Below are 140550 nucleotides of genomic sequence, written 5' to 3' on the forward strand. Positions count from 1 at the left end.
ATTATTATTATTATTATTATTATTATTATTATTATTATTATTATTTAAAGAAACCATGAAATAAGTGACAATATATATTTTTTCCCTATAGAAATTTAATTAACAATAATCTTCGGCGAATAGAAGAAGGCATTTTCACTAACAATGCTAAGTTACATACCCTGTAAGTTAATATTCTAAAAATCAAAGCCACTGAAAACAGTGACGTAGCAAGAGATGGTGCTAAACGCGCACGTTGTGGGGCGAAAGTTCCCGCCAAAACCACACGAATCCCATCATTATAATGGCAATGAATTTATGTTTATTTTGCACCTTCGTAAATAATACAATGTACAATTCTTGGCTTTCACTTAAGTCATCAAAAATTCTCCAACGACTTATATACAACAAAACCAATAAAAAAGCCATTAAGGCGCCGCGAGCTGATAGGAATTAACGCGTGTACGGGCTATTCTAATCAAGTTTGCTAACTATGTTTCGCTCGGTCATTTATCAAATATAAACATTTCTATTTGTCGTAATAATAAATGGATGCTCTGTGTATTCAGCGACGAACACAACAAGGCTGTTCCATAAAACAACTCGTGCATGGTTCGTTAGAATCCGTGTCCATCCTTCTAGTGCTTTCAAATTCTCAGTTAACATAATCACACAGCATTAGTCGCAAAGGCTTTCCAGTTATCGTAATATGGAGAAACATAGAATTTTCCTTACACATTTTAGCATCAAAAGTAATAAAATGAATACGAATTTAGCCCTTTTCCTCGTCATTGCCTCTCTAAGCCTCAAAAAAAGACTCAATTGAATAAATGCTAAGTTAAGCTCAGCTTTCTCTCTTTTTATTAACATGTCTGTAAAGAAAATTGAAAGAAAATAAGATTGAGACAATTGAACCAGGTGCATTCAAAAACCTTATTTCTCTCACAAATGTGTAAGTATATTTGATAGCGTTATACCACACTACACCATACCTTATCACACAACACACTATCCATTCCACCTTACCAAACCACACTAGGCATCAAACCACACAAACACACCACGGCACACAATACTACACCACGCTAGGCATCACACCACACCCACCTCACTACACAATATTGCACCTCACCTCACCACACTAAGCATCACACCACACAAACACACCACGCCACACAATACTACACCTCACCACACCACGCCACACCAACCAACTACACAATACTCACAACACCACACTAGGCATCACACCACACCCACCTCGCCACACAATACTACACCGCACCACATTGTGACGTCATGAGCACGCAGGTGAATATGCCATGCGCGAGCTTCGAGTGTTGGAGTGAAAGGACAGATGTACACAGAGTGGAGATATCCAGCTTAGTCAAATGAAAGACGAGGGAAACACACAAACGTTACACACACTTCACTGGCCATCAGACCACACTAAACCACACGTCACCACACGTCACCACACCATATCACACTATTTTCTTATTTTTATGATATAATATATTGACAGAAAATAGGATGGCTGTCTGATTAGTAGTTGAGCAGTTGGTTGATTGTAATTACTGACTTTATAGTACACTCAACAAAATTACTCGACTCTGATTGGTCGAGAGGAGTACAATTATAGCGTTAATTGTACTCCGTAGGAGTATCGAATTAAGTCGCTATGGCAACACGGCCAAAACAATGTCAAAACAATTATTTTCTATCATTTTGTACTTAAAAAGCATAAATAAAATTTTAAAGCCGTAAGAACTAATCTATTTTATGCATTTCAGTTGCACGATGGACTGAAAATCGGCCGCCAAAAAGACAAAGATGAACGGCGTCGCTTCGCATTTTTTACTGAAATTTTGTTGAGTGAACTATAAACAAAAAATCGCACGATCTTCTCGTACAATTTGGAATTAATAGACACTCGTAATGTTTTGAAAGTTCTTTAATTGTACTCGCCTAAAGGCTCGTGCAATTACAAGAACTTTCAAAACATTACTCGTGTCTATTAATTTCCAAATTGTACTCGAGATCGTGCGATTTCCTATACATATTGTTTGCTTTCCATCATTACCCAGGGAATTGGATGGTAACAAACTTACGGATCTCGACAACAGAACGTTTCTCAATTTACGATCCCTTTTCTCACTGTAAGTTTACATATAGCTTCCAGAACAATCCTGTGTGGATACTACGATGCTAAAACGATTGAAGAAATAAAAAACGCGCGCTTATGTTGAGAGAAGTTTTAATATGCGAATTCAATCTCGTACAGTGTCAAAACGCTCGATTCCGTCACAGGTAACCCAAGCTAGGTTTCTGTGGTGTCATATTATAAGGAAATATATGGCGATAAAATTGTCAAAATGTGAAATAAAGTAACTCAAGGTTGCGTGCGCATCCAACTTGGCGGCCCACAAAACTGTAAAACGCGAATTCAGTAAAATCGAGAAGACAGTTTCATATTTAAAGAGGAGAATAATCGATTTTATTATTTCTTAACGAAAAAAGCTCATAGCAATGCATGATAATGCTCGTGTTCTGGTATCGTGGCCCGTCAAGTTCCTTAAATTTGGATGCGCACGCAACCTTGAGAAAATGGTCTATTTGTGTTATAATATTGAAAGAAAAAAGTTGTTCTTATGATGCAGGTCACTGAGCAGAAATCGTCTTAAATTTCTACCCGATGGGTTTTTTACTGGTCTAACTCATCTGACAACCCTGCAAGTAGCATACAGTCAATTCAAAAAATATTGTCGTCGACCATCTGAAGCCTACGAGACTGAACCGACAGGAACTCTGGGCAGCAATCATTGAAGCCGAGTTGACTCCATTATTTTATCTGACTAGTTATGCCTGGTTTACAGCACGAACCTTCGTAGGCGAGCGGGAAGTGTTGAAGGAGACGTTTTTTTAATGCCTTCATATTTTCGAAATTGCGAACTGAATCATAACTACTTTGTTTTTCTTTCCCTAAACCCAAAGACATGCATTTGATGGATTGTTTCTCGCCATTATTATCTTATTAATAGCGGGAACAATTAATTCAGAACGAATATTTAACCGCTTCAGTGATTTTTACCCATATTCCTAGCCTTTCGGTCCGGTCGCTTAGGCTTGAACAACGTTTTTTGAATTGCCTGTATACGCCTATTACAACTAATCCAAAAAACGTTATCTCGCACTAAGACGTCAATGCAATAGGCGAATGCCGAAAAGCGATAGGAGATAGGTCATTCCAAGATCTAAGAATAGCTGGAATGACTTGTGTTTCTGCTTCTTATTCTCGTCAAGAGCATGGACCTTAGTGTCGAGACTGATTCAAAATCATTTTTCAGTGTCAGTTATTTATGAAATTCACTCAGTATAAGATCAGTGACAGATTGTGGCGATTCTACTTTCTTGTAAAATCCAGAATTTAGAATCTGAAGATGGAGATGACTATATCTGACCATATATATTATTTTTTTATTTATTTTGATAGGGTAATATATGAAAATGAATTTACCACCATTCCACGTTTTGATGAAGGCCATTTAAATAATTTGTAAGTAACGCTATAACTGAACCAAACTAGATACGTCATCCACTTCATCAACCAATGCAGAAATAGTGCTCAGGGTTAGTAAATCTGTGAGTGAACCGTGTCCTGACTTAGATCAGTCCAGAGGTTGTTTCAGGGTTCTATATCTGTGAGTTAGCCATGCCCTGACTTACATCGGCCCAGAGGTTGCTTCAGGGTTCGATCTGTGAGTTAGCCATGCCCTGACTTAGATCAGCCCAGAGGTTATTTCAGAGTTCAATCTGTGAGTCAGCGATGTCCTGACTTAGATCACCCCAGAGGTTGTTTCAGGGTTCAATCTGTGAATTAGCCATGCCCTGACTTAGATCAGCCCAGAGGTTGTTTCAGGGTTCAATCTGTGAGTTAGCCGTGCCCTGACTTAGATCAGCCCAGAGGTTGTTCCAGGGTTCGATCTGTGAGTTAACTGTATTCTGATTCTAGATTTTTTGGAAGCAATCTTATCAAATCCCTAGACAACTTGAAGTTAATGAGGAATATTTCAAAACTTATCAATGTGTAAGTCAAATGCCATGTCTTCGCGGGGAACCTTCTATCTAAAACAGATTATATTTGATTATATGAGAATTGATGAATTGAGATTGTGAATAGTTTAAAGCGAATGGATATTGACTTTTAATTTAATCCCTTGGTTAACTTGAATCCAATCAACGAAAGGGTACAACGATTAGGAATGTTCTCAAATTTTGTCTGAAATGAAGGAAGGAAGAAAAGAAGTAAGAATGAAAAAACGAACAAAAAACTTCAAGGTGTTTTTCATTTAGAGCCTTTGCACCATCACGTGATGGCAGCCATGACAGGTGGCAGGAACAGTCGAATCTGGTTTAATCTGATTTACATTAGAAAGGATTCAATTTCCCAGGAGAAAAGACAAATGCTGTGTCTCCAATAAACCTTATTCGTAGTGTGACAATGTTTTCCCAATTAAGCGTGACGAACTTCCAGGGGATTCATTTTCTTTTGTTTTTACCCAAAGGATACGACGAAAGGAATAACGATGATATCCCGACGAGTTTCAAAACAATAGCTTTTCATTCCCCTAGAGGTTTGTCACGCTGAATTGGGAAAACATTGTCACACCACGAATAAGGTCTATTATGGCTGCCATGACATGATGGTGCGAAGCCTCCATATAAGACTAGAAACTGATGTTTAAATCAATGCTTTTTTCAAGTTTCTTTGACAACAATAGAATCGAACGCATTCTCAACGATACCTTTAAAAGAGCCACCAAGCTGATTGCTATGTAAGAATCACATGTACAATCGATTGCAAAGTCATTGTCAGGTCAAAAGTATAGAACATAGAAGCTGAGACCAATATGGAACATGTGAAGTACGTTAATAAGATGTATCTCAGTGGCGGATCCAGGGGGGGGGGGGGGTCGAAGGGGTCCACGGAACCCCCCTTGAAGGTTTCATCTTTTAGGTAATAGAGATATGTCTTATATAAATTTTGCTTAAAAGTATCCACAAGGATAATGTTGAACACGGAATGATAAATATTTGCTGTTATAATGTTTAATTTACCTTTAAGTTCCGTTACTAGATAGTAAATTAGGTGATTAGAGCCAATTTTTTTGTCGACTAAACAAAAGAGAATTATACACAGTTTAAGAAACGGAACCCCCCTTTGAAAAATCCTGGATCTGCCACTGTATCTAGCGATATAACTCGTGGGATGTTCTTCGGTTGTTGCACTGACAAATAGGCATGGAGGCCTGTAAACACATGTTTCATATCGACTGTGTATCTCAAATGAATGCATCAGAGGATAATTATGTCATTTTCCAAAATATGTTTCGTTCTCAGTTACTATGTTCTATGTTTTAACCCCAACAATGATTTTGCAATAGACCGTTTTCTCAAGGTTGCGTGCGCAACAAAATTTGAAAAACCCAAATTCAGTAAAATTGAGAAGACAGTTTTATATTTAAAGATGAGAATAATCAATTTTCTGAATTCTTATCGAAAAAATTCTCATAGGAATGTTTGATATTTCTCATTAAGAAGCTCCTGCTCTGGTATCGTTTCCCGTCAAGTTCTTTAAATTTGGATGCGCACGCAACCTTGAGAAAACAGTATATTGGTCGTCCGGGAATTGAGGAAGGGACTGGTGCCGAGTAAAAATATTAAGTGAATTTAGAAATGATACCCATCACAAAAAATGAATATTAGTACTATTACCGAGTTTGAGCTTACTTGGTTGTACCTACTAAGTGGCAACAGAAATGTTTTGGCAATTTTTACTGCATGCCGTCATCAGTGTGAAGATACACCTATTTCAATTACCGTTGTAATCGCCAAAGGAGATGAAATGGTTTTGTTGAATACAAAGAACATTGAATCAGTCTCAACACTAAGGTCCATGTTCTTGACGAGAATAAGTAGCAGAAACACAAGTCATTCCAGCAATGCTTGATCTTGGAATGACCTATCTCCTATCGCTTTTCGCTCATCGCCTTTGGCGTAGCAATAGCTACAAAGGATGAAAATATTATGTACCATTTTTTAACTTTTCACAGATCGTTAACTGGAAACCCGCTGAGAGTTATTGAAGATGGGGCATTTCTGTCACTCCCAAGTCTTAAAATCATGTGAGGAACTAAGTAGTATCTGCTTCAAATGATGACGGTCAAACAACGACCACCACGTGCTGTCAAAAAAATCTATTCTTACTTTTCAACTACGTCATCAAAAATTTTGCCACGGTTTATATAAAACAAAACTTCAATAGGCCGAAAGAGAAGCAAAAACTATACATCTCAGACAAAATTCTAGCTAAAAGAAGTTTTAGATACGAAGATATAAGGGATTGATTATGTCAACAATGTAGTTGAATTGTATGGGTCCGCCATCTTGGTGACACTCAATAGAATACAAAGATGGCGGCCAAATCAAGAAAGTTGAAAAACATGTTTCTATTGCACCCACTTCAATATTTTAATCATAAAAAGCATGGATAATCAATAAAAATAAAGTTAATAATAATCTACTAAGTTAGGATTTTAGCGTAATGATGACGTCACGTGAAAACAAATACCCCATTCACACCTAAACGTGTTTAGTTAAACTATGTTTTCATTAGGAAAAAATTGAGAAACTAGAAAACTACAATATAATGAAACTTTGTAAAATATTATCAGAGCAAGATAAAGGATAGTTTACATGCATTATTTTACCAAATATTGTGCAGTGTTCGTAGATAGTTCTCCAAACCTGTTTAGTTAAACCACTTTTAAACATGTTTAAGCCTTGGTGTGAATGGGATATAAGAATCAAGAATTCCTACAATTCAGCGGATGAAAATTCTACCCGAGACAGGAAATAACTTTAATTAAAGCACTTTTTTCCTAGAAATTTGTTGGACACCCAGTTGACGGTTCCGCTAAACATTTGGCCCACAAAAACTCTCATAACCTTCATCGTGTAAGTTTGAGATTATTTTCTTAAATGACTTTTAGAATATTTTTAAACGTTGTACGATATTTATGAGTCTGCGACGCCTACTACGTTAGAAACGTCGGGATTTTTTGCATCCGTAAATTTAAAGTTTACGGGGAAAAGCGGTAAATTTGACAGCTAAAACTGGTTTAGCGAAAAATGCAATGGAATTTCTATGAATCGATAAGAAAATCCGATGGCCGGTTTGAGAAGTTTTTTTTTTTTTTTACATTTTAGACCACGTGTCATTCCCTAGAGTATAATGTCTTTGTTTAACGGTCGCACATAAGAAGACGCATGAATATGGATTTGACTCAAACAAAGAATCTTATTCTCAAGGGAATGACACGTGGTCTGAAAAGGATAAAACATTAGGCCAAACCTAAAGCTATGATCTATAAAAAACTCAGTGCCCTTGTCTCACAGTTTATTAAAAAATTTAGCAGTTTCAAATTTTCTTTGTCTCGTGTCTGTTAGGCTACAGAGCAGGGCCTCAACCAACGACATCGTGATTCGAGGTCAGAACACGAATTCCCGGCTGGTCTTAATTACAGTTGGATACATCTGCAGAGATGTGGCATTTGACACGTACGATTGTGAACCCTGCAATAGAGGAAGCTTCAAGTCACCGTCAAGACAAGCTTGTGAACTCTGCCCACCTGGTAAAACCCAAATATTGCAATACCATGAAACAATCTCTGGACTGATCCATGGCAAGGCATAGCTAACTCACAGATCCTGAAACAACCTCTGGGCTGATCAAAGTCACGGCACGACATATTCACAGATCAAACTCTGAAACAACGTCTTAGCTGAACTAAGTCAGGGCATGGCTAACTCACAGATAGAACCCTGAAACAAGCTCTGGGCTGATCTAAGTCAGGGCATGGATAACTCACAGATCGAATCCTGGAACAACCTCTGTGCTGATCTAAGTCAGGGCATGGCTAACTCACAGATCGAACCCTCAAACAACCTCTGGGCTGATCTACGTCAGGGCACAGCTAACTCACTGATCAAACCCTGGAACAACCTCTGGGCTGATCTAAGTCAGGGCATGGCTAACTCACTGATCAAACCCTGGAACAACCTCTGGGCTGATCTAAGTCAGGGCATGGCTAACTCACTGATCAAACCCTGAAACAACCTCTGGGCTGATCTAAGTCAGGGTATGGCTAACTCACAGATCAAACCCTGGAACAACCTCTGGGCTAAATCTAAGTCAGACAACGGGTAACGCGCAGATACGACCATGAAGCATCTTTTTAGATAAACTAAGTAACTATGATAAAGAACATGTATTTTCGAAATTTGGTTCTCATTCATGTTTTTCGTGAAACATTTCCAGGTGGTTTCTATCAGGACGAAATGGGTTATTCAACCATAATTGAACACAATTTAGGCTGCAAACAATGTCCACCAGGGTCTTATGTGAAGCCTGAGCTTGCACCAGGAAAATCCCAAACGGAATGTCAATCATGCCCCCCAGGTATAGCCAGCCAGTTTCATTTTCATGCATTCATGTTCATGGATATAGCACCCGTGAACTGCGCATTGGACATATTCAACCTGTTAATTAGCGCATTATAAATAATATTATTATTACCATCATCATCATCGCCATCATCATCATCATCATCACCACCATCCTCATCATCATCGCCATTATCACCATCATCATCATCATTATTATCATCTACATCATCATATCATTATCATCACTATTATCATCATCTACACCATCATCAACATCATTATCATTATCATCGCCATCATCATTATCATCACCAACATCATCATCGCCATCATCAATATCATCATTATCATCATCTACATCGATCATCATCATTATCATCACCATTATCATCATCTACATCATCATCATCATTATCATCATCAACCTTTTCATCGCCATTATCATCATTTATTATTGTTATTCGACGACAACGTCGATGAAGTGTTACGGTTTATATACGGTGCTAAAGGACGTTCCAATGTTTCGATAAGCAAAACCTCATAAAAAAGGTCTTTAATCTCGTATAGCTCTAAAACGAAGTCGGGCAACCCCCTTTTTTACAAGTTTTAAAGAAGTTTGTAAAATTAACCATAACCTTGTTTACCCTGCGTGGAATGATTTTTAAAAATTCCGAAAAAAAAAACAACCAACAAATGCAGAAAGTTTTAATATTCCGAAGTTGCAGCCACGATTCATGATTCATCATAAATTAAAGTTGTCTCTGACTTCGTAAGTGTAATTGAAAATGTTTTCATTCTGCATACTTTATGACTTCAGATACTAATGCAAATGTCTTAAAATTATAGGAACCAATCTCAAACAATATGCAAAGTTTCGCGCTTGCAGATGCATGGAAAACTACTACCGCCTTCGCCGATTTGGACCTTGCAGTATATGCACCAAAGGTAACGTGTGCCTTAATGAAACCATCGATCTTGCGCCAGGGTTCTATTGGATGTGGCAAAGCAAGAGATCCCAGCAACAATACGAGGATTTCAAAGATGACCTAATGATAACGACTGCAGAGTATAAAATCAATACATTTGAAGAGAACATACCAAATGTCTACGCTTGTCCAGTTGCAGAATCTTGCTTGGGCAAAAGTCATTCAGAATGCAGCGAAGGCTACGAGGGTCCTCTGTGTGCTGTTTGTGGCAAGGGATACTTCAACGTGTTAACCAAGTGCCGAGAGTGTCCAACTTTACCATGGATCATTGGACAAATAGTAGTTGCTTCACTGGGTATGACTTTCCTGATCGTCATTGTTTTGCGGGAAAAGAAAAAAGATCCCGACAATCCAACACGGACATTAACGGATATCTTTCTAGCGAGACTTAAAATTGTCATCGGGTTTTATCAAGTGTCGGTGGCCACTTTCGACTCTTTTTCTTACATCAGTTGGCCGGGACCTGTCGTTAGCATTATGAAGTACGCTAAAATGGTGCAGTTTAATCTTTTACTCATAGCACCTGTGAACTGCATAAATCATTCAATCAGAGCAGATGCTTATACTCAGCTTCTTCTTAGCGTCGTAATAACAGGCCTGGTCATCTTGATTGGGCCACTTTTCAACTTTCTCGCAAAGATGTACGTTAAGTGCAAAATTAAAGGAAAGGAGAATCAAGAGATGCAATTAAGAGAATACAAAGAGAAAAGCTATCGGTTTTTGATCTTGATCCTTTTCATTACCTTCCCATCGACATGCACTCACATCATCCAGATGCTTCCTGCTGCCTGCCAAGAGATATGCTCCTACGGCAACGTCCTGTGCAATTCATACCTCAAAGCTGATTACTCGATCAAATGCAATACAGCAAAACATAGCATTTATGGCAATTTCGGCTCAGTAGCTTTGATATATTGCATTGGCTTTCCAATGTCGATTTTTGCTCTCCTGAAATATGCTCGACGAAATGCTGGTGTTGACAAAGAGAATAAGAATATCATATTAGCTGGGACTCGCTTTTTGTACGAAAATTACTCACTAGATTGCTGGTTCTGGGAGATTGTGGAGCTTGTGCGTAAGATAGTGGTCACCTCCATGCTTATCCTGATGAATGCCGAGAGCCGCACTAGTCTTGGTCTTACTGCCATTTTATCTGGCCTATACTCAGTAGGGTTCGCTTACTCCAAGCCTATCAAAGACGCCTTTGAGCACTGGCTACAGCTGACATCGCTGATGGCAAGTTCTGTTAACTTTACCATCGGAATGCTAATGAAAATCCCAGAAGAAGAATCTTCATCAGGCATCGACAACCAAACCGACACATTTATAGTTACAGCTTTCCTTGTTGCTGCAAATGTCTTGGTGATTGCTCTGGTTGCAGGTATTTTCTTTCACTTGCCGTTTATTTTACTAAATCTATGCGACCATTTCACATGTTATTGCCATCCTTACAACATGGTTTATCGTATGTGAGAATGGCGAGTTGCTTTGGTTTCCGCAAGAAAAAAGTTATTTTTTACGATTCCAATGACCCGAGAGCTGACACAAACGGAAATGTTGTATACACAACCACCATCAATGTAAACAAAAGCGGATGCAGCAGCAACAGTAACAGTAGCAACAACGGCAACAATGAGGTCCTTTTTGAAAATCATGATTATGAAAAAGTTATCTCAATAAAGATTATTATTAACAATAGCAACGACAACGACCACAACAATAACTGCAACAAGAACTATTACGACAGCAACAATAGCAATTGCAATTGCAACAGTTACACTGAATGAGCAATAACAGCAAAAGAAACAAAACAGCAAAAACAAATGCTAATGCAGTAACCATGTCTAAAATATCCCTAGAAGTATCTTAAGCAACCGAACTTTATCTTAAGTAGCCATATTTACTTCATTATTTATTTATTTATTCCAGTCCAGTACCTCTCAAAAGCGTTGGCGAAAATACTTGCTTTGAAGGAGAATCCCGAATGTAGTGCCTCATGTTGCCTCGAGATACTGCAGCTTGTTTCCGAGGTGCCTGGCGAAGTAACTGACGTGTCTGCTCCCGCTCCACCAACTGAATCTCAAGATCTTTTCCAAAATGCTACAGAAGCAAAGGATCAAGGAAATCTTAACAATAATATACATGGACCTGTGAAAGATGTTCCCAATAAGATTTGAAACGAATTTACTTCGTTTCCAATATTGCCTTGTTATCAATACTTAAATTATGTTCAAAAAATGAGTGGATCATGATTTGGACATAATCCCTTTTTTTTCATTCGGTAAATACCTCTTTCTCTTATGACTAAGGCCCCGTCCACACGTATCCGCAAATTTTTGTATCCGCAATTTTTTTTACGGATACGGGTTGAGTCCACACGTGTCCGCAAATTTTTGTATCCGTATCTGGAAATTTTACGAAAACGGATACGTGTGGATGGTAACGTAGCTTTATATATAAACATTTATTGCATTTTAAGGGGTACTGTCTGCAAAGTATCTTAATAGCTTTAGCTAATACACCATTTGCTGTTCATTAACCGCAAAGGAATATTCATTGAAGCGAAGAAGCATTGCCATTAGAGCGAACAGGCATACAATAAGGACGAACGGAGTCTCAATAGTACGATGGAACGTTCATTAAGAAATTTAGTATTGAATTTGACAATCATGAATATGGTTGCGTGGGTTCATTAACGTTTTCAAACTTTCATTAGCGTTTTGGTGTAGTAACTTTTAATCGTCAAAAATTGTTTATTATATAGCTTAATATGCGCGCTCTGATTGGTCGAGAATGGTGCTTTATTAGAAAACGGAGCACGATCGATTGCTGACGCAATCCTCGCGCGCAGCAAACCTTGCAAAGAATTGTAACAAAACAGCACTGAAATCTCCAAAGGAGATTTCCTTTCTTGACCTTTTTGATTTAACACCATTTTTGAAGTTCGTGCAAGCTCAAACAATAGATGACAACAAAGATTGCACGTAATGGATGTCCACGTAATATAAATTCCCATTTGCTTTCTATACTAACTTACTAACTAATATGAATTCTATTTCTTCATGGGTTAAATAAAATCACTTTATGCACGAATTTTGCTTGCTAAAAAAAACCAGAAGGAATTCTTAACCCGTACAAATTTTTTTTGTTTTCGCATCCACTCCCAGGCTTCGTTCTGCCGGTTGTGGATTACCTATTGTTGGCTTGTACTGTCGAACTTCAAAAAAGAGTGTTAAGGAAAAAGGACGGCCTATTTCAACAGCTATGTTTAACACTTTTTTTGAACTTCGTGCAATCTAAAACAATGTGACAACAACAATGTTGTTTCCCATGTTTCAATGTTGTTTCAATGTGAATTCCCTTTATTCCTTAAGGAATGAATGGTTGCAGGAATTAATGTTGTACAATTATTTTTTGTAACAATCCCTGCACGCAATTTTTCGTTTGCTCGATATTTCTTTACTGAAAGTAGAGGATGTGAGATTTTTTTTCGTAGGTGAAGTGCTTGCTTTATATTTTCTGGGCGATTTACGCAACACCCTCCTAAATTATCTAATAAAGCACTGCTTAGTTCAGTAGTAAAGCACTTAGGAAGCGCCAAAAGCACTCAAGGAGCGTGAAAAGAACTCGCCTACAGTTCGTGCTTTTCTTCAGACCTCTTCCCTCCTTACGACAACGGAGGACCAGGGAAAAAACACATTAATATATAATTACCAATGAAATATCTATTTTTCTCTATTTCGAAAACCTGATATCTTCACACGTGAAAATAACATGTTATTTTCACGTGTGAAGATAACACCATTGCGATGGCTATTCAAAAATACACGGAAAGAATTGCCTGAAAAAGCAAAACATACTTCATTGATAATTATATAATAAGAGATAAGAATATTACATGGCCGCTTGGAGATACGAATTTTATCTTCTCGCTACGCTCACTCGTGAGAGATCTTTTCAACACTCGAAGACAAACTTCGTATCTCCGCGCGCTCATGTAATATCCTTTAACTTTTTAACATTAGATTTATCACAATAGAAACACTAACAGATAGGAAATGTACTCAGGGTATATCAGACGTGATTTAAGCATATCATTAGTGCATAACATTTGAATGTGTACAAAAAATTATGATGTACGATTCGTGGACAATTGCTTGGTATTAATCTAACATGATGTAAGTCTTATCTTCTTATCTTATAAGTATAATCTCAGTGTCTGCTTCAAATGGCGTTCAAACGGTAACCACTATGAGCCGAGCTTCGCCTTCTTCAAGTTGATATCTAGAATCTCCCTTCATTTATGGCGAGTCATTTTGACCAAACAGAACTTATTCTTCGTGGTGCAATGTTTTTCCATTCAAAAAAAAAACGTGTCATTCCCTTGAGTATCATTTCTTTAACAGTTTCAATGAAAAGACATCTAACCTTGAACATATACAACTCAAACAAATAATCGTAGGTGCTGTTTAAATGGGAGGAGATAAACTCTAGTACTATAGGACCTTCCTAGCAGGCGAATTTTCCTTGCACATTAGCAGGCTTACACGTGGTGTCTAATGAGAAAACGTGAGAGAAGAGTAACGTGACCGGTTCGTGCAAGTCGATCAAAAGAGATGAAATGTCATTTCTGGTTTCTTTTTTCGTGTGGCATCTTCACGCGGACGTGGTGGCCACGCGCGATTTCAACCCTAATGTTTTCATCATGGCGTTGCGAATCTCTAGTTGTCGCCAACAATGCAATATAGGATTAAGCGTAGAGTTCAGATATAAAAATCAACATGTGAGTTGAGCGTTGTGTGCATAGAATATTAAATGTAGTGGTAGTGCGTGTGAGCGAAAAGTGTCCCCAATTAGTGCGAAAGCGCTAGAACGACTAGACACTTAAATAAAGTGATTTATTTTATTTTTATTTATATACCAAAAATGTACCTAGCATCATTGCATTCATACTCGTGTATAAATCGTTTGTATTTTCTATCACTATATTTGAAAGTACAAAAGGAACATATAACACGATATACAACAGGAAAATGTACACAAGGTTCATGACTGATGATTTGTACTTGTTCATGTTTGGAAGAGCTGCAACTGGTTGGCCAGTCATTTGAATCTGTATCTGGGTATGGTGGTGCTTGAGTATGCGATACATCTTGTAATAACAGTACAGTATTGTAATCATACAACCAGTGAAGGACAAACACATGACAGCTTTGTATATACGTATATTTATAAGGACTATATGTGCGAATGCAATCGATGCTATCCACAATCCAATACAGGAATAAATGACTCGTTTCTTAGTTACCACAGCAGTGTATCTTAGATGTAGGTACAGAGCCAAGGTATCGATCAACTGTAGCGGCTGTTATAGTAAGAAACGAAAGGGATCCAAAAATGCTTCCTAGAACTCCAACGAAAGTGGCCACTTCGCAAAATACATCATCCTTGCTTGAACCACTTATGTTTCCAATTATCCATGCTATTACTAGAGGCATGACAAGGACAGGAATCGAGAGGTCCGAAAGAGCAAGACTGCACAAGAAGAGATTCGATGTTCTTTGTAAAAGAGGGCGCTTCCATATCACGTAGAGTGTGATTGCGTTGAGGATAGCTGTTGGAAGGATCAATAAGACGAGAGCTACAAGTAACACTGTAGACTGGGTTCGGAATAAATGAGCATTAATGATCCACAAAGTGAATGGCTCGCAAGAAATGTTGGCCTTATTAGATATCATCTTCATGCTCTTAATAAAGAAAAGTGTTTTAGGTCCGTACCTTGATTAGAGGGCTTTTCTACGGTTTTTCTAAACCTAGCCGCTAAATTCCAATTCGATCTGTGAGTTAGCCGTGCCCTGACTTAGTTCAGCCGAGAGTTTGTTTCAGGGTCTGATCTGTGAGTTAGACGTGCCCTGACTTAGATCATCCCAGACGTTGTTTAAGGGCTCGATCTGTGAGTTAGCCGTGCCCTGACTTAGTTCAGCCGAGAGATTGTTTCAGGGTCTGATCTGTGAGTTAGACGTGCCTGACTTAGATCATCCCAGAGGTTGTTACAGGGTTCTATCTGTGAGTTAGCCGTGCCCTGACTTAGATCTTCCAATAGGTTTTTCGTATTAGTTATAAGATGGTTTGGAGTGGCACACTATATACTATAGGATATCCCACGCATCACCTCTCAAAATCATCTGATAATAACTGATTAGGATCAAGGGCGAAACAGAAGACCAGAAAAACAAAAGCATAAAGAAAAATATGCAAGAACAGGAAAGTGAACAGGAAGCTTTCAGATCCATCTTTAGTTGGAGATTTCGTTATTAGTTGTTATGTCCTTTCCCCTCAAAACTTAATGGATGTTACTCATTATTTCTCAACCATTTTGTTTCAATTTTTCTTTTCATTTCCTTTGTTATTAGCGAGTTGATAATGGGCCGGCTTGGACAAAGTGCGAGGGCTTCTATATATATATATATATATATACTCGATCGCAGAAACGTTGTAGTATACATTTATACATTTATACAAATACCTAATGATATGCATATTGCAATTTTACTTTTCTAACCATCAGATCCAATTGATTTATAATCTGTAGGATGTAAAACACAAGAATAAAATATTTTGACGTTCACTGAATAAAACAAATAAGAAATAAAGTGAGTTTTCTGTTTTGCATATCATTAAATATACTGAATAAATTAGGTATTTGTATAAATGTATACTACAACCTTTCTGCAATCAAGTGTATATATATATATATATATGTATATATTTCTATATTTTATGCTTGAAAATTCATTGTAAAGCTGCGCTGCGCTTCACTCGTAAGAGATCTTTTCAACACTCGAAGATAAATTTCGTATCTCCGCGCGTCCATGTAATATCCTCTATATTGTTATCATTATTATTATTAGAATTTTATAGATTGCGCTAAAAATCTGCAATCAACAACAAATATAACGATTATAACAAATATAACGATTTGTATGGGAAATTGAACAGGAAGACAAAGCTTTGCCATCCAGCATATTTTCCCGTACAAATCCTTATAAAATGTTTGATTTTATATTTAATGCAATTTTCCTGTTTCGCTTGTTATGAGCTAAAACCCCGCCCCACTATTAATACCGAGGTGCTCTTTCAATTCTGTCGTTCATTTTAATACAGCTGCTCATAACTTGTCAGAGCAAATTGCCTCACGCTACTCCCGTGCGTCATCAACTTGCGCGCACTCTTTCCGTTAATTGTTTTGATCGCTAAAAACAAACTAAAACAGTTATTTTCGTCGATCTTGGGGCATTTGGAATCGAAATAAAATGAAAATATATTTCTAGATGATAGATAGATAGATAGATAGCTTTATTCAGAAAACATTGCAGCCTATAGGCTGAATTGCGTTTATGTTACATATGAATATAATAAATACAGGGTTCGTGCTACTTTCTTGTTACAAAATTCAAGGACTTTGTAAGCACTTTTCAAGCACAAACATTTTCAAGGACAATGTTTTTTTGTATTAGAGCGTGGTTTAAACATTGATTCAATGTTACAGTGCAGCTAATTCAGCCGGGGCCACTAGCTTAGATAAAAACCGAGCATGACACGCAACCAACCAGTAAACAAGCAACCAGAAACTCTTCAATCAACTTTTATCGTTATTTATTTTAAAAGGTAAGTTAGAAATAGCATTAAGTTTGCATTAAATTCAAGGAGTATTCCAGGAATTTTAGCGTTTTTCCCTATTTTCCGCTTTTCAAGCGCCCTTAAAAACGTGTTTTCAATTCAAGGACTTTTCAAGGATTTCAAGGAGTAGCACGAACCCTGTAAATAAAATACAAATAATTTGAAATTACAACTATATATAAGGCTATTGATTTCTATGAATTTAAAATTATAAGAAAGATAGATGTACTTTAAAATCTATGTTTACTAAATTACATTGCATATGAATTGCATGCGAAATTTATAAAGCTTAACTGAGTTCTTTTTGTTAAAGTCTTTGGGTTGGTAAATGATCGTGTTCTTCGTAAATTATACGAGCACACCAATTCTTTTGGTAAAAGCTTTAGTTTGTGGTTAGGCTTACATGCGTCGTTAAATAACTTGGAAGAATTTTATCTAGTTTATTCCTATTTGTCATTTTGTTATGTCTTATTTTCAAATCACATATAATATATATTACGTAACGACAGACTGATACCTTTAAAACAATAAAATGATTAAACCAGCTTTGCTTTAAAGGGGCACTTGGGTGAAAATGGATAAAAATTGGAAATGACTTTAAACTTAGTTAAACGTGTCTATATGGCCCCAATAGTAGCCAAGCAACATATTTTCTTCACAGTAAAATGTAGCGGATAAAAACTATCAATTTTATTCGGCGTCTAGATTTAAGTAAATGACTTCATTTACTCAACCCTATTGTTCTTTTCTCTTTTAACCCCAAATTTCTCAATTGCAAGTGGCTCCCAGGCGAAAATTTTTTACTAATCTGGTTTACGTAGTCATAATTGAGTCACATTATCCGCAAGTATTTCAATTATTCGGACTTTCAAAAATTGGGGCGTTTTCATCCAAGTGCCCCTTTTAAAAATGTTCTTATTTTTTACCAATTTTATACGTCTAACGTACCCCCCCCCTTCCCCCCCCTGTTTCTCTCTCCCCTCAAAAGAAGCAAACTTAGCGTTGATAGTAATAGGTTATTGGCTTTCCCTCTCGAAATAAAGTTATTTTATTTTATTTCAATTTTTAGAATTGATCTAGAATTTAGCTTTTAGATGGAGATTTTAAAACAAAGACGGCCAAAAATCGTACATGCATATTTAACAATCTTCGCAACAAAAAAAATCCATTTCGCTCATATGCTATAGGGCTCTTAAAGTGTTAAAATAAAGTGAAAACGCTCTGAATTATTTAACCTCCACCTTAAACAATTAAAACTTTGGGCAACAAATCCTGTCATAAAAAAGAAAGAAAGAAAAAGAAAAGTTCGATATGGACGTGGAAGTCGTTCTTCCGTACGATTGACGTCACACTTCAGGTAAAAGCTCTATTCGAAAAAGCCTGGAATAATGAACTAAGAGCAACGACTTTGTTTTTAATGTTTTTATGATGTCAAAAGATTTTCTGCTTGCTAAATAGGTTCATCTATAGTGTAAGGCAATAAAAAACCTTAGTGTCTTTCAGAGATGGTGTGTTCAATTTTAATCAACTCTAAATAGAATAAACAAGAAATAGAGGATATTACATGGGCGCACGGAGATACGAAATTTATCTTCAAGTGTTGAAAAGATCTCTCACGAGTGAGCGCAGCGCCCATGTAATATTCTGTTTATTATATAATTATCCATAAAATCAACTTAATAAGCTTTTTATTATTATAAAAAGTTTTTATTTATAAACTAATAGCTTAAATACACATGGTAACGATATTTTCACATGTGAAAATAACATGTTATCTTCACATGTGAAATATCAGTTTTTCGAAAAGGAGAAATATAGGTATTTTATGGATAATTATATGGTAATTGTATCTTATTATATAGATATCGATGAAATACCAGGTTTTCTCTAGAGTCGAAAACTTGATATCTTTCACCAGTGGAAGATACCATATCTTTCACACGTGAAGATATCGCTGTTGAATCGGCTTGCTATTTTGATAAAGAATTTTTGAGCTTTTGTTTTATTTAAGTTTCATCGATATCTATATAATAAACATAACATTACATGGCCGCTTGGAGATCTGCGCTCACTCGTGAGATATCAATTGAACACTCGAATATAAAATTCGTATCTCCGCGCGCCCATGTAATATCCTCTATTCATTACGCGCTTTGAGAAGTAGTATAAATGCGCTATATAAGAACCTCCCATTATTATTATAACTTAATTTATTACATTGACATTAGTGTTTTACTGGGAAATACACCACTCGTATTTTTGATACGAACTACATCCGGGACCTCAGTGACATATTTTCCATCTCCTCACTAGTGAAGATATCGATGACACGTCTTTTCCAATATTTTCAACAAGTTTTCGTTTGTGAATTTGTCTATATAATAATGATGGAAAATGACTCCCTAGAGCAAGCATTGCAGCATGCTTCTGATGCGTTTGAATATCCTTTAACTGAGTGAATGTGTTCACGCACTCATGCTCTAGGGAGTGATTTTCCATCGTTCACCAAGCGTCTTCTAGATACACGTTAAAAATCAAGGAAGCATTACATATGCAATGGCTTAAACCAACACTTATCCAACAAGTACATCATGTTAACCTCACATTAATTCATTAGTCTATCACCTATTGTTCTCTGCTATATATATTTTAATCTCACTATACTTTACCATCACTGATGATGGCAGTTGAACCTACCGAAACATGTTTGGTTTAAAACTGCCAAGAGTGTCGTTGTTAGCTTAAAACTTTTTATTCACTTGTTGCTGCTTAGACCTTTTGGAATTATTTATGTATTTATTCATACTGTAAGCGCATCATCCATTACAATGGGTTTGAACGAACAAGATATTATAATTAAGCAGAATCAACAAGCAGCTTTACTTACATAAGACACTGAGCTCAGGGATCAAATCTAGGTGGCATCGATGATAGGCAGAACCTTTAAGCAGGGTACCCACCCTCCCCTCCCCCCCCCCCCCCCCCCCCCCCCACACCTACGCGCTTTTATTCTTGATTGTTTTCTCTACATCCTAAATGCTGTGTAACTGAATGCACCACAGAAAAAGCTGGGTTTTTGTTTGGATTTTCGTTTTATCATAACGAAAACTTCATTAGAAATGAGATAAGATAAAATAAAATGCTATTATGATTCTTTCACTTCTTTGTGAACACAGCATGCACAGATGGTATCAGTACCATGCTCCGTTTACCAATACAGCATAGCTATCAACCAATCAGAGTATGCATGAAGTAAAATAATGTTTGAGAAATGGTTACAGTATGCAAAATTACCAGGTATTTAGTTGAGAATCTGTAAGAAAATTTGAACTCTTTACAATACAGCATAGCTATCAACCAATCAGAGTATGCATGAAGTAAAATAATGTGCGAGAAATGGTTACAGTATGCAAAATTACCAGGTATTTAGTTGAGAATCTGTAAGAGTTTTCTAACTCTTTCCAAGTCAAATCCTTCAGGTTTCTCTTCGTCATACCCTTAAAAAATCAATTTAAAAAATTCATGTGTAAATTATTAATGATGTAGAAATATTTCTTACTTTTTAAAAAATTTAGTTGATTTTCAGCAGTGAACAGTCCTTATAATATCCCTGACAAATAGATAATTAAATAATAACAAATTGTTAGATGTGTTGATCATCACAGTGAATAAGCGATCTAAGCGAACGCTGTAAAGAAAGACCTGAAAAAATGATTTCAGGCTGCAACGGGAATTGAATCCATGACGTCCACGATGCCGCCGTTCACCAACAGGATTGGCTTCATAGCTCAGTTGGTAGAGCATCGCACCGGCATCGCAGAGGTCATGGGTTCCATTCCCATTGAAGCCTGAAATCGTTTTTTCAGGTCTTTCTTTACAGCATTCGCTTAGATCGCTTATTCACTGTGATGATCAACACATCTAACATTATTTCACCACAGTTCTATCCATTCAATTCACACTAATAATAAATTAATGGAGTAAAAAAAAGTGATGTTTTATTGCGTATTCTGCGTACATTTCAGGTTTTGATGTATATTAATGAAGAAACAGAAAATGTGCTGATATGTGTGCATTTATTGATTATTGATTGGCAAAAACAAGAGAAGAGTTAGGTTAGGTATGACAAGTACTAAAGTGCTTCTCACTTCTCAAGCATTCTGTTCTGCCAATTTCCAAAGTGAGTGTAAAGTGTCAGATGAAACATATAGATTTGAGAAAATATGAGCTATAACTAATGATAGCCTTAATCTACATGTTTAATCTTAAATCTATACATTCAATATTACTTCAAAAAGCCAAAAGCCTTACAGACACTGTACAATCCCCAAGAGCTTTATAACTGCACACAGCACAGCAAGCAATTGAAAATAACTGTTATCCTTGAAACAGGATCAAGTATTATAATGATGATGATGATGATGATGATGATGATGATTGTAAGATTTGTAAATATTTCATTGTTGAGCATATCTAATTGTAAATAGTTTGAACACTATTATAGGTTACATGTACATTTACGCGCCCTATAAGTGTCTTTGCATTGCATCCAGATGATTAATAAACTGCATAATAATAATAATATTATTAATAATAATATTAATAATAATAATTAATACTTATTTTACCAGGGTAGGCACATAAGCAAAGCTGTTGTCAAGGAGTGTCCTGGTCAAAGAGGACCAGCGTAAGACCTAGGCCAGAGAGGTACCAATTTTGGCCAGGCATTTTCTTTGCTTTTAGCCCAGTAGACATCAGCAAGAAGTAGATAAGAGAAAGCCCTACAGTACCGCCAGCTTCTCCCTCTCCACAGTCCCTAAATGCCTCTCCACCCCCCAACCCCCACCACACATACAGGTTTATATGTAAGTTGCTATTTTTACCTGACTCAAGTACAGCCTCAGCTCTAGTAATGGTTGTCTTTCTAGCATTTCCTTGTAGTCCTTCTAGATATAACAGAAGCACTTCAAAGTCACTATCTGGAACCTACAGTACAAATGAAAGATATTCAAGACATGATTTTTGGCTTGAACATAGTTAATAGAGGGGAATGGTTAGAAAACCCTTTTGTTATAAGTCTTTATTCACTTTTTTTCAAGCGTGACCGTGCACAATCCTTTGCTTAACCATTGTTGGCAATGGCTGAGTGAACAGACAAAATCTTTCTTTTGGCTGCTAGTTCAAAATATTGAAAGATTTATAAGAGATATTTGGATATTCCTTACAACAATCGCATAGACGAAGTTTATGTTTACTTATTTTGCAATTTTGGATGAGCATAAATCAAACATTGTGCACGGTCAAGACCGGTTCAACATCAAAAGTGAACAAAGACCTGATAACAATAAGTTTCCTAACCATTCCCCTCTATAAACTATGGCTCGAAATAGGGAAACATTGTGTCCAAGGCATCTTTTAAATTTAAAAAAATTAACGATACAATAAAGGTTTTGCACCATCACATGACGGCAGCCATGTTAGAAGGCAGGAACAATATAATCATTTTACATGAGAAAGAATTCAATTTCCAAGAGCAAAGGGATTTTATTGTTCTGCCATCTAACAACCAGCAGCCAACCAGCAGCCCAAGCTGTTTTATAGATATGTGGGCATGTAATGGTGCAAAATCTCTATTCAAGGAATTTTGAAGCAAAATCAACTGTCATCCCAAGTGCACTTTGCAAAATCTACCAGTTTTGACTGTAATCACAGAGTGGGTCAATCACTTACGGAACCCTCAGATCCAAGCTAGGTGAAAGCCATCGAATTGGAATTTAGAAGTTGATTTTTACGGAGGGAGGAAAACCGGAGAACCTGGATAAAAACCCTTGAAGCACAGGAGAGAACCAACAAACAACTCTACTCACATACTACACAGGAGAGAACCAACAAACAACTCTACTTACATACGAAACCAACAACAACAACGATAGTTTGTTTGCACTCAAGGAGGAAAGAATTACATGAAATGTAAATTTAAAATTGCAAAAACACGAGCAAAAACAAGAACCAAGCACGGCAGGTCTCGAATTTGAGTCGCATTGGTGAGAGACAACGCATAAGAAGTGCACGCCACCCGTGCTTTCCTTAAACATACCTTGGTCTTATCAAACATGTGTTTTAAAAGCCAAACTTGCCGAACTTTCTTAAAAGCCCAATTAGGGCGGTCTTCGTTCCACATTCTAAGATATAGCAAAGCTTCATCGCCTGAACTTTTCTTGTCTGGAGCATCAGTGTTTTCAGTCTCAGCACTTTTTATCTCATCTTTCTTCTTTTTTTCCTTCTTTTTCTTTTTAACTGCAGTTTCGTCCTCTTCTAGTGCCTCGTCGTTTTTTGATAAATGTTCATCCTCATTTCTTTTTGCTTTCTTTGATTTTTCTTCTTCTTTAGCCTTGATTTTCTCTGCCATATCATCAGCTAATTCACCATTTTTATCAATTGTAATATTTTTTAAACCTTCTTCTGTGTCAAAACATAAAACATTATCTTCTTTGGACTTAAATTTTTTAGATTTTTGTTTCTTTTTCTTTTCAATCCCAGTGTCTGAATCAAGAGGATTTTCTTTCCGTTTCTTCTTCCCATTATCATTTTCAGTGTCCTGATCCTCAATACTGTTATTTTCTTTCTTACTTTTTCTCTTTTTCTTTTTCTCTTCAACTTCAATACTCTGGCTTTCATCACTGATTTTGTTTGTAAGATTTTCTGATACACGACCATTCTTTTCTTTCTTATTCTTCTTCTCTTTGTATTTAATGTCCTCGCTTTCTGTATTCACGTCGTCCTTGGCTTTCAACTTTCTCTTTTTGACTTTTTTAACGTTAACTTCTTCTTCTTCCTCAGCACATGTTGCAGCCTCTTCTTTGAAATCCTTTCTCTCTTTAGAGTAACTTTTCTTTTTTCTTCTGTTTTCTTCCATCACAAGCAGCTATAGTTTGATACACGGCAGGAAAATACCATAAACGAGGCAAGCTAACGAATAGAAGAACGTCTTAAAGTGGATTCAGAAATTTTAACGTGATTCGTCCGCCATTTTGTTTTGGAATGGAGGAGCGAGACCACAGGATACCCAAATACTGAAAGTTTCGTAAGCGGTGCACGTGGGTTCCCTGTGGTCATCTTATTAGAAAATATTCTACTGTAAGTAAAGAAATTAATTTAAGAAAACAGATAGCCTCAATATTGAGTTAGGGATTGTTTGCCTTTAGAAAATACAGCACTATTAGGTAGTTTGATTTCTGGACTCCGCATCTGATATTAGCCATGGCATCACATGATTCGAGGCTTTTCTTCTGCACCTAGACTCTGGAACACTTTACCTTAGCACATCAGGACTAGCACCACCTTGTATGAATTTAAATCAAAATTGAAAACATTCTTATTCAAACGAGCTTACAGTGACATATTTAGAATGTTTATCTTTTTTGTCTTTTTTTTTAATATGTACAATATTAGTATTAATTTTCTATATTTTTCATTATATCATTACCATTATTATTATTTTTGCCATGCATTTTAATTATATTTTAATTTTATATCATAATTTTATATTATTGTATTTTTCATTGTAAATAGCCTTAGAATTTTAGATTTTGGCTTAATAAATTATTATTATTAATTACTATTATCTTTTATTCTTCAGATTTTTCGGTGTTGTGCATGCGTGGTGACACAAATATTTAGTCAAACCCAATTAGTGGTCTATCATCGTTGCTGCGTTGTGATTGGATGAGCTACTACTAGGCTATAAGTCATATCCAGTCCTACTAGTAGCGAAAAGTGCCGGCTTTGCAAACAAAAACATTAGATTGAACTTTAATTCAAAACTTGTTTGCATCTATATATTTGACCGATTAGTTGTTTGACTAAAACAATTAGTCCTCTCATCCTCATGGGCCTTCGATTGGCCTCATGGGCTATTAGCGACCTTAAGTTTCGTAACTGAAATGTACAACGCCGACGTCAACCGGAAGTGTAAATAACTTCTCATTGGGGTTCTGTTCATTGGAGATTTCATTCAAAACATTGTCAGTAAAGTCAACTCATCCCGCACAGGAAAGACAGACTTTGAGGGCGCGAACCCTAAAATGAAGTTATTTACACTTCCGGCTGACGTCGCCGTCGCAGAACTTGAAAATCTTAAGGTCGCTGTTGACTCATAGTCCATTCGGGCTCAAGGACTATTGCTAACTCGTTTACAGGTCATACGATGCCTTTTATATGTCAAAACTGTAAGTGACAACCCTCATGACATTTACAACAGCTTTTACGGGTAAATAGAAGCTTGATCATCCTTGTATCAACATTATCAATGCATGGTTAACGACCCGAACACCGTATTCATTCACGCATTGACAAACAAGCAATAATTTTCAAGGTTTTAAAAGCATACGCCTTTTAAAGAAAGTAAGCATAAGCAAAACTAGATCTATGAATTAAAGTTGTTGAAGTTGTTGGTTCTAAGGGCGTCTCCCACGAGTATTTATGATACACTTGTCATCCCACACGGCATCGCATGTCTGAGATCACGACTTTAAATTAAATGGCTATCAATCTATACAACATCAGGAATAGCCATTAGCTAGCTAAGGAAGAAAGTCAGCATCGACCTAATTTTTTGCTACTCAAACTAAGGTAAGAGGATTGTATTTTTTATCATGATTTTGATATCTTTACAGACTTAAAAAATATTTAATTCTTTATTGGATTTTTGATGTTTATATTGACCGCTTTTATGTCGACCTCATTTCTATTAATTTTGCCCCAGAATTTTTGTATAATAGAAGTTGGATTAAGTTTACTTTGGAAACTAAAGTTTAATTTTTGTAAGACAGTAAAGCAGAATCTACTACTATTACACTCTAATTCTTTTGTTTTCTGTTGTATTTTCTGTTCTATTACACTCTAATAAGTTCACTTTGTTTAATGTGTTTATGAAAACCACTCTAGCCTGTGATAAATTGATAAGCATTGGTATCTCCCTTGTTTTGACGTCGGAGGATTTTTCCTCCCTCTGCAAAACCCAACCACTAAATTCAAATTCACGGCAATCACTGACGGTTAGCCGTGACCTGATTCAGATCAGCCGATCTGTAAGTTAGCCATGCCCTGACTTCATTAGATCAACCCAGAGGTTTTTTCAGGGTTTGATCTGTGAGTTAGAAATGTCCCAGCTTAGTGAAAAGTAGGGATTGAATTAAATAAGGACAAAAGTATCAAAATTATTTATGGAAGAAACATGATTTCAACTTTTGGGAACTATATTGTTTTCGTTTTCATGGTTATCACTGCGCAAACTAACCTGATTTTAGCAGGTGTTGTCATTAATATTGAATGAATATTTTTAACCCGAGTATGGTTACTGAGTTACCAGATTAAAAACTGTAATTAAATCTTATTTCTTCGATTTCTAATTAATTACCTTCTTTTTTCTTTGGCTTTTTTTCTAATTTTTTGGCTGGTTGGTTGGTTGGTTGGCTTCTCAGTGTATTGGTTGCATTTGGTTGGTTGGTTGGTTGGTTTGTTGGTTGGTTGGTTAGTTTGTTGGTTGGTTGGTTAATTGTTTGGTTGGTTAATTGGTTGGTTGGTTGGTTGGTTGGTTGGTTGGTTGGTTTGTTGGTTGGTTGGTTGGTTGGTTGGTTGGTTGGTTGGTTAGTTGATGGGTTGGTTAGTTGATGGGTTGGTTAGTGATGGGTTGGTTGGTTGGTTGGTTGATGGGTTGGTTGGTTGGTTGATGGGTTGATGGGTTGGTTGGTTGGTTGGCTGGTGGGTGGGTTGGTTGGTTGGTTGGTTGTGTTAGTGATTGCTACTGATTGGTTTATTGTCGTCTTCATAGCAATACCGCCTTCTGCTTATGTTTCAGGTTCAAAGATGGGGGCTTTACTCTTATTATCCCTCACTATCCTGATTACTAGAGGTAAGTTTAACTAAAAATACCTTCGTAAACTCATCCCGAAACGTTTGAGTACAACGGGGAAAATGTAATACTCCAGCCACCATGGTCTAACATGGCCGCCGCGTGAGAAAGTCCCAAAAAGGTCCCATACAAGTGATGTGCTGAGGGAAAATAACCATCAAGGGCCAACCCAACGCGTTCCACACAAATCCAGGGACTTCTTCGAGATTAAGGAAAATGGGTTTGGTCAATGATCAATGAATTGTTCCAAAATGAGGCACGTCTCAATAGGACAATGGTCCCATTCACAGTTCCCTGCGCCATCTTGAAAGGTAGCCCTGCCTTTGCATCAAAGCTAGATGAATGGTGAGCTTGGAGTGATAGACATGTGAATAATTGTACAAGGAGTCGATTTAAAAAAATGATATCTATCATTGCAAGCTCACTGTTCTTCTCGCTTCCATGCAAAGACACGGCTACCTTTCAAGATGGCGCAGGGAATTGTGAGATTAAACTTCACTGCTTCGACGTCACATCCAAGGGTCCTATAAATCAAATAATTCATTTGGTTATTATTTATTTTAGCTCATTCAAACCCATGGATTTTCCAAGAGATCAAACCACTGACCGAAGCCGACGCGGTTAAAAAGTCCACTATCCCGGATGCACCAGTCAAAGATGCCGACCCAGCAACACCTACCATACATATCAAACAGGACATCAGAGATGACATTCTAGGAAAGAACAAAAGTAGCACAAAGTTCAAAGAAGGGGTAAAAAAGCTGCTGGATTTTTTAGAGGCAGGGCCGGAAGCGGTCGGAGATGCTCCCGACAAAGAGACCACTTCGCCATCAGTACTTAACAGTCATGAAGATGCTGCTAAAAACAATAGCAAAAATGATAATCAACTTTTAAAACAAAATAATCAGTCGTTGTCGTACAAGCAAGAAAAGCAGTCAGGAAGCAGCCAAATGAATGGAGTGAATTCGAAAGATCTTAACAGCTTTGCTACTGGCGGTAATTTAGACAACCATGAGAAAGAGGCGAATTCGAATTTCGTGAACCAACAAAGGGAGCCACCAGCTATTCCAATGAGAAGTGAAATAAATGGTAATGGAGTAGTTCCTATTCAAGCACCAGAATCTCTGGACAAACATCTTAACAGCGTTGCTGCTGGCGACCATTTAAGTTCGTTCAATAAAGACAGCCATGATGACAAACCTCTTAAAGAATCGAATTTTGTGACCCAACAGAAAGAACCGCCGGCCATAGCAATGAGAAGTAAAATTAATGGCAATGGAATGCTTCCTATTCACGCGACTATGTCTCTGTTACGTGATGGGATAGCAGACAAAGATCCTTCTGTACTTGTCACAGCACCTCGGATGGGTAGTAATTTGGTAGCAAAGAGTCAAATACCGTATACAACAACGCCATATCAATCGACGCAGCTACTTCAAAACAACGCCATCGTAAGAAGTAGGAATCCCACTCCTGCTAATTTACAACATCTGAAGTATAATCCCTACTCAGCGCTATATCAACGATCGTCATTTCCTCATTACTATGGCAACTATGGATTGACACATCCAAATACCATGGCAACGCCAGCCTACAGATATCCTTATAATCAAAGGAGGATGTTACCACTTAAGGCTAACAGCTTTAATACAGCTTTAAGATCCAATGCTAGACTTCCATTTTATAGGACTGCAACACCAGCTTACAATCCACAATTACAATTACATTATGCCAAAACTTTTGTCCCTCGGCGGCGTCTGGCAATGATTCCTCAAAGGGCTTCAATGTCATCATTCCTTTCTAGAAGATCCAACATTCCAACCTTCCGAAATTTTCAAATCTCACATCCTTATCATGTAAACCCAGTATTACCAAAGTGGAATCTATTGGGAAGAAACACCATTTTTCAATCAGCTTCAAGACCAAGAGGTTTGAAGTATCGACGCTTGGCTGTCAGTGATCGAGGACACTCCTACAATGGACTGTCGTCGCCGCGAGACAAAGTAACGCAAAAAACCCCATTGCCACTACCTTTAGCCTCAATAATGACAGCGGCACGAATCGTTGTACCGGCGCAACCACATACCCTGAATGGAGCTTTTAAGTCAAACGTGGAAACACTGCCGTCCGGAGACCCCGGCGAAGAAAAAGTTGCTCGTGCAGTCTGAGAATAAAGAACACGACCTAATCACCGACTCCTGCTTTTGGAAAACAATTGCAGGATACCTGTGGCAACAAAATTAGGAAATACTCAATATGGTGGATTATTTGGGTTAAAGTGCACATGAACCCTTCGACAATACTTTCAGTACTGATTCTACATAAAGTAAATAGTTGAATGGTAAAATATTTCTTGATTTGAGTGATGCGTTTCTAAGTTATGAAGGTTTATACTTCCAATATGCTAATGAGTGTGACGTCTATTAAGGCTTAATCAAATATACAAATTCGAACTGGTTCATAGAAACAGTATTTAAAAAGCATCATTATTTTACTCATGGTTTACATGAAAGCTATTTACAATTTTTATTTTCAAAATGGCCAGCATTTAGTATTATTAGTTACAACAAAAACACTCAAATACCTTACCTGACGTCATCATCATTAACATATTGGAAGTATAAACCTTCATAACTTAAAGACGCATCACTCAAATCAAGAAATACTTTACCAATCAACTATTTACTTTATGCAGAACCAGTACTGAATGTATTGTCAAAGGGTTCATTTGCACTTTAATGATTCCTTTCGAAATCTCGAAATACCGCAGCGTTTTCTGATTGCAGACTTACTTAGGCCCCGTCCACACTTATCCGGAAATTTTTGTATCCGCAAATTTTTTTTGGCGGATACGAAAATGTTTGCGTCCACACGCAGCGAATTCGAATCGTTTTCGAATCGTTTTCACTGTCCACACGTATTCGGAAATTTCTTGATCCGCCCTGATGCACGCTAGTGCCTAGTCCCTTTGACGGATAGTTTTTCTTATTGAGCATGCGCAAAATCGTGTGTACATCAGTGTATTCGAAAATTTGCGGATACGACCGTCCACACGTATCCGTATTCGGAGCGTATTCGAAAATTTCCACTCTGGAGACCGTTTTCGAAATTTTCCGGACACGTGTGGACGGGGCCTAACCCTGAGCAACAGAGAACTTGAAGCTGAGGTATTTTATTTAATAATGCATGAATGGAAACTTAGCTTTTTTTTTTTTTTTTTTTTTTTGTATTTTTCAGTAAAAGTTAGTGATCATGAGTTGGACAACTAAAATTCATTTGATAAAAGTTAATTTATATTTTGGAAGAGATTTTCCTGGAAAACATTCTTCGATAGGTCCCTTTTTTTTTCTTTTAAGCCTCGCATTCAATTTTTTAAAAGGGTCGATGGTAATGGAAAGGCTCAAAATTTTCATCTATCTGTGCATACGTTCATCATGGTCAGCCGCGCGATCCGGTTAGGCTTACTATGCGCCTGCGCAAAACCGACCACTGTAACATAATGCATTATCAATGAATAATCCAATCATAATCAAGTATGAAAACATATTATTTTTTATAATTGTTTGTTCGATTCCGTCTTTACACGTCACGGATTATATATCCCAAAGATAAAGTCACTTGAATAGTTGAAAGAACGTTATGACGAAAGGAGTTAAAACGTCTACGCGTATCGTAATACATAGGCTTCACAAATTGCAAAAACCTAAAGCCAATTCTTGAAACTTTTATTTTATTTTTTGCTAATTCATTATCTTGGTCTCTTTCAAAAGCATATTTAGGAAATTTCAGTTTGTATATTCTGAAAATAAGATAATTTTTCTCACGAAAACGCTCTTCAATCACGGAATGCACGCATGCGCATACAGGGGGCTGGGAAAATCTTGATTGTGATATTGTCATTTTTATATAGAAAATAGAAATCCAATAAAATATATTAGAATGAGAATATCAAGGTTGTTTTTTCCTAGCAGTGCTCTTCTTTCAACTCTGGGATTTCAGGTTTGACTCCTGAGCTTGGCATCACATGCGAGTAGAGGTCTAGTGGGTCTCTCTCTTGATTCGAGGGCTTTTTAGGGTCCTCTAGTTTTCTTACTTATGCAAAACCTAACAAGCTATACTCCAACTTGATCTGCGAGTTAGACGTGCCCCTAATAGATCAGGTGGTTTTTATGGCAACTGATAAAATTTAGTGGAAAATGAAGTGTGTGTAGATATTAATCTTTATTCTTCTTCACTGGAAGATTTTTGAAGGTCAGCTGCATGTCTGCTGTTCGCACATGACCACATTTTCATCTTTTTTGTTTTGTTGTTTTTTGTATCTCACTTGGCTTTACCTAACCTTTTACAAATCCTCTCACCAAAAACAAATAATCTTTCAATTGGTTAAGTTCTGTGTAGTATACTTGGAGATTTTTATAACGATTCCCTTTTACTAGAGTTGTAAACAAACGACGTGCGTTTACCTTTAAAACGAGATATTCAATTAAACACTTTCAGTATCATATTTTTCTTCTCGCAAAAAACAAACATGACCACATTTTTATCCTATTCCTGCATTTCACTTTGCCTTTTACAAGCCTTCTAACCAAAAATATGTACACTTTTCATTTATCATGACCAACAATTGTAGATTTTTGTGCTTTTTTTTTTTTTTTTTTTTTGATTCTGAAGAACAATTTGCTTGTCAACGGATGTTTCACGTTAACCGTAAACGAAATTAGAGATTAGGCAGATTAAGATTCCCGCAAATGGCCAACGTGCCCACGTTTTCATCGTTTCCCTACATTTCACTTTACCTTTTGTAAACTTTCTCGACAAAGACAAGTATCCTTTTGTTTATCTACTACTTGGAGACTTTTGCGATTCCTTTTCACTAATTTTAAAGAATTTCTTAATGGTCAACTGACGTTTCTCGTTTGCCGTAAAATTAGAGAAAAGGAATCGCAAAAGTTTCCGAGTAGTAGATAAACAAAAGAATACTTGTCTTTGTCGAGAAGGTTTGCAAAAGGTAAAGTGAAATGTAGGGAAACGATGAAAACGTGTTCACGTTTGCCGTTTGCGGGAATGAAAACGTGAATCTTAATCTGCCTCTTCTTAAACTCTGGTGTCACGTGAAAAAGAGAAGTCACTAAAAACGGGATTTAATCTTTGTATTGTTAGTATATTTAACAAACCTTGTTATGGAAACAAGCTTTTATCTTCTTAAACAATTAAATATTTAACAAGATTATGATGGCGCAACAAATTCTTTCTGCAATTAATGAAATGAAATGAAATAAAATGATGGAACCATCTCCAGCTCCTTAATCTTATGCTATCTTATCTTACCTATCCGGTAGCTAGAACAACGTTTTCTTCCTTCCTACGTACGCAGGCAATCAGCTGCCAATTCAAGACATATTTTGTCCTTCTTTTCCAAAGTGATATGAACAGATAAAATTGACGCTATCCTTGATTGAATGACCAGATGTCCGAATATAATATTGAACTTAAAGTTAAGAACATTTTGAGGTATCTTCAGTTGAAGCTTGACAGTCTTACAGTCTGTAGCGAGAAAAGTACTTCAACTGTGGATCGTAACAGGCAAGGTTAGTACATTTGACATTTTCAATGAAAGATGTAATTTTATTTCTTTCAATATTTAGGAATTATTTCTTTGTAAACAATTTATTAAATATCGTTATGAGGGGCAATAATTGTCACTGCAATATCGAAAAATAGCGTCTTCTCGTTTTGGAGAGGCTATAGTTGAATGAATAAGCGCTGACACTGATTTTACCGACTTTCACAAGTACTTTTAAGGCGCGATTTTCTCTGCAACTTGTCTCGCAACAGCGTTGCGACACGAAATGCATGAACGAGTGTTTACACGGTGCAACGGAGACGCAAACAATTTCTGCAACTTGTCTCGCAACATTTTTCAAATTGCGCTGTAGGCTACACGCTGCAATGCTTCATGCAACTTGTATCGCGCAACGCTGTTGCTGGACAAGTTGCAGAAAAAAATACTCCCTGTAATAGCGTCTTTAGTTTTTTGACATTAGAGGACAAACAAAATATAGGACATCTTTGAAAAATTGTCCCACAGAGCACTACAATGCCAACTGGAACCAGTAGAAATCTCAATTGCTTTTTAATTAATATCGACAACTAAAAGCTTGATGGAATCTTGTAAATAAAACACTTTTATTTAAGTGTCTAGTCGTTCTAGCGTTTCGCACTGAATGGGGACACTTTTCGCTCACACGCACTACCACTACATTTAATATTCTATGCACACAACGCTCAACTCACATGTTGATTTTTAAGGAGGGAGGAAACCAGAGAACCCGGAGAAAACCCTCGTAGAATAAGGGAGAAGAGAACAACACATCAAACAAATTCAATTCACACGTGGCGACTGCAGGGCTCAAACCGCAACCCGACCCGTTGGACTCACAGCGGTGAAAGACGATGCGTTAGCCGGGAACGCCACCCATGCTACCCAGTGTAAGAGTTTATTTCCCTCTTGAAAAGAATTCGCTTTTGATCGAATTTTGGTTTTACAATATTGCTTTCTAATCTTCAATAGGAAAAAAAAAATGAATTGTCTTGATCAAAAGGAAAAGAAAGAGAGAAAAAACAAACAAATTACAAAAACAAAAACAAAAGTTTAAATAAAACAATCGCTTTTATTTTTTCTTCTAGATCATGAACACGAGAAACAGCTGCAGCGATAATTTCAGTCAAGCAATCAAAAGCATCAGCAGAGAATATGTCTTTGCGCCTGTTAGTAACAACGTCAAACTCGTTATATTCACCGCCATGTTCTTGTTTGGAATGTATGGGCTGATTGCGAATTCCCTGATTCTGTACTTCAAGCACAAGCAACACAGAAGAAGACGCTGTGCAATACAAAGAGCACTCACTCGATCGGCCTTGAAAGAATATTTCATCAATAGTCTTGCTTTGTCAGATTTACTTTGCTGTCTTATTAGCCTTCCCTTAGTTACAGCTGAAATGTTCATTGACTTTGTTCACAATGACTGGATTTGTAAAGTCAATCGCTTCCTCAACTTTATTTTCCCAGTTATTACGATTCTGAACCTATTAGTCATCGGAATAGAGAGGTATTTTGCTATTTTTCATCCATTTAAAGTCCTTGCTCGTCACAAAGCTAAGAAAATAGTCATGGGAGCTTGGGTTTTAGGTGTTTTGTTAACGCTTATCCCTATGCCCACATACAAACTGATATATTTTGAGATTGAAGAAAATTCGTACACTTTGATTTGTAAATACGATAATACTCTTCCTCTATACAGATGTTTATTCATTGCTTTTATTACCATTTGTTATATAATACCAAGTATTATTTTAATTTTTGTCAATCTTCGCATTTTAAAGTTTGTACGTCGCAAAAGATGTCGTGTTGCTCCTTTGCAGCAAGTAAAAACCTCGAAGCGAACACCTTCCCAAACCAGTCGCTTCAAGGTTACAAGAATGTTCATGTGGCTAATACTGGCATTTATCATCCCATATTTACTTTTTATCGTATACAATGGATTAGTGATGGTGTTAAGGCCTACGATTTCGTTTACTAGTGATTATTTAGCTAGATATGCGAGTGCTTTTTTTGGATTTTCCAACGGTGCTGTTAGCGCGGCTATTCTCTTTCATAATGAAAAAGACTTGAAAAGAAGGCTAGGAGACATGTTGTGCAACAATTGTAACCAATCGCAAATTTATCCAGATTTCCCAGCTGAGAGTAATCCTTAGCAAACCTCTAGCCGAGTAGATAAATAAATGGCCTATAAAAATTGCTTGTGTTGTTTGAGTTTGCAGTGGGAAGAAATGATTTGTCTTTGGTCTTTTTTTAATTTGTAATTTGAAGGTATTGCTTTTTTTTCAGTCAATAGCATATGTAAGGTAAGTTTTTCACTTGATATTTGTTAGCGTAAAAATTCATGATTAATTACTGCCGGCACGACTACTTTGCTTGAACAAATCAAAGTCTTTAAAAAATTTGGTCAGGTAATGAAAATGCTAGGATACGGTACGGAATTGACGACATTCTCTTGACCAATCACAGATTAGACGAACACTGGTCAGCCAATGAAAATGTTAGGCACGGTACGGAATTGACGACATTCTCTTGACCAATCACAGACCAGGAGAACACTGATCAGCCAGTGAAAATGTTAGGCACGGTACGGAATTGACGACATTCTTTTGACAAATCAAAGACCAGGACAACACTGATCAGCCAGTGAAAGGGACGAGCTACCGGCAATATTCCTTGACCAATTACAGCCCAGGATCGGAGAATCAATTGCTCATAGATTTCATTGTAAATCCGTAATTTCATTTTATATATTGGCTACTTTAAGTGCAATCGCTAAGTTCGGCTAATATCGACGTGAATGGTATCTCCCTTTTCTATCAAAACCATTTTTTCAAAATCTCACAGCGTGATTAAGTTCTATAATGACTTATTTTGAGAATACCTTTTCTTATTCTCTTGATCTATCCCGGTTTTTATCAATGGCATATATAAGCTATTCGAATCATCACTTCGACTCACATTCTCTAGAACAATACTCACACGAAGCTGGCTCAGATCTACAGGGCACAGACCAGCATCACTATGGTAACGCTTGTGTCTAAACTTGGTATGTTCAGTGTTTGTCGCAGAAAGTGCTGGTCCTTGCTCAGAAGCTCGTCTACGATTCAGGTTTGAAATATTAACTATCATATGAGTGTCACTTAGATTGCGTCGATGACCTGGGCGAGATTTTTTAGATTCCTTTAAGCTTCCAGAAGGTGATACATCTACAGAATGGAGTCTTAGTTCTTCGTAGTAGTGCTTCAAACTCGATGAAGGACTGGAAGACGATTCCCCGTTTGATAAAAAAGAATCGGCTCTTTTAGGGTGCTTGAGTTTGTTAAGACTACCTCTCGGTTTACTTACATCCAGCGGGCATCTTTCGGAGCTGTTAAGGGGCTGGTAGAGATCTTCACTATCATCACTGTAGCTTGAACGACGTTTGGGGTCTGTTAAAGCGCGGGAATCCCGAATATGAGTGCCGTTGAAGGAGTTCCCATTATCAATAGCTGAGCTCGGTGTTGAGGGACTCCTCGCTTTGGCATCAAGAGCTTGATATATATTATCACTACCACTCACATTAGTATTTCCGTTCTTAACGTAATTTACAAGAGGCTGATATATACTCTCTCGTTTGATAGTATCCTCTGCTTTATAACACTCGTATTCGTCGTCTAAATTTTCTTTGCCGTTGTAGAAGTTACCTAGTGGTTCTAAAACATGATACAATGGTTCTGACCGTGATAGTCTATCGTTAGACGAAGATTGGAGTACGCCGGGGAAGATATCCTCGGGTCTAGAATACAGTGAAGATTCTCTTTTCGTATCTCCTGTCTCTATTGGTTGACTTTCGAGCACGTGATATATTGGTGGATTGATATTATTTTCACCATTTCTCTCTTGCTTCATTATCCTTCGAAGGGTGTTCGTTAGAACGCCTTCTCTCGCACAGTCGTAAATACATTCACTGGGTCTTACAGTATTTTTAACACAGTCGTTTAACTCGCCTTCTTTTGGTTCTGCGTATATATCACTCGAGACTTCGTCTGGACCAAGAAGCTCGAGATATGAATGAATTGAATCAGGACGATCTTCGGACTTGTCGTCTTGTGGATCTGGAGTAGTTGGTAACGGATGATTGTATGGTTTTCCTAAAGGAGTGTAAAAGAGCAAAGTTAGTTTCATGATGACAGCGCTTTCAAATCACACGCGCGAATACCATCGTTCCCAAGGCCCTTTCCACGGTGGTAGAGGGCTTCGGGAACGAGGTTGACTCGCGAAGCTGTACAACTTGCCGTCATGACAAAGTGGGTTTTGGGGGACGTCAATCAAGGCGTTTCCACGACATTTTACAGAGCTTTTAGGTATGAAGTCACTTGTATGGAAAAACTATTTCCGGGTTTCAAAACGAAAATACTTTTCTTGCTTTTTCTTTATGACAGGATTTACTGTCCAAAGTTTTAATTGTTTATGGCGAAGGTTCAATTATCGAGAACATCTTCGCTTTATTTGGCAGTTTTTGCAAGCAGTTGGACCCGGAAATACGTCACACCTAGCTCTATAGTCACGTGCCCTTGAAAACTTTGTGTTTTCCTACAATGTCATGGCAACACGTTGATTGACGTCCACCAAAACCCTATTTTGTCGCGACTGCAAGTGAAATAGATATATTAATTTTATAAATAATTTATCCTACTTTTTGTGTTCTTGAATGGTTCAGCGTACACGGGTTGAGCCGGAGATTGATCGTTGTCTAGGTCAGCGGCAGTGTTGTTCAGAGCACTAACAGGTGCATACAGGAACTCTTCATCACTGGTCAGCAGTCGTCTTTTATCTACTCCCGGGATGTTTCTTGGTGAGCTTTTGTCTGTAGCTTCAGTAATAAGAAAATAATTTATCAGGATTCACGTATATAGGTTAGTGTGTTCGTATTAGCCGGTGTGGAGTTGAAGAACGAGTTGCATCATGGGGCTGTTTTAGGGGACGCTTTCTTACTCATCTGACGAACGAACGAACGAACGAATGAGCGAACGAACGAACGAACGAAAGAACGAACGAACGAGCGAGCGAGCAAAGGAACGAAAGAACGAACGAAAGAACGAACAAAGGAACGAAAGAACGAAAGAAGGGAGATGGAAGGTGGTGTATTAGCATATTATCCAAATTTAGTCTCGTCAAGACACCTTGTCGTGCTAAAAGTATTGTATCCCACTTGCAGTCATGTGCTGATATATCACTTTAATAACGAATCAATTCAGCCTCAGGTCCCTTGGAGAAGGCTCTGCTGGATGGCAAACAAACAATAAATGTATCCTTCTTAAAAGTATCGTGTATGCGAGGCTAAAAACATGAAAATATAACAGAAATCAGACTTTTTCTCGATGGAAATTGTGGCATTTCTTTTGTATTTCTATGTTAGCATCGCATTCAAAATAATTTTGAGAAGGTACATTGCTTCTTATCTTAAAAGCAAAAGTATCTTTTAAAGGGAAAACATTTTTAGAAAAGGTTTTGGATATGACACTAGTTATCCAGCAAACGTTCTTTGAATAAAGGAAGTCCGAGTTGTTTTGCCATCCAGCAACAGTCACATGATTTTGTCCTACAAATAGCCTAATGCTCCAGAATTTTCAAGCTCATACCTGACAGACATTTGCCTGTTCCTTGTCCTCGCCTGAATGGAAAAAAACTCGTATTACTATAGAGGTTTTGACTTTCCATCTATTCGTTTCCGACACATCTTGTAAAAATAGCAAACCTTTTTCATGTGTATTATATATGTTTACCCTCCCCACCCTCTCCCTCTTCCAAGTAACGTCTGCTGTCTTACCTCGATAAGGATTTCATCTCTAACTCGTATTTTTCCTTTTTCAGCTTAATGCTCTGTGTTCTAGGCCTAAAAGAAACATACATTGAGATATTAGTTGCAAATGTAGTTACATGTAGTTAAAAACAACATGCGTAGTATTTTTTGTCCTGCGTCCCGTCCCGTTCCCTTGTCCCGTCTCCTGTCCCGTCTCCTGTCCCGTCTCCTGTCCCGTCCCCTGTCTCGTCCCCTGTCCCGTCCCTTTGTCCCGTCCCATGTCCCGTCCCCTGTCCCGTCCCCTGTCCCGTCCCCTGTCCCGTCCCCTGTCCCGTCCCCTGTCCCTTCCCCTGTCCCGTCCCCTGTCCCGTCTCCTGTCCCGTCCCTGTCCCGTCCCCTGTCCCGTCCCCTGTCCCGTCCCCTGTCATGTCCCCTGTCCCGTCCCCTGTCATGTCCCCTGTCCCGTCCCCTGTCCCGTCCCGCCCCCTGCCCTGTCACATACCCTGCTGGTAAGTTGTTCTAAATCTCGAATTCCATATCAAAATACTTACCGTTTGCCTTTGACGCAACAGTAAACTATAGTCACGATTGCTACTGAAAGGATTAAAAAGCCACCAACTGCCGCAGAAATCCATATTAACAAGTCTGAAATAATTGGAATAAAATTCAAGAAACGTTTCACTTGGAAACACACACAATAATTTCACAGTAATGATATATAAAAGGGTAAATTTTACACCTTCAAAAGATGAAACAACTTACTGACGTTTCGGACGCTAGTCCTTCGTCGGAGTAAAAGAGTAAGAGGTGGTAGAAAGGAGTGTTTATGTGATAGAATAAGACAAAAGAAACCAATGAGAACAAGGTAGGCAGGGAAACGAAAGAGAAACAATCAAACAGTAATTTCACGCATTTTAACCAAGACACGAGAGAATAGCAAATCACAATCCGGATTTCGCAGTTTCGAATGACAATTAAAGTTACGTTAATCATGGACGTGATGTGACGTGCCGGACCATGACAGCACCGCTAATGAGCATTTCATTGGCTGAGCATTGATTTCACGTGATGTGATTAAAAAATAGCGTCAATTTCGGTTCACTGGTCAAGCACAAAGATTCAATCGCGGCTGAAGGTTCGAATTTGAACAATCTTATGAATCTACTTTGAAGCCCATATTTAAAGCTTTGTGTGATCAGTGAATCGATGTATGGAAGGTGGTGAATGATCTGCTCCACTACCAAAATGGAGAATCTGTGGACCTCGGGGTAGCAAGGTGCACGTGTTCGCGCAATAGACCATTTTTGAATTCCAAATGTTGTCCAAACCAATCCCTACCTTTTTGACCATCATTTACAGACGTCTTCTTGCGACTGTCTTCATTACTTTTCATAGTCGTTCTATCTGTAGTATCCCATCCACCGGCGACTGTAGTCCACGGAGTTGCAGGTTCCGTTACAGTTTGATTATGTATGGTTGTGGTTCGTGTAGTGGTTGATGTTTTTGGTAATATTAATGCAATGCTTGATGAGAAAATTTTGGATGTTGGGGTGGGTTCAATTGTCGTAGTGGAGATAAAGGTATCGGTTGAGTAAATCGTCGATGATAATTCGGGTAGTTTTGTCTGAAGTGTTGTAGACGTTGTTGTCGGTGGTGGTGGTGGTGGTGGTGACTTTGATGTTGGTGTTAATGCTGCTGATACAGTAGATGTTGGTGATTCTTGTACGAGTGTCGATGCACTAGAAATGCTGATAGAACTACTATATATATCACTAGTTGATGTTGGAGATCGTGTCTTGGTCGGCCTTGGTGGAATACTTGACGAAACATTACCTGTTGTCAAAACAAAACCAAATGCTTCAGAAGGCTTCGCGACTCCGCCCAATATCGAATATATTTTCACCCAACTAGCCGTCAATATTTCGTGGTATTGTCGTCTCAAAATCGTAATTAGTTTATAATAAAAAATATAGAATATTATACAAATACCTTTAACCTTAAGATACGTCGCATTTCCAATGACCTCTCCTCCACTATTACGAATGAGGACTTGATATAAACCAGAATCCGAGGTCTTTGTATTCTTTATTATCAAGTTTTTTTCTTTTACAGTCACTCTAGTGCCATTCAGAACAAGTAGCTCTGCATTCTTATACCATATGCATGTAATATTATCATCGTCATCAGGGTCTTCATCAGAATCATCACTATCATTCATGTAAGGACATTTGATTTCTATTCGTTTTCCTGGCCATGTGTTGATTGATGGAGCTAATTGAGTTGAAAATGTCGGAGGAGGATCTACAAAAGAACAGAAAAACGTTTATACCAGACGATTTCGAATAAATGGAGAATGAAATGAAGAAGAGAAGAGAAGAGGAGAGAAGAGAAGAGAAGAGTAGAGAAGAGAGTTCTCAATGTTCTCAAGAGTTCTCAATTATAGCTACATAGTAATTTTATTAATTCAGTGTACCTCTAACTATTAGTTTTGCTTTTGGAGACGTTATAGTTGTAAGGCCTGTAGCAGAGCATTGATAATCTCCCTCGTCTTCCTTGTCGGGTGCATATATTATCAGTTTCTTCGTCATTGATGTAGTATTTTTTAGATATCCATATTTTGAAGAGCCATTCACATTGACCATTTCTGAATCCTTGTACCACCGGACGGTTACTGATGAAAGCACTCTTAAGGCCCATTGGAAAGAAAAAAATAAACAAATGAATACATGAAGTAAAGGTGGTCCTATATTTAGTTTCTTGGAATTGAGTAAAAAAAAAAAAAAAATCCAAGATCTGCCATTGATATAGATAAATTGATTAACCATCAATTATAGATGAATGAAACATGATCTTATAATTAATACATTAAATGCAATTTGACTGAGTAGAAAGGAAGGATGGATGGGTGGAGGGAGGGAGGGAGGGAGGGAAGGATGGAGGGATGGAGGGAGGGAGGGATGGATAGATGGGTGGAGGGAGGGAGGGAGGGAGGGATGGATAGATGGGTGGAGGGAGGGAGGGAGGGATGTATGGAGGGAGGGATGTATGGAGGGAGGGATGTATGGAGGGAGGGAGGGAGGGAGGGAGGGAGGGAGGGAGGGATGGAGGGATGGAGGGATGGATGGAGGGAGGGAGAAAGGGATGAACAGTTTCAATCTATATAACAAGATAAATGTATTAAAAAATATTTTTAAGTATTTCATACATTTTGCCCATAATCTTTCGAAGAACGACATCAGCGATGCACTCGAACACCACCATGGCAAGGCCAGAATCAATAACTTTATTCGTAGGTTCCTTAAGTAACCTGGTATCTTTCATTTTATTGATTTTGCCTTAAAAAAAGAGAGAAAAATGCAATCAAACGACGTTCTTTCACCTTATCTAGATCTTAAAAAGGTTTAAGAATCAGTAATAAAGCAATCAATGCACGTCTTAAAAGCAATTTTCCATTTTGGATCGAGAAATTGAAAAGGCATATTCTTCGAATTGTTTTGACCATGTGTCCATACTAAAACGATCGAAAATGCTGAGCGCATACATTTGAGAAAGTGTTAACGTCCTCCAGAGTGGATACCCTTTGAAAACGGAGGCCTATCGAATTCACACCGGCGGGTCAGTTTTTCAAGAGAATGACATGAGGTCTGGATTGGGAAAACATGTTGCCAAAGGTAAAGAGATCTATTACCTTTGACTAAGAGAATGTAGTTCTTTCGTAGTTCTTGATTTGTGACTGGGTTTTGTGCAATACAAGTGAATTCGTAGGACTTTTGAGGTCCCACCACAGAAAGATCACCATTTTGAGATATAAAAATATTACTTGAATGACCATCTTCAATGACGTTTCCTTTCAGTTTCCAAACGTGTTTTGCTGGTGGAACACTTCTTACTCGTGGTGCTGGCAGAATTATGGATTCGTATTGTTTGCGTTGATAGGTGTTGCTTTGATCTGTGTCGAGGACATCGAAATCTGGGATATGAAAAAGAAATTATCAAACTCATTAATAATTCATGAAGGAAACACAATAGAAACCATGACCATGAAGGAGGTTTTATATCTGATATAGATTCGTCTTCATTTGCGTAAACTTTAACTTGGATTTTCTCTATCAAACTTGGTTCATTTTGTAAAGAATTCAGTACAGAGCAGAGCAGGGAAGGGCAGGGCAGTCCTTCTGTAGATATTATATCATTTACTTACATGCAACCTGTAGTGTAGCCTTGTTACTCAATATTGATCCTATACCATTAATAGCAATACATCTATATACCCCATTATCAGCACGTCTCTGCAGGTTTGTAATAGTGACGCTATTATTAGACGTGAAGTGATTCTTGTTCGAAGGAGACAGAAATGTTGATTCATTGACAAGCCACTTGTATGTTACTACACCTTCAGTGCTTATAGCTGTACAACTGAATGATGCATTTTTTCCTTCAGCTTTGATAATACTTATAGGCTGTAATGTGAATCTTAGTACGTGACCTGGTAAGAAAAAAATATTATTAGTTTAGGGATGTCAAAGTTGTTCCTTCCTTCCTTCCTTCCTCCCTAATTGTTTCCTTCCTTCCTTCCTTCGTTTCCCTCCTTCCTTCCTTCCTTCGTTTCCTTCCTTCCTTCCTAATTGTTTCCTTCCTTCCAATCTTTCTTTCATCACTCATTAATCCATGCATTCATTCATCCTTCCATCTTCCATCGTAAACGAACGCGGCTTTATAATTTCAATAAACGTTTTTGCTTGTTTTTAAAGGACAAGAGTTTTACGATGTACGACTTTGTGGATTAAGGAAAGCTATCGATTCTTAAACTTTGGCCATGGTATGAAGTTAGCAGAACCTTTTGTTTTATTAAGAAATGATTTTGCTATGCAAACTTGCAAACTACTCGATCGGATTGCATCTACCAATGCATAGACTACAAATATCTTTAAAAATAATATTTCCGAGTCATTGTTATTCAATGGTGTAGATACGTCTAAACCAACACCAACGCTAATATTGTTTTTTCATCTCCAAAAATACCGTAACTGATTTCAGATCAAACAAAGGATTGATTAAAAGATTTGATTTGTTTGAAGAATTTTGACATAAGCAAGAACAACACTTCGTCGATCTATTAGTCTATATACTTCCAGGTCGAGCCGGAAAGCAAATTTTAAAAGCAAGTCTTTAATTAAACTAGTTAATTATTTTTACTTTTTGGTGAAAAAAATGGAAAGCCGAAATAGCCGAGTGGAAATAATAATTTTAACGGCAAATCTAAAAAAATACTTCTTCTATACAGTAAAAACCCGCGTATAAGAACCTAGGTTTTTTTAAGTTAACCTAAACAGGTTGTTATAAAAATGGTATTTAGTGTTAAATTAGGCTAACTAGGTTCTTAATTAGGTTCTTAACTTTTGTTCGAGAAATAAAGTAGTATTTTTGAATACTGTAGTCTGGTCGTTAATGCCCAATTACAGTATTCTTGGAGGCTTAGGTAATCAAATGTAATACAGTATACTATTTTAATCTGATTCTGTTATAATAACCATATATAACCAATAATAACCAGTGTTTATAGCATTATTGTGTACAGACTGTGTTATAAATATATTTTTGAAAAGATTGATTCTATTTCTTTCTTCTTTTTTAAAAATAAGAACCTGTTTTAGGATTTTAGCCTAAAATGGTTCTAATGTGAAGGGTGCTTGAAAATGAAATTTTAGCCTAACAGGTTCTTAAATTTTAGGTTCTTATATGCGGGTTTTTACTGTAAATCCAAACAATTTAAAGTTATTCATTAACTTATTCCGACAATTCAAAAATCTTTACTTTGGGAAATATTCCTTATTCGCTTGCTTTCCTGTTACTTTTATTCATTCGTGCGTGAGTTTTTTTTTTCTAATTTTGAAGTTTTTTTAAAAGGTAATCGTTATTTCTGGAAATAATTGGGGTTTGGAGTGGTATAAATATGTTTGTTCGTGTCGATATAATAAATCTTTACTTACTTTGCTGAATCGTTGCTTCTAGGCCAACCAAAAAGATTCCATAAAATGTACTCACTGCTATAAGCAATAGCCGATATCTAATGAGCATGATCTTTGACTGGAAATATCATAGGATAGTTCACCGGGTCCATAACACAAGCCTAAAGGCTTCAACAATGTCGATATGAAATTTGATATTAAAAATAGAGTGACTGACATCAGTGTCTTATGATGGACTACCACGCCCCCATCACTTCTCCATTTGGATCACGCCAGGTCACAATTCTTTTAACAGGGTCTGGAAGGCAGGGGTCCTGATCCCGAATCACGCGCTATTTTTTCCTGAAATCCCGCGTCCCGCGACAATTTTAAGCCACGAACAAATTCAATATATTCAAAGGCGTTTTAATATGTATTTTATTTATTAATGTTTTCACGTTTTTCCCGAAAATCAGCAAGCAAAATCCCACATCCCGGCCGAATATCCCGAATCGTGTAAGATTTTTTTATCCGTTTCCCGGATCGCGCGAATCCCCTTCTATGCCCTGCTTTAAAATAATCAGATTTGTAGCTAGAAAATATTTTTCCCAGTTGGAATACGGGGGCCAAAGCCCTCAATGTTTGATCAGAGTCGATATATTCTGTATTAGTGCGTCGAGAAATTCAGAAAAGGGATTTTATTAACTTGAAAATCTTTAAACTAAAACTTATTCAAAATTTGAATACATCAAATCTCAGGGACAGGTCGTTTAGAAGTGTAGCTGTGTCTCGGTAATAGACTTGGGGGGGCGGGGTGGGGGTTATATTCTGGACAATGTAGCGCTAAGACAGCGTTCTTAATTCAGAGGGGGAGGGGAAGGCTGCATTTTACTTCTAATCTGGATATTTCAAGAGCCCCCATCCCGCTTCCTTCTGCAGAAAACCTGATGGTTCTCCCTTTTGTTTATTTCCCTTGACCTTACGACTCGTACTTTTTTACTGACCCCCTTCCCCTCTTAATGCTTACACAAATTTGTGAGAATTTATTTTAAATGAAAAATAATTACCCCCCCCCCCCCCCCCCACGAATGCAGCATCCAGCCGCAATCAAGACAGGCTATTATTACGTGGTCACAAAAGCGAAAGGAAAGGAAAGGAAAGGAAAGGAAAGGAAAGGAAAGGAAAGGAAAGGAAAGGAAAGGAAAGGAAAGGAAAGGAAAGGAAGGAAAAGAAAGGAAAAGAAAGGAAATGAAAGGAAAAAAAAGGGATTTATAAATAATGCAATATTTATTACTTTATAAATTTTCCTCAACATCTTTCTCGGGGTCATCAAGATTTCCCCTCTCGTACCTCTGTATTGTTTTCACTAGTACAAGGCACAGATGTCTTTGTTCTTTTGTTCATATCTTCCACTTCATCTGCAAATAAAACGTTAAGAGGACCCACCAACCTTGGAATCTTGAACAAATCTTCTTGACGAACCTATGAATACGAAAAATGGGAGCATCATCAATATCTTCCTCAATTTACGAGTTGGATTTTGAGAAGGGAGGAAAACCGGAGAGCCCGGAAAACCCTCGAAGCACGGGAGAGAATGAACAAACAACTCTACTCACATACGAAGTCGAGATCGGCAGGACTCAAACCCGGTGGGTGTGAGCGCTCACACTGCTACGCCACCCGCTAAGCCAAAGCTTAATAGACCCCTTCACAGTTCCCTGCGCCATCTAGAAAGGTAGCCGTGCCTTGAGCCTGTAATGATAGAGACCTTTTTTAACACCTTGGACAATTATTCACATGTCTCTATCATTGCAAGCTCACCGTTCGTCTCGCTTCGATGCAAAGGCACGGCTACCTTTCAAGTTGGCGCAGGGAGCTGTGAATTGGACTACTGATTTCAAACCGGCGATGCCATAATCTCCATTACCGATAGCACTCAAACGTACCTTCATATGATCAAACGCTATTCCAGTGTGCTTGGTGAACTTCTCATTGAACACGGGTATTTTAGGGTATCTCTGGCTGAAGTGGTTCAGCATGGTAAACGTGGCATTCATTTTTATTCCACTGGTGATTGCTTCTGTTGTAGTGCTGTGCTTCTTGTCGATGGCTTCGTCTTTAAGCACGTCTTCAAACGTTGCTTCGTGGATCAGGACACTGGCATTACTCCCTGTATTTAATAAACATGCTACTTTATGTTTTTTTCTATTTTTTATATATTTCTATGAGTGCCAAAATAAGAGGAAAATGAAAGAAAGAACGAGAACAAGAGAAAGGAAAGAATAAGAAAGGAAGGAAGGATAAATAGAAATAAGCAACAAAGAAAGACAAGGTGCATTTTCTTCGTCAATTTAAGGCTTCTGACATAAATGCTTCGCGAAATTTCTTTCGTATTTAAATTTGTATTCCCTCATGAGAATAGTAAGACAATTGGTGCTAATTAACTGAACAAAAGAAAGTGTGCAAGGGAGTCTGGTAGTAGAGGTCAATGACGCCATCGTGCAAACGTCCTATAAAGATGATTATTATTATTACGAAAGCAAAGAACAAATGGAACAAGAACGAACAAACGAATGGACGACGGAGAGATTGATGGATGGACGGATGGACGGATGGATGGACGGACGAATGAATAAATGGATGAATAAGAAGAAGTAGAGTTGTTTGTTCCATCATAAAGGTACAACTACTAAATTTTGACAAAACATTTATCTCTACTTTACTTAACGAGTATTTCCTCACCTGCCTCTATAAGCGCAGGACACGGTCGAGTGTCTCCTGAATATACAACCTTCCATCCATTAGTGTGTTGGAAAACAAGCCCGTATGCTTGTGCACAATGATCCACGGGCACAGCCAAAACCTGTCGATAAAACACAAAAGGTATTTAGGGGTAAATGTGACGTCATAGCCGCCATTTTGGCTGACATGAATGTGAACCAACATGGCGGCCTTTTTTTGTGTCCTTGTGACGTCATAGCCGAACTTGAACAAAATATTTGGTCTTGGTGTCTTGTCATGTCAACCACCATGTACGCCACCAACACTTAGATACCACAAAATAGCACAAATGAAACCAAATACAGCACGGTACCGGTCCAAACATTTTCTTTGTCTATAATGCCATAAACAAAGAATCTGGTATTTTTGGAATGCTGTCTTTCATTCCATTCGTTTCATTGCTAAAATAGATAAAAAACATACCTGATTTGCTTCAATACAATGAAATTCCTGACTTAATTCATGGTCAGCTTTAACTATTTGCGTGCAGTCAATGAACCTGTGAAGTGAATCGCAAACTTAGAAAAGCATTCAAGGGAACACGGAACACACTTGTGAACTTACTAATTTTGAAAAAAAACAACAAAGATCGGTAACTGCAAACTGATCAAGTCGTAAAGAAAAAAGTCAAATATAACTGACGATACTTGATTGCGCTAAAGAAAAGGACTGTCTTTGCCTAAATGGCTGCCTTAGTATGTCTTGAGCCCAGGGTCTACCCGCGCGAAAAACAAAATAAATTACCATGGTAACCCAGGTTATCCATGAATGTTTAGGGCTTCAAAAGAGCATCCTCCTTGATGTTCTCACCTGTAGCGTAGCTCTTCACAGTACAAACTGTATTCTTGTAACCAGAGATTGATCTTCGCTGGACCAATGATTATGATCTCAGTATCATTAATCTGCAAGGGTATATAAAAAATCAACCCCTGAAATAAGCTCTGGGCTGATCTAAGTCAGGGCACGCCTAACTCACAGATTGCACCCTGAAACAACCTCTGGGCTGATCTAAGTTAGGGCATTGGCTAACTCACAGATCTAACCCTGAAACAACCTCTGGGCTGATCTAAGTCAGGGCATGGCTAACTCACAGATCTAACCCTGAAACAACCTCTGGGCTGATCTAAGTCAGGGCACTGCTAACTCACAGATCAAACCCTGAAACAACCTCTGGGCTGATCTAAGTCAGGGCATGGCTAACTCACAGATTGAACCCTGAAACAACCTCTGGGCTGATCTAAGTCAGGGCATGCCTAACTCACAGATTGCACCCTGAAACAACCTCTGGGCTGATCTAAGTCAGGGCATGGCTAACTCACAGATCTAACCCTGAAACAACCTCTGGGCTGATCTAAGTCAGGGCATGGCTAACTCACAGATAGAACCCTCAAACAACCTCTGGGATGATCTAAGTCAGGGCATGGCTAACTCGCAGATAGAACCCTCAAACAACCTCTGAGCTGATCTAAGTCAGGGCATGGCTAACTCACAGATAGAACCCTCAAACAACCTCTGGGCTGATCTAAGTCAGGGCACGGTTAACTCACAGATAGAACCCCCAAACAACCTCTGGGCTGATCTAAGTCAGGGCACAGTTAACTCACAGATAGATCTCTGAAATAACCTCTGGGCCGATCATGTTATCATCAATCATGGGAATGAGAGATTGTGATTGGCTGAGGTCAATGTGTTACTGATTTTGCTCTTTTCTGATTGGCTTAGACTCAGCGTGCCTGCACAGTAATACTTACGTGTTTATGCTTGTCTTTGTAAAGCAGGATGCGCAGTAAACCCTGGAATTAAAAAAAAAATTAACCTTGTTAATAAGTCAGCTATTCATAGATACCAACAAATGTCTGTGTCGTTTCCTAGATAATACCATCACAAATCCGTGGTATTTTAAACTATATGTATTGATTGGTTACAAGCATTCCCAAGAGAGTCAAAAGACAAAAGCATGGTGGCCATTTTGGTGATGTTAACAATTGACGCTAATGAGAAATATTTTGTTAAATGCACCAATGCTTCCCCAAAGGACTGCGATGACACAACGTGCAGTCGAAGAATTGTTCAAATAACACAATCTTTATATTACAGCTGAATTTCGTGAATGATTTGCAATGAGTGTGCAATCGACGAATGCAACAGCATTTAGCAGATGACAAATGAGACTAATATTTGACACCAAAATAAGAGTACAGGAACTAAAAACGCAAAGAATTCTGGTAGTTGTAGTCATATGACGTCACTATGCACTAGTTATCACCTACCAAATGATGGTCTGCATGCATGTGAGAAATGAACACACACTTTAATTGATCAATGATGTCATCCATATCGTTGCCATAGTGACGATAAAGTTGCCCAAGTGTCCCTTCACCACAGTCAAGAAGAAGGGATGATTGACAACTGCAAATAATTTTTAATAATAAAAGTTAATGAAGTATTAAAAATATAATCATACAGCTTCTCATTAATCCCATATAGGTAACTGTCCAATTATTTGCTTAATTGGACAGGTATTGTTGATATGGGATTAATTAGGCAGCTATATAATTAATAGGTAATGGGATTTCATGCTCCCCAATCAAGAAATAATTAGACTCGAAAACATTCCTCTGACTGCCAAATTGGACTCAGCCTACGGCCCCATCCAATTTTGTCAGTCCTCAGAATTTTCCTCGTCCAATTATTTCTTAATTGGACAGCATGGAGTCCTATTACATATACATATTAATAATGATATTTTTCCAAGTGAAGGGGGTTTGGTCATACAGATCCAGTAATTTTTCCTAACTTCTCATTCTTACACCTAATATTTCCAAGAGGTTGTCTGACTAAAAAAATTAGCCATGGATGACATTTTGTTTAGTTGTTTTAAACGACTAATTACCCGTAACTCCATTCATTCCAAGACTGGCTGTGAGAACCTTTTTTGAAATAGGTGTATCTAGAAACCTAATCAAATTATGATGACCAATTTGAATAACTATTGTTCTGGACTAACTAACATGTGAAAATGCTATTGGCTCAATGTGCACACGAGGCTGGTCAGTCCAAAACAATAGTTATTCAAATTTGTTTGCCATATTTTGATTAGGTGTATAACTATTAGTATTCTAATGAATTTGGAATAGACCTGTTTTGAATTCCAAATGACCACTGTGTTTCTTGATTACAGACTCATTTGCACAGGGTTAGCCTCGAGTTTGTGAAGAATATTCACGTGTTCCAGTCAAGGCCCGTCGAGTTTCAAAGTGTTTGTATTGTTGAAGTTGTGCATTCTTTGCTTTACCGTTGGTATTTGTGAATATTTAAACACTGATACCAGGCTAACCCTGTGTAAATAAGTCTGTAATTTGGAATTCGAAACTGGTCTATTGGCTGTCAAAACCAAGAAAGCATTGCAGAAATAAATTTGCTTATTGGTCTTCCTGTGGTATATAATTTAATTGATTGGTCTTCCTGTGGTATTTTCTTAAAAGTCGCATGGACTCATAAGTAAACAAATATGGTGGATGATACAAATAAATGTACACCGCCATCTTTGATATTTACTTGAGCCAATGCTACATGTATTTTTCCCGGAAACCCACGTTCATCAGCACACGTCACTACCACAGGAAGACCAATCAACAAATTCATGTCTGCCTTGCTCAGAACCTATGCAAATCTATAAATCATGAATGACAAGCATGCACATATCCTTACCTTACATTAATCAATGTTGCACTAACATTCCTATATTTAGAAGGCAATGATGCTCCTGTACCTAGGAATATTATCTCAAAGTCTTGTTGCTTCCTGGGTTCACAAACTGTAACATTGCCATCATCTACACATTTATCAAACAAAGAGCTTACTTCTGTTGTTATTGCATTTTCGTCCAATAAAATTTCAGAAACATTTTCTGCAATATCTTTGTCTCTGAGTTTTTGAAGCGAGTATTTTTCTATTTCAGGGTGACAATCATCTTTTCTTGTATCATTTCGTGCTGTATTTTCCTCTGTCACTAAATGGTGTTCAGTTTTCCCAATACTTTGAAGTAATTGAGTAGTTTTTTTCATAATTGTTTTAAAATCAAGAGGATCTTGCATGCCACTTCTGTCATAGCCTTGCTGTTTTAAAGGTCTGAGGTGAAATTTGAGAAAGAATTCTCCAGGCTTGGTGTTGGCTGGCAAAGTGCTTGAATCTATTGTCTGGGGACGTGAAATTACAGAAAAAACATCAGTTAGCACTTGTGGATAATTGTAAAAACATTATTTGCCATTTACTGGGGAAAACAAACAATGCAGTATCAAGCCATGCAAGGATGGAACAATCTGAGTGACACACTTAAACAGTGTTCTAAGAATGATTAGCCATTTTAAATCGAATTTCTTTTAAACCTGTAAACCTAAATAATCTGAACTTTTACATTTTTACATACTAGTAATAATGATGTTGACTTTTCAGTAACGAGCTGGTTTCGATATTGAACAACCTCCAAATTCTCTTTTTACATTTATTTATTGTCAAAATATCTTATTTATCAGGACCTTCTTGAAAATCACATTTATTAGTGATCAGAAGAAGCTTCCTGTTAAAATATGAATTTAAATAAATAAACATATGTTAGTGTCCAAGTTGGAGTAGAGAAAGCTCACTCCATATATGGTATGATCAATTCCATATTTGGTAGTAGTTGATGTAGAAAGAGCTTTCTATCTGTCGTTAGCTGCAGAAATCTCTCTCAAAAATCCGAGAAACCTATTAAACATCGATTGATCTACCCTTTTTGGAAATCAACTCGACTTTTTTACCAAATAAAGTTAGAGTAAATCACAGGGAAATATGACACTCAACGGTTGATATGATAAATTTCAATACTGTAAATATTAAAAAAATATTGAATATTTAAAAAATTAATTAAGAAAAAAAGTTGCCATACCAACATGGACAAGACCTGGACAACCCTGCCGCTTATATGTGGGAGTAGCCCTTGCCCCCTCTATAAACCCGAGCTCTTAATTCTTCAGTGCCCCCCCCCCCCCCTCTCTCCTCAATAATCTAGTATACTTACAGGTGTGTCTGTATAGTGAAGGAGGGGAAACATCCCAGCATAGATAGTATGGAGTTGTGCTTCAATTCTTGCCTGTGATTGGAAAACTATGGCTTTGCTACATGCTTCTTTATTAATAAGTAGATGTTGAGTTGTGCTACCAAATCTACCAAGATACAAAACAGTGATAATTAAAAAATAGGAAAAACATGTGCTAGCACACTAAATGAAAAGATTGTTGTATACTGTCTGTTTACATGACATCAAACTCAAAAACTAGCCGCAGCCATCTTGGAGGCATAGTTTTATTGAAAATGGTGGCTTTTGAACTGAAAAATAATGCATGTTTTGATTAAGAGATACTAGACAATATATACTAGACAAGACAGTGGTTGGTATCAATCTATTAGTCATGATCATTTCAGATTTACTAATATAAGCTGGCATTTACTGCAGCCATTTTAAGAGGCTAAACAAAAGAAAATGTTCTTCTTGAGGAAATGAAATGCCTACTTGTCAAGCTAAAGCATTTCATTGGTCATTTTCTACTACAGCACTGCCATGATAGAGCAGGTTTTGTATGTCTGTGAAAAGCTCAAGGCACCAGCACGGTCGTGACATGGCAAGGCATGTACATGTATGCCAGACCAATCACATTGCATAAGAATTTACTCTCCATCCAATCAAATGCCTAAAACACGGCATGAACTTGTAGCGGACATGGTCAAGCCTTAAAATAAATGTCACTGCCAGACCAAGCTATATTATTTGAGAAAAAAATTTGGTGATTAGAATTCTAGTAAGAAAAGATCATTGTCGCTGTAAGGCACGCATATGACACACACTTTTTCAGTCTCATATGAAAACTGCTCTAACAATCCATAAAGTAAACAGCAGTGCAGTACCTTTGTCTCCACTTTTCATAACGGCAGTCGTTAAAGACATCCATTGGTACAAGATGTACAATCAGACAGGGTTGTACATGTAGCTGACTCCCATCTTGATGTTCTTCTTGGTATTTGACAAAGTGTTCTGATTCCACTAAACTTGTGATATGCTTGATAGAAGGACAGTCGATAATGAAAAACACAGGTCCCTCCTGGTCTGGTTCTTTTACTTGTGCTGCTAGGACCTAATATCATTAACAAACAAAGAATTCATTTCAGCTTTGCATCTAGCAGAGCCTAAAATAACTGACACACGTAATTTGACGACATCTACGTATAAACTTCATAAATGTGATACCTTGACTCCATTCTCAAGGGTAATATCTTCTCCATCTTTAAGCTTCCCAAACAAAGGTCCTTTAGGGACACCTAATTCTTTAGCCTTCTGCACCAGAAACTTCCCTGGTAATGTCGCTAGTTTGCAGATATAACAGGCAATGGATTTGGTTGTAGAAGTGTCAAGTTTAACTCTTTTTGGTAAGTTCTCATTTTGTTCATCCTTAAAAGTGAGACATTTACTTTCTTCTGAAAAAAAAAAAAAGAAAAGAAAATAGAATTCATCCTATGCCATAGAAAATGCAGCAATGACTCAGAATCCATGAAGGAAAGCTGTTGCATGTTTGTTAGGCAAAACTCAGTATCATTCATGTCTAAAATAGATTATACTAAAAGAACATAATTATATTATTCCTCTACATATTTCTCTTCATCATCAATATTGATATCTTTTAGTAATTCGTTATGATAGAAATTTAATTAACTCATACAAAGCAGGTGTTAATTGAAGAATTTTTTATTATTTATATTCACCACCATCACCACCATCATCATCATCATCATCATCACCACCACCACCATCATCATCATCATCATCATCATCATCATCATCATCATCGGTGGCATGGGTGGTGTAGGCTGCTAATGTGTCATCTTTCACCGACGTAAGATCAACAGTCGGGTCACTGGTTTGAGCCCTGCGGTCGCCACATGTGAATTGAGTTTGTTTGATGTGTTGTTCTCTCCTATGCTATGAAGGTTTTCTCCGGGTTCTCTGGTATCCTCCCTCCGTAAAAACCATCATGTGAGTCTCTAAGAAATACAATTTCATCATCATCATCATCATCATCATCATCACCATCACCATCATCACCATCACCATCATCACCATCATCATCACCATCATCATCACCATTGCCATCATCATCATTTTACCTGACAGAAGAACTGGAAAAATTGCCATGTTTTCATCACTATATACAGGAACATCTTGATTTTCATCAGTACCATAGCCAACACAATCAAAATGAAGTTTTTCATGAAATAAAAAGAACCGCGTAGCTCCGATAAACTCTTTGATACTTTCTGGTCCATATAGACCAAGATTTGCTCGGCCATTGTCTCTTAGCGTCATTGCCATTCCAGGTAACCCTCCAATGTATTCCCATGAGATTTGAGTAAAAAATATGTTGTTAAGCTTGCTTAGTCTGAGTTTGTTTTCATTAAAGAGTCTTTGAGTACCTTCTCCACAGTTAAATAAATATCTAAGATAAATTGTCAGAGAAAAATGTTAGAATGGTTCTTAACTCTGTATGAATGAATGAACGAACAAATGAACCAATCAACGGATGGACAAAAAAAGATGGATAAACAGACAAATGAATGAATGACCGAAGGAAGGAAGGAGGAAAGGAAGGAAGGAAGGAAGGAAGGAAGGAAGGAAGGAAGGAAGGAAGGAATAAGTGGCTGAATTGATGAAAGAATGGATGGATGGATGGATGGATGGATGGATGGATGGATGGATGGATGGATGGATGGATGGATGGATGGATGGATGGATGGATGGATGGATGGATGGATGGACGGATGGATAGATGGACGGATGGACGGATGGATAGATGGACGGATGGACGGATGGATAGATGGACGGATGGACGGATGGATAGATGGACGGATGGATGGATGGATGGATGGATGGATGGATGGATGGATGGATGGATGGACAGACGGATGGATGGAAAGATGTACAAATGGATAGATTTTTACAAGTGACGAGTAAAAATGCAAAGCCATATTTAAATGATAACAATGTTTTACAGAAATACTAATTTTAATAAAAATAGTCGATTGAAATTCGAAAGTTTTTTTAACGAACGTGGGCTTCCTGTGTCAGGACACATGCACCGAGTCAATTTTAACAAGAACTTTCTCAATATTCAATGCAGAGGTCTTATGAGGCATTTATACATCAATTTAAAGAATGCTCTACCTTTGAGTGTCAGTGAATATGAGTAGTGAAGGTGTCGTATCGACTGAATCTGTACCAACGACTTGCAAGTGAACCTTTCCGCTTGGCACTGGTTTTTTGCTTGAGGAGGAAGCCATTTTGGATTCTCGTCGTCTTTCTTACAACACGTTGTCCGTTTGTAGCTGTATTAGTTAAGGTAGAGCCATATACTATCAGATTACTTGATCTAAGCTCTGTTTTTTTTTTTAGGTGATGTACAAGTTCAAATGCCTGAATGACTGAGTGGTCACTGTGTGCCACAGGAAACCCACATCAAGTTACTCACTCATCACGCGAAGGTCACTAATCGGACAGACAGACAGATTTTATTTGGAGTATTGCACTGATCATAAACTTGGTTCAAAATACAATATAAACATAAATATATTATAAATAGGTATGTGCATAAATTATGTAATGAGAAGGGGGAGGTTGGGAGGGGTTCCTTGATTTTTGGGTTAATTTTGTTGCTAATTTAGGGGGGTGGGGGGCGGGGGGTGGGGGGTAAGCTACAATCTTGGACAAAAATTTCCCCTTAAAACGACCCCCTCCCCCCCAAAAACAATGTTGTTGCCATGGAGAGAGCACTGCTTTACCTGATTGGACCAACATTGTCCTGGGGGGAGGGGGTACAATGATCCAACAAAATTTTTAAAGGAAAATTGTGCAATTTAAAGATGAAATGAAATTTTCTCAACTCTTTTTATCCAAGATTGTAGTTGTAAATACGGAAGAGAACTTAGTAGAGCTAAATTATATGATCATGCAAGTGTGGTTAAGGTTTATACCATCATTGTTTTCTAAAGAATGGTCCCGGGGGGGGGGGGTACTCCCATATATGGACTATACGGGGATGATCCGCTGAACAGGGTATGTTTTTTCGAGCTTCTTGTCATAAACAGGGTATGCAATTTCACTCAAGTTCCAAGTTCTTCCTGAGCTTCCTGTCATATTCAGGGATTCTACTTTCGTATTGACCAAAACTGGTTATTATGGTCGTAAAAAAACGATACGCGAGATGACATGATAATTGAAACAGTAACTCAGTGCAATAAATTATATCTTTTGCCATAAACAGGGTCTACAAATTTGAGTTTTTTTGTCATAAACAGGGTACCCCTTTCAGAATCCCAGCGGAACACCCCTACCAGTTATAACAGAGATAAGGCGCCAACTGCTTTGGAGACCCCTCAAGTTCTTTTACACTATCAAGCTGGGTGTTTTCATGCACAAGTGCTACTACAACCTAGATTCCAACCAGGAACTGCAGGACCACATCAAAAAGAGAGATGTTGGCTACTCCCTACGTAGTTCCAACCAAATAACATTGCCTCTTTTCCATACAGTCAATCATGGAAAAAAGGCAATAAGGTACCAGGCAGCAAAACTGTGGAACGCGCTCAACAACAATACCAGAGAATCGAGTTGCCCCGTTATTTTCAAACAAAAACTTAAAAAGGACATATCTCAACTAAAGATGTAATAACTCTTTCCAGTCAAAATATTAAATTATGTAATAATTAGCTTAGTAGTAGATAAGATCGAGAGAATGAGAGAGAGAGAGAGAGAGAGAGAGAATGTGTGTGGGTGAGAGTGAGAGGACTAGTATAGCTTAGGACCTAGGATTAGAACACGACCACATCAGCTACGCTGTATATAACTTATCGCGTATAAATAAATATTATTATTATTATTATTATTATTATTATTATTACCCAAATTCTGGCGGAGTACCCCTCCCCCCCGGGAGAATGGTCTAGGGACTAACCTCTAAGGCTTCGGCCAATTATATTCAGCCTAGTGGCGGGTCGGAGGCAAAAGACGTTCCAGCATGTTTTTACACTAAAACAATTCAACTTTTTTTTCTTCTTTAAAGTTGAGATGTAGGTTGGAGGGGAGGAGAGTCAATCACACAAAGGCGCTGTCGGTCACGCTCGATTACGCGCGCTCTCTGCCCAAAGCCTGGACACGAACCTTCCGAAAAACAACAAGATGGCGGACGGTGTCCTTCCTTTCGTCCGTGGGCTCGATTTAACCCACAATAACTTCAAAGTATGAACTCCGATTCTTATTTAAACCCTGTATCTCTAATCTTTAATCATTACTGACTGTATATTTGTGTGTTTAAGGATTTCAATTTCCCCAATCGGGTCGCAGACATGACAAATTTACGATGGCTCAAGTTGAACAAGGCTGGACTGGAGACACTTCCTGAGGAGTTGTCACGTCTCACTAAACTGGTATTTAGTCTTTATTTCTTGATTATACCTCGAAAATCAAAGATTCGTGTAGTTAAATGATGTCGTTTAGCTTAGAAATGGTGATGGAATGAAATGGTTGGAAAGTTTGATATATTTACATCTAGTCCAATATATACTTCGTTTACGTATTTTAAAAATAATTTTAAGTGACCCTCTAGTTATTCATCCATCAACATAACCCTTTTTTTGCTTCAATGATCTGTAGAGTTCAAATTTTTTAACGACATTAATGTACCTTTGTTTTTCACTAACATGAAAACTACTCTATTGCCTTTGAGGCAAGAATGTTTAATCGAATGATGTCAATCAGGGGGTTTCCATCACAACATAGACACATTCAGTCCTGGTATAAGCAATTGATGATCAATGAAAATCAATAGGAATCCTTATATTTTCTATATACCTACTGAATTACTTTGCCGTTGCCATTACCAAAAAGTATCATTCAAATGGCTAGAGCCTAACTAGAAAACTCCCCAGTTTTTTTAGGCTCTTGGCATAATTTACTTAATTGTATTAATTGTGCGAAATAAAACTGAATTGAATTGAATCAATAATCAATTAACGACGGATAATGTAAAAAGATTCTCCCCCTCCCCCTCCCCCCACCCAGTTTCTGAAGAAGCACCTCATAAAAATCAACATGTGAATTGAGTGTTGTGTACATAGAACATTGAATGTATTGTGGTAGTGTGTGTGTGTGTGCGTACAGTAATTTTAAAAAGTATCCCAATTGCAAAAGCCCTAGAAGAACTAAACACTTAAATAAATAGTAGAAGATAATATAGGTAAGCTGTAGTGCTTGGGAACGAGGTTATTCCGGGCGAAAGCCCTTGAATTAAATTCAGAAAAATTAATTTCCGACCTCGCTGGGATTCGAACCCACGACCTTCGGAATTGTACTACCGATGCTCTACCAGCTGAGCTAGAGGTCAGACTGAGAGCAGGCCGGGGTGAAATAGATGGTAGGTCGCGGTAACATACTCTCACTTAAATAAATAATAATACCCTAATAATTAATTTATAAAATTATTAAGTTTTGAATAATTTGTTGTGTTTGTAGGAACATTTGTCAATCAAAGAAAATGAGCTCACTTGTATCCATGGAGGATTATCTTCTTTGAATCAACTTAGGGTGAGTAGTTTAGCTTTGGGCTGTTGCGGCATATACAGTACAAGTACATTGTACATTTATAAGAAGGTTGAAAAAAATGTTAAATCTTAGAGGATTCTAATAGCTGGTAATTATATCCCTAGGTCATCAATGCAAGGAATAACCATTTGATGAACTCAGGCATTCCAGGAGATATTTTCTCTTTGGAGGACTTGCTAACTGTGGTATGTATTCATTAATTTTTTTGATTAACTCAAAAGCCAATTTAGAAACCCCAATAGACCTATCCCGAATTCACTTGACTGACCACGAAACAATGGTTTGAAGTTGAGACTGGACTTGATTATTTTTTTCATCAAGTTCAACCTGGACTTGAAACCATTGTTTCATGACCAGTCAAGTGAATTTCGGGATATGTCTATTTACACCTTACAATTTTTTCTTACAACTGTCATGGACAACATGCTTACAGTTTATTAAGTTTTATAGCTACTGTACCATTTACTGTCATAAGCAAGTTGTAATTTACACAGAGTAATTTGTGTCATCAGCAATGTTGTGCAGGACAGCGGCATATTGTGCAGGACAGGGGAAAAGTTGTACTGTAAATTGGCTTTATACAACAATGATGTCATTTTTCAAATTTTGTTTTTTTCTTGAGTGTATAATGTCCTCAATACACATAAAAACTTGCCTGGTGTGCAGTCTGTGTGCAGTAAAAATATAAGATTTACAGTATAGGAATACTATTAAATGGATTTTTTTTTTTGATTATCAGGATTTTAGTCAAAATGAGCTTAAAGAGGTAAGTTTTAAATTAAGCACGATGTTCAAGAGCAATAGGGAAAGCATATTAAGCATATGATAAGCCTTCAGAGCTATATTATTTCCATGGTTAAATCCCAAGGATCTCCCAGTCTGTTTCAACTTCTCTCTAATCCCTGTAGCTTCAGCTTTGAATATTTTTTATTAAAACAGCTCTTACTGATGGATTAAGGGGATAAAAGCATGCACCTTTTCAGCTCCTTGCAGACCAGCTACTATACAGTATGTACATGTAGCTGAAGGAACAAAATTAAATAAGGCCTTGACCTTGACCTTTATACATGTACTGTATGTATTCATTGATAGTTATGCTTGATTTCCAAAGGTACCACCAGAACTGGAAAATGCAAAAACACTACTTGTCCTGTCATTGGCAAACAACAAGTATGTATTAGGATGAAGGTCAAAACAGTGGTCCAAAATAGGGAACTTATTTTATTGATTTTGGTGATGGGTAAACATTTTCTCAACTCTCTGTTTATGTATTTTTTATTTTCTCTCCAGAATTACATCTATTCCAAACCAGGTATGACTCTTTATTTTATCTTATTTACATTTAAATCTTATTTTACAAGGGTAACATAATTAACCTCTCAGTTATCATACTTATGGCCCTCAAAAACAAAAAGTAAAAACTATAAAACTTGAAAAAATATATATAAAACAATACAATGTAAACATAAACAAACAAAATATAACTAGGTAGAAAATGCATGGACATAATAGAAATTAGTATAATGATAATATTATTATCAAGTGACACATTTACAGTTTTATTATTTAATGTAACCATAATGCCCAGCCAGGTATTTAATTGAATTCGTATTTTAGTTATTTTAGTCTTATCAAATTCCTTTTTTTTTATTTCTTTTTTTATTTCAGTTATTCATCAACCTGACTGACCTGATCTACCTTGATCTGAGTGACAACTGTCTTGGTACTACATTTACTAACTAAGATATTTTTTTAAATTACAGTGTATTAAGAAATAATATATGTTATTTACTGGTCAGGAGGCCCGGATAGGGAGAAATTGTGCCAGAGGTCTTGAATATGCAGACCAAAGCTATTAAAGGCCAAAATTCATTTTCAAGATTGATGGTGCAGTTTTTCCTTCCTTTTTTCTTTCATCCATCTTTCCATAATTCCTTACATCTGTAGCTCTGTCTGTCTATCAGTCTTTTCATTCAATCATCCATCCATCCATCCATCCATCCATCTATCCATCACATCAATCCATCCATCCCATTCATGCATCCTTCCCATCCATTCATTACATTCATTCATCATATCCATCCATCCATTCAACCATCCTTCCACTCATTACATTCATTTATTACATCCATTCATCACATCCATCCATTCAACCATCCATCCTTACGAGATACAACCATCCATCACATCCATCTATCACATCCATCCATCTTATTCATCGCATCCATCTATCCATCTATCCCATCCACACATTTATTCATAATTCTTTTCTCCTAAATCTCTTTCCTCCTTTTTTTAATTAATTCACTCATTCAATTTTTCCTATGTACCACTGCAGCTGTAAACTCTAGAACACAACTTGTCTAGAGTCTTCTTTGAATCCTTGATGTTATTTTTCAGAAACCATTCCTCCACAACTAAGAAGACTGGTGAATCTACAGACATTGGTGAGTACAGAATGCAGTGAATACATTATTCTGTATTAAATTATGAATGACTAACCATATTTATACCGTATTTATACCATATATATATATATATATATGATATTTTGTATAAGCAATGCCCTTGAATAAACGGCACCCCCAAATTAATGTTACAAGCATATGAAACCCAAAAAGTCAATATGGTGTATACCTGTCATATAAATTGATGGGATTTACCACTAAACCTTTACCACTCCAAGAAGGACAAAAGAACCTAACATTAACAGGTTCTGTTGTCCATCTTGAAGTAAAGGTTTTACAACCTAGTACTTGATTAGGCAGCTGATAGATTAACCATCAATAGCTGTCTTCTATTAAAAACTCTGTTCCTATGAAATGTGTTTTTGTCACTCGGTAAAAGATCTATATGTTAAGTGTATGCTACATCAAGTGTATGAGCAGATTAAAAAATCTGCCTCAGTTGGGTTCTCTGCTCCTGTCATGTCTTCCATGTATTTATTGAATGTTTTGCTTTTTTTAGATCTTGAACAATAACCCATTGCTACATGCCCAATTCAGGTAATAAATAATGTTTGACCTACTGTAGAACATTAAATGATCAAACAATAGTAAATACAAAGAAGAATCAGAAAAACACAATTTTACTTGTCTTTGTGCTTAATGTTCATAATATTTTTATTATTTTTATTAAATTGATATGTAATATATACAGTATGAGTGGCAATGTTGCAATGTACAACACAGACACGAATACTGTAGATTACTTATCAAACATCTAGGTTAGTTCCTTTGTGTTTCACTAAAATTTTCAAAATTAAAGTGAATCTGCCCAAGAAAATCCAACTTAAAGTTTATGCAAATGAACAGCATTCTGTATCTGATTTACAGAACTCTTCACAGTCGTGATTTCTGTTGTGTTTTCCTCATGAATTATTAATGAGTTTGATAATGATAGATATCCATATTCACATATTAATTAATTATTTTTTATGTGTTGTTCTCCTTAGGCAACTACCATCCCTCACTCAGCTTCGTACACTGAATCTCAGAAATACACAGGTAAGTTAATGACTGCTTCTTCTTGAAAATGGGGAATCATGGGTAGCGTATGTTATATTACACTCACTTCTCACCTGTGGGGTCTCAGGTTTGATCCCTGGACTGAGCATCATGGGAGTAAAGGGCATCCGATAGTTTGGCCTACGCATAGTTTCACCTAATGAAATGCGTAGGCAAAGCTATCGTAATTCAGAGTAGAGTAGGTCTCAGGGCTGTAACCAGGGGGAGCACAGGGTGCATGTGCATCCCCCCCCCCCCCCCCCCCATAAAAGCTTAAGGTCTGCTCATTTATCTCCTTTTGCTTTAAAATTGCATGTACGAATGTTTTCTGACTAAATGAAGACCACTTTCCATCTGCATATTGTAGCTGCTATAATTTTTTTTTTCTGCAAATCATTGACTGGTGCACCTCCCCTGCAAGATCCCTGGTTACACCCCTGGGTCTCTTCTGAGTTTTTCTGAGGGTTTTCTATTTCCTCCCTCAACAAAACCTAACAAGATATAACTAGCTAAAAACTAGTGGGAGCTGCGTCGGTGTTTCTAATGAAACAGTAATGATGAAAAGGTAAATTATACACCGTGAAAAGATGAAAAAACTTACTGACGTTTCGGACGCTAGTCCTTCGTCGTAGTAAAAGAGCTCTTTTACTCCAACGAAGGACTAGCGTCCGAAACGTCAGTAAGTTTTTTCATCTTTTCACGGTGTATAATTTACCTTTTCATCAAAACCTAACAAGCCTAATTCCAATTTGATTTGTGAGTTAGCCATACTCTAGTTTTACCAGATTTTCCTCTTACCATTGATCCCACATCCTGATGATGGAAGCAATAATTCTGAAAGCTTGATTTTTTTTAGAATTTTTTTTTTTTTTTTTTGATGGAGAAACTTCAAGATTTATCATATATTGAATGTTCATTTTGCAGCGAACTATTACTAACATGCCAAACAAGCTTGAAGCATTAGTAAATCTAACAGGTATGTGTATATCTCTATTATTTCATATCTTATAAGCTCTGATTGATTAGGGACTTTGCTAGTGAAAGAAGGAGCTACCACAAAGGATGCTAACTCCACAAAGCAGTATAAGAAAACAGCATTTGAAAACTACAGATATTTTTCCATGCTCCATTCAGTAATATACCACTTAAGAAGCCTAGCTAAGAACTAGTTTGAGCTGCGTCAGTGTTTCTAATGAAACAGTAATGATAAAAAGGTACATTTTACACCGTGAAAAGATGAAAAAACTTACTGACATTTTGGACGCTAGTCCTTCATCGGAGTATAAGAGCTTAAGAAGCCATCAAGAAATTAGTTGGGTGCTGCTCCTCACACTTCTTTTATGTCTTTGTCGCTTCTTACAATCATGGTGTATCACTGAACAGCCTTTAGCATCAAAAAATCTTAGACTTTATTTCTTATGGAAATTATTTTTTAAATTTTAGATCTTGATTTGTCTTACAATGATTTGCCAAGAGGTAAGTGAATACAACTTGGTGTTGCACAGTTTGTGAATTTTAATCAGAAGGAAATACAGAGAATTCTGATTTAAGGGTTGGCCAAGGCAGTACAAAATAATGAATCTTAGGCACAACAACTTTGTTTCGACAAAGACAATGTTCTTAAGAACAATTCCTTTACTAACAGGGCTGGGGTGGATTGACTTTGACTCTCCACTAAGTTCACGCATTTCCTCAGTGTCAATACAAGATTGTTACAGTGCTAATCAAATGCTCTCGGTTTTTCTTTCCTACATTCTTTTTTTTTTATCTTTCTATATTTTTTTCACGAAAATTGGTCCGTTTGAAACTGAACCAACTGTACCAGTGGCTACGGCCCTGTGGCATGACAAACGAACATGCAACAATTGATTGTTGACAGCCGTTATCCACTAATCAAACTTAAGTTTCTACATGTAAGATAACTATAGTATCACCCAGAACCTACAAGTTGTGCTTTCCATATCCCCAAATGCTTTCAAGAGCTAAAAAATAGCAAGTAAACTTGTCAGCCGTTACTAATCATGTACTTACATATTTTTTTATGAAATGATTTAGTTCCTGAGCCAGTGTACATGATTTCAAGTCTCAAGAGATTGAACCTGAGCAACAACTGCATCACAGAACTTTCTTCCCTCATTGGTGAGTGCATTCATGTACAATGTTGGTGCATGATGTCCACTGTAGTGCAGTTACTTCACATGCTTTTTTGAAAAATATTATGTATTTAAATTGTTGACTTGATTTGCTTAGATTCATGGAGTCAGCTTGAAACCTTAAACTTGTCAAGGAACCAACTGACAGCCCTTCCAGTAAGTTAACAGTATTATTAATTTTTATATGCATTATTTTATTCATTCATTCACTCACTCACTCACTCACTCATCCATTCATTCATTCATTCATTCATTCATTCATTCATTCATTCATCCATTTACTCATTCTCTTTCATTGGTTCATTGTTTCATTCATTTTTTTTACTCAATTTAAATAGGATAAGATCAATATTTGATAACATTAATTTGTCAATTTTTCACATATTGTTACAGTATTAAATGATTATAACATATTTTCTCTATTATTTAAGCCCCGTGGGGGCTATTTTCAGTACTCCTCAAATGGAGACTTAGTAGAATGGGGTTGGAGCTTATCAGAGGCTGAGCTATTGTAGGGCTTATTGAATTTTTGGCATCTCAGAAACAGGGCTCACTAGAAGGGGGTTATTAGAGGCTGGGGGCTTAATAGAAGAAGTACGGTACATGTATGTACATGTAGTACTTCAGTTTGACGTCACTTTGATGTACCTCTGTTAATCTTTTACAGTCTTCACTTTGCAAGTTAGTCAAGTTAAAAAGACTGTTTCTAAATGGTAAGTATTACAGTATATCCAGTGGCAGTGAAGCACTAGTTTTCATCTTCATCAAGGTAGCTCCTTATCAATGGGAACTACAACTGAGCACAGATTACTTCTCTCTCCACCAATTCCCAGTTTCCAAGTAGACCGTGTCTCATTCTCTTGAAATAAGATTCTTTGTTTGAGTCATATCCATATTCATGTGTCCCCATGTGCTACCGTTAAACAAAGAAAAGGTGCTATATGGAATGACATTTAGCTGGAAAGGGAAAATTATTATTCCCAAGCTAAAAAAATGTCTATTAACACCAAAAATACGCTGACTTGAGTTCTAGAAGATGAAATAAGATTGTATTGTAGGATCACGTACAGGGCATTGCATTACTCATCTTCTAATTTGCACATTCAAACAACATGTATATCCACACTGTCCTCTATTAAATAGTGAGAATGGATTGCATTTGACCTTTAAACTTTGCAGTGCAAAATTGACGACATACAATCAGAGTGAGCAATTTCTCTTCTGATCCCTTCAGCATGCTTGGCCATGACATCACCACTGTTATGGCAGTCACTGTTCTTTTGTTAGTTTTTAAAGACACAATATGATAAGATTTTCATGGTTGTACCATCCGCAGGGAATAAGATCAACTTTGAAGGTTTACCAACTGGAATCGGAAAGCTGTACAACTTGGTATGTTTAAGGGTCAAGTAAAGAAGTGAGGGGAAAATGGAAAAAAATGATTTTGTGTATACACCAAATCTAAATATATTGCATTTTAATGCCATTAACTACCACTACCAGAATCCCTTGCACACTTTCTTTTGTTCGGTTGATTAGCACCAATTGTTTTTTATTCTTCGTTTTCAATAGACGTCATAGCCGCCATGTTGGAAGAATTTGACAAAAGATTTTTCAATGAATTCTTTTGTTATATCTTCCAACATGGCGGACATCCCTTTTGTTATTGTGCTCTCTTGGGATTGATTGCAAACCAAGAATTCTCATATGGAAATACAAAATTAATTTCAGTAAGAAAGAAAATTCGAGAAGCATTTTGGTAGTAGTAGTAAAATGATGCCATTATGCAAACGGCCTATTTAAAAAAGTATTGTTTGTGGACTGAATAGCCTCATGTTCACATGAAAACACATAAGCGTTTTCACATACATGAAAGGCTTGTCAGTCCAGAACAATAGTTTACTCAAATTGGTCGGAGCGTTTGTTATGCAGTGAATAAGAATATTTTAAGAACTTTGCTTTATACAGTCACGTCACTTTTTTAATTAGGAGTTCTTCATGGCTGCATACAACCAACTAGAGTGTATACCAGAAGGACTTTGCAGGTAAAACAAATGCTGATTACGGATGATCATCATGTCGGTCATTGTACATGCATGTTGTGAATGATCTTCAGTCCAGCTGTTCATTGGTCAATTCACCTTTTCAGCGCTAGCTTGGATTGTGTTACGGTCACCAAAAAGTTCGGAGCAACATCGTTCTCAGATTCCCATTTAGATTCATTGATTTTAAAGAGAAAATTTAGGTAGATTTCTTTAGTTATCTCTGTTAACAGCAGTAAGAAGAGCTTCAATCAAGTTAGAAAAATGAATTTTTACTTGTATTTAGAGAACTAAGTAAACAAACCAAGTAAATAGTTCATTTAGAGTCAGTACATTTGTACGGAAATCCGAGAACAATGTCCGAACTTCTTGGTGACCGTAACACAATTCAAAACAATTTATACCACATGACGGCTTGCGCCGAAGAGGTGAATTGGACAGTTTATTTATGGAACATTTCATCGATAGTTGATAGTTGGTTGTTTAGTTGACCAGTTGTCTGACCAGTTGTGTCAGCTCTCACCAATGTGATCCGGGTTCGAGTCCTGGACGTCGTACAGTATGTGAGCAGAGTTGTTTGTTGGTTCTCAATTGTTTTTATCCCAAAAGGTGCATCAAGCTTAAGAAGCTTATTCTTCATTCCAATCGTCTCTTTACTCTGCCAGAAGGCATTCACTTCCTCACCAACTTAGAGGTTTGTATTTGTCTCAAGTTAATGTAATTTCATGTATTTTTGACTAAATGGGTGTTTCCTCCATGTGTTAAGTCTAACATAACCCCTCCCCCCCCCCCCCCCCCGTGATCAAATCACCACAGCCACATAATCTAGCTTCAGTACAAACTGTACCATATAAGACATCATTGATGAACTAAAGATGTTTGCGCCCAACCTAGACCAAAATGCACCATGTTCACTATCTTAGGAGAGGCCTTTGTAAGGGTCAAGAAAATCTTTTAACATTACATTTCATTTCCAAAGGAGAACATTTTGATTGTTTTTTTTCTACGACATGACTGCCATGAATACAGTACCACTCAAAGTAGTATATGTCAATAGATACACCTATTTCAATAAACGTTGTCATCGCTAAAGGCGATAGGCGATATGTCATTCCGACATGGAAATGGTTTCGTTGAATACAAAGAACATTGAATCAGTCTCAACACTAAGGTCCGTGTTCTTGACGAGAATAAGAAGCTTAAATGCAAGTCATTCCAGCTATTCTTGGATCTTGGAATGACCTTTCTCCTAATGCTTTTCGCCTATCGCCTTTGGGGATGACAACGTTTTTGAAATAGGTGTATACGACTAATGCCATGTTGTTTTCTTTAGAATCTTGACGTTCGTTACAACCCTGAGCTAGAGATGCCTCCCAAACCTGTGGCAGATGATGATGGTGCTGATTCAGCATTTTACAACATCGACTTCTCACTTCAGACCCAACTGAGGATTGCAACTGGTGCTCCACCCCCACCCCCTCCTGGTTAGTGCAGGACACTTAATGGACCACCTCGACGATACGGCGGCCGTCTTGAATCGTAAGGCATTGTGGGTCGCCCAGGAAGGGGGGGGGACAAAACAAAGATGCTGAAAGGACGACCACACGATCTTTGAAAAATTTCCTCAGTCGTGGAACTGTTCATCTTTTTAAATTTATCTCTTGTCAAATTGTCTTGTTGTGAATCGACGTCATTATTGTAACAAAGCTTTGTCTATTTGCCCCCTGGATGCCCCACAATGCCTTGTGATTCAAGATGGCCGCTGCATCATCGAAGTAGTCTATAGAATAACAATTCAAAGGCAAGTTTGGAGTTTAGCATTCGATGCATACCGCTGTTTTTGAAGACCACAGACTCATTTACACAGGCCTAGCTTCATTTATTACTCAGATATTCACAGACACCATTAAAAGTATGTGGGAATTTCAAAACAGGAATTGTTCAACGTACACATTTCCTACATTACAGTGGACTTTTGCGAAGCTGCGAGGCTAAGACTGTGCAGATGAGTCTTTAGTCATAAAATACAGTGGTATTTAACGAATGAGAAAAGGGACTGACTATTTGCATACAGGCTTAAGATCATGCGCAGACGTTTTTCACTCGTGCTTTTTCATTCAGGAGCAAGAACTGTTTAACAATGTGAATCTGAAATTGCTACAGATTTGCTTTAATAAGGTGTGATTTTTTTATCTTTTTTTCTACAGCCCACAAAGATGCATACGCACGTAAGGTACGACCATCTTTCTAATCATGATATGTTGAAAAGCTTGTAGGTTTGAAGGTATTAAGTTACAAGCAAAATTATATTTTCTTTCTGCCACTTTCTTTTTGGAAGAAAAAGCGGCAAAACGGATAATAATCGAGCATTTTGCCATTTTGCTTGTACGAATTTCAAAATTTTGTTTTTTGTTGTTTTTTTTCGAATTTCGAGCTCTGCAGGTTAAAAAACGATAATGAAAACTGTGACTTTTATCTTTAACATCTTCATCGTAAAACCACTTAATGTTGAGGGAGGTGCAATCCTTTTTTTCTGGGTTTCACTTGACGTCTTCATCTGAATTTCGTTAATGTGGAATCCATCTCTATTTTAGTTGCGCATGCGTGGAAGAAGATATCAAAGCCAATCTGATAAGTCTGAAAGTCTCAAGGTAAGCTAGTCACTTGCATGCTATCGAGTGATGTGATTGAAGTGATGTAAAAAGACAATTTAACACCGCCGGTACGATTAGCTGCCATTTAGAGTAATCCAGTACCGCTCGGAAGCTGGATTTTCATTGCTCCCTAAGTACAGTACCGCTTTTGTAAGGTTAGGTTTAGTGCTATTGTTTGGAAAACCAATCTATTGTTTTTTAATCCAATCATGCAACTCTTTCCGAGCGGTACGGGCTCGCTCGCCATTTACAGTCGTAAGCAAGTCATACTGCCATTTCACAGCATGTTGCACGCGACGGCTGTGAGGAGGAATCGTATCTTGTGAATTAAATCGGCCTTATTAAGGCATGGTAGATGGGAAGTGGCTGCTTGGTCCAGAAAAGAACACTCAAAAAGTCCTAACAATGATTTATTTAGTAATTGAGAAAAGGGATGAAGAGTTTAAAACAGATGTCTTAATTACATTTTGTACTGTGCTATTCAAAAAAAATTCTTAGAGTTCATACGAAAATATCGTAGCTATGTCTTATTCCATTCATCGTTCATTTTATCGCTTTTTATAATGTTAGTGTCATAGATTACTTCCGCATATTTGAATGAATTTGAACTGTCATAAACAACATGTTGTTTTTAATTTTTTCACCCACAAAAATCATCTTCATTGGTTTTTCGCATTCAGAGACATGAATCATCCAGGAAAACGTCTAAGGTCAGTTGCGCAAATCGCACTCCACCAAAACGTTCAATCCTACGTACCTGATGCTCGATGCTTGCGGGATTTTCGTTCTTGTACGTGTGTTCCCATACTTATTCACATAGAGAGCTCCGATATCTATAACTCACCATTCGCATTTCCATTGAATTTGTTAAGAATAATATTATATCTTAGAAAGATTTTCGTTCTTGTACGTGTGTTCCCATACTTATCCACATAAAAAGCTCCGATATCTAGAACTAACCATTCGCATTTCAATTGAATTTGTTCAAAATGATCTTATATCTTGTGGAAATTCTTCGCTCCTACGTGTCGTACGCATTCCAATCAGCCGTTAACCAAGAGCCTATTACATTCTAACTTGTACGTCAACGGTATGTTCGTTTGTAATGGGCAGTTATCGTAACATCAGTTCGCTCGTGTTGGTTTTGAGCTTAAGTATGTAATATAGTCTCCAGTTGTATCCAAACGGAGATTTAACAAATGGCAATAAGCAGATAAATCTCTATTTCCATAATAATTGCATAGAAATGAGCATGTTGTGTTAAACAGAATGAAAATTAACCTTAATCATCGATGCTACTTGGTTTTTCATAACGTCACGTCATGTTCAAAGTCTTTGTCTTAACGTCTTGTATGTTTTTAATAACGTCACGTCACGTTTGCTTTTTTAAAATTGACGTCTTTACCTTGGGTATAATGTTTTCCTATTTCATTTCGTTTTCCCGTGTCATTCTCTTGAGAATAAGATTCTTTGTCTGAGTTGTATATCCATATTCATGTGTCTTCTCATGCGCAACCGTCAAACAAAGAAATGAAACTCTAGAGAACAACACGTGGTCTGAAATGGTAAAGTATTACGCCTAAGGAAAGGAGGTTTATTCTGAATCGAATCAAGGCTCGTGCAAGATTTTTAATGATGAATTTATGTCATGTTTGACTTCAGGGTATGGTAGAAGACGCAGAAGAAAAGAAAGCAACCGGAAGGAATAGAAAGCTAAGTAAAAAGGTAAGATAGCCTCAAGTGCTTACCATTTCTAAAAAATCTTAGAAAAAATATTCAGCTTTGGCCGCTGTATCATAAAATGGCACAATGACAACAGCGCTAAGCCCAATGATCTAATTAGAATTTAGAAGGCGATTTTTAAGAAGGAAGGACAAACAGGAGTAGTTGGAGGAAAACCCTTGAAAGGCAGTCTTGATTCATCTCCACTTTCTGTATTTTATTATTCCTCTTCGCATTCATAGTCATTCACACTAGTTTTTAGCTGGTTATCTCTTCATTCATAGTCAGGGGTGTTTAGTCAAATATCGTAAACTTTTCTCGTTTGTTAATGGGGGAATTTTGGCGGGAATTTTCGCGCCAAAACGCGTGTGCACGCCCTCCAGCTCTGGTACTATTTGCAGTTGGAATTCACTCTTCAATTTATTAATACTTTTCTTCATAGGTTTGCTTTTTTCCTTTCCTTTTCTCCTTTTCTTTTCTTTTTTTTTCTTTTTTTCTTTTTCTTTTTTTTTTTTTTTTTTTTTTTTTTTTTTTTTTTTTTTTTTTTTTTCACACCTTGAGTCTTATGTATAAGATTTATTGGATTTATTCAATTTATTTAATTGTCTTTTCAGCAAGAAAATGCTGAGGGTACAGAGGAGAAGTCTCTGAAGTAAGTCGATATTCTTGGTTTGTTGGAGTATGGGAATACACCTCTTTGCCTCGGGCGTAATGTTTTCTCATTTCAGACCACGTGTCATTCTCTAGAGTATCATTTCTTTGTTCAACGGTCGCGCTTTAAAAGATCTTATTCTCAAGGGAATGATACGTAGTCTGTAATGGGAAAACATATTGCCTTTTAGTACCTACCACGATTATTACAGATTGTACCAACCTCTTGCTAACAACCTTTACTTGCCACATTGAACGGAACACGCAAGAAGCTATTTTATTTGTTTTAGATATAGAAAGAAAAAATATACAATGAATTACACCTAATGAAATAGATAGATAGAACGACGATTATAGAATACAATAGACCTTCTGATTAAATTACTTCAACTCAGTGCTATGTAGGTGTTCCCGATGCTCCATGGATATGAGCCGTACTCACGCGGTGGCCATGTTTATTCTCATAAATATAAAAACCTGTGTTTAACCCGCATAATCTCGTCCTGAAGTACTTGAATGCGAGGCTATGTTGGGAAAATCTATTATTCTAGTCAACATGGCTGCCGCATGAGCAAAGTCTAATTTTTTCTAGAGGTACAGTTTTGAGCCAATCAAAGCACGCACACCTATTTTAACGGACAGTCATGATAATGTAATCATCTTTGTCTCAAAAGGGGACGCAAGTGGAACGAAGGATTAGTAAAACCAAACCTTGACTATCATGACTTCTTTGATGATCACACCGGTCAGGAGCCTGGTAAGGAGTTTGTTAACTATCACACAGTTAGCCCAATCCTTTTATTTTTTGCTACAATGCTTATATACCTGGATTGAAATATTTTAGAGATATGAAATTTTTTCTATATGAGCTTTCAAGCTATGCTAATCATGCGTTTATAGAACTGCTTTTCGCTTTCTTTTGGTGATCTTTCTTTGTATCCGTAAGACGTATCACCGTTGACGAAACTAGACGTCATATAACCCTACCTCCCTTACAGGACATATTTCCTAACAAATCCCTCTAAAAAATACTTAATTTGATATTTAGTGTCACTTCTCGCATATTTTACATCCTGAGCAGCTTGAAAACTTTGTCCTCTTGCTAATTTGAAGTCCGCCTTTAAGAAGGTAGGGTCGTGTCACCTCTTTAGAAACATTTTAAGTCATTTTTGGTGCATTTTTTATATTTCTTACAGGACTAACTGTATGGCAGATAGAAAATTTCGTTCCTACACATGTCGATGAAGGTAATAAATCAGCATGGTAAATGGAGCAATCTGATTGGTTATCCTGAGCGGCCGAAATCCGCAAGTCTGAACAAGCCATCCAATAGAACTCTTAACTTGGGCGTAATGTTTATCCCTTTTTTAGATCGTGTCATTAATTCCCTAGAGTATCATTTCTTTGTTTAACGGTTGTACATGAGAAGACACATGAATATGGATACAACTCAAACAAAGAATGTTATTCTCAAGAGAATGACACGTGGTCTGAAAATGGGAAAACATTACGCCCAAGGTATAGAGGTCATTTTAAGGTTCAACACTCTTGACAAAGACAATTGGAACGTGTCATTGAGATTGAATGAGAAAATGATCTTATTACATCTAAAAACTTTATTTTTTTCTTTGCTGACAGCATTTTATGGAAAGTTTTATGAAGCGGATTGTTATATTGTTTTGAAGGTAACGTCGTAAATTCAAATATTTACATTCAATTGTTATCTTTTTTCATTTGTTTTTCTCCTTTTTCACACGCACTACCACTACATTCTATATTTACAACACGCAGCACTTAACTCACATGTTATTCTCTATGAGGAAAACCAGAGGGCCTGGAGAAAAACCCTCGTGGCAAGGGAGAGAACAACACAGCAAACAAACTCAATTCAAATGTGAATTTTTATGGAGGGAGGAAAACCAGAGGACCTGGAGAAAAAACCTCGTGGCAAGGGAGAGAACAACACAGCAAACAAACACAATTCACATTCATCCTAGGCGTAAACTACTAAGTTCCGAGGCTCAGTACTAGACTTCATTTAATCTAATACTGTTTTTTCCCCAGACTGATTATGACGACACAGATCAGTTGTACTGGCAAATCTACTACTGGATTGGTAAAGATTCCTCGGTAAGTCAAACAAGTAGACATGAATTTTGTCGGTTAAAAACTCCTTTAAGCTTCTTATTTTTACTTTATTTGTTCATATTAGCTGGATAAGAAGGCCTGTTCAGCTATTCATTCAGTCAACTTGAGGAACTTCCTCGGAGCTGAAACACGCTCAATCGTAAGTATAAAAGTTGCTGTCATCATAGTTGGTTAATAGAGAGGTTAAGATTTTCGTTTACGGCAAACGTGAAACGTCAGTTGACCATTAAAAAGTTCTTTAAAATTAGTGTAAAGGAATCGCAAAGATCTCCAAGTAGAGCGACCACAGTAAATCCGTGAAACTTTAGTAATACTAAATAGCACAATGTCATGCAAATTCCATTGTTTTCTATTGTTTAACTAGCACTATTTTGTACTATTTAGTAATTAGTGTTTCACGGATTTACTGTGGTCACTCTAGTAGATAAACAAAAGAATACTTGTCTTTGTCGAGAAGATTTGCAAAAGGCAAAGTGAAATGTAGGGAAACGATGAAAACGTGGTAACGTTTGCCGTTTGCGGGAAGGAAAAACGAGAATCTTAATCTGCCTAATATAACCCTCTTTTATCCCTCCTCCTCCTCCAGTCCTGAACATGCTAAACAGCTATTAGGGAAAGTGTAAGTGTTGTATTTTAAGAAATAAATAGGGAAGTAATAGTAGTTAAGTGTCACTGATGTTTATAATCGAGAAGAATATGACACTAGAGGAGATCGTTTGCGCTTGCGTGGCTTTCAGTGTGTTGTCTAAGGACTTAGAAGAGTTTGTATAGGAAATTGCACGATCTCGAGTACAATTCGGAATTTATAGGTACGAGGGATGCTTTGAAAGTTTTCAAAATTGGACGAGCCTTTAGGCGAGAGCTTTCAGAACATCAAGAGTGTTTATAAATTCCAAATTGTACGAGAAGATTGTGCGATTTTTTGTTTATAATACACTCAACAAAATTGAGCAACTTAATTGGGACTCTACAGAGTACAATTTGGAATTTAATTGTACTCCTCTTTTCCACTCAGAAAGACAAGATTTTGCTATTGGTGTGTGTAGAATTTGTCATGAAAACAGTTATCGTGGTGTGACAGTTATGTGTCACACACGTTGAGGAGGATACTCTGATGTGTTGTAATAAAACTTTTATACCATTCTTGTGTCGTGACATTTTTTCCAGCGAGAAGAACAAGGAGATGAATCAGATGAATTTCTTGAGCTCTTCGATAACGATATTTCTTATATTGAAGGTAAGCACGCCATTTCCTTGAGTAAGCTTGTTCTTTAAGTCATAATGAATGTATCGGGTTCAAATGATAATAAGATGACACGCATGTATCTTATTTATTCATGTTTTTGCTTTGTAGGTGGAACAGCAAGTGGATTTTATAGTGTCGAGGATCCTGTAAGTATGACTTTTCTTGTTTTTCTTGATTTTCCTTTCTTTCCCTTTTTTGTCATTCTTTGTTTTTCTTTTGTTTTTTATTTCTATGTATTTATTTTTGTTGTTGTTTGTTTTGTTTTTTTTGTTTTTTTGTTTTTCCTTTATTATTTTCCTTCCTTACTTCCTTGCTTCCTTGCTTCCTTGCTTCCTTCCTTCCTTCCTTACTTCCTTCCTTCCTCCCTCCCTCCCTTCCTCCCTCCCTCCCTTCCTTCCTTGCTTCCTTGCTTCCTTCCTTCCTCCCTTCCTTCCTCCCTTCCTCCCTTCCTTCCTTCCTTCCTTCCTTCCTTCCTTCCTTCCTCCCTTCCTTCCTTCCTTCCTTCCTTCCTTCCTTCCATCCTACCTACCTACCTACCTAGCTGCCTACCTATCTACTCTAACGCTAAAATATATAAACGTTCATTTTACAGTACAGTGTTATATATTGTTATTCATTGATCTTTTTGCCACAGACCTATGTAACAAGGCTTTTCCGAGTATTGCCAGGATCACGAGTTTTACTCGAACCAGTAAGCAGCATCTTACAACACGAGGGGGAAACGTTTGCGCATGCGCCTCAGACCACTGGCAATTCTAGGACATCTTGTATTATAGCCAGTTGTCTGGGACGCATGCTCAGTCGAATACCGCTGTGTTCCTTGATTACAGACTCATTTAATCAAGATTTCACAAACGCCAACAGTAAAATATAGAATGCATGACAAACACTTTGAAATTCCAAGGACCTTCACTCGAATGCATGAATATTGTACAAAAAATAGAACCTACCCTCGAACAACAAGGAACTGACAACTTGAGCATTACATCCATAACACAAAGACGTTGGCTAATTCACATTCAGCACAGTCAATCGGATCATGAGGGCAGTTTTGGCCCTATAGTGGCCTCCTTAAAGTAGGGCTATTTTGGCACTACCGGTAGGGGCCATTTTTTTAAGCTCTGATTTTGGGACTGTTTTAGCCCCTTCTATGGGTTTTTTCCCTGATTTGGCCTAGTTGAGGAGGCCAAAACAGTACTGATAGACCCATACCAAAATGGCTTCTGTGGGGCCAAAATGGCATTGTTCTATTTTGGCCCTAGCCTGGGCTAAAATAGCACTAATTTGAAAAAGCCAAAATGGCGCTCTGGGGCCAAATTGGTCCTCTCAAATTTACTGTGAGTATAAGAGCATGCGCAGACGTTTTTCTTTTGTCTTTCTTACTTTTTTTGGTATAAAAGCTTACCAATGTTTTCCTATGCATCTCTGCTTCAGGTTTCGCCCGTGGCAAACTCATTAGACCCCAATTTCACCTTCGTTCTTGATGCAGGTCTTAAGATATTCATCTGGTCAGGTCCAAAAGTAAGTGTCAATCAAAACCTACGATACTAGTCATTTGTTGTGGTGAAAGAAGAGAGATTTGTTATTTTCTTCTGAATGTAAACGGTTGTGATAAACTTTTTTTTTCAGGCAAAAGCCACGACCAAGACTAAAGCAAGGTATTGAACGCATGTCCGGCAATGCAAACAGGCATGCAGACAAACAGACTGAGAGAGACAAACACGGACACACTGCAGGAAGACAGACAGAAGATACAGTACAGACAGAAGATACAGTACAGACAGAAGACACAGTACAGACAGACAGTAACAGTACAGAGACAGCCAGACAGACGGATACATTCGTTCAAGTAAAGCAGACAGACTAGAGACAGTGACTGACAGGAAGACAGACAGACAGATACGATACAGACAGACAGTAAAAGTGAAGAAACAGACATACAGTACAGTACAGTAAAGACAGTTACAGATAGACAGAGACAGAGTGACTAACAGGCGTACACTCAGGCAGCATTTTATTTTTCTATCAACACCAAAAAATGGCTACTTAAATCGTATTTGATTTTATCTTTTCGTGTAAAGTCTTCATTTTAATATGAACACTTTATGAGTACCTCTAATTACATGGTGCATTTTTCAGATTATTTTCAGAGAAAACCAATAAAAACGAACGCAAAAACAAGGCTGAGATTATCATGTGTCAAACGGTTAGTGATAATGTGATGATGATAATTATTATTATCTATTCGCTGTTAGTATTGATGATGATGATGATGATTGTGATAAGGGTGATGGTGATGGCGATGATGGTGATGATGGCGATGATGGTGATGATGGTGATGATGGTGATGATGGTGATGATAATGATGATGGTGATGATGATGGTGATGGCGATGATGGTGATGATGATGATGATGATGATTTTCAATCTTTATTTTAAACTAATTAAAAAAATTCCCGTCTTCATTTGTTTCAGGCTGATGAACCCAAAGAGTTCTGGGAATTACTGGGTGGACACCCATCAGAAGGACGCATAACGGTGTGTTACCTCAGAAGCTTAAAGATATTGACTGGGGCCCATGTAGTTCCCCTAATTTCCCTTATCATAAACTTTAAGTTGGATTTTCTTGGGCAGATTCACTTTTTTCTTGAAAATTTTAGTGAAACACAAAGGAACTAACCTACACGTTTGTTAAGCAATATACAATATTCGTGTCCGTGTTGTATACGATATATCAACTCGAGGCGTACCACTCATACTGTATATATTACTTACTGTACAAAGATATAAGCGGCCGATTTATATTCCTTAAATATAAACTTGATTTTTATTCTCCATGTTTGGTAGGTCAAGCAAGAGTACAAAGAGCCGCCTCCCTCGCCAATCCTGTATAAGATGGCCCTTGGTCTTGGTTATCTAGAACTACCACAAGGTACAGGCTAAATCTTCTCTAGAACCGTACAAAACAAACCCTCAACAGCAGGGCATTGCTTACTATCAATCACGTGACTTTTTGGAGTTGACTGGGGGGCAAACAAGCGGTTGACTGGGGTCAAAACATATCAAAATAAGTCCTCAAACTATTGTATCTGACTATTTTCACGACATCAAACCAGAAAACAAGAGATCAAAACAACCTCCAGGATTCTGCAAGCCAACAAAAAAGAGCTATTACCGGAAGTGACGTCTATTGATAGCAACCTATTTGTAGAGCACATGCAGCAAAACCATGAAATAAAAACAAAAGTTGATACTGACTAAATGATGGGTTGCAAGCATTCCCAAGAGAGTCAAAAGACAAAAACATGGCGGCCATTGTGGTACCGTTATCAACGGTGGCTAATGAGAAATCTTTTGTTGAATGGTACCAACATGGCCGTGATGACGTAACGTGCAATCGAAGAATAGTACTATTTAGTGAGTAATAGTTGCTATCTCTCAACCAAAACATTCATCACCAAAAAAAACAAATAGTCTCTTGTGTATTTGTCTTTTTATTATCTCAAATATTTTATATTAATGTATGTTATATATCATAGTTTTGATCTCCTTTTTACAGTTGATATTCCTGGGGGAAAACTAGTACAGAAGCTTATGGACACCAAGAATGTATATATCATGGATTGCTTCACTGAAATATTCGTATGGTATGTAGATAGAGATTACTTCATGGAAAGTGCACACATACTGTTTTTATTCACGAGTTGTGAAGTATCATAAAACAAAACTAGAAAGTCTAGAATTTTTTTGTTTTACGATTACGATTCTCACGCCAGTATAAATGAATCTTTATAGAAAGAACGGCTGGTGCGCACGGCTATTGCGTAACCTTTCACCAATTTGTTCAATCTCGTATCCAGAGCCTGCATTTCTCCTGGCCTGCAGCGAAGAACGAGGGCTCTGGCATAATCCATTTTTTGAGACCAGGATTTCTTGGACTTCCGGTTCAAGAGCGCATGCGTTCAAAGACTTGCCAAAATTTAAAAATATTCTTGATCTTTACTTTGAATTTTTCTTCGATTTTTGCTTTGATTTAATTTTTAATTTGATTATTTTGATCGGTTATATATCTCTTTTTCGAAAATTGCGCATGCGCCAAAAAATAGATTATGCCAGAGCCCTCGTTCTTCGCTGCAGGCCAGAAGAAACGCAGGCTCTGGGTACGAGATTGCAATTTGTTCTATTTCTCCTTTTTTTCAACCAACATGGCTGCCGCGTAAGAGTCTTTCTTGCCAAGATACAACGTGGTCTAGCGCGCAAAATGCACCATATCTTTCTAACTTTTTTAATGGATTAATATTAATTAGGATTGGACGCAAATCAGCCCGTCTTGTTAGAGCTGCAGCCATGAAGCTTGCTTTGGAGATCAACTCAATGATAGACAGACCATCATTCGCCATGGTCACCAGGACCTTACAAGGGTAGGTCTTAAGTAATCACGGCTAAAGATGAAGGTTGACAAACTGACAACGTCCGACGTACAACAGTCATTTCACCGGTTACATACACCTAATCGAAAAATGGCGACCAATAAGCCTTTTCATAGTTTAAGAATCGATTCCACTGCGCATGCGATTTTATCCCGAATTTCTCACCTTCTTTTGTCTAAACCTTCTTTTGTTCTTAATTAAACAAAAGAAGGTTATAAATTGGGGATAAAATCGCATGCGCAGTGGAATCGTTTCTTAAACTATGAAAAGGCTTATTTGAACAACTATTGTTCTGCACTGACTAGCGACTGACTATCCTCTCATACATGTGAAAACGCTTTTGTGTTTCCACGTGAACACGAGGCTAGTCAGTCACTGGTTGGTGTAGAACTATAGTTATTCAAATTAGAACATGCGCAATAGGTAAATTACGAGCCTTGTATGAAACGACTGAAGAAGAGGGCCAATGGGCCTTTCACAACTTCAAGTCGCGTAAAAAATGAGTCAGCTCAACTAGAAACCGTGGACAGCTGTTTCGGCCTGTATTGGACCTAGTTATTCAAATTGTTTGGCATATTTCGATTAGGTGCATTGACTAGTCGCATGTTGATCAGTCCCATTGAGCAGCTCTTAATTTTAACTGTAGCAATGATTTTTTCCTATATAATCGCACACTTGACTGCAACAAGTTGATTCAGTTCATGAAGCTATTTATTTTATATAAAGGCTTGGCACCATTCCGTGCCTGCGCCCATAATACAGCTTGGGCTGTCTGTGGTTAGATGGCAGAACAATAAAATCCCTTTGCTCTTGGGAATTGAATTCTTACTTATGTAAAACGACTGTATCGTTCCTACCGTCCAACATGGATGCCGTCACGTGATGGTGCAAAACCTCTTTATACTTTTTACACTATTCATATCTCCAAAACTTAATGACGCTTCCTTATTGACATTGCCCCCCCCCCCCCCCCCCCCATGCTTGCGCACTAATCAGAAAACTATCTAATATTAATAACAGTGCTGAGTCGCAACTCTTCAAGTCCAAGTTCATTGGCTGGGATGATGTTCTAGCGATAGACTACACACGATCAGCCGAGACTGTATCCAATCTGGCCAAGAAACTTGGAACAACGGTAGGGGTGTAATTTCAATAGAGAAATTTAGTTTCAAGACGCGAACGTCAAAAGACGACGGCGCGACCGCATATTTTCGTGCGCGCGCCGTCCTCAACGTAGTTGGCGTCCTGGGCCCGGTTGTACGAAACCTGGATAGCGCTATCCGACGGGTAAATCTTATCCAGTGGATCAATTTATTGGAAAACAGCAGCGACGTATCTACTGGATAAGGATTTATCCGCCGCCGGATAGCGCTATATTCACCCTTTGTACAAACGGGCCCTGGTCAGGACGTAAAAATGCTGCAAATGGCGTCCTGTTGAGGACGTCAACCACGTTGAGGACGGCGCGCGCACGAAAAAATGCGCTCGCGCCGTCGTATTTTGACGTTTGCTTCTTGATGCTAAATCGCTCTAATATCAAAAATACGCGTGCGTGCGCACCCGATATTACTCAGAGTGGTTTAGTTGTTTACCCCTCGCCTCTCACCACTGTTGTACGGGTTCGAGCCCTGGCTCAGACTGGATATGTGAGTTAAGTTTTGTATGTATTAATTATAGAATGTGGCAATAGTGCGTGTTGGGGGTACCTCACGGAACAACCCCTTACGGGGATTGGGTTGTAAAATATAAGTTTTAAGTTTAAAGTAGTTATATATAACTCGGCCTGACTTGTTTCTTATGCGAATCTCTACAGAATATCACTAATAAGCAAGCACAGGAAAAGCTCAAGAAGACTGCAAAGGTAAGATTTTAAGATTTCAATAGCTGAGTGGATGCGAGTAGAGTTGCTTGTTGGTTCTCTCCTGCGTTTGAGTATTCATTCTCCATGTTCTTTCCTTCCAAAAAAAAAATCAACTTGCTTGGTGAAGGTTTCGTTGCATCTTTCATGTTGCTAACGAAGCTTGAAATGTATTATATTATGTAAATAATATAAAAGAAAGAAAAGCATGAGAAAATGTATCAGAATAACGTACTGGCGTGCTGGTGGTATTCACATTATTCCCATAGTTAAATTCGGGCTTGGTATGCAACATGTTTATTTATTTATTAGCTTTTCCCATGAGGGAAGGAAGACCAAAACAGCTTTTTGCCAATTACAGTAGGCCCTGTAGAGTTTAGCACGGGCACCGAAGGTGGTCGTCATCAGCGTCTTTAGTGGGTCTTTTACGTCCGCCTTATACAGGGTTATATAGTGAAGAGAGACGAGGCCTACAGTTTTAAGTCCTTGTCCGAGAAGACTTGAAGGTCTAACCATTTGTAGGCGTAATTACAAAGGCAGCACCTTCTCAGTTTTTTTAAGACCCTGTTTGTTGGTTCGGCCAAGGCTTGAATCACGACCTTCCGCACAACAGACCGACGCTCTTACCAACTGAACTAAACAAACGGAGCTACTCGTATGACGGTTAATGTAACACAACCTTCGCCAACCTATTTTCATAGCTGTATACGGAGTTTGGTAAAAGTAAGCATAATTTGCTCTGTTTATATTTCAGGTCGATCTGTCAGCGCTGTTTACTACTCGTCAACAACCTATTCCAGATGAAGAACAGGTAATCTACGACATCTTTGGAAAATATAACAACAGGCCTCTAAAGCTTGGGTCTAGAATTTCACCATTTCGAATCAGGTGTCGCTCCTCTGGCTGAATTTCACACTTTCCTGAAATTTAACGTCCAGTTTCAAGGGGATTTGGGAAAAGTTAGCTTAACAAACAAGTATTTGAAAAGTCCTTGATTACATTCTTTTCAAATTCTAGAAACACTTAGTAACGGAATGGAACGAGGATCTGGATGGCATGGAATGCTTCGTCCTTGAAGGGAAAAAGTTTGTACGACTACCAGAAGAGGAGATAGGTAAGAAAGTCAAACAGTATCTACTGAGTAAGGAAAAGGGAATTCGTTTGCTTTGGGAATTGATGCCAGAGCCCTCTTGATTACTACAATGTTATGTGAGAATGAAGGGGAACAACTGGTGTTCCACACGGATCAGTTCTCGGCCCATTACATTTTTATTCTCTTAAATGAATTCAAAAACTGTCAAATCAAGCTAACTAGATATCCACTCATGTTTTTACGTAATGCACCAAAACTGTTGTACCACAAGGATCGGTTTTCGGCCCTCTTCACCTTTCGTTCTGACGGTTTTTATTGCTTTTTTTGTAGGTCATTTTTATAGCGGAGATTGTTACGTTTTTCTTTGTCGATACTGGGTGCCTGTTGAAGCCCCTGAAGATAATGAAGATGACGAAACCGATGATGAACCGGTCGAACAGGAAGAAGACTTCCAGTGTGTCGTGTATTTCTGGCAGGTGAGACTCAGCAAGGGTTAGGACTTGCAAAAGTACCCAGCTGACTAAAAAAAAATGTTAGCCAATCAGAATCGAGAAAATTTGCATAACTGAGGTGCCACTTTTCCTAACTTTTACTCAACAAGCAGTGAAATAACCTTGAAGAACCTTGATATAATCCATATTGTCGTTTTAACACTAGGGACGCGATGCCAATCAGATGGGCTGGTTAACGTTCACATTCAGGTAAACCAATTAGTACAAATATTTTTCTTGATCCATTGAATAGAATAGTACCCTTCACAGTTCCCTGCGCCATCTTGAAAGGTAGGCGTGCCTTTGCATCGAAGTTAGACGAACGGTGACCTTGCAATAAAAGAGACGTGAATAATTGTCCAAGGTGTTAAAAAGGTCTCTATCATTGCACGCTCACCGTTCGTCTCGTTTCGATGCAAAGGCACGGCTACCTTTCAAGATGGCGCAGGGAACTGTAAAAGGGAATATTCTTTCATTTTTTAGTCTCTTGGAAAGGGCTGTTCTATCCGTATAATTATAAAATCAGTTTCTTTTCTCATCTCTGATTTTACTTCTTTTTGATCAAGATTTTTTCTCTTAGCCTGCAGAAAAAATTCGAGTCCTTATTTGGAGAGAAGCTAGAAGTTGTCAAGACACAGCAGGTAAGTTGACTTTTGTTTTGAGAAAATAAAAATCTCGCAGAAAGACCGTGCCGTGGCGTGACCGTGACGTGACGTGAGCGTGTCGTGACCGAGACCGTTACATCGCCGTGGCAGAACATCCTTATTGGATCAGCGGTAGCCAGGCGGGCTGTATTGTTTCTTCGGATCCTTCTTTCCATTCCGTGCCGTGACCGCGTGCTTGACGACGCAGTGTAAAAACATCTGATTGGATAAGAATTTGCCATCATCCTACACGTTAAACACGTCAGTAGGCCTGGGCTACCTGTGGTGATATCTATGTATGCAAGACATAATAACTTAAGTTCTCTATCTGTTTTATTCCAGCAACAAGAAAATCCCAAATTCATGGCTCATTTCAAGGGCAAGTTCATAATCCACTCTGTAAGTAGAACATAGACGTTATGTTGGCCTGACTTAAATCAGCCCAGACGATGATAAATTTACTGTTTCAGAATCCGCTTAATAGACCTTTTCGACCACGTGTTATTTGTTTGAGTTGTATCAATATCTATGTGTCTTCCCATGCATAACTGTTGAACAAAGAAATGATACTGTAGGGAATGACACGTGGTCTGAAGTGGGAATACATTACTCCCAAGCCGAAAAAGTTTATAGAACGTAATGTTTTCCCATTTCGGACCACGTGTCATTGTCCCGAGAATATAATTCTTTGTTTGAGTTGTAACCATATTCATGTTTCTTCTAATGCGCAACCGTTAAACGAATAAATGATACTCTACGTAATGACACGTGGTCTGAAATGGGAAAACATTACGCCCAAGCCAAAACGGCCTATGGGACGTAATATCCCATTTCAGGCGTGTCATTCCCTTGAGTATCATTTCTTTGTTTATCGGTTGCGCATTAGAAGACACATGAATATGGATACAACTTAGAAAAAGAATCTTATTTTTAAAAGAATGACACATGGTCTGCAATGTGGAAATATTACTTGAAAGTTCGTTGACCCATCCCTATGTTTCCAGGGCAAAAGAAAGCAAGTCCTACCGCCAGACCAGAAACCAAAACCAGAATTATACCACATTCGATCAAATGGAGGCATTCTCGCCAAACGGGTTATACAGGTATGTAAACTCGTGTCCGAAAATAGACCCGTTTGGAAATTCCAAATAACCGCTGTGTTCCTTGATTACAGACTCATTTACACAAGGTTAGCCTCGTATCAGTGTCTAAATATTCACAAATACCAACGGTAAAGTAAACAATGTACGACTTGAACAATACAAACATTTTGGAATTCCACTGACCTTCACTGGAACACATGAATATTCTACACAAAGTTGAGGCTAACCCTGAGCAACAGAGAACTCGAATCTGGAGTATTGAATTCAATCAAGCACTCTCACCTTTTTGTCGTTTGTGCCATACATCCTCACTTAGGGCATCATAGAGATTATTGCTTAAAATGCCCATGCGCAAACGTAGGGGCGCCTCTCTTGAGCATGCGCAGTTGATAACTGTAACGTAGACATTTAATGAGGATCGTGTAGCTGTAGTGCACTCTTCTCTCACCTCTGGAGTCTGTGGGGTCTATACAACTCTTGCAGCACGTCGGCATGCAGCTCAATTTGGAGGACATAACAATAGGTTTCCAATTCACAGGAGATTAAAATCCTTTTGTTTTGTCCTCCAAATTGAGCTGCTTTGACATCACGTTCAAGGGGGGCTATTCCTGGGCTCGGCATCACATGTGAGGAGAGTTTGATAGGTGTCTCAAGGCCATAGTTGCTTCTCAAGAAACTATTTGATTTTGTAAACAATACTAAACAAAAGCGCAACTAATACTCTTGCTTTTTTGGTCAGATTGAAGCTAATGGGTCGCTATTGAACTCCGAGTTCTGGTAAGTCAGTCTAGTATCAGAGGAGGAATTTAACACCGATCGTGCGAACCTGCAACGTTACTGGCAAATGTTTAATGTAAACTAGGCCGCTTTTAGGTAATGATTTTCTATTTTAGACCACGTGTTATTCCCTAGAGTATCATTTCTTTGTTTAATGGTTGCACATGCGAAAACTCAAACAAAGAATCTTAGTCTCAAGAGAATAACATGTGTCTGAAACGGGAAAACATTACACCCAAGTCGAAAGGTCTATTCACTTTTGCATAAGATCTTATCTTCGCTGAGCATCAACAATCTTATTATCAGGAGAATGACACGTGGACTGAAATTAGAGAGCATTAGAGGTCTATTGCCTTGTGTATAGGCTCACAAAATGTATAATGATAATGTGTACCTTATTAAGATCTTATCTTCTTTTTACAGTTACATCCTAAAAGTTCCCTTTGAGAATTACGCCGAGGATGGCATCATATATGTCTGGATAGGCTCGTAAGTATACCTTAAAACAGGAACCCTTACCCCAGATAGGTAGTCCCCAGGATGCTATAGCGTACCTACTTCACTACAGACTTATTTGTACATGGATAACTCCCACTCCCCCTTCTTAAAATAAGTGTTCCCTTAGATTGATTTGGTTTTTATTTTTTAATATTTATAATAATTTCTTTATATAGTAAGGTCAACGAAGCCGATGCTGAACATGCTAAAGAACTTGGAAAAGAAATCTGGGATGTAAGTATAGTCGTGAGGAAGAGAGAGAGGGAAAGGAAAAGTAGGGGACGAGGATGGAAAGAGAAAAATAGAACTGTCAACACCAGCAATGTATACGTTTTTTAAGGAATGCTGATTTTTTGTTTGTTTGTTTGTTTTGTTTTGTTTGTTTTGTTGTTGTTGCTTTTTGTTTTTTTGTTGTTTTTTTTGTTGTTGTTGTTTTTTTTGTTTGTTTTTTGTTTTTTGTTGTTTTTTTTGTTTTGTTTCTGTTTTTTTTTTTTGTTGGTTTGTTGTTGTTTTTTTTTTTTTGTTCGTTCGTTTGTTTTTTCTTTTCCTTTTCCCCATATGATGGATTCATTTGATTCATTAACAGAGTGGCTACACAATTCAAACCATCCACGAAGACGAAGAACCAGAGAACTTCTTCTGGGTTGCGCTTGGTGGCAAAAAAGAACATGACAGGGTAAATACATTACTGCCATCAGGAACCCATCACCCGAAGCATACAACTTACGTGTCTTCTTTAGGCTGCATTCATAATGTATGGCAGAGGGGGGGACAGGTGAAATTAAGGGGGGATCGGGAAAATTTTGGTTGGTAAAAGGGGGGGATGGGAAAATTTTTATCAGAAAAATGGGGGGGGGGTGACAATTGTTGGAAGAAGCTACAAGCCTTGCTTAGGGGAGATCGTATTTTTTTGCATAACTTTAAGGGGGGTGTTAAGAATTATTCTGGACATTTCAAAATTTCACCTGCCCCCCCCCCCCCCCCTCTGCCATACATTATGAATGCAGCCTTAGGAGTTAGAATGAAGGCATTTAACCCCTTGAAATAAATAATGTCAGTCAACGTGTAATAGTCAAAGGCTGCGTTTTCACTAGAAATGTTACCTTGCGTAAAATTCCTGGAGGTGTTTTAATCCGACGCCCACCTTTCAAGAATAACACTGTGATTGTCCCATTTATTTGGTAGGACAACTTAAGCCATCTTGCTAGGTAGTTTAACTTTGCCTTGTTTCTGGTGTCGTATTTAAGCTAGTTTAAATTTTCCTAGTGAAAACACAGCCAAATAGACACAAAAGACACAATGTCATTACGGTCTACTAATGTGTGTAAGGCTCAGGTCAAACGTCGAACTTCACATGAGTCGAACCAAATTGAAACAATGGATAACAAGGCGGTCTTCTTTGATGTGATATGTTTCGGCTCGTGAAGTTCGACGTTTGACCTGAGTCTAATATCTATTATAAAATAACTGTTATGAATGTCACGTTCTGATTGGTTTGGAGCGCGTGCTTTATGAGAGCACATTGCACGCGCGCGCACTTTCCGTTGCGTCATTCCTATCTATTATTGAAATTTGTATTTTATAAAAGAAATAAAAAACTTGCTTGCTGTGCTGTATGCAGTCACAAAGCACTTGGGGATTGGCAGAACACTCGAGAAGTGTCCAAAAGCACTCCGCTACGCGTCGTGCTCCTCCTAACACTTCTCTCGTGTTCTGCCAACCCCCGCGTGCTTTATGACAGCACACAGCACGCGCGCGCGTTTTTCTATTTCTTCATTTCACGGGTTAAATGACTTCACTATATCATTTTCCCAGAACATCTATGATCCCTTTGCAGCACGTCGGAATGCACCCCAATTTGGAGGACATAACAATAGGTTTCCAATTTCAATTCTCATTGAGATTGTCCATTGTTTTGTCCTCCAATTAGTTGACACTGTAATAAAGTTATTATCATTATTAACATTATCCTCTAAATTTAGCTGTTTTAAAATGATTTACTCTCAAACGAAGCGAAATGTGCAATGTAGCAAAAGATTACGGGGAGATTTAACAAACGAGAAAAAAGACATACGATTTATGTTATTCTTGGTGTTGATAGGAGGCCGAATTCATGCAGTACTGTCGTCTGTTCCGGTGTTCTAATGATAAAGGATACTTCTCTGTGTCAGAGAAGTGTACGGACTTCTGTCAGGTAAGATATCAGTGTTACTCTCAAAGTAAGGTTTATCCAACCCTGAAACAACCTCTGGGGTGATCTAAGTCAGGGCATGGCTAACTCACAGATCAAACCCTGAAACAACCTCTGGGCTTATCGAAGTTAGGGCATGACTAACTCAGTTATCAAACACAGAAACAACCTCTGGTTAGATCTTTGTCAGGGCACTATCTCTAGTGTATTATTAGAATTATTATTCATTATTATTCTTGATTTTTTTTCGTCTAGGAGGATTTGGCCAGTGAGGACGTAATGATACTAGACACTGGAAAACTGGTAAGGCATAGTTTATGAAAATTGTTCGTGATACGTAATCAGAAAAACAATAAAACTACAGGCTGCTGGGAGTCTAAGACCGTGAAAGCATCAATCAGTATAAATGGATATATGGAGGACAGTAACCTAGGTTTGATTTATGTCATCACCAGGTTTATGTATGGCTGGGATCAAGTTCTTCCGACGTAGAAAAGAAGTTGGCTATCAAAAGTGCACAGGTAAGAATGAAGGAAGGAAGGAAGGAAGGAAGGAAGGAAGGAAGGAAGGAAGGAAGGAAGGAAGGAAGGAAGGAAGGAAGGAAGGAAGGAAGGAAGGAAGGAAGGAAGGAAGGAAGGAAGGAAGGAAGGAGGGAGGGAGGGAGGGAGGGCGGGCGGGCGGGCGGGCGGGCGGGCGGGCGGGCGGGCGGGCGGGCGGGCGGGCGGGCGGGCGGGCAGGCAGGAAGGAAGGAAGGAAGGAATGAATGTGTCCCTGACTGACTGACGTAGTGCCTGACCGTCTGACCGACCGACCGACCGACTAACTGACTGACTGAAAGACAGACAGACAGACAGACAGATACAGACAGACAGACAAACAGACAGATTGATTGATCGATTATTGTTGTTTCAGCTCTACATCCAGCACGTACACCAGCTTCAAAGTGGACCAATGCGTAAACTACGCGTGGCCTTCAAAGGCAGGGAAACTCACATGTTCAAAAGAAACTTCCATGGCTGGGGTGAATTCCATGCTCCCAAATACTAGTGTACACTCTACGATAACCCAATGTGATTGGCTAAAAAAAGTCAAAACTCACAAGGCGGTCTAAATCAAAAATGCTAATAGCTATATTTGTCTACTATGAAAACCTGATGTTTTGGATCTCTGTAACAAAATGACGGACGCAGTAACAATACAGTTATAATATAACAGCCCCTTTTGGAAGGCTCTGCTGGATGGATTTTGAATAGAACTTTTGCAGTTTACAATCACTTGCCGATATTCTTGGATTGCACGTTACGTCATCGCGGCCATGTTGGTGCCATTTAACAAAAGATTTCTCATTAGCATCCATTGTAAACGGCACCACAATGGCCGCCATGCTTTTGTCTTTTGACTCTCTTGAGAATGCTTGCAATCCATCAATACAACTATTTTCAAAAAAGATTGGTGAAGGTGTTGTTGCATTCTGTATACCAAGCCGGTACTGCACTATGGGCGATGTGAGTGAAATCAGCGAAACGTCGAAATAATATGGTATTTTCCCAAACTTTGTCTGCACGTATTCCCGGCATATTTTTTGTGTGCTGACATTATTTACATATGAATATGACAGATTTTAAGCTTAGTAAGCAGCATGCAACATAACCTTCGTCATCCTTTTTTAAAATAACTGTATCATCTTAGTAAAGGCGATTACACGGAGCTATTTTCTCTGCAACTTGTTGCATGACCAGTTGCATGGAGCACCAGTTGCATGGAGCATTGCAGCGTGTAACCTACAGCGCAATTTTAAAAAATGTTGGGAGACAAGTTGCAGCAATCGTTGCGAAAAGTAGAATTCGTTTCTACTTTTGGCAACGATTGATTCTCCCTTACACCAAGTTTACACTCTTGCAACTTGTGCGCAACGTAAACATCACATGATCTGAAATGCGCAATTTACATACGAAAGTAATAGCGCAGCGCACTAATTCTAAAAATAGCTTAAAGATTCGGACAAACATTGCATTCTGTTTAACCGCTATGGGGATTATACGAACCGATTTTATTATTTTTACTTAAAGTTACAATAATAACCCATGTAAACTAAGATCAACTGCGATCGGCTGTGAAAATTATCTGCTGAAAGTAAACTTGTAAGTTTCTTTGTCCGAATTTCGCCTTTGTCTTCGTTTTTATGACGTCACGGTTTCGCTGCGCTATTAGGTCTATTGACTGAGTAAAAGAAAGTGCGCAAGGGGTTCTGGTAGCTGTAGTAAATGACGTTATATCGCAAGGGTAGTGTTAGCTCTAGAAATCCTGGTCTCGTAACAGCAGCAGAGTAAAAATACTACCATTCGAGTTCTATCAAAATTTTGTGATGAAAGTGTTTGCCTCGCAAGTGAAATGTCATTAACAAGTTCCATTTATAACGCTGTAAAATAGTCAATAAAAAAGACATAAAATTATTATAAAAATATCACTAAGGTTCAATGTTCGTCGTACACAGGCTACAGAGCCAACAAATCAGTTGAACAGCAAAAAGTGAAACAACTATTTTTTTTCCAAGGAAATTTTTTTTTTCGAATTTTGCCAAAATCTGGACTTCAATGCGTAGAATATCTGGATTCGCACTGAGTCATGAAGAATACATATACCAATTCCAGTCTGTTCAAATATTTCTTTTCTGTTTCTGTTGTCCTCACAGCTGAATATTCTCAATTCAGATAATATTGACATACAATGGCGCCATTCCTAACCAGGTGATTTCGCTTCTCTAAGTCCAACCGAATTAGCCAATCAGCGAACGTTTTGTTCGTAGCTCAATATTTCCTAGTTCTAGGTCTTTGGCTCGATAAACAGTAGCTTTTACTCAAAATATATATCAAAAAATAACAGTGGAAAGACATGTATACGCCACATATCATTTAGAAGTATTATTGTTCGTTGTTGGTGGAAAATAATTTTGTTTTGACAAGAGATAACAGAATTGAAAATAATTGGAATTTCTCGTTGTGAGGAATAATGCATTGCGCGACTAGATTCCAACTCATTTGGTAGCGATGCGCTCAACATCTGGAACAGTTGGTAAATAATTCTTTTTCATATGGTAAACTGCATGCTTTATAGGTGAGCGACCAAAAAAATCCCGGCTCTTTTCGTTACGATATCTAACTTGAAGTAGTTTTGGAACTAAAAATCCAAAGAACGATGATGAAGAAGATTTTTTTTGGTAAGGTTTCAAGAGTTTTTTAACTTTTATTTACTATTATCTAATATAATTTTGATAAAAGAGTCCAGCTCTTAAATATGTATTTTTTCTCATGGTCATGGTTGGGCAGCCTTCTTTTCGCTGGCTGCTCATATTTAGTAGTTCTGGTTATTCTGGGTTACTTATTTTACTGTATTTCATCGTGCAAGTCTGTGCATGTTTCGCATTGTTGGATTCAACGATAGCAAAGGGAGTCATCGATGTCGAGGGATTCGTAGAAGAGCAAGATCCTAGGCTTACATCTGGTAAGAGAAACTTATGTATTTGATTTAAATTGAAGACTTTACTTTAAGGTGACTCCATCATAATCGACGAGTGCATTCAGTGATTTTTTTAAACTCATCGTAGCGAATATTTATCAAGATTTTTCCCTTCCGTACTGACGGCGGGAAGTGTCACGCAACAGAATTTCTGACGACTCCCGTACGAATTATTCGTGGTTGTTATTCGTACGGGAGTCTGTTCAGCGAATATTTACCAACATTTTTCACTCCCGTACGAATTATTCGCGATTGTTATTCGTACGGGAGTCTGTTCAGCGAATATTTACCAACATTCTTCACTCCCGTACGAATAATTCGTGGTTGTTATTCGTACGGGAGTCTGTTCAGCGAATATTTACCAACATTTTTCACTCCCGTACGAATTATTTTCGATTGTTATTCGTACGGGAGTCTGTTCAGCGAATATTTACCAACATTTTTCCCTCCCGTACGAATTATTCGCGATTGTTATTCGTACGGGAGTCTGTTCAGCGAATATTTACCAACATTCTTCACTCCCGTACGAATAATTCGTGGTTGTTATTCGTACGGGAGTCTGTTCAGCGAATATTTACCAACATTCTTCACTCCCGTACGAATAATTCGTGGTTGTTATTCGTACGGGAGTATTTATCAACATTTTTCTCTCTCGTACTCACGGCGGGAAATGTCACGCAATACAATTTCTGACGACACCCGTACGAATTATTCGCGATCGTTATTCGTTATTCAAAATATAGGTAAAGACACGAGTAAACACCTTTCTAGCTATTTGAGAGTTTTTCAAAATTTAAAATTAATTTCATCTTTATTTCTATCATTTTCAGTTTTATTTTTTAAATTCCGATTATTTCAATATATTTTTTTATTTTCTATTTGATGTCAGTTTAGGTAGTGGTTTTAGTTAACAAATCAAAAACAGTTTTCCGTGTTTGACACTCTGATCAAAACACGCGGGATGTTGAGAGAACACGAGCGGAGCGTAGGAAACCACGACGCGCAGCGGAGTGGTTTCCAGCTTCTCGAGTGTTCTCCCAACATCCCAACTTATTTGTATGCTATATTTTTATTCTTTAAGTTGAACATTCTATTTATTTTTTATGATTTCGATTGCAATTTAGATTTCGATTTCGATTTCAATTTCAATTTTGATTTCAATTTCAATTTCGATTTCGTTTTTGATTTCAATTTTGATTTTCATTTTGATTTCGATAGGTTTCAGTTGTAAGGGACAGAAGAACGGTCTGTATCAAGATCCCAATGACTGCAGTGGTTTTATCAATTGTTGGGACGGTAGGATTTTCTTCCAAAAGTGCCCGAAAGGACTCAATTTCAATCCCAAGACAAAATATTGTGATTGGCCAGAAAACGTCACGTGCCCAGGTAAATCATCCAATCATGGTCTAAAGATGGTCTAATCATGGAATAAACTAACCACATCATGGGACCGTTTCGGGGATGAAATTAGTGCCTTTTTTTTTTTTTTTTTTTTTTTTTTTTTTTTTGGCCCCTAAAACCGTCTCAAAGTGCACTGCAAAGCCAATTCGAAAACGCAACTTCTGGGTCTCAAATGAAAAGCAGTTGTATAAAGATTTATAAATAAGCCTGAAGCGAGATGACGTTTTACCTCCGTCTCTAGACCATAATCCTTTTCACATTGCTTTTGTTCTTTAATTATGACTATTGTTCCTGTATTCTCTAAGGAATCAAAATTTTAATATGAAAGAATTTTAAAAACTATTATGGTTTAGAGTCGGGGGTAAAACGTCATCTCGCTTCAGGCTTATTGTATAAAGAAAGCTTTCTTTTCTAATTAAATGCTAGATGTTCAGATGGAGGCTAAATTAATCAGAACATTTCACTTAATTTATAGAGTTTCATGAGCAAATAGACGCGAAAACAAATACGTCATAGCTTAAAGGACTCTATCGCTAATAGTCTACGTATTCATTATTTAGATTTCTGTGCATCACGTCCAGATGGTATCTACCCTGACCCAGAGACATGCAAGGGTTTTATTCATTGTCATAACAACAGGACAGCACGAAAGAACTGCCCTACTGGAACACTTTTTAACCCTAAACTGAAGGTCTGTGACTGGCCTCACAATGTGGACTGTCCGACAGGTAGGTACGAGGAACGCGCGCGCGCGGAGCACGTCGAAAGTAGGAAATACACCAGTTTCAAGTTTTTGAATTTTCTGTTGCTCAGAGTTAGTCTCCATTTCGTATGGAAATATTCATAATATTCACGTGATCCAGTCAAGGTCCGTGGAATTTCAAAGTGCTTGTATTGTTGAAGTTGTCCATTCTTTACTTTACCGTTGGTATTTGTGAATATTTGGACTCTGATACGAGGCTAACCCTGAGTAAATGAGTCTGTAATCAAGAAACAAAGCGGGTATTTGACTAATTCCAAAATGGTCTACTTACGTTGGGCACTAAGGTTTCTCCATTTCAGACCACATGTCATTCCCTTGAGAAGAAGATTCTTTATTTGAATTGTATCCATATTCATGTGTCTTCTGGTGCACAACCGTTAAACAAAGAAATGATACTCTAGGGAATGACACGTGGTAAAATGGGATAACATTACGCCCAAGGTAAAGAAGTCTAGTTTACATTAAACAATTGCCAGTAACCGTGCAGGTTCGCACGATCGGTGTTGAATTCCTCTGATGCTAGAATGACTTACCAGAACTCGGAGTTCAAGAGAGACTGACCCATCAGCTTCAAACCAAAAAAAGCAAGTATATTGGTTAAACATCCGTTAAACAAAGAAATGATGCGCTAGGGAATGACACGCGTGGTCTGTAATGAGAAAACATACACCACAACTGATTAGGTCTATATATATTCCCCACTTTCGATGACTTCCATACGTGTAATCTGGGACAACTGGCTTCCTTTTCATGTCTGTCACCTGTCTCCAACACGTTCATTTAAAAGTATGAATAGTTCATTTTAAGAATCTTAATAAAATTTTGGCGTCTTTTACCTTTTCAGAGCCTGGCAGCGGAGACTTCATGTGAATGTTTGATTCCATTGAATGTTATTCAATAAAACTTGTTGAAGGATATTTAAATGTAGTACGCTTCTGATTTTCCCGATCGTCACAGGACATTTACTGAATCTTTCAAACACACATTTGGAATAGAGTGACCACAGTAAATCCGTGAACTCTAGTAATGCTAAATAGCACAATTTCATGCAAATTCCATTGTTTTCAATTGTTTAATTAGCACTATTTTGTACTATTTAGTAATTAGTGTTTCACGGATTAATTGAACAACAAATGAATCAATGAATCAATGAATCAATGAATCAATGAATCAATGAATCAATGAATCAATGAATCAATGAATCAATGAATCAATGAATAAATCATCTAGCAAGCTAACATAATTTCTTGGTAAAATATTACCACTATCTCGATTAAATAAGGTGCTCGTATCCTTAGCTATACTGCATGCCTCCCACCACTTCTGTTGATTCCATTTCGACTCTTTTGATAGGATTTTAACGCTGTTCCAGTCAATGAAATGCCCTGTCTCATTCACATGGAAAGCCAAGGCAAACTTGTCCGCTTTTTGAAGACGCACTGCCGCCTGATGTTCTTTCTTTCTTGTACCTAAAGATCTGCTGGTTTCGCCAATATACTTGATGTCACATTCCCCACAGGGGATAGAGTATACAACTCCAACCTGTTTATCCAATGATACCTGATCTTTCGGGTGAGAGGATTTGTTTCAGAGTTACCTCTGGCTTTATGCAACACCTGATGTCATGGCGTGATAACATTCTACATATCCTCTCAGCGGTACCTTTAAGATAGGGGAGAGTTGCGAAACTTTTAGGTTCGTTTGTCTCTTCAGGTCGGTCTGTTTTCTTGTGAATGATAGAGTGTTTTGTGATGAACTTCAAGGGATAGCTAAATTCTGCTGTAAACTTTTTTCAAGGTGGTGTTGCTCATCTTTCTTGGTGTTTGGATCAGTAAGCAGTACTTCCTTACGATGGGCCAATGTCCGTACAACGGCAGCCTTGTGCGAAGAAGGGTGATGAATTTTTTTTTTTTTTTTTTTTTTTTTCTTAACGGCTAACAAAATATTCTGTAACTGTACACATACAAAGTTAAAACGAACACATACCTTTAACAACAGAAAAAGAAGAAAAAAGGAGTAAATAATTATTTACACAAGGACGCTACATCCAAAACAAAGAAATGAATGAAATAAGTTAAATAAATTCAAGGAGTTTGTTCCATTTATTGTTGTGAAAATTCAGTTTTTCCTTTTTCAATAGCTATCCTTAATTCAATATAATAGGTTATTTTAACTTTATCAATGAAGGCAGCGTAGGAAAATTTATGATTTTTTAACTACTTTGATATATATATATATAGTATTTTGCTAGTAAAATTAAATTATTAACTAAAATTTCATCTGCAATACCAAGAACAATGTCCAACTCTTTAAAATCAAGATACTGAATTTTTGATTTTCTAAATAAATTTACCTTAACAGGGGACCAAAATAATTCACCTTTTCTGCGATAGCCGTCGCGTCGTAAACACTTTGTTGGATTGTGTTACGGTCACCAAAAAGTTTGGACATTGTTCTCGGATTTCCATACTTATAGTACACTCAGCAAAATTACTCGACTCTGATTGGTCGAGAGGAGTACAATTATAGCGTTAATTGTACTCCGTAGGAGTATCGAATTAAGTCGCTATGGCAACACGGCCAAAACAATGTCAAAACAATTATTTTCTATCATTTTGTACTTAAAAAACATATAAATGAAATTTTAAAACCGTAAGAACTAATCTTTTTTATGCATTTCAGTTGCGCGATGGACTGAAAATCGGCCGCCAAATAGACAAAGATGAACGGAGTCGCTTCGCATTTTTTACTGAAATTTTGTTGAGTGAACTATAAACAAAAAATCGCACGATTTGCTCGTACAATTTGGAATTAATAGACACTCGTAATGTTTTGAAAGTTCTTTAACTGCACTCGCCTAAAGGCTCGTGCAATAGCCCACTTCCGAGATATGCTTCGCTTGTCACGCACAAAGGTTTCAGTATGAGGCTACGTGCTAAATGCTCAGTCATTTGTGACAGGCGGTAAGAATTAATTTAATTTAGCACGTAGCCTCATACTGACATCTTTGTGCGTGACAAGCGAAGCATATCTCGGAAGTGGGGTATTACAAGAACTTTCAAAACATTACTCGTGTCTATTAATTTCCAAATTGTACTCGAGATCGTGCGATTTCCTATACGAATTCACTGAGTTTAAAGAGAAAATTTAGATAGATTTCTTTAGTTAGCTCTCTTAACAGCAGTAAGAAAAGGGAAATTGTTGCGATCTTAAGCAAACTTATTGTAAACTAAGTAAACTAATTGAGATTCCAGTTCAAGCTAGAATATTTAATGATTTTAAGAGAAAATAACTTTTCTTAGAGTCTGAATTAGTTATAGAGAAAAAATTAATAATAATAATACTATACTTATCTTCTTTGACAGTTCACCACCAATAAAAAGTTGAAGTGTCTCAGCTTTGCTGAAGGATGCTTTTCCACCATTTTTCCTTGCCTCGAGCATTTTTGGGATTAATTTTTTCCTGATTTCTATAACTTGAGGAGGAAGGTCGACCCCAACTCCATATCCATCCTTATTGTTAGGTTCTGATGGACTTTCGAAAACTCGCTCTCGATCTCGATAGCGAAGGAAGCGCGCTATAATAGGTCTTGGTTGTCCATATTTACGGCGTCCGGTCTATTCTTATAACTGAATTCGGTGGAATTCAAATAAAACGATAAAAGAGATGTTATATCCTCTGTAGTAAGCCTTGTTCGTTCTTGGAGACTGGAATCTTGTACTAGTATATCATTAGCAGCCGCTACAGCTATGCAAGTGGGTGATGATGATGATTATGATGTTATTATCTGCGATGATGGTAGTGGTGTTGTTGGTTGAATGATGGTGATGATGTTGTTAATCATTCGTCGTGGTGGTAGTGTTGGTGGTGTATTGGATGATGCTATTGATGTTATTGGTAGGGTGATGGTGGTGTATTGGATGATGCTATTGATGTTATTGATGGGTGATGGTGATGCTGGTGTATTGGATGATGTTGTTGATGTTATTGGTGGGTGATGGTGATGGTGGTGTATTGGATGATGCTATTGATGTTATTGGTAGGGTGATGGTGATGCTGGTGTATTGGATGATGCTATTGATGTTATTGATGGGTGATGGTGATGCTGGTGTATTGGATGATGTTGTTGATGTTATTAATGGGTGATGGTGATGCTGGTGTATTGGATGATGCTATTGATGTTATTGGGGGGTGATGGTGATGCTGGTGTATTGGATGATGTTGTTGATGTTATTGATGGGTGATGGTGATGGTGGTGTCTTGAATGATGCTATTGATGTTGTTGGTGGGTGATGGTGATAGTGCCTTTGATGTTATAGGTAGGGTGATGGTGATGGTGGTGTATTGAATGATGCTATTGATGTTATTGGGGGGTGATGGTGATGGTGGTGGTGTATTGGATGATGCTGTTGATGTTATTGGTGGGTGATGGTGGTGGGGGTGGTGTATTGGGTGATGCCTTTGATGTTATTGGGGGGGTGATGGTGGTGGGGGTGGTGTATTGGGTGATGCCTTTGATGTTATTGGGGGGTGATGGTGGTGGGGGGTGGTGTATTGGGTGATGCCTTTGATGTTATTGGGGGGTGATGGTGATGGTGGTGTATTGGGTGATGCCTTTGATGTTATAGGTAGGGTGATGGTGATGGTGGTGTATTGGATGATGCTATTGATGTTATTGGTAGGGTGATGGTGGTGGGGGTGGTGTATTGGGTGATGCCTTTGATGTTATTGGGGGGTGATGGTGGTGGGGGTGGTATATTGGGTGATGCCTTTGATGTTATTGGGGGGTGATGGTGGTGTATTGGGTGATGCCTTTGATGTTATTGGGGGGTGATGGTGGTGGGGGTGGTGTATTGGGTGATGCCTTTGATGTTATTGGGGGGTGATGGTGGTGTATTGGGTGATGCCTTTGATGTTATAGGTAGGGTGATGGTGGTGTATTGGATGATGCTATTGATGTTATTGGGGGGGTGATGGTGGTGGGGGTGGTGTATTGGGTGATGCCTTTGATGTTATTGGGGGGTGATGGTGGTGGGGGTGGTGTATTGGGTGATGCCTTTGATGTTATAGGTAGGGTGATGGTGATGGTGGTGTATTGGATGATGCTATTGATGTTATTGGGGGGTGATGGTGATGGTGGTGGTGTATTGGATGATGCTGTTGATGTTATTGGGGGGTGATGGTGATGGTGGTGGTGTATTGGGTGATGCCTTTGATGTTATAGGTAGGGTGATGGTGATGGTGGTGGTGTATTGGATGATGCTGTTGATGTTATTGGGGGGTGATGGTGGTGGGGGTGGTGTATTGGGTGATGCCTTTGATGTTATTGGGGGGTGATGGTGATGGTGGTGGTGTATTGGGTGATGCCTTTGATGTTATTGGGGGGTGATGGTGATGGTGGTGGTGTATTGGGTGATGCCTTTGATGTTTTTGGGGGGTGATGGTGGTGGGGGTGGTGTATTGGGTGATGCCTTTGATGTTATTGGGGGGTGATGGTGGTGGGGGTGGTGTATTGGGTGATGCCTTTGATGTTATTGGGGGGTGATGGTGGTGTATTAGGTGATGCTGTTGATGTTATTGGGGGGTGATGGTGGTGTATTGGGTGATGCCTTTGATGTTATTGGGGGGTGATGGTGGTGGTGATGGTGATGGTGGTGTATTGGGTGATGCTGTTGATGTTATTGATGGGTGATGTTGGTGTCTTGGATGATGTTGTTGATGTTATTGATGGTTGATGGTGATGATAGTGTGTTGGATGATGCCTTTGATGTTATTGGTGGGTAGGTTCGGAGGCTACGTATTGATTCAGAGGTCATGCACATAGCAGGTCGCCAGCCCACTGTATCTTTAATAGCGTTTCGAATCTCCATCTGTCTCCAGCAATACAACAGGGGATTGAGAGTAGAGTTCAGAAAAATAAGAACCAATCCAACCATCATTGTTATCATAGCTTCATGTTTTTGTTTCATGTTTTCCATAGGCATCATACACCCAAATATATAGGGAACATACAACACGATATACAACAGGAAAATGTACACAAGGTTCATGACTGATGATTTGTACTTGTTCATGTTTGGAAGAGCTGCAACTGGTTGGCCAGCCATTTGAATCTGTATCTGGGCATGGTGGTACTTAAGTATGCGATACATCTTGTAGTAGCAGAACATTATGGTCATCATGCTACCAGAAAAAAACAAAACTACAACAGTCTTGTATAGTGCAAAACTTACCGGTAGAATAATGCTCGTCACTATAGATATTAGCCACAGTCCTATACATGAGTAGATGACTCGTTTCCTGGTGACTACAGCTGTGTATCTCAGATGTAGATACAGAGCAAGGTACCGATCAACTGTAGCGGCTGTCATGGTAAGAAACGAAACAGAACCAAATATATGAGAGCTCACGCTAGCAACGTTTGCGACATTGCAAATTATACGTTCACTTATGTGACTGATATTAACTGCACTACACGTCATCAATAAAGGTAATACCCAGATTGCAACGGCCAGGTCCGACAGAGCAAGGTTTCGTAAGAAAAGGTTCGATGTCGTTTGTAAAATACGGCGTCTCCATATAACTACGAGGACGAGCGCGTTTAGGATGGCTGCCGGTGGAATCAGCATTGCAAAGACCACTAAAAGTATCGGTGATGACCTTTCTAGATAGGTATTGGAATGGTTGACCCAGTCCGTGAGCTTCCCACAGGAAAAATTGTTCGCCATTGTAAGGAAACTTGATATCTTAATGAATGAAAGCGTCATATTATGAGTAATTTTCCTACCAAGCCAACACCTTTAATGCGACCCCTAGTGGGCGCTAATAATTAAGGAGTAGTCAATGCTTAGTTGTGCGTATATCCAGTTCTGGATACAAGCGGGAGGCTGACAAGCACATCCAAATAAGTATAAGAGTCGCACGAGGAGTGTACAAAGCGTAGCCTGATGATGATTAGGAAATTTGTTGACAGTGGGCTTCTTGTTGGAGCTGTTTTCCTCGACCTTACCAAGGCGTTTGACGTAAACAGCATTCCAAGTTACTGGGCAAACTACCTCAGTATGGAATAAATGTAAAAGAACTGAAATGATTTGAGGACTAACTCTTCAATCGAAAAGCTAATATTGTATATAACAACCATTTATCAGAAGTATTAAGTATAAATTCCGGCGTGCCACAAGGATCGATTTTGGGACCGCTGCTGTTCTTAATGTTCTTCAATGACATCACTGACACCATTGTAAATTCTAAAATCATCAAGTATGCTGATGAAACTGTCATTTACATTACTGACAAGGATATTGAGGAAATTAACAGGAAACTTACTGATGACATGAAGTTTATTAGTGAATGGCTTGATGAGAATGACCTGATTCTGAATCTTAACAAAGGAAAAACTGAGGCATTGTTATTCGGAACTGCACAACGCATCAAAAGGTCTGACGGGAATATAGAAGTTGGATATAAATACACAACTATAAATACTACAAATGAATATAAGTACCTTGGTGTTTTAATTGTTGCTTCGCTGAACCTTAACTCGCACTTTGAAAAATCCTTTAAACGTGCTACTGATAGACTGCGTTTATTAAGGAAACTGAGGTCTTATCTTGATGAGAAAGCATCCAAAGCCATTTATATTTCTATGATCCTGCCAACTTTATCCTATTGTGGTATTCTATCACTTAAGCTTTGACAAGACACTCAAGACTTGACAACTTTCACGATCGAGCCCAAAAAGCAGTATCTAAAAGAAATGATAGTGTACGTTCTGTACCTCACTTCACCCCTATGACAGCCAATAAGAAACGGGCTTGTGTCCTAGTGAAGAACCCTCTGGACGGTGAAATCATAGTTGATAAAGGGGAATGGTTAGGAAACCTATTGTTATTAGGTCTTTGTTCACTTTTGATGTTGAACCAGTCTTGACCGTGCACAATGTTTGATTTATGCTCGTCCCGGCGAAATTGAAAAATAAGTAAACAAACTTTGCCTATGGGATTGTTATTAAAGAATATTCAAATGTCTCTTACAAATCTTTAAGTATTTTGAACTAGCAATCAAAAGAAAGATTTTGGTCTGTTCACTCAGCCATTTCTAATAATGGTAAAACAATAGTAAAACAAAGGATTGTGCACGGTCACGCTTGAAAAAAGTGAACAAAGACCTATAACAATAGGGTTTCCTAACCATTCCCCTCTATTAACTATGGTGAAATGTGTAACCCTTTCAAGAATTACTTCACGATCCAACAACATACACAGAACACAAGAAACAACTGTCTTAGTATTAAACTTCCAAGTCTTAAGACAGAATATGCTCGAAAAGGATTCTACTTCATGGCTGCCAAAATATATAATGAACTTCCAATAGATATAAGAAGGACTAAAAATTTTAAGGGTTTTAAAAAACGTTTAGATGAACACTATAAATGAATCAGTAATATATGTAATTTAATTTATATTTTTAATTTTTTAAAGGCCATCTTTTTAGTTTTTAACTTAGTTTCTTTATGTTATTTTTAGCAGGACCCCCATTGATAACAGCAATATTGTTGAAGGGTCTATATCCTGCATAAATATTCGTCTTATTATCATCATCATCATCATTCATCATCATCATCATCATCATCATCATTATTATTACTATAGCTACTTGAGTGCTTAAGCAACCTCCCAATTGCATCGAGAACTGGATAAACGTACAACTAAGCATTGACCATTGCTTTTATAACATAGCAAAACCGTCAAAATATATTCTATATGTTCTATGTTACATGTTCATTTCTAAATGCACGTTCGCCGGTGTGTGGTGTGCGGTGTGCGGTGTGCGGTGTGCGGTGTGCGGTGTGCGGTGTGCGGTGTGCGGTGTGCGGTGTGCGGTGTGTGGTGTGTGGTGTGTGTGTGGTGGTGGTGTGTGTGTGGTGTGTGTGTGGTGTGTGCGTGTGCGCGTGCGCGTGCGTGTGCGAGAGAGGTTTTGGACGTGATATATTAAGTTTATGAAACGGCAATGATAAAGTTGTGACATATTTTCGGGCCTAACTGCTGAAATAATGCTAAAAATTAATGTTTTCGATGATCGAAATTTCACCTATTAGAACTGGATGAAATCTGGTTTTGAAAAGCATTTTAAAAAATCTAAAAACAAAATCCAAAAAATTAAACAAAAAGCGAAAATTGAAAAACAAAAACCGAAAAGTAAAAAACCAAAACCTGAAAAGAAAAAAAAAAAAAACAAAACTGAAAGGTAAAAAGAAAAGTGAAAAACAAAAAATGAAAAGTTAAAAAAAAAAAAAAAAAACCCGAAGAGTGAAAAACAAAAACAGATGTGACTCTCCTGGGCTTCCGTATCTGATCGCCTCCGATCCTTTGGTTTCGAAGAGGTTTGATTAAATAACCAGTTTTAGTGCAACTAGCCCCTTCAGGATGCCTTCGGGATTTGAAAGCCCTCATAAAGCTTAAATAAGAATGGCGCGTTCGAATGATGTGTTTGAATTGGAAACACCCTTGGACCTAGCCTCTTTTCGAGAAAATTCACGAATTTTCAATTTCTGGCTTAGTTTTTTGAATACGCATTTTATTTACACTAGATTATCCCTATAACAAAAATAAATAAGTAAATAAATAAGTCCCAGAAGATAGAATTGAGGATCTTTAGAAGGGTCTAGGTCCGAGGGTGTTTCGATGGCAACACCTTCACTGCTTTACTCTGCACTATAACCAAAATATGTTTCAACCATTTTTGTATAATTTTCGTTGAGATATACCAAGCACAGGTTTATAGAATGTCAGACATACCAGAGGTATCAATTCAGCTGCAAAGTCAGTATCATCAGTGAAAAAAAAACTTTTCCTACTCCGTCCTATTTAGCTATAAGAGCAATTCAAGAAAAGTGAAAGTTTTTTTTCTGAGGAGATGAGAGCTCTTCTAGTGATTGAAGCAATCCTTTTAGTCGTGCTAATTTTATCTTCTAAGGTCCCACCGCATTTTGAATCACTACCATTATCAGTAAAGTGCGACCCGCAGAGTATCTCGTTCGCAGACTATAAAGCCTTTGCAGCTTATCTGGCAAAAAATATTAGCCAATCAAAATAGAGAAAATGTTCATAATTGTGGTTTCACTTTTCCTCTTGAAATTATGGATTTCCAAGCCACCAAATGGGAAGGGAATGCGAGGGCAGGCATGTCTTTATTATTTTTCGGCTATAAAATGATAGAAATTTAGGCTAAATTTAAGCTTAATTCCCTTCTTTCGAGATATTTAGCGTAATATTTACTTGTTCTTGACTTCACCAGCTCATAAACCAAATTTCATTGTGATTTAAGATGTGTTGTTGTCATTCCATCCACAATGATTCATAGCTTTAAAACAATAGTTTGTTTTCATGTGACGCCATTATGAAATAAAGCACTCTTAAAGACAATGTCTTGAGGGACTGAAGATATTTTGGACTGAATTAAATATTTCAGAGAATAATAGCTAGGACTAAAGCTTTTTATTTAGTCTAAAATCTCACTCAACATATTTTGTGTGTATGTGTGTTTTTTTTTTTTATTGTAGTTTTTTGATCGACGGTTTTCCAAAAGGTGGTCGGCGAACGAGACGTCACACTTTGTGGGTCGCACTTCAACGATAATGGTACTAACATATATTTTATGTACTATAAAATTTTCATTACAAGTAAGATTTGTCTAAATGTGGTCTAAGAGAATTAGCCAATCAGAAAGCAGGTTGTCAAGTTTTCTCAGAGTTCTATTTTGTTGGTAAGCGTGAATATCACTCAAACCTACTTGCCACAAGATAGTGCAAAAACATCATATAATAAAACAGCAGAAACTTGTGGATAAATTGACACACCGTAAAAAGCTTTGTGAAATTGACGTTTCGGACGTTAGACCTTCGTTAGTCCTTCGTCATTCGTCGTCTTACTCCGACGAAGGACTAACGTCCGAAACGTCAGTTTCACAAAGCTTTTTACGGTGATTCAATTTATCTACAGGTTCCTGCTGTTTTATTCAGAACCACCGACGCAGTCCTCGCTAGAACTCTAATAGTTATCACCACTTATTATAGAATTAAACCAGAGTAGAGACTTTCTAACAAAATTCTGCGCTCAAATAACTTCTGACAAACGGTTGTGGCATTAATGAGGGAGGAGTTTATATAGTTAAAATTAAAATTCTACTTCTTTCATGTACTATTTAACAATTGGTGTAGAAAATATAGGGAAAAATAAAGTTTTAAGAAACATGTTAACGTTTGTTTCAGGGTTTGATCTGTGAGTTAGCCGTGCCCTGACTTAGATCAGCCCAGAGGTTGTTTCAGGGTTCAATCTGTGAGTTAGCCGTGCCCTGACTTAGATCAGCCCAGAGGTTGTTTCAGGGTTCACTCTGTGAGTTAGCCGTACCTTGACTTAGATCAGCCCAGAGGTTGTTTCAGGGTTCGATCTGTGAGTTAGCCGTGCCCTGACTTAGATCAGCCCAGAGGTTGTTTCAGGGTTCAATCTGTGAGTTAGCCGTGCCCTGACGTAGATCAGCCCAGAGGTTGTTTCAGGGTTCAATCTGTGAGTTAGCCGTGCCCTTACTTAGATCAGTCCAGAGGTTGTTTTAGGGTTCGATCTGTGAGTTAGCCACGCCCTGACTTAGATCAGCCCAGATGCTGTTTCAGGGTTTGATCTATGAGTTAGATCAGCTCATAGGTTGCTATAGGAATTGTGGGCGGTGTGTCCTATTAATGTGTCGCCTGTCACCAATGCAAACCGGGTTAGATTCCCGGACTTGGTGTCGTTTGTAAGTAGAGTGAGCAGCAGTTTGCTTGTTGGATATCTCCTGTAATTCTAGGGTTTTTTTCCCTCCTCAGAAACACGATCATTTTCTAAAATCTAATCCGGCTGCCTTTCTATCTATTGGGTGGCTTATCTTTTAGCCCGCTTAACGCCATTCAAACTGCAGTGGTCTAATTCCTTCGCGATCAAAATTAGAAAGTATTTTTCACGACCAACCAAAATGTGGAGAAATATGATTTGGCAGATCCAAAAGCCCTGTCTTGTAAGCCGAACGACACATAAATCGGTCAGAATTTGATTGATAATAAAATCCTAGAATACACTTTCACAAACTTATTATATTACTTACCTTATTACAGTCAAGCTCATGCGTTCCTAACAAGATTCATCTCGCTTCGAAGCGTGCATTAATGCAACGAACGTTATAAATTTCAAGCCCGGCCTTTGTCTCAAAAACATCAAAATGTTCATTTGTGAAAGGACTTTTTGAACAAAACATCACACCACAGATCAGTTTAAAATGGTAGCTACAACTGTAGAAAATAAGTTTGGCTTTGCACGAATCTGTGAAGAACTAAATAACCTTTTGATTCGAGCCCGGATTTGAAATTTTTTCAAACGTTCGTTTCATTAATGCAAATTTCAAAACAAGATTGAACTCAAACTTTGAATCGTAAACTGAATGTTTGAATCTCGATAGGAACGCATGAAAACAGCGAAAACAAAAAGCATTTTTCGTTCAAAATTATTCTTTTCTCTTACAGGCTTAAACATCGCTTCGCAACCCGCGGGCACGTTAAAGCAAGGCAAATATATGTAGTTCAAAAAAACACAAACAAAGAAATGAAAGACTATGTATTTATTGACTGAGGTGGAGGACCGTACGGGAAAATATTTTGGCTCCAGGTGATGCCGTACAAATGACACAAAGCCAAATATTTTCCCGTACGGCCCGACCTAACTCAATCAATAAGCATTTTATCATATGATTCCACGAAAAGAAAAATAACACGGTCGCAGGTTTCGAGCAGGGCCGTACGGATTCGTACGGCCCTGCTCAAGCCATTTCCCCGAAGGTTTTTTTAAGCAAGAGCGCGCGCCCCCGGGCAGATACGGGACATATGATAATGTATATACTTAAGGTGGCTGGACCCCCTCACGCTTGACCGCTACCTTCCACGTTTGGAACGCTGCTGCATAAACGTGTTTTATCCGATTGCGTATCCGATTTACTTCCGAAGCATGGTAATTCACAGTTATGACAAACGTCTCACGTTTGAATAAAAAACTGTTTGTGCTTCGGGAGTAAATCGGAAAGCAGCCAAGCGAGATCAGACCGTGCATGATGCGAAAGAATTTTGGTGTTATGGTCATTGGCAAACAATAGAATTCCCAGAGCATCAAATCGTTGGGAAACGATCAATGTTTTCTGTATTGCTCGTTCGCTTTAGATCGCTTTAGATGAGTTCAATAGTCTTGCAATTTTGGATAATATTAGTTTAAGCTCTAATTTGTATCCAGACGTAGTTTTGAAAGAAATTATCAACGACTTTTAGAATAATGGAAGATCTAGTAAGTTTGACTAGAAACCCGCGATGAAAAGTGCGCATCAAATGTTTACCCCGTCTTATGCATTATACGTTTTCACAAGATCGCATAAGTCGATTACCTTCAAAATGTTCCTTTTAAAACTAGATACAGAGTAAAACTAAATGAGGAATGACTTTTGTTAATGTATAGCTCTGAAATATTGATTTCGGCCGTATCAAATCCATTGTTTGGTTTTGAAGTAGATTATGCACTATATTTAAAGAGTCTCAAACATCTCATAATTAGCTAGATAGATTTTTTCAAAAATCCCTACAAATGGAGGTATCTAGTATATAATTATGTGGCACAAGGCATTTTATTGTTGAACGCTCTGCAAGGCTAAAATTGTTTTCTAAACGAAAACAAATATTTCATCATAATCACGTCTTATGACGTCTGATCTCATTAAAAATTGCATCAAACATTAATTCAATCTTTATGTGACTTACACCAACTTGCAAGAACATTGACATACAAAAATAGAACATTAGTGATTTAGTGGGATAGGAATCAGATTAAAAAACAAAAGAAGATCACTGAAGCTGAACTTTTTCTTTTGTCTTTTAATGTATTCCTTTCTCACTAAATTACTAATTTTCTATTTTCGTATGTCAACGTTCTTGCAAATAGGTGTATGTGCCAAAAAGATTTGCAATCGGATAAAACACGTTTATGCAGCAGCGTTCCAAACGTGGAAGGTAGCGGTCAAGCGTGAGGAAGTCCAGCCACCTTAAAATAACCCAATAAGATATTTAACTTTTAGTTTTCTCTATATTTCTAGTATTGCGATCTTATTCTCAAAGAAAACGTTTTTGAAATCTTACCTCAGTATTATTTGGGGGAAATGTTGAGTTCTAAAATTGTGGTAAGTTCGTTTATAAACGAAGGATTCTTTAATAGAAAACAGCTCTGCTTTTCTTGGTGGTTTTGGACTCTAACAAATGATAAATAGGTTCACGGCTTTATATAAAACCCATTCTCTTCCCCCCAGAGCTCCCCGGTTGACGTTCGACCCTACAAGCCGAAGTATCTCACTGGGAAACACTGGAAATTCTGGTTGGAAAACAAATGGTGTGTGTCGTTCTAATCAGAAAGTTCTGGAAAACTCGGTCTTGCAATTTTAATTGGTAATCCACTTTTTCCGCTCTTTTCGGTTCAAGATAATGTCCTCCGTAATGCGAAAGAGTAAAAAAATCATTAAAAAATGCACTAGAACTTTTTTTTTTCGTGCGCTCCTTTGTTTTCCTATATAATTTCCCTATGGTATCTGATGTCGATCTTATGTTTATATATTCTGACAAGGGAGGAAACTTCAGTGGCCATATTTAAACAAACAACTCACTTTAAACCACGATTTCATGATCATCGTCTTTTAAACCTCGAACTCCACAAAAACCTTGATCAAAATGATCCCCGACGATGGGGGATTAATTCATTTATTTAAAACTCTCATGGCTCTTCCTCCAAGCTTTCTATGAAATCGATGCTTGTTATGCTTTTCGTTTTAGAAGTCCTGAATGTAAATGAAAATATTTTAATAAATAAATAATCAGCTTAGCTAACACCAGTTTGGTTTCGTTGTTTATAGGGTGTCGGTAGACGCGTGTACCATTTTATTAAAGTCAAAGATTCCTGCTTTTTTCGGTTCTTTCGGTAGACGCGTGTACCATTTTATTAAAGTCAAAGTTTCCCGCTCTTTTTGGTTCTTTCGGTAGACGTGTGTACCATTTTATTAAAGTCAAAGTTTCCCGCTCTTTTTGGTTCTTTCGGTAGACGCGTGTACCATTTTTTTAAAGTCAAACTTTCCCGCTCTTTTTGGTTCTTTCGGTAGACGCGTGTACCATTTTATTAAAGTCAAAGATTCCCGCTCTTTTCGGTTCTTTCGGTAGACGCGTGTACCATTTTATTAAAGTCAAAGATTCCTGCTTTTTTCGGTTCTTTCGGTAGACGCGTGTACCATTTTATTAAAGTCAAAGTTTCCCGCTCTTTTCGGTTCTTTCGGTAGACGCGTGTACCGTTTATTAAAGTCAAACTTTCCCGCTCTTTTTGGTTCTTTCGGTAGACGCGTGTACCATTTAACGGATGTTAAACTTTCCCGCTCTTTTCGGTTCTTTCGGTAGACGCGTGTACCATCATGTTTCGACAGTCAAAGTTTCCTGTTCTTTTCTTACGATTAGCGAATGAATTTCCAATCCGACGGATTGTATTATAAGTTAAGCACCCGTACGTGGTAATAGCCTATTCTGATTAATGGTCTTATTCTTATTCTTTTCTTTTTCTCTGGTAAATAAAAATTGGATATTTGAGATATTTGAATTTCTGTGCCTAAATTTCTTCAGCGAAGGCCAAACTCCTGACTCTAATCCGCTATCTTGAAATTACTTGCAACAGAGCATTGGGGAAATTTAGTCAAGCAGCAGTAAGGGGGACTCGCGGTCAATGTCAAAGATTTACGGGTTTTACAGGCGGTTTAAGGAAGGCGCCGGCAGCGGGAAATACCCGCGCGACAAGTCCTTACTGCTGCTGTGTTGGGAATCGTAAACGGAGGTTAAGATATTCCTTACATATAGATGGACACCATCACGAGCATTCGTAACAAAACTGTGCGCCGACTGCGAACTCAGGTGTTGGATCGCCTGGATGCGGACTTTGCCTTCACAACATTTATGGAGGGAGATACAGATGAGACGATGAGCGAAGAAAGAGCAGAAAGGATAATTGACTTGATGCCCGAAGGTAATTACCGGTTGGAGTTAACGTTCATAAAGTATTTAGACGGCGAGTGGATGATAGAAAAGGGGCGCAATCCTATCAGGGCGTCTGGTAAGAAGGACCTGTTTGTCTTAAACGAAAACACACGCCCGGGAGCATTGGTAGGAATAGACATGCTGTTCTACGAGGTTGCTTACCCTGTTACCGTAGTCATTTACGGTGCGTACAAGATAAAGACGCCAGACGTTAAGAAGTTGAAACCGATGCGACATCCCGGTAATTGCGTAGGGAAGTTAGTAAGAGAGTTCTTTGAAGACTCCTCTCGGGGCGGTAAACTGACTTTAAAGAGAAGAGAAGCCATCAGGAAATGGGAAAAAGATACTAATAGGACCGGAGGGTCGATAGACAACATCAAGAAGTTAGAAACGGCGCTGGAGAGGCAAATCCATGTGAAAGATATCACCGACGGCTTTATTTACTCCGGAACACACAAATATGGGGGCCGTGGTGCGCCTATAGTCATCTACCAGCACAATGGGCACGCCTGGCGCGAACTGCGGTTCCCAAGAAAGAAGGAAACGAAGGTCTATAAGAATTCTCCATTGGCAGAGTTAATCCATGAGAATTCCATTTGGTTGATGGATTCAGAAGGAAGTCAGTTTATGACACAAGACGGCACTTTGTATCGACCCGAAATTGAACAACAGCGCATTCAAAGCGCCTGTGAGACCTTAGGGGAAGACTTCTCTGACGAGGTCCTTAGCAGTCGCAGCTTGGACTTCTTAGCCGCAAAGAAAAGAAATGGATGGAAACCTACCCCAAAAGAGTTCGGAGACATAGCCAAAGCCTGTGTAGAACACGGTCACGGTGGTCTGTGGAACATGGAATACGACGAAGACCAATACGTGTCTTTGGATATGAAACACTGTTACCCTGCAAGCTTTAAAGGTCTAGGAGATTGTAAGGAATATTACGACCGTTACGGACATCCAGACTCCCAATTCTTCCGTGTGTCTCTAGATGGTCACTACGACTCCCCGGCAACGGGGTTTGTACGATTGACCTCTTGGAAATTAGCGTCGGGCCTGCATCCAATAATCTATGCGTGGTACGGAAAGCACCTGCAGGAGAAAGAATGGATACCGGTGCCCTTATTGAAGTTCTTTGAAGAGCGTAAGCTGCTCGAATACACAGCGCATAAAGCCATACTTTGTCACAGCGCCTTTACCAAATGGTTACCAGAGCATAACCCCACCGCGAGGATTGTCATAGGTAAATTCACCCAGGGCGCTAAGGAGGGAGAAAAACATATGCAGCGTCGCTTGATAACGGACGAAGGCGAACTAAGCTTCCTCATCAAGCGCGCCCATGACCAAGGAACCATGGTGTCCGTGGAGAAGTGGGACTATTTCATAGAAGCCGAGCAAAAAGAACGTAAGTGGAATGCTTTGTGTTACTACCAGGACCATCGACCGCAGTATTACCATCTGCGTGCCAGCATGTTAGCCTACGCGCACATTAACCTTCTCGCGATGCTGCTGCGGTTCGACAAAGAAGACATTCCGCGTGTAGCCACGGATTCTTTGTACGTGAAACCGCACGTCTTAGAAAAGATGAAAGAATTCTACACAGAAGACGAGTTAGCGGAAAGTGGCCAATGGCGCGTCAAAGACGAAGAGATCAAAGCTTGGAGAGGCCGCGTAGAATATCACGGCGAGCACGCCCAGGGCACCGTAACGCCTACCAAAGAGCCTCTACCTTCAGTTGCGGACCCAATCTCTTACCAACGCTTCTCTTACCTTTACGGTACGGGAGGCAGCGGTAAGACGACGCGCGTACTGCAGTTATTCCCAAAAGTAAAGGTGCTAACGCCAACGCATCGTTTGGAAAGAGAACTCTGCGAAATGGGTTACGACGCTCAAACGTACCACAGCTTCTTTCGTTGGAATGGCCAAAAGTGGGTACCTGAAGCCATCCACGACATACCTCCCGTGATACTTTGGGATGAGATTTGCACCGTTCCTTTAGAAATCCTCTAAGAATTCGTAGAATTCCTCCGCGGGAAATGTCAAGTAATATTCGCCGGAGATCCATGCCAGCCTCCTCCAATAGCCGGAGAGATGCCCCACGAATGGTTAAAAGAAATGGTAGACCATGCGGAGGAAATTAACGCCGACTACCGCAGCAAGGATCAAGTAAGGAACCTGAAAGCGGAATTAAGGGGCCTTAGTGACGCTGAGCAATGCAAGACACTGCGCAAACGCGTACGAGCGAAGTCCTACGAGGATTTTCTATACGCCTGGCATCCGGAGGATCTGGTGTTAAGCAGCAAACGCGCAGCACAGTCACGCATACAAAAAGACCTGCTAAACATACACCAAAAGCGCTTCCCTACGCATTTGGTACCCGTCTGCTACAAACCCCACGACACCCGCATGCAGCGCCGCGACGTCTGGGTACCTGGTACCGACATCCAACTGCGAAATGCAGTAACGCACGATAACGCCTGGGTGCCTATAGGAAAGGTCGAAAAAATAACCTCCCATCCCGACTGGCGTTTGGGTTATTGTATGACAGTCCACAGCGCGCAGGGGCTTACCATAAAAGAAACCTTATGGATCATAGACCAGCGGCTGTGTTGGAGCAACCTTATCTACACCGCCGTAAGCCGCGTAGAATATGCCAAACAGTTAAAAAGAGCCTGGGGTCCGCAATTGCGCTACGATAAGACGCCAGAGGACGTAGCCAAAGAGAACATTGCTAAGAAACTCCTTCGCTACGAAAGACACGACGAAGAAAAGAGTACGGATCCCCGCTATGCGGGGGTCAAATTCGACCTATGCGTGGACGACGTCTATAAGAAAGGGGCAAGGTGTGCCAAATGTAACATACCTCTACTATGGAGGTTTGACCCAAATGATGATCAGCAGTTCTCCGTGGATCGCATAAATAATAAACGCGGGCATTGCAGAGGCAATGTAAGGTTGACATGCCTAGAGTGCAATCGGGCGCGCGGAGCAGCACTACTCTGAGTCCTTGGGGACTATGAGCAGCTCTTCCTTGACAAATCCACGACTTGGGCCATCTAGGTAATACAACACGGGTTGCCCTTCCTTGGTGACGGACTTCGAAATCTCATACGTTTCCAGGGACCAGTTAGGATCCGTGGCTCTCTTACTGCCACCTTCGAGTTCCCCCGGCTGATAGAGGTATCTGACCACTATGTTGCGGGGGAGCTTTTTTTCCTTCAGTCCGACCGCCCTCGAACTTCTGACGTAGGACTTGTGTTCCACGTGTTTCTTTTTTATGGCATCCTTGGGTTTTATTCCCGTAGCCCTGGCCGCCTCGTTGTTCAAAGCCGCGACGACCTGGGGGAGCCTCTGAGTCCATTCCCTGTTGCGTTTGGAGGGATCTTCCAGCTCTTTCCAATACTGGTATCCAAAGAGACGCTCAGCCAGGGTTTTATTGAATCTTTCGACAATGCTCTGACCCCTGTGGTACTCAGCTTCGGCTCTCCTAATCTTAGTGCTGTGGTCTTTCAGGGTCTTAGTAACCACGCCCATGAACTCTGTCCCCGCATCCACTTGCAGCAGCTTAGGCCATTTCAAGACGCGCTTATAAATCCTACCTAGGGCTTCTGCGACTTCCCCAGAATCCTTGCTGGTTATGGGTTCGGCGTCCTTGTATCTGCTTGCGATATCGACTACGGTCAAAGCGTACCTATAGGGCTTTTTTCTCACCTTATCGTGCGGTAAGAAGAGCAAATCCGCCTGATGAACTTCATTGGGGGTATTTACGGTAAAGCTGGGCCTGGGAATGCACTTAGGCACGGGAAGATAAACCTGCCAGAGGGTTTGTTTTCTTAACCAATTCTTAGCCGTTTCTTCTGATACCCTGGCCGCGGTCGCGAGTTTCTTAATAGCTGACGCTCCTTTCCAATAGCCTTCAGGCCCATAGTAAATCCTCTTGAGTTTGTCCTCTACGCGGCCCATTATATGAATTCCAAAACAAGATTGATCTTGCGTCCGTTAAAATCCACCGTCTCTCCGTCCACTTTAATGGTGATGTTTATGCTTTCTACCAAATTAGACAAGTCATAGCTCAAAGAAATGGGAGTGTATTCTACCAGATCGAATGGATTACCTTTGGGTGGAAACTTGGACATAAGAGAAGACTTTTCTCCATTGTTGTAACTATGGACTAAATCGCAATAGACTTCGTAAGAGGATGCGACTTTCCATTTCACGGGTATGGCTGTGTCGGTAATTGTCTTGCCCGAGGCACATAATAAAGATCCCAATGGGTCAAGCTTTACAAAAGTTACTGAATAGTTTGGCATATTATGTTTGAGGGTCATTTCATGCGGCAATCCCGTGGTGAGAGTATAACCGCGCTTGGCGAGCTCCTTAGCAAGGGAGATTGGCGTGTAATGTCCATCGGGCAGCATTTCACCTTGATATTTGTTAGGCGCCTTAAGTACGGTGACCAAGGCATTGACTAAATTATACCAAGAATTGTACAGAGAGCAACTAACCAGCCGAACCTTATGGGCTTTGATGGGGGGATTCAAATAAGTGGTAAAGTTATTCTTGTCGCTTTCCAAAAAGACGATCATTATATTAGATACGCCAAAGCTACGCCTCCCGCCAGCCCTGCGACTCCTACAAAGACCAATTCATTGTCTTTTTGTTTCTTAGAAGGCTGGTAGTAATTCTTGAACTGAGGCTTTCTTAACCCCGTTAATGCCGCGGGGTGTGCTTGCGCATAGAGCTTAAAGGCGTAGTCCGTGTTTTCGAAGTTCTTATCCGCCTGCATCTTGTCTTGGTAGTTCTTGTCCAACCAATCCCTGTAAGCTTGTCTTTTTTCATTCCAAGCTGCAACGTCTCGCTGATATTTCTCCAGCGCTAGGTCGTGTCTCTTCCTTTCGGCGGCCAAATCTCCGCTGCGATCACCTCTAACTAATCTATCCAAATACTGACCACCATAATTAGCTCCAGTGAATGCTAAGGCTGCAATAACTCCACCTGCGACCACGCTAGCCATTATATATTAGAAAATCACAGAGATTTTCACGAGTTACGTCGTTGGCAGGTACTTTTCCTTCCGTAGGTAATCCTTTACCATGATAGCCCCGCCTACGGCAGCGGTCATTTTAGCAAAATTAGCGAAGCTCTTGCTTGGGTCTTCAGTAAAGTCTTCTTTGAGCACTTTCTTACCTACCCAACCAATACCCGCAACGATGGAAGTAATAATAGCTGCTTCTTCAACAGTTTTCAACAACGCGGTCGACATTATATTACAAAGCGAGAAGGAAAATCTAGGTCGCCACGGGTGATAAATCTACTCCATTTCAGGGATCTTACTTTTTCTAACAGGCGGTTCCACAGGTGCGTGATATGTTGGCGGCACATGCACGGCCTCCCACTTTACTTTTGGCTTCGTAGCCCGCCATTGTAAGTAGAGGCTGCCTGCTGCTATAGCGACTCCTAACGCGCCAATGACGTATCCCGGATTAATAAAGGATTCCTCTTCTTTTTCCTCCACCTTTTCTTCCTTTTTGGCTTTGTTCTTCCTGTTCATCTCCGCGAGCTTCTTTCCGGCAGCGACTCTGCCCGGAGATTTAGCCTTGGTAATCTTTTGCTCCTCTTGGGGCTGCTCTACCTTCGACTCTGGTTCACTCATTTATATCTAAGGACTTGAAGGACTTGATAAGTACTTGAGAATGACTTAAGGACGACTTGGAAATAACCTGGGCGCGACCTGACCAAGTACTTAGGGATGACTTAACTAGGTACTTGAGGATAACTTAAGTAAGTACTTAAGGAGGACTTGAGGCGACTTGATCAGGTACCTCAGCAAGTGCCGCCTGGAAGACCTTTTCGACTTCTCTGTCCTTCTTGAAGTCCTTCCAAGAGGCACCAAAGGTGCCCGCAAGTTCCTTCAAGTCGACGTGCTGAGCTACGTGAAGTGCCGCAGAGGCGACTGCCATTAACTTACCGCACTTCAAAGACAACCACCCGCAGGTTATCTTAAGTTCTTGGGCGACGACATAGTCCTCGCTAATGTCCTTCTGTAGTTGCTCCACGTCGTCTATGGGCAGTGCAAGTCCAAGCAATTTAGTCGCAAGTCGGATAGCGGAGTCTGCTACGGCGTCCGTGGTCTTACTTGCAAGGGCGGCCTCGTACCTCTTATGGAACTTTTTGACTTCCTCTTCCGACAACTTATTAACCTGCTCATGGGTAAGTTCCTTGCCTATCATTTCTTTACACTTCCCAGAAGACACAAGGATGTTAAGTTGTTCCTTGAGGTTACTTTCATCTAGCTGCGTGGGGACTTCATCTAAGAGCTGCTCAATATCCATATACATTAGGAATCAAAGATCGCAGATCTTTATGGAATACGGAAACCTCAAAGAGAAGATCATTTTGGAATGTTGGTGCGTTTTTAAATGCCGCATGTATTCATGCAACTGTTCCTTGGATATCTCACCGCCGTAGTCAGAAAGGACGGTTTCCAGGTCTGACTTGCTCGGAGTATAAAATACTACGAGAGATCCTATGTTTTCCCTAAAAGGCTTAGAGACGCTGGTAAGCTGCTGCGAGAGCAACCAAACGCTAATATTGTCATGCCTACCGCTAAAGGCGAGTTTAACGAGCTCTGACGTGCGCCTTTTTACGTCGTCCCCGCAGGCAATGTCATCCAGTATGAGAAGTGTCTGTGTATCTTTAGGGAATTGTTTGTGCCAAAACTTAAGATGCCCAGATAACTCGTTAGGGTCTAAGATATCTACAAATAAGTCGTCATCTTTCACTCCTATACCCGTCCAGGTGCGGTTATTCACGTAGGTGGGGCATAATAGCACGATGTAGTCGAAGCGGTATCTAAAGGGTCCTAATAGCTGCTCCACGACGAATTGGGTCTTTCCGCAGCCGGTGGGTCCTACTCTCAGAGCGTTACAAGGCATGTGATCTGGGTTCATTTATATCCCTTCTTTCAAAGGGAACTTGTTCCCTGATATATATGGAGCCAGTGGAAGCAGTGCAAAGAATGGTCGCCGACGCAAAAGATAAAAGAGACACCATAGAAATGCAAAGGGAGGAGATAGACCGGTTAAAAGAGCGCGTGCAGGAGTTGTACGATGAAATGTGCGGCCTGAAGCGTGCAGAACGGTTTGGCGCGCTGATAACGATGGCAACGTGGGCTAAGGAGTCCGTTAAGGACTTCATGCGATATCCCCTGTAGAATGTTGACGTTTAGGTTAAATCTTTGTTAAGGATGCCTGGAAACTATTTCAAAGAGTGTCTCAGAATGTTGACGTTTAGGTTAAATCTTTGTTAAGTATATGTGGAAACTATTTAAAAAGTGTCTCAGAATGTTGACAATAAGGTTAAATCTTTGTTAAGGATGCCTGGAAACTATTTAAAAAGTGTCTCAGAATGTTGACAATAAGGTTAAATCTTTGTTAAGGATGCCTGGAAACTATTTCAAAGAGTGTCTCAGAATGTTGACAATAAGGTTAAATCTTTGTTAAGGATGCCTGGAAACTATTTCAAAGAGTGTCTCAGAATGTTGACAATAAGGTTAAATCTTTGTTAAGGATGCCTGGAAACTATTTAAAAAGTGTCTCAGAATGTTGACAATAAGGTTAAATCTTTGTTAAGGATGCCTGGAAACTATTTAAAAAGTGTCTCAGAATGTTGACAATAAGGTTAAATCTTTGTTAAGGATGTTAAATGGAGGCTAAGATATTGTTAAGTATATATGGACTGCTTGTTGTGTAAGAAGGTGTTCAGCACCAAACAAAGACTTCAATACCACGTTCGTCGCGGGGTTTGTACAAAGAAACCCCTTAGCCACGCTTGTAAGGATTGCGGTAAGGAATTCAGCACCGTTCAAAAGATGCAACAACATCAGGATAAACGCATTTGTGGGCTTTGTAAGGACTGTAATAAGGAATTCCACAACCCCTTCGAAATGCAGCAGCATCTGAAAAGGGGCGTCTGTAATCGAACCAGACAGTGTAGTTTCTGTAATAAGATACTTAGTAGTCGTCAACGTTTACAGACGCACCGGAGAACGTATGATTATAGGTTTCTCTCCCGCGCTTACGACTTGGAAGGCGTGGATTGCTACCAATGTGCGGATTTGATGTGTCGCTGCCCGCATAAAGAGGATTACTTAAGGAATCGCATAGATTACCATAAGAAGATAGTCCGTACTTTCCCCTCTTTTGAACGCGCCGAAGGCGTTCCGTGGACTAAAAGGGAGTATTGGAGGCAGGAGTGCGATCGTTGTGGTCGTGTCAGAGAAGAGGAACATATCTTCAACTGTCTTAACAAAGATTTAACCTAAACGTCAACATTCTGAGACACTCTTTGAAATAGTTTCCGGGGTGTCTTAACAAAGATTTAACCTAAACGTCAACATTCTGAGACACTCTTTGAAATAGTTTCCGGGGTGTCTTAACAAAGATTTAACCTAAACGTCAACATTCTGAGACACTCTTTGAAATAGTTTCCAGGCATCCTTAACAAAGATTTAACCTAAACGTCAACATTCTGAGACACCTTTTGGAATAGCATTTCTTGGGGCCTTTAATAGCAAAGCAGGGTTTGTGCAAAGAATCTCAAATCCCATTCTTATTTTTATTTATTATTATTAAGAATAATGATAATGAATTAAGGATATTTAATAATAATAAATAAAAATAAGAACCCCTTTTAAAGGGCACTTGCAGAATTCAATAATAATAAATAAAAATAAGGACCCCTTTTAAAGGTATATGCTAGCCTACGCAGCCGCCTTCTTAGGAGGATTCCTAATCACCCTTTCAATATATGGACTGTATTACGTGCGAACTACCAGCTGATTGCATAATCCCTGAAATCCCCACTCCGCGTAAAAAATACACCTGCCTTCATTGTGGCAGTGCATTCCTTGAAGAATCCTTTGTGGGGCATTGGTGCCCCGCGGATCCTAAAGCGCAGCGGACCCTATTAGACGTACTAGTAAGCTGAGGAACGAAGCTTAGCTATGCAGAGGACTCTCGGGCTCATACTTAACCACGTCAAATACCCACCTGCCATCCTTTTTACCATGACTCATAACATGGGTAACGTCCTGCCCTTCAATAGCGTACCTTATCCTATCGGGCGCCCAAAGGGTGTATGTTCTTTTTTTATTCTTTAAGACCAAACGCAGGCGGTCCAAGTCTTCAAAGACCACGTAATTCTTTATCTCGTAAATCTCCCCCACGGTTAAATCCCTCCAGTGCGTTTGTATGAACTTTAACTTGTTAAATTTATCCTTGTCCATATATTCTATGAAATATCTTTAAGTGTGTTGCCAAAGTCTCACTGGTTTTAAAGACCTTACAGCACCACCTGCAGGGAATTCGTAGGTGTTCAGCATACGCAGTGATCTCCCTGCAGATGTCGTCGTAGTCGTTGCTGATCATTACTTTATAACCGTTTTCTTCATACCTCTGTAAGAGTAGTTGCTGATCCTCAGATAACCTGCCGTTGCCTTTCGGAGTCTTTAGCTCTATACAGAAACCGCGGTAATGTGTGTGCGCATTCAAGATCATTAAGTCGGGTTGGCCGCGTTGATATCCTTTCTGCCAGCACTTTATACGTTTGCCGTCCGAATCCTGCAGTTCACCTAGACCAGGGGCTATGAGCATTTGGGGGTAAAACCTGCGGATGTAGTCCACTACCTTTTTATGCAGGTCAAACTCATTTTCTATTTTGAATACCAACTTGTTTGGACCGTCAAAGCGCCTTTCTATTTCATACTTACCTGTTTTCCTGAGGGTAGGGAGAACTTCCTCTAAAACCCAATCCTGGAATGTCTCTGCCGTTGGCATCTTAGAGCTAAATATCAACTGATACAACCCAGATTCAGTTACGTACAGGGAATTAGGCTGTGAATAAGAGGGGAGGCGATTCACCTCCACTCTAAGTTCGCTAAGCTTTACCTTGTATTTATCGCGAACATGCGCCTTAATTGCATCTTTTGGGCGCTCGTAACCCAGCGCTAGCGCCACTTCCTTTGCTTTGAAGTACAAAGTTTCGCCTTGCACTATGCATTGCAGTTTGGTTTCGTTGTTTTGAAATACGCGAAGCATTGTATATATAGCATATTTCTCATGGCCATCAATAGGCAACACTCTTTAGCTGATTCATTTCTACGCTCAGTTGCGCGTCAGACACCACGAAAACGTAGCAGTTTATTTTGTCGCCGTCGCCCGCACTGGCGTTCTTGGTGCGCTTGATCTCCAATGTTATCCCATCCTGCGTATTTACTAAACGTAAACCCTGACCATGTAGGTCTTCGTCGTTCGTTGTGCGCATGTCGATCCACAGCGCGTACTTATCATTGAAGAATTCCTCAGGGTTAATTTGGTCGCCAAACTTGCGCGCGGCCTCTCTGTAAATGTCTTCAGGCTTTATTACCTGGGAGTAAACCTTGTTTGGAACGCCGTTAATATTCACGCCGACGTTAGTAATGTTAGGGTTGTGAAAGGCTTCGGAGTCGCGCTTACCGGCCTCGTAAGGTTTAGCAAACACCAGCATTAACCCCGTGAGACTTCTTCGCGGGAGGTTAATGCTTTGATTGATAACCTCATCCGTCTTATCCAAGAAGCTAAATGTCTTATACATCACTACGTGGTCGTAAAGGAATGCCTTTCCGGAGCTGTATTCCATGCCAGCGCTACGGGCCAGCTCTTCGCTGTACACCGTTTCGTACTGTAGCTCTAAGTTGGTAATAGAGTATGGGGTTGTTTTGGTAAGTGCAGTGGTCAGCCCACCAATGATGTTATTAGCATCTGCTAAAGTTACTTCAAACTGTAGCTCGGATAACTGTCTTGGGTAATACACACCGTGATTCGTAATCACTTCAAAGTCCAACGGTATGACATACTTGCTACCATAGGCGGTCTTTATTCGCTTTGCGTCTGCTACTGCGGTTTCTCCGCTGCCGTCAGTAGGTTGCGTTTTCGTAGGTGTGCGGACCTTACGTAGAATGACACTACCAATTCCTTGTTCTATCCTTTGCGCGCGGTCAAAGGCTGTCAACCATAAGTCTTTGTACGTGGTATACAGATCGTACCTATTTAAGTCCAGCAAGGATTCCCCGGCGAACTTTACGCGCATCTTAGAAACAATGTTGCGACCCACGTTGTTAACGATAATCCTTTCATCTGTGGGGCTTGACTGTACCGCTAGGTCGAACCTTAAAGCCAGGGTGCCAGGAACTAAGACTAGGTTATCCGTTAGACGGGGCACGCCTACGTACAAGGTTTCTCCTGGCTTTGCGCTAGAAGGTGTGAATGTGACCCGGTGAAAGGTGCGTTCTGCCTTTAGTCCGCCAACCTGCTTAGGTAATACGTTTGGGTTTAACTTTGAGCTTATCATATATAATGGAAGTAGAAGGAACGGATTTCGATCCCCTTACCGAAGAAGGTCAAGTAGATATTAACGACGACGAATTCGACGCATGGACTCAGGGTGCGGATACCGACCCCCTAGTTTACGACGCAGCCCTAGAAAACAAGTATGGTGGCAGATGGAAAAGCGCCAAAGCCGCCTTAAGAGACATGTGGAGAACTAAGAAGCCTAATGAACCCGCTCCTAAGTACTTGGAAATGGAAAACATGGACCAACCGGAGGCAGCTGCGCGGGAAACCACGGAGTGGGCAGCGCGGGAGCTAGAGCTGCGCTACACCCACCTTGATGCTGACGAGGTAAGGCTCACAGAACGCGGAAACAAAGTCCTAATAAGCGTCCAAGACCTGAGATTTCCCGACAAAGACCGTTGGACGAAACCGCAACCCCTCTTTGATGAGAATGGTGACGTTAGGGGCGACGTCTTAAGATTAAAAGGCTTTCAGCAGGCTACTAGAAGCATGCTAGAAAGGTTGAGAGCCCTAACCGAAAGGGTTGAAATTGAAAAGCGTGCCGAGGAGCTGCAAAGGGAGTTAGAAAAAAGAGACGCAGAGTACGCAAAGCAAGGTCAACTACTTGCTGATGCTGAAAAGAAGTCCGCCCATCAAGATGAAAGAATGAAAGAAATGAGAAACCAGTTGGATAAAACCCTGCGCGAAAGAGATAAAGCACAAAGGGACTTAGAAGAAGCTCAAAGCTCTGGCACCTCAACGGAAGCGCTGCGGGAAACGCTGGAAGAAAGGGAGGAAGAATACATGAAGCAAAACCAGCGGCTCGCCGACGCACATAGGAGGGAAGTCGAATACAGAAACCAAGAAATAAGTGAGCTGGTAGAACAAAGAACCAAAATTCGTCGCGAAAGAAACCAAACCCAAAGGGCTCTTAACCTTGCCCTGCAGGAGTTGGACTTAACAAGAGACGACGCTAAGGACCTACAAACTACCATAGCTGGCTCTTTGGTGGAAAGGCGGCGGTTGGTTGCCGAAATTAACACCAAGGAAGAACAAATCCGGCAAAGAGATCAGGCCATCGAAGACCTGGAGGGGCAAATAGAGCGGCAGCAAGAAGTAATCGAGGACCAAACTCGTACCGAGGAAGAAAGGGAAGCAGCTCAAAAGGAAGTAGATACGCTCGAAATACGCCTTGCGGAATTGCGGGCTCAAAAGGAAAACCTGGAAAAAGAGCTGGGGCTTACCACCAAGGAAAAGGTAAAAAGAGCTCTGGTGAAGTATGGTATTCCGCTGGCATTTGCGGTTGCTATTAGCACCGTAGTAGGAGTTATCCTATCCACGCTTAAGGCTACAGGCGCGGGCGTAAAGAAATTAGGTAAGGGACTAACGGACTTGGGAAAAAAGATGGCAGCCGGTCTTCCTGGGCTGCTGGGTTCGGTTGTTTCCTTGGCACTTAGGGCCGGCGGAGAACTGCTAAAGTTCGTGGGGAATAACATTTGGATCCTCGTAGTAGCTATTGGGGTGGTCCTCCTGAAGAAGATGAAGGGTTAATCTTATCCTTATGTATTATGTCGGGCTTATCGTTGTCGGGTGTCCGAGGCGTCCTCGACTGGGGATAAGTAAAGATAGCATTCGCGCCGCCTTGATAATGCGGAACTAGTGGTATGGCGGTCATAGTAGAAATGGTCTTATGATGCCAGGTCCTGTCGGGGGTGTTAGCGTATCCGTCCGTGCTATTTATGAAAGCATAATAACCAAGATTGCTACTACCGTCAGGGTAAATCTGTAACTTAGCATACTTACAATTGACTACCATTTGAAACGTAGCCATATAAAACGCCTCGGCACTAAATGGATATGGCTGCGCCGAGAAATGAGTAGGACTTCGATTGTTGGTCAATGCCCTATAAGGAGCTAAGGGCTCATCATTCTCGTCAACCAACCTAAACCCTATGATTCCCGCCCGCCCCGAGGTAACGTTAATGCTACAAACGATCAACGCAAGACCTCCAACTTCAACCCACATCCCAATATCGAGCCAGGTGTGATCAGTATACCGCTCATCCCTTAAGTAATAAGCGTAATGGGCTTCCTTCCAATGTGGATTCATATATTAAAGACTAAGCACCGTAAGAGTGCTTATGGTCTTGTGGTTATAGGTCGTATCCCTTTGATTTTCTATGCTATTTACGCAAACGCTCCCAGTGTCGTCTACGCGTATTTGCAGCTTTACCTTCCCATGGCAATCAGCAACCATGTGAAAAGTCCAAGTCGTAAGATTCTCAGCGCTATTCGTTGGCGGCTCTACGGAGAAATGCGCAGGCTCCCTGTTGTTCGTTTTCGTACGCATAGGCTGCAGTATGCCATTCTCATCCAGGAACTTGAAGCCCACGTTGGCGTGACTACTCGTGCCAATGCAAATACTACAAAGGATTAACTTCTTTCCCGAGTAGTTCAAATTCACGGACATGCCCGTGACATCAACCCAAGATGCCTGGGTGTATTTTTTCTCGCCTGTGTAAGTCGTATAGACACAATCTACTCCAGCTACGTAGGGGTTATTCATCGCCATATATAATAACTCAGACCAATGCTCGCAGCTGCTAAGCCGGCTTTTAATAAGTCATGGTCATATTCCTCACGTATCGCAGGCAGGACCTTCTTCGATGGTTTCTTAACTACGGGTAGCTTCGTTTCGTGTGACTTTTTTGGCTCCTCTACGAAGTGAGGAATGCCCTTGGTAGTATCAGAGTTCACGTCATTCACCCCAAACTTCATGTCTTTGGTTGCTCGCTGCAGTTTGTTGTTATAACCCACAACGGAATGGGTGTTAATAACCAAATCGCTTGGCATTAACCAACAACCAGGCGACAAAGCGTAATCCAACCGCACTTTAGATTGCTGCACCGCTAATTGATATCTCTGCACCGACTTGGATATGTCATTTTCTATTATTGCGGACTCAAACAGGGCTAGGAATTCTTGTTGCGTTTCCTCTGAGGCGCCCTGGGCACCAACAATGGGGCTGCGGGTATTTACCTGCGCTCCCAGGGTGCAGTAGACGAATGCTTCTATGCTGCGGTTAATCCTAGCAAGGTTCTTCAAACCAATGCCCTTTGCGGCAAAGAATGGCGCCCAACAATCGTCTTTATTTTGTATGTAATAAAGTAGGTTATTCTTAGACGATGAACCTCCATCGTCGGCAAACTTAAAATACGGTATGTTTCTCTTTGATACCTCCGTAAGCTTACCATCCCAAATGTAGTAACCTACTCCCATACCATCCCTACCGGTGTCCTTATAACGAAAGCTTTGATCCTTAAGCTTAAACTCGTTCTTCAAGCGCTCAAATGCCGTCTTATCATACGCATTACTCAATTCACTAAACGCCGTTTCTCCTGGTAGTGGCACACCCAACTCCTTCAATATCCTACGCATCGTAAACGCTACGTGAAATCTCAAGAACGAAATGTCAAACATGTCGGCCGCTATCCCACACCCCTTGGTTGCAGCCCAAACAGCAAAGTTCAATTGCATTGGCCAATGCCCCATTTCTCCTACTGATAACCACTCATCGACCATCTTTTTGGAATTAAACTTTACCTTAGTAAATCTAAAGATGTCACTAACTTTCGTCTTAAACATTCCAGAACCTACGTCAATTTCCAAGTTGGTTACCATCTCAGCAAATTTACTTGATCCGCCTTTATTGTCGTAAAATGGGTAATCCTCCGTCGTTGGTAACAAGTTTGCAGGAAAGTTGGGCTTAGCAGGTGGCGAAATCTTAGGCTTAGGACTCAAGTCCGCATTGCTGTACATTCTGGAGCCTTGGTAATAAATACCATCGGGTCTTCTTTCGAACTTACTGGGGTCTGCATGTGGAAACATCTTCCTAAAGGCCCTCCAATTCCAGTAATCCCGGTTGTCGTGATGTGGCTGCTCCTCAATATCATTCCCAAAAGCGTCGTACATTAGTATATATAATGGATGTTATACCATCAGCACCTCCACTTTATCCTGATTTACCTAGGGAGGGACCTAACGAAATGAATGCCGAAAACTTCAGGCTCAATAAAGCAAATTTAATCCTGGCTTACTTGGAAGGGCAAACAAAACACTACGAAAAAGTTAGGAAGAAATACGTTAGAGCCCGGAGTACGCTACATAAGATTGCGATAACTTCAGGATCCATATCTGTTGTGTTAACGGGCTCTGGCGTTGCTACTTCGCTTACCGGACCGGGAATAATCGTTGGAGTTCCTTTGGCCGGCGTTGGGGCAGCCTGTGGTATTATTTCTGCTGTTGCTACGGGCATTATGAAACAGTTGTCAAGCAAAATATCCAAGCATGACACGACAATAGCTCTGTCAAGGGCTAAAGTAAATACAATTACCGATCTTGTCTCAAAGGCTTTGCGTGACAGAAAGATAGACGACGTAGAATTTTCGCTTATTCTGGCCGAAGAAGACAAATACGAGAAATTAAAGACGGACATAAGGAATAAAAAAACAGTCGTAAAAGATCTTTCCGAGGAATCTCGCAAAAAGATCTACCAGGAGGCAAAAGAAGAGCTTCAAAGAAAGCTTGCTCAGTAAATATCGTGACAGGGTTCTATTTACATATCGAACGCCGGCTGTCAGGTTCATATGCAAATTAAATATAATAATTTTCACATACATAAGTGTCCAGATGTGTCTGGCGTTCGCTTGTGATCGTGGACTTTGGAGCTGGGGAGGCCTAAAGTCCCAAGTTCGAGCCTCGCTGTAGACGCATTTGGACCGGTTGCTGTGAGTGAAAAAAAAAGCCTCCCCCACTCACAGCAACCGTGGGGGGAGGGGTAGAAAGTGCGATTCAACCCCGCGATGGGGGGTTTCGCGATTGGAAAAGTCAGGGGGTGTCTCGGGACGCTGTCCGGAGTTCACCCTCTGGTGGGTCGTAAGAAAGATGTATGTGTATGTACTAGAGGGCCTCTGGCGCGGGATGAAATAAGCCCCGTAAGCCCAAAATGCAAAAAACCCCACTGGGGATAGCTTGGTGTTCTGCGCGATGCATTCCCCAGTGGGGTTTCTGGCAACGCCAGTTTTGCATTGTTATTTTCTCGGAATCCATCCTAACAGGGGGTGGTTGGGGTCTATTTTGTAAAATATTTCGTAAATTACGTCAGGATAATAAGGAATATCCTTATCCAGCCGACAAAACATCCACTCGGCTTTTGTCATATCAGAAACCTCGGGAATAGACTTACCGGTAATTTCAGACAAAATGTAAGAGATGTCTTTGTAATATTTTCCTAGTTTTAATTTTTTCAGCGTTTTCCGTAGACTTCGTGGGGTTGGCTCTTCTAAATGGTCTATGATTTTCTTCCTTACTTCGTTGTCTAAATATACCGGTCGATAGCCTTGGATATGACTCATCCAGTCCCTAAAGTATTTTATTCTCTTATAAGGTGTTTTCTTACGACCTCCATTGGCGTAATATTGCTCTTTGGTAGCATTTGGTACGGCATTACGAATATTCTTACCACATTCGTAACACTGCGCTGACGTGTCGTCTTCTATTTGCATTTTCTTACCACAACACCAGAAACCTTGGGGCTTTGGTATGTTAACTCTGGGTCTTAGACAAATCACACAGAAATCATTGGCAAACTTTTTACATTCATGCATATATAAGACAAATATTCCTAACATAGCAGCAACAAATAACGAGACACGGGTATTTCCCGCTGCCGGCGCCTTCCTTAAACCGCCTGTAAAACCCGTAAATCTTTGACATTGACCGCGAGTCCCCCTTACTGCTGCTAGTCAGCTATCTTTATATGGGAAGTGCTCTAAGTGCTTTGTCGCTAGAGCAGCAGATGTCGAGGAAGGTGGTGCTTCCAGAAGAGTCCATGAAGAGACACTTTACGCGACCAACATTTGGTTGAAGAGCTTGAAGAGCTTGAAGAGCAAGAGGACAAACCTACACCATAGTTAATGGAGTTAACTATGCCTACACTAGCTAATTTATTTTTTCTTTTACCTGCGACATCAAAAATGTTCTCAAGTGTCATTATGAACGACGACGTCGACAATATACTATTTCTAACTGTTATTTGGTTAATCTTTCCACGGACGTTTTTTCTTCTATATTTTCAAGTTAAAGACGTTTTTTTCGAGCCGAAAACTTGGAATTAGGAAGTCTTGAACTACGAACAAAAAGTTTGCTGATTGGCTAATTCGTTCTGTCTGTTAGAACCAAGATCACCTGGTAGTTAAAAGAAGTTCTAGATACGAAGATACGACCGATTATCTTGGTGGTCCTTTAAGGGTCACCAATATGGCGGCCAAATCACGAAGGTTAATTGAAAATCATGTTAATATTGCAATAATATTAAAAATTCAATTCATAGAAGCAAATCACAATCAACAAAGTTGCCAAATCTGAATTGTTTCTTTTCCTCTTGGAAAAATAGATTTCCATATCACAGAATAAAATTAAGACCTGACAGATTAATAAACCCAAATCACAAATATTATTTTTTAGTGAATATTATTTTAATAGCTAAACGGTTATAAAATGGTAAGGTATGAAAATGAAGTTTGTCGAGTGACCGAGTGGTTCTGAATATAATAAGAAAATGAGGATATAGACATCAGGCGATACACTAAAAATAGGAAGACTTAATACCACCCCAAACCCGCCCCCATCCAACCCTGACTTACAGCTTCTAATTATAATTATTTTTAATTAATTCTAATTATAATAGAGACCTTTAGCACGACGTTCTTGCTAGGTACCGCAAACCTCAAACTGTAGTTCAACGTCAGGCGTTTTACATCAAACTTTCAACATTTATCAAGGCGTCATAACGAAGTTATTAGAGAGTTTTAGATTTACGTTCACGGAAAACGTGAAACGTCAGTTGACCAGTAAAAAATTCTTTTAAATTACTGAAAAAGAATCGCAAAAAAGTCCAAGTAGTAGAAAAACAAGAGTATTTGCGCTTGGTGAGAAGGTTTGTAAAAGGTAAAGTAAAATACAGGAAAACTATGAAAACGTGGTCACGTTTGGGTTTGCGGGGAGAAAAAAAGTCAATCTAAAACTCTCTATTACTGTAAGAACCGCCATATTGAATTTCATTAATGCTGAGTGTACATGTTTCTCCGTGTTTCTGGCCCTGATCACTAGCAGCTAGCGGTAAACCTGATGCTAAAGGTCTCTAATTGATGGGTTGCAAGCATTCCCAAAATAGATGTCCCAATTGATGTTAATAAGAAATCTTTTGTTAAATGGCACCAACGCTCCCCCGAGAGGCCGCGATGACGTAACGTGCAGTCGAAGAATATGAATGTATTATGTAATATGACTTTAAAGCGGCGTGGTAAACCACTATTGCAGTATGGATTCAAGGATGGCATATTATTAGCGCAGCTCGCCTCTCATCTCTGGGGAAACAGGTTCGATATTCCTGGACTCCTTCATCGCATGTGAGAAGAGTTTGTTAGGAAATGTTTTTCCCCAGTTTTTCCGGTTTTTCCCTCGCCACAAAATTTAGCATGCTATGAAAATTCCAATTTGATCTGTGAGTTAACGGTGCCCAGAGGCCCGGCCAAGAGGTTGTCTTCAGGGTTTGATAAAATGTGAAGGTTATTTTAAGGAATTTACGAATTAGGACGACCAAGTTCACTTCTCATCCATTGAAAGTGCTGGAACATGTTTTTGTCACAGCAACGACAAGGTACCCCCTCATCGCGTAAAATGATTTTCACACTCATACAAAACAAAATCTGCTTAAAATCTAACACCGTTAATTCAGCAACTCAGGGCAAGGGCAGGGTATGTTAAGGAGTCGCGCTTGGGAAATCCTTGTTAGTGAAGCAATTCTGGACTCCGGTGCACAGAACTGCCTGTATGTGCAGATTTGTGTTAAAATACTAGGAGTTATCGGCTGCTCAGGGCATGTCTTCAAAAAATGATTGACTTGGTACTCCTGCAAACTCATCTTCGATGCAATTTGCTTAGGATTAAACCCATCACCATTTAGTTCACATGCTTTTTGTTTCTTAGCTTTGCTATTCAAGACACAATCAGTGAGGAACCCCTTTTCTTTTGCTTTAGCGGCAATACGTTCCTTGACGTTATTCAAATCAGTGTAAGGGAACCCATCTTTTGTTCTACACGAGACAGAATTGAAGTCAAAAAGACCGTTTGCTCTGTTATAGAGATTCCCAATACTGTCACTACCCAATTCGCAGTATTTCTGGACGTATTTCTCCATCTTCAGTTTGTTAAGATAACAGTCGAGGAAGATGGTTACCTTTTTGAGAGCGCTGACCAGTTGCTTTTGCAATATGGTTATCTCAGCGTTGCTAGCTCGCTTTATACGCGCAAGAAATTTGCTGATTGCTGGAGCCGCTGACCTTAAATCACTTGACTGCTTAGAGGCTCCGAGGCAAAGATCCCGGATGCTAGCTAAGATAGTGTGGAGATCTTGGGAGGCCAGTTGCTTCTTGATGAAGATGACACCCTAAGAAAACAATTGATGGTTTTAAATCATTCCCAAGAGAATGTAATTACAAAAGACATTGCCACCATGTTGGATGATATAACAAAAGACATGACCACCATGTTGGGTGATATAGCAAAAGACATGGCCACCATGTTGGATGATATAACAAAAGACATGGCCACCATGTTGGATGATATAACAAAAGACATGACCACCATGTTGGATGATATAACAAAAGACATGGCCACCATGTTGGATGATATAACAAAAGACATGGCCACCATGTTGGATGATATAACAAAAGACATGACCACCATGTTGGATGATATAACAAAAGACATGGCCACCATGTTGGACGATATAACAAAAGACATGGCCACCATGTTGGATGATATAACAAAAGACATGGCCACCATGTTGGATGATATAACAAAAGACATGACCACCATGTTGGATGATATAACAAAAGACATGGCCACCATGTTGGATGATATAACAAAAGACATGGCCACCATGTTGGATGATATAACGAAAGACATGGCCACCATGTTGGATCTGTTGTTAAATTCATCCAACATGGCGGCCGCGAAAACCATCAATTGGTGTTAATCTGTGAGTTATTCGTGCCCTGACTTAGATCAGACCAGAGGTACGTTGTTTCAGGGCTCGATCTGTGAGTTTGCCATGGCCTGACTTAGATCAAATTGAAGGTTTTTACTTACCCTGTTGTTCAACTGTATTTTATAAGAATGGAGCTGACTGGCAAGTACTCCCGCTCGTGCCTGTGCTAAGCGCACTTCCCTTACGCCATTTCTTGCTCTATCACGCACTTTTTTACATGCTCGTATTTTCTTGATGATGCTATAGATATCCATCGCTTAAAAAAGACACAAATCCACACGTTACAAAGGCAAGGTAAGACAAAACAATGCAATTCTTAGAGGAAAAGAATTCCAGAGTAAGTTTACTGCTGCACCGTTTCAAAATCCCAGGTCGTAGTCTATAAGAAGTTCTATTGCATACAACCGATTCACCATGCAACGGATAACGAAGAAAACTGTGTTAGGTAATACCTAACACAGTTTTCTTTGTTATTCGTTGTACGCGACAGGTCACCAGGCCCAGAAGATTTGTCCGAGAGACACTGGGTACTATTACGATAGAGCTAAGATAGTTAACACAGCACGTGAACTTTAGTTATGAAATTTAGTTATCAAGAGGAATATTGGAGGTTGTTATTGAGTTTTTCTTTTGGATTCAATAGGGACAAATTCGGTAAGTCTATTATAGTTTGTATTAGATCACACAGATTGATTCTAAGAATCTCGTTGATTGTATTTATAGTGAACCGCACATCGATACACGACACATCGACTCATCAACACAGCATACTTTCGAGAATTTCTATCTTATGGAATAATAACGACACGAGAGATAATGAATCTTCGTTTAATCTGATTAAGAAATAGATGTATGTTTGTGAATGCGAGTTTCATGAAGGACCTAATAAATATAGATCGATGAAAGCAGAGTTAATTCCGATGAAAGGCAAGAATATTTTCTACATTCGTTGCATAGTAAATCGGTTAGGTTTAGGTAAAGGAATATAAAACGCGCGCGCATGTCTCTGTACTGTAATATAAACACGCTGGGAACTGTAGGGCACGAGAGAAGAAAGCTTAGGAACCCGAGGCGTAGCCGAGTGTGTCTACTATCATTTGTTGTTACAAAAGCAGCTTACCGATTGATACTACACTCATTACAGAACCAGCACCCTTCATGAATCTCGCTGCACGACTACCAGTGAAGGTAGCTTTGTACATGCTTCTTGATGTCTGTTTTAAGTGCATGTTCATCCCGGCTTTAGAAAATCCAAAGAATTTCTTGGCGCCAGGACCGGCTTTGAGTAACTTACTGCCGTAACTGGTGCGGAGAGTTTTGGTTATCTAGTAATTAATATTGACGATTAATTAAGCGATATATAAATTAATCACTCATTCAATTATTTAATCATTCATGGATGGAGGGATGAAGGGATGAATGGATGCATGGATGGAGGGATGGAGGGATGGAGGGATGGAGGGATGGAGGGATGGATGAATGGATGAATGGATGGAGGGATGGAGGGATGGAGGGAGGGAGGGAGGGAGGGAGGGATGGATGGATGGAGTGATCGAGGGAGGGAGGGATCGATGGAGGGAGGGATCGATGGAGGGAGGGATCGATGGAGGGATGAAAAATTAATTAATGGTTAATCAGCTGCATGTACGTACCTTGGCTAGTTTATAATGCTTGAATCCAAATGCAGCGATTTTAGTACCAATCAAGCCCGTTATACCAGCCAGGCGTAGTGCTGTATCTCCCACAGTCGTGAACGAAGACTGAAACAAGTTATCAAATTCCTGGTACGACATATTTATGACCGATTGGTTTCCAGCTTTGACCTGTTTCTGTAAAACAAACAAAAAATGTAGATTAACAAATTAAAATACTTCCTTTCCAGTTACTTTGGACGTAATGTTTTCCCATTTCAGAACAAGTGTCATTCCCAAAAAATAATATTCTTTTTCAAAGTTGCATCCATATTCATGTTTCTTCTTGTGCACAACCAGTAAACAAAGAAATAATACTCTAGGGAATGACACGTGATCTAAAATCATTGGAAAACATCTAAAGAGGTCAATAGCATTTTTCATGGTTACTAAAATTAGAAATCGCAAAATAGAAGTCTTGTGGGATAGAAATGCGGGCAAACATTGCAAATAAAGGCTTCAGGAATATCAGGAATATCAGTCAAAAAACAATAATTCCTCCATGAATTGGAAACAACAAGACTATAAAACATTGCTGCAGCATGTTAGCATGGGAGCTGGGCTTGGCGAGTCCGCATTTCAATCCTATAATGCACAAATGTGACGTCCTCCGTGGAAAACGCTAGTTACTCTTGTATTAGTAATGTCAGATTTAGAGTTACCCTATTTCACTATGACGTCACTGCTTGTTTATGTGGGGGATAGAATCGCCAAATCCAATAGAAAATTCAACAAAATTTGCTCCTAGCGAAACAGTTTAATCTAAAATGGCCTGGTTTTCAGATATAATTTAAAAATTTTTTTAAAATATTCTGAGCGTTTGCTGGCTATCCTACTTCTCTTCGTGGATTGATACGGATTTTAGAACAATTTTCGGTGAATTGCGTTGATATTACCCCCTCCGACGACCATGATCCTTTGCGTTTAAATGATAGATTGTTTTGATGTGACGTCATAGTGAAATAGGTCAATTTCATATACATTAATAATATTTCTTTCCTAGCTACCATCCTTCGTTTAAATATTTACTCTTATATTGTCGACTTTTATATTGAATTCTTTGATTATTCCAGGATCAAGGGTCTTGACAATTTGGTCTTGTAAGTCTCCGATACGTTTGACTTCAATCCAGATTTCTGCGTTCTTGTCGTTGGAGGCCTTGATCCAGTCACGCAACAATCTTACTGTAATTAAAAACACGCAAAAATCTGAGTCATTCTCTCTGACAATTTGAAAGTATTTAAAGCGTAATCTTTGATTAAAAGAAGAGATGATTGTCTTAAAGTATGAATTTTTTTAAGCCTGGAAATTAAATTAAATTAGATTCATTCATTCATTTAAACCATTCCTTCCACTCATCCATCCATCAACTCATCCATCCATCCACTCATCCACTCATCCATCCATCCACTCATCCACTCATCCATCCATCCACTCATCCACTCATCCATCCATCCATCCATCCACCCATCCATCCATCCATCCATCCATCCACCCACCCACCCATCCATCCATCCATCCATCCACCCACCCACCCATCCATCCACCCATCCACCCATCCACCCATCCACCCATCCACCCATCCATCCAAACCCATCCATCCAAACCCATCCATCCATCCATCCATCCATTCATCCATCCATCCAATTCCATCCATTCATCCATCCATCCAATCCCATCCATCCATCCATCCATCCCTCCAATTCCAAATATTCATCCATTCATACGACTTAATTTACCTCTTCTCCACTCAAGATTTATGGCGTTCATTTGTCTTGCCAGTGCCCTACTTCTACCGTTATATTCCTTCGTATCTCGGCAAATGGATTTATAGAAGACACAACAGCCCTTTACTTTGAGAATGATGTCTAATCCAAGATTGATGAGAGATGTCGCAATGCTTGCTCCAAAGAGGACTGCATGTATACCACCTGTAAGAAAGACTTTCATATTATTGATAGTGCAGTTTTCGTATGACTGTGAAAAGTTCACGGCACGAACACGGTCGTGACACAGCAAGGGATACGCCAGACCAATCACATTGCACGAGAATTTACTCTCCATCCAATCAAATACCCGGAGCACGGCATAAACACGGCGCGGACACGATCACGCTAAGGTCACGGCAATGCTAGACCAATCATATTGCGCTTGAAAAAATCAGCCAATTAAAATTCTAGAAAGCATCACGGTCACGGCACGTCACGCTTACGGCACTGAGCTTTTCACAGTCATACGAAAACTGCTCTACCATGCATTACTGCAGTTTTCGGTATTCTGAAAACCCAGACATTCCAACGGTTTGTTGTGAAATTGGTTTTTACTGCCGCCAGTCAAGAACATAAAAGATACCAACTGATTATTTTCGATTCACGGCAGCGAAAAACCAAATTTATTGTGCAGCTCGTTACTAACGAAGCTTGCATAATACCGAGAACCGCAGTAAAGCTGACCCAGTTACAGAAATCCAAGTGTGGTGACGGAAGTAAACTCGCTTCGCACCTATCGTGTCTCGGGTTTGATTCCTGGACTCAGCATCACGTGATTAGAGTTTGTTTGGTGTCTCCTTTGATTCAGTCAAGGGATTTTTTCCGTGTTCTCCTGTTTTTGTCCCTTTGAGGTTGTTTTTTGGATTTTCGCTCGAGGTGATTATCGTGTGATAGTGCGAGTTTTTTGACCAATCAGCGCGCGAGATTTTCTATAATCACCTGCGTATTTTTACTAAATATAAATAATCATGACTTACGTTTAATAAAAAGACGAACGCTAGAAGATTACAACGCTTCGACATCGTCCGATGTCACTACTTTACTTGATAATGACATCGGACGATGTCGAAACGCTGTAATCTTCTAGCGTTCGCCTTTATATTAAATTTCGTTTCAGAGTCCAAGACTTACGTTTACTTTCCTTTACGATTTCTTCGTTTAATTTAAAGAAAAAAATAAAAAAAGTCGTTATTATAAAAATAAATTAATAATTCTATACAAATTGAGTTACTATAAAATAAATTAAGGAAATAAATGAATAAAGCAAGTAAACTATAATAAACCAATTGATGGCTTGCAAGCATTCCCAAGAGAGTTAAAAGACAAAAACATGTCGGCCATTGTGGTACCGTTAACAATGGATGCTAGTGAGAAATATTTCGTTAAATGGCACAAACATGGCCGCGATGACGTAACGTGCAAACGAAGAATATATTAACAACAGAGCAAGCTTTTCTATTCTACCTTTTCCGCTGTTGAGAGATTTTTGGTTTTTGCTTTCCAGATCCTGATTCAACCTTTTGTACTTGTGATTTGGTTCTTTTGATTTAAAAAAATTATATCAGAATTAAAAAAAACTGTTATTTCAAAAAATAACACATACCCACACACACAAAAGATTTTTAAAAATAAACAAAAAAAAACACACACACAAAACAAAGACAAAAACAAAAACAGAACAAAAAATACAAGCTAAAACTAAAAAAAACACACACACCCACACAAAGAAAAGAAAGCGGGGAAAAAAAAAAACGAAAGAAAAAAATTAAACCTGTGCCAAAAAAATTTAAAAAAATACGATTCCACTTTGCCATACCCCCGAGACATCCGCAGAACTGAGGCGTCGTATGGACTTCGGACCTGACGGCGATTAAATCCTTCTGCCCTTGGGTGTACGAATTACGCAAGAAAATGTTCTAGCCGAAGCATCAGGGGAGAGACCAGCCGGCCCCCAGGCCATATCGGCTAATCCCTTGCATCTCTGCCACGCACTAGGCACATTGATTTCAGAGGAAAATTAATCTAGTCTATCTGGTGCAGTGTTTTCACTGCTATTGTTGTGCAAAATTTATTGGAATCGTGGCACAGTGGACAAAACTTTTGGGCTTTTAGAATACGAGACTCGTTTGCTCGTTTGCTCGTTTGCTCGTTTGCTCGTTTGCTCGTTTGCTCGTTTGCTCGTTTGCTCGTTTGCTCGTTTGCTCGTTTGCTCGTTTGCTCGTTTGCTCGTTTGCTCGTTTGCTCGTTTGCTCGTTTGCTCGTTTGCTCGTTTGCTCGTTTGCTCGTTTGTTCGTTTGTTCGTTTCAGCTTGTTTACTCGTTTTACTACGTATACATTGACATACCTTGCTCAAATAATTCCCAATCGTCGTTCAGCTTTCCTGTTCGTTTCCGCATTCCTTCTTTCAAATCCAACACTTGATTCGCAAAGACAAAATTGAACTGTTGTCCCATGACCAAGATAGCAAGCAAAACGCAACGCCTCTGAATACATCTCCCTTTGATATGCATCTTTAAACAATAACATTCACTTAGGTTAGTTTAAGGTTATAATTGAAGTAATGGAAAAATAAGGCATGAGAAATGAAGTTGTATCGATACGAGTGAAGAACGTCTGCGCATTCTCTATGTCTAAGTCCGTATGCAAATTTAATAGTTCAAAAAATCTTCATAGCAAGCGGTTGTAAAATATATGCTAATTTGACTTTCAAACATGCCTGACGAATGGACTTCACAAAATGCCAAAAATTGATAGTATTTTCTTGAAACCTAAGGCTAATTCTTTCACCTTGTCTTTGTTAAAATATTATCTTGGTCTCACAAAAGTATACTCACGAATGGTTTTGTATATTTGGAGGAAACGAATATTTCTTTTCGTGCTCAAATGCCCTTGAATTCTTTGGATAATGTGTGGAAATGAACAAAACGAAACATTAACGGCTTCCCATTTGGCGGCGGAGCTTCAACATTAGTGGATAAAAGTGTTTCAACCTCATTATGTTCTCCAAGTGGTGTTCAAATCCTGACCACCATGTGCTCTACGCCAGAGAAAGAATTCTACTGAAAATTTGTGATTCAGCTGATGAACATTCCGCACGAGACAGGAAATGACGTCAAGTGCAACCCAGCAATACAACTCCGTGAAAATCCGGATGCGACGTTAAAGGAGTGATTCGTAGGTCACGTGGGACACGTCATACTTACTGATGTAACTTATTTGAAAAATTCATAATAGTTAAAAATATATATAAAGTATTATAAAACCTAGCTGGTTTGTAAGACTCCAAAAACGTCTATATATAACACTGGTTAACTATGCAAGATGTTAAAAAAAATTTAAAAATACGAAAAAGAGCATTTAATTAATCCATGAACAATTTGCACCTATATTGGTAATCTTGGTATAGCGTGCAAACAATATAACCGTGAAACTTTAGTAATACTAAATAGCACAATTTCATGCAGATTCCATTGTTTTCTATTGTTTAATTAGCACTATTTTGTACTATTTAGTAATTAGTGTTTCAGGGATTAATTGTTTGCACCCTACCTTGATTCGTATTATATGATTAAATATTTCTTGATTCGTATTTTAGTATTTGGTACTATACTAGACGAAGAGGTCGTATTTTCGTTTTGTGCTTAATGAATTTAAAGATGCAGAGTATTGATGCGTTGAAGAAGGTATTTAAATCTACGAAACCAAACCGAGTACTCTTGTTGTCACATTTCAATGATTTTTGCACTAAATTTGATTTCAAACTGATAAAAACGATATCTCTATAACAAGCATTTCCACATTCAGAAAGTAACGCATTATATTCATTATTATAAACATCTTCATAAATTTAAAATAACGAATTCTTAACTATGTTTTGATATGAGCTTGCGCTATTTGCAGGATACACCCGAATTAATCAATGTAAAACTCATTTTGCTTTAAAAAAAGAAATCATTTTTGAAAAAAATAAAGCTTTTAAAAGATTTTTTGTAAAGAAATTTAAATAAACTACATTTATAATATAAACCTCATACCTCGATATCTCTTGATTATTCGACTCGATTCAAACTACTAACGGCTGCAGTACAGAACAGTTAACTCCCAACTATAAAATGAATCAAAACAAAGCCTGATTTGATTTTAAATGGCTATGAATTATTGATAAATCCTTCATCAAAATGACAAATAAGATTTTTGCGCTTCGTTGAACCGAATGAATAACACTCTTTCTATTCTACGACACAAAAAAGTACTTTTAATGAATAATTCTTACTCTATTTACTTATTCCAAAGAACGTTTTGTCACAATACTGAATACCTGTAGTGAATGGCGGGTTAACTCGCAGAATTCAAGACAAAAGAAACGAAAATAATTTTAAATTCATACACAAGCAATATTGGCTACAATAGGCATTGCTTTTAAAACCTAATTTTACTGAACTCCTATACTAAAATAAATGTCGTTATGATTTCAAACAAAAACTTAGATTTTAAAATTAAAATAGCTAAAAACTCCAATTCAAAATAAAGTGTAATTCTAATCTACAGTTTGTGGACAGCTTTTGATTAGAATATTATTGTAAAGAAGCTAAGCTGGCAAATTCAAATGTTCAATAATACCATGCGGTTTTTAAAACGGTTTTACTCCAGTGATAAACAAACAATGGTTTGCTCTTTTAATACTTTCTAAGTTAAGAAAAAAGTGCTCGATAGAGCATAGTTTACATAAATTTTTTGCACGATCACTTTTTGATTGAATTTTTAAATTAAAAAACTTAAAAACCTTTTTTTTAAAAACTAATTTCCTCAGGGTTAGCCTCGATTTTGTCCAGAACATTCATGTGTTCCAGTGAAGATCCGTGGAATTTCAAAGTGTCTGTATTGTTGAAGTTGTGTAATCTTCACTTTACTGTTGGTATTAGTGAATATTTTGACACTGAAATGACCAGGGTAATCTTAAAAACTAAATGAGTCTGTAAAGGCGCGATTACACGGAGCAATTACTCTGCAACATATCTAGCAACATGTCTAGCAACGACACAAGTTCGGCACGGAACATTACGTGTACCTACAGCACAATTTGAAAAATGTTGCTAGACAAGCTGCTGCAATCGTTGCCAAAATTCTACTAGTGGCAACGATTGCGTCTCCGTTGCACCGTGTAGACACGCTGTTGCGCGACAAGTTGCAGAGAAAATTGCTCCGTGTAATCTCACCTTAAACAAGGAGTAGAGCGGTATTTTAAATTAAAGACTTTGCATAATAGATAGTGGTGAGAAGTATTGACCACATCTATCGTTAGCATTGACCAATCAAAGTCCACTTAATTCTCTTGGGAGCTTTGCTGGATCTCCTTGGATCATTAATGCTTATAAAAAAATCTCTGCTAGACTTTATATAGCATTGCTAACCTTAACAAATATTTGGTTAAACTGTGTACGGTTTTTTATACTACCCAAAATATTCATGAATTTCATATACATATTATCTTTGTAAAGTTTAATCTTAAAAAGTAAATATAAAAAATGACTTAATATGTGAAATATCAAATTTTGGTTTGCTTTGATTAAGGTCAGTTATTTTATATTAGAGTGAAGTCATTAAACCCGTGAAATAGATATTGGACTAACACAAATAGTAGACCCTTTGTATCTATTTGACTATTACACTTTTAATAATTTTTATTTCGCGGATTAAATGCCTTCAATCTACTAACAGATGAATGTCACATCAATGTTTCTCTGCAACATTAATATAAGTCAATTTTGTGATTTTGCTGAAAAAAATTTTAATTAGTTTTTATTTTGTTTTTGTTCTTTAAAGTGCTACTACGACGAAAATCGCTCAAACTTGGATTCAGCTGAAACTTCCTAAAAATACTCTTTAAAGGTCCAATAATCACTGTATGAAGTGTTTTCTCGATATTCAGGACGAAAGTATGATATTTTTAGGATTATTTTTTGGAGTCTGTGACGTCATACACTCAACATCGAACATCGCTCCATACATTTCTTTGTATATAAATCCTTAATTTATTTTATTCCTATGAAGCCCAAAGGGTGGCTAATGTGCTTCTTTCACATTACTTGTGACTATGATTTATATTTTGGGGTGTTTGGGTATTTCTTTCTCCCTTTACTACTGATATTTTGATCATAAACTACAAAGAAATGTATGGAACGATGTTCGATGTTGTGTATGACGTCACAGACTCCAAAAAATAATCGTAAAAATATCATACTTTCGTCCTGAATATAGAGAAAACACTTCACACAGTGATTATTGGACCTATGAAGAGTATTCTTAGGAAGTTTCAGCTGAATCCAAGTTTGAGCGATTTTCGTCGTAGTTTCGTCATTTAAATTACAAAATGAAGGCGACTTCAGGTTGATAAGATCCCCAAAACAAGGGTGCTAACTAACCATAGGAAATTCATTCGCGAATGGAAAGAAAAGAGCGGGAAACTTTGACTTTCGAAAATTGGTACACGCGTCTACCCGAAGAACCGAAAAGAGCGGGAAAATAGATTGCCTCTCCATCAAAATACAGAGTTTTCCGGAACATTTCGATCAGAATGACACATACCATTTGTTTTCCAACCGGAATTTCCTGTTTTCCTGTTAAAGGGAAAGCACCACAGACTTACACGCCAAGGCAAAATTACCGACTGGCAAGTCAAACATTGTTATAATTGATTCAAGTTATGGTTTGTTTTAAAAACTGGTTGATTTATCTTGTGC

General features: G+C 38.9%; 10 protein-coding genes, 1 long non-coding RNA gene and 1 pseudogene across 14 annotated transcripts in view; 6 read left to right on the forward strand and 6 right to left on the reverse strand.

Annotated features, from left to right (window-relative positions):
- LOC116308692 (uncharacterized) overlaps positions 1-12870 on the forward strand; it is a 37567-nt gene extending 24697 nt beyond the window's left edge. Inside the window, exons 30-40 of the mRNA XM_089038797.1 lie at positions 860-931; positions 2067-2138; positions 3473-3535; positions 3992-4066; positions 4743-4814; positions 6093-6164; positions 6925-6996; positions 7489-7673; positions 8360-8500; positions 9334-10854; positions 11403-12870. Of these exons, the coding sequence (XP_088894923.1) occupies positions 860-931; positions 2067-2138; positions 3473-3535; positions 3992-4066; positions 4743-4814; positions 6093-6164; positions 6925-6996; positions 7489-7673; positions 8360-8500; positions 9334-10854; positions 11403-11650 (2593 nt within the window). The 3' untranslated portion in view covers positions 11651-12870. The remainder of the gene's footprint in view (positions 1-859; positions 932-2066; positions 2139-3472; positions 3536-3991; positions 4067-4742; positions 4815-6092; positions 6165-6924; positions 6997-7488; positions 7674-8359; positions 8501-9333; positions 10855-11402) is intronic.
- LOC116308693 (uncharacterized) lies at positions 11434-24188 on the reverse strand. Of its 3 annotated transcripts, none has more exons than XR_004198529.2 (4): positions 23251-24188; positions 22037-22139; positions 20448-20650; positions 11434-11573 (listed from the first exon to the last, which is right to left on the reverse strand). XR_004198529.2 is itself a non-coding variant. In XM_031719170.2 (4 exons), the coding sequence occupies exons 1-3, from the start codon at positions 24067-24069 to the stop codon at positions 20580-20582; spliced, it is 993 nt and encodes a 330-aa protein (XP_031575030.1). In that variant the 5' UTR covers positions 24070-24188; the 3' UTR covers positions 11456-11573; positions 20573-20579. The 3 variants fall into 3 exon arrangements, 2 of the variants coding, with proteins under 2 accessions (XP_031575030.1, XP_031575029.1); XM_031719170.2 differs by having other exon boundaries at positions 11456-11573; positions 20573-20650; XM_031719169.2 differs by lacking the exon at positions 11434-11573 and having other exon boundaries at positions 20148-20650.
- LOC116308699 (melanocyte-stimulating hormone receptor-like) lies at positions 14008-15217 on the reverse strand (annotated as a pseudogene).
- Positions 24189-25197: 1009 nt separating the features above from the next.
- LOC116308688 (uncharacterized) lies at positions 25198-31012 on the forward strand. The gene is made up of 3 exons (XM_031719165.2): positions 25198-25784; positions 27013-27066; positions 27631-31012. Exons 2-3 carry the CDS (start codon positions 27021-27023, stop codon positions 29232-29234), a joined length of 1650 nt encoding a protein of 549 aa, XP_031575025.2. The 5' UTR covers positions 25198-25784; positions 27013-27020; the 3' UTR covers positions 29235-31012.
- Positions 31013-33717: 2705 nt separating this feature from the next.
- Positions 33718-44581, reverse strand: LOC116308705 (uncharacterized). Its single transcript, XM_031719183.2, has 12 exons — positions 44441-44581; positions 42652-42936; positions 42139-42420; positions 41656-41785; positions 40924-41135; positions 40440-40751; positions 39789-40283; positions 39002-39095; positions 38478-38543; positions 38290-38321; positions 37344-37520; positions 33718-36798 (listed from the first exon to the last, which is right to left on the reverse strand). Exons 1-12 carry the CDS (start codon positions 44526-44528, stop codon positions 35525-35527), a joined length of 3447 nt encoding a protein of 1148 aa, XP_031575043.1. The 5' UTR covers positions 44529-44581; the 3' UTR covers positions 33718-35524.
- On the forward strand, positions 33757-34821 carry LOC116308706 (putative G protein-coupled receptor 19). The gene has a single exon (XM_031719184.2). It carries the CDS (start codon positions 33757-33759, stop codon positions 34819-34821), a length of 1065 nt encoding a protein of 354 aa, XP_031575044.2.
- LOC116308707 (uncharacterized) lies at positions 42804-44637 on the forward strand. Its single transcript, XR_004198530.1, has 3 exons — positions 42804-42939; positions 43202-43269; positions 44463-44637. It is a non-coding gene; the product is annotated as an uncharacterized LOC116308707 (long non-coding RNA).
- Positions 44638-45666: 1029 nt separating this feature from the next.
- On the reverse strand, positions 45667-55679 carry LOC116308714 (zinc phosphodiesterase ELAC protein 2-like). Its single transcript, XM_089038817.1, has 13 exons — positions 55434-55679; positions 54380-54708; positions 53466-53692; positions 53126-53352; positions 52242-52386; positions 50891-51378; positions 49450-49588; positions 48931-48972; positions 47990-48081; positions 47603-47678; positions 47141-47261; positions 46345-46568; positions 45667-45880 (listed from the first exon to the last, which is right to left on the reverse strand). Exons 1-13 carry the CDS (start codon positions 55547-55549, stop codon positions 45728-45730), a joined length of 2379 nt encoding a protein of 792 aa, XP_088894943.1. The 5' UTR covers positions 55550-55679; the 3' UTR covers positions 45667-45727.
- A 1756-nt stretch (positions 55680-57435) lies between these two features.
- On the forward strand, positions 57436-90232 carry LOC116308690 (protein flightless-1 homolog). Of its 2 annotated transcripts, XM_089038808.1 has the most exons (57): positions 57436-57503; positions 57581-57691; positions 58776-58847; positions 58970-59050; positions 59605-59631; positions 59977-60035; positions 60156-60177; positions 60534-60588; positions 61266-61312; positions 61833-61870; positions 62320-62371; positions 63296-63347; positions 63815-63847; positions 64427-64510; positions 64622-64680; positions 65192-65237; positions 65861-65916; positions 66514-66569; positions 67176-67260; positions 67900-68050; positions 68774-68799; positions 69161-69217; positions 69901-69930; positions 70883-70945; positions 71557-71594; positions 72268-72350; positions 72790-72840; positions 73232-73278; positions 73658-73723; positions 73806-73880; positions 74909-74978; positions 75096-75133; positions 75622-75678; positions 76422-76508; positions 76617-76645; positions 77127-77193; positions 77463-77525; positions 77835-77919; positions 78547-78634; positions 79295-79408; positions 80438-80552; positions 81231-81278; positions 82030-82086; positions 82293-82389; positions 82699-82844; positions 83026-83069; positions 83440-83500; positions 83846-83902; positions 84508-84606; positions 85346-85383; positions 85807-85872; positions 86058-86115; positions 86468-86557; positions 87983-88075; positions 88328-88375; positions 88528-88593; positions 88985-90232. In XM_089038808.1, exons 1-57 carry the CDS (start codon positions 57444-57446, stop codon positions 89117-89119), a joined length of 3798 nt encoding a protein of 1265 aa, XP_088894934.1. In that variant the 5' UTR covers positions 57436-57443; the 3' UTR covers positions 89120-90232. The 2 variants fall into 2 exon arrangements, with proteins under 2 accessions (XP_088894934.1, XP_088894938.1); XM_089038812.1 differs by lacking the exon at positions 69901-69930.
- Positions 90233-91133: 901 nt separating this feature from the next.
- On the forward strand, positions 91134-94669 carry LOC116308686 (chitin-binding domain protein cbd-1). The gene is made up of 5 exons (XM_031719162.2): positions 91134-91289; positions 91478-91573; positions 92807-92974; positions 93550-93717; positions 94597-94669. Exons 1-5 carry the CDS (start codon positions 91268-91270, stop codon positions 94620-94622), a joined length of 480 nt encoding a protein of 159 aa, XP_031575022.1. The 5' UTR covers positions 91134-91267; the 3' UTR covers positions 94623-94669.
- Positions 94670-99430: 4761 nt separating this feature from the next.
- Positions 99431-100480, reverse strand: LOC116308700 (melanocyte-stimulating hormone receptor-like). The gene has a single exon (XM_031719178.1). The coding sequence runs from the start codon at positions 100478-100480 to the stop codon at positions 99431-99433; it is 1050 nt and encodes a 349-aa protein (XP_031575038.1).
- A 27394-nt stretch (positions 100481-127874) lies between these two features.
- Positions 127875-137909, reverse strand: LOC116307060 (uncharacterized). Its single transcript, XM_031717201.2, has 10 exons — positions 137845-137909; positions 136155-136320; positions 135275-135349; positions 134942-134962; positions 133781-133972; positions 133071-133225; positions 132003-132179; positions 131471-131675; positions 130452-130606; positions 127875-129747 (listed from the first exon to the last, which is right to left on the reverse strand). The coding sequence occupies exons 2-10, from the start codon at positions 136318-136320 to the stop codon at positions 129028-129030; spliced, it is 1866 nt and encodes a 621-aa protein (XP_031573061.1). The 5' UTR covers positions 137845-137909; the 3' UTR covers positions 127875-129027.
- Between the last annotated feature and the right edge of the window lie 2641 nt (positions 137910-140550).

This window comes from Actinia tenebrosa, unplaced genomic scaffold (assembly GCF_029948245.1).
Source record: "Actinia tenebrosa isolate PJP-AT-01 unplaced genomic scaffold, QUT_ActTen_1.0 PGA_scaffold0__85_contigs__length_37466705, whole genome shotgun sequence".
NCBI lineage: Eukaryota > Metazoa > Cnidaria > Anthozoa > Actiniaria > Actiniidae > Actinia > Actinia tenebrosa.

What these genes read in the sequence shown, in the direction of transcription:
- LOC116308693 (XM_031719170.2), bottom strand. Translation starts at nt 24,069, where the DNA reads ATGGAAGAAAACAGAAGAAAAAAGAAAAGTTACTCTAAAGAGAGAAAG. An exon ending in ACATGTTTGATAAGACCAAG is followed by an intron (nt 22,140 to 23,250) that starts GTATGTTTAAGG and finishes TTTGTACTGTAG; the next exon opens with GTTCCAGATAGTGACTTTGA. An exon ending in TGAGGCTGTACTTGAGTCAG is followed by an intron (nt 20,651 to 22,036) that starts GTAAAAATAGCA and finishes TGATTTTTTAAG; the next exon opens with GGTATGACGAAGAGAAACCT.
- LOC116308706 (XM_031719184.2), top strand. Translation starts at nt 33,757, where the DNA reads ATGAACACGAGAAACAGCTGCAGCGATAATTTCAGTCAAGCAATCAAA.
- LOC116308714 (XM_089038817.1), bottom strand. Translation starts at nt 55,549, where the DNA reads ATGGCTTCCTCCTCAAGCAAAAAACCAGTGCCAAGCGGAAAGGTTCAC. An exon ending in ATATTCACTGACACTCAAAG is followed by an intron (nt 54,709 to 55,433) that starts GTAGAGCATTCT and finishes AATTTATCTTAG; the next exon opens with ATATTTATTTAACTGTGGAG. An exon ending in TTTTCCAGTTCTTCTGTCAG is followed by an intron (nt 53,693 to 54,379) that starts GTAAAATGATGA and finishes TTTTTTTTTCAG; the next exon opens with AAGAAAGTAAATGTCTCACT.
- LOC116308705 (XM_031719183.2), bottom strand. Translation starts at nt 44,528, where the DNA reads ATGCTCATTAGATATCGGCTATTGCTTATAGCAGTGAGTACATTTTAT. An exon ending in GGCTACACTACAGGTTGCAT is followed by an intron (nt 42,421 to 42,651) that starts GTAAGTAAATGA and finishes TTCATATCCCAG; the next exon opens with ATTTCGATGTCCTCGACACA. An exon ending in GACGTATCTTAAGGTTAAAG is followed by an intron (nt 40,284 to 40,439) that starts GTATTTGTATAA and finishes TTTTGACAACAG; the next exon opens with GTAATGTTTCGTCAAGTATT.
- LOC116308700 (XM_031719178.1), bottom strand. Translation starts at nt 100,480, where the DNA reads ATGGCGAACAATTTTTCCTGTGGGAAGCTCACGGACTGGGTCAACCAT.
- LOC116307060 (XM_031717201.2), bottom strand. Translation starts at nt 136,320, where the DNA reads ATGCATATCAAAGGGAGATGTATTCAGAGGCGTTGCGTTTTGCTTGCT. An exon ending in AGCATTATAAACTAGCCAAG is followed by an intron (nt 131,676 to 132,002) that starts GTACGTACATGC and finishes ATTAATTACTAG; the next exon opens with ATAACCAAAACTCTCCGCAC. An exon ending in AAATACAGTTGAACAACAGG is followed by an intron (nt 129,748 to 130,451) that starts GTAAGTAAAAAC and finishes TTGTTTTCTTAG; the next exon opens with GGTGTCATCTTCATCAAGAA.
- LOC116308686 (XM_031719162.2), top strand. Translation starts at nt 91,268, where the DNA reads ATGATGAAGAAGATTTTTTTTG. An exon ending in AGATCCTAGGCTTACATCTG is followed by an intron (nt 91,574 to 92,806) that starts GTAAGAGAAACT and finishes TGATTTCGATAG; the next exon opens with GTTTCAGTTGTAAGGGACAG. An exon ending in CAATGTGGACTGTCCGACAG is followed by an intron (nt 93,718 to 94,596) that starts GTAGGTACGAGG and finishes TTACCTTTTCAG; the next exon opens with AGCCTGGCAGCGGAGACTTC.
- LOC116308688 (XM_031719165.2), top strand. Translation starts at nt 27,021, where the DNA reads ATGGGGGCTTTACTCTTATTATCCCTCACTATCCTGATTACTAGAG. An exon ending in CACTATCCTGATTACTAGAG is followed by an intron (nt 27,067 to 27,630) that starts GTAAGTTTAACT and finishes TATTTATTTTAG; the next exon opens with CTCATTCAAACCCATGGATT.
- LOC116308690 (XM_089038808.1), top strand. Translation starts at nt 57,444, where the DNA reads ATGGCGGACGGTGTCCTTCCTTTCGTCCGTGGGCTCGATTTAACCCAC. An exon ending in TGTCACGTCTCACTAAACTG is followed by an intron (nt 57,692 to 58,775) that starts GTATTTAGTCTT and finishes TTGTGTTTGTAG; the next exon opens with GAACATTTGTCAATCAAAGA. An exon ending in TTTATAGTGTCGAGGATCCT is followed by an intron (nt 75,134 to 75,621) that starts GTAAGTATGACT and finishes TTTTTGCCACAG; the next exon opens with ACCTATGTAACAAGGCTTTT.